The 142,668-nt window shown below is 46.4% G+C and overlaps 5 protein-coding genes across 15 annotated transcripts; 3 read left to right on the plus strand and 2 right to left on the minus strand.

Moving 5' to 3' along the window:
• Positions 1–3,887: 3,887 nt before the first annotated feature.
• LOC137164425 (alpha-1,2-mannosyltransferase ALG9) lies at positions 3,888–86,018 on the minus strand. Of its 8 annotated transcripts, XM_067565367.1 has the most exons (18): positions 85,688–86,018; positions 85,084–85,270; positions 84,054–84,210; positions 83,621–83,824; positions 76,918–77,056; positions 76,581–76,715; positions 75,379–75,449; positions 74,129–74,217; positions 73,373–73,508; positions 72,662–72,749; positions 71,667–71,772; positions 64,286–64,408; positions 61,838–61,992; positions 59,629–59,758; positions 58,215–58,362; positions 55,767–55,896; positions 49,237–49,367; positions 3,888–4,464 (listed from the first exon to the last, which is right to left on the minus strand). In XM_067565367.1, exons 1-18 carry the CDS (start codon positions 85,970–85,972, stop codon positions 4,338–4,340), a joined length of 2,541 nt encoding a protein of 846 aa, XP_067421468.1. In that variant the 5' UTR covers positions 85,973–86,018; the 3' UTR covers positions 3,888–4,337. The 8 variants fall into 8 exon arrangements, with proteins under 8 accessions (XP_067421468.1, XP_067421425.1, XP_067421444.1 ...); XM_067565324.1 differs by lacking the exons at positions 83,621–83,824; positions 84,054–84,210; positions 85,084–85,270; positions 85,688–86,018 and adding an exon at positions 78,357–78,492 and having other exon boundaries at positions 3,893–4,464; XM_067565333.1 differs by lacking the exons at positions 3,888–4,464; positions 83,621–83,824; positions 84,054–84,210; positions 85,084–85,270; positions 85,688–86,018 and adding exons at positions 36,223–36,458; positions 78,357–78,492.
• CFAP68 (cilia and flagella associated protein 68) lies at positions 85,831–91,715 on the plus strand. Of its 3 annotated transcripts, none has more exons than XM_067565372.1 (4): positions 85,831–86,039; positions 89,176–89,403; positions 90,153–90,219; positions 91,381–91,715. In XM_067565372.1, exons 2-4 carry the CDS (start codon positions 89,179–89,181, stop codon positions 91,554–91,556), a joined length of 468 nt encoding a protein of 155 aa, XP_067421473.1. In that variant the 5' UTR covers positions 85,831–86,039; positions 89,176–89,178; the 3' UTR covers positions 91,557–91,715. The 3 variants fall into 3 exon arrangements, with proteins under 3 accessions (XP_067421473.1, XP_067421483.1, XP_067421478.1); XM_067565382.1 differs by lacking the exon at positions 85,831–86,039 and adding an exon at positions 87,762–88,107; XM_067565377.1 differs by lacking the exon at positions 85,831–86,039 and adding an exon at positions 88,307–88,791.
• A 2,802-nt stretch (positions 91,716–94,517) lies between these two features.
• On the minus strand, positions 94,518–101,153 carry CRYAB (crystallin alpha B). The gene is made up of 3 exons (XM_067565399.1): positions 100,818–101,153; positions 95,799–95,921; positions 94,518–94,868 (listed from the first exon to the last, which is right to left on the minus strand). The coding sequence occupies exons 1-3, from the start codon at positions 101,013–101,015 to the stop codon at positions 94,665–94,667; spliced, it is 525 nt and encodes a 174-aa protein (XP_067421500.1). The 5' UTR covers positions 101,016–101,153; the 3' UTR covers positions 94,518–94,664.
• Positions 101,154–105,182: 4,029 nt separating this feature from the next.
• On the plus strand, positions 105,183–107,447 carry HSPB2 (heat shock protein family B (small) member 2). Its single transcript, XM_067565392.1, has 2 exons — positions 105,183–105,312; positions 106,495–107,447. The coding sequence occupies exons 1-2, from the start codon at positions 105,216–105,218 to the stop codon at positions 106,944–106,946; spliced, it is 549 nt and encodes a 182-aa protein (XP_067421493.1). The 5' UTR covers positions 105,183–105,215; the 3' UTR covers positions 106,947–107,447.
• A 4,416-nt stretch (positions 107,448–111,863) lies between these two features.
• On the plus strand, positions 111,864–125,135 carry CUNH11orf52 (chromosome unknown C11orf52 homolog). 2 transcript variants are annotated; one of them, XM_067565406.1, is made up of 4 exons: positions 111,864–111,975; positions 119,726–119,766; positions 121,331–121,377; positions 121,993–125,135. In XM_067565406.1, the coding sequence occupies exons 1-4, from the start codon at positions 111,944–111,946 to the stop codon at positions 122,242–122,244; spliced, it is 372 nt and encodes a 123-aa protein (XP_067421507.1). In that variant the 5' UTR covers positions 111,864–111,943; the 3' UTR covers positions 122,245–125,135. The 2 variants fall into 2 exon arrangements, with proteins under 2 accessions (XP_067421507.1, XP_067421513.1); XM_067565412.1 differs by having other exon boundaries at positions 121,996–125,135.
• The last annotated feature ends 17,533 nt before the right edge of the window (positions 125,136–142,668 follow it).

Raw genomic sequence — 142,668 nt, forward strand, 5'->3', positions numbered from 1 at the left:
AAAGACTACAGTGTTTTGATAAGAATCCATGTGGTGTTCGTTTGTAGAGAAGGTGCAAAATGAGACACATTGTGAAAAACTAATGGGTGGTTTATTCCCAAAATTATCAAAAATGGGCATTTACTTATCTGAGAATTATATGCTGAGCTCTGAAAAGGTTAGTCCCACTTGGGTAGCTAGCAAATGCTTCACTGCTTGTATCCTAGAGGCTACCAAGGAGAGAGAGAGCTCAGAATGTGCAACCATTGACGTCAATAGGATAAATAATACTGTATATTGAAACCACCTGAGTACGGAGCCCCGCTAAACACATATGGCAGCAAAGATCTCTGGGAAGCCCAGGTGTCTGCTTATATGGAAAACGGGCTTTGGAAACAGTAGATAGGGAATAGCTGTAGCCTAAGTGCCAATAAAATGGGGCCGCTTCCTCTTTAAAACAGGGTGGGGAGAAGGGTGGCAGAGATCAGCATAGGGAAATGAGCATTCCTACGCCAACAACCATGCACCCCCAGCATGTACCTGCCAAAAGAGCGAAGGAGGGGGCAGTATCTGAACCCTGCAGTAGCGACCCATATGAGAGAGAAAAGATTCATTCCCATGTCAGGGCTAATCAAGAGGCTGCTTTCCTGGGTTCAGGCCAGACTGTTCTCATCCCAGCAACTGTCTGCCTGACCAATCTTATTTTGCCACTAGGAATAGGCAAAGGCTGCTCCCTTGCTATGTGAGGGGGAATGACGCGCTGCATGCCATAAAGCGGTGCTGAACAGATGGGGGCAAGGATGGCACAACATAAATCCTTTCCTGGGTTCCTTGGGGCATGTGGCCTCTTCCCTGATGGACCCAGTATGTGTCTGTAAGTGGGTTCCCAGCGGCGAGAGGGCATTGTAGTGGTATGGTCCAAGGGACTAGGAGCCAGGCGCTCTAGAATTCAAATCCCAGTGCCAACAGCAACTGCAGCCGGGGCCATGTAATTTCAGCCCTCCCTATTGGCACAGGGGTGCTTAGACTTTTAACTGGTTAATTCATACAGTGCGGGGAGGGAGCTCAGGGCTGGGCTACTGGGAACAGACACACGCTGCTATTTAAACACATGCAGAAGGGCAGCTAGATAAGAGGACGCCCAAAAGCAGCAGGCACTTTCCTGCAAGTAACTTTGCTCTTGAAATAGCTCGGGGCAAAATTCTCCAGTTTAGAGACTGGGGAGAAAACATGCCATGCACCCATCTGCGGGGACTCAGGGCTTATTATTACAGTATGTAGTACAGCAGCAACTAGGGAGATAGTCCCCGCCCTGAAGTTCTCTAGGTAGACAAGCCAGCATGGGAGGGCAAACAGGTACAGAGAGGACATGAATTCCCTAGGTCAGTGGCACAGCTGGGAAGAGAACTGAGGTCTTGTTTCTGCTAGCGCAGTGCCCCAGCCACTACACCATGCTGCCTCTCAAGCCATGGTATTAGGGGAGATTCTGGAGGGATGCAGGGACCAGCAACAGTGACACCAACTCCCTAAGACTGTGGTCCAGGCAGGGGGGATGGATCTGCCTGCATGCTCCACCACCCACTCCTAACGCCCAGGGCAGTTAGCTTCATGCTGGTTGCGCACGGACATGATCCACTGGTCCATCGGGCATGAAGAGGGCAAGGCCCTGGTTTAATGGCCAACCAGGGAATGTGACTTTAGCCCTGCTCCTTGGGAATATTTCCTTGGCCCTGGCTCCATCTGTGAACACACGTCACTTCAGCTGCATAAAAGGTTGTTAGAGAGATTTATGAATTATTCTTGCTAATCAAAGCCCTGACAGTGTGAGCTAGGGCACAGACGGGAAGTGGCCGCCTCTCCGCCGTGCTGTCATGACTGCAGTGGCAGCCTCCGGCTTCAGACTTGATGAGCTATTTCCTTGGAGCAGTTGCCACTTGTGGAAAGTTTACGGTAATTTAGCATAGAAAGGAGGGAAGAACTTGACAGTTTTAACCCTTTCCCACTCCCTGAACAGCTTCCATCTGGAGGAGACAGCAGCTGCACCCTAGATGGGAGAACTGCTGGGATTTCCCCAGGCTTGGAGCAATCATGGTAGGGACCAAATATCACTTCCATATGTGAGAAGCTCAACAAGAAACAGCTGCCTATCCCACAGCTTCATCAATGGGTGTCCAGGGCCGTGTGAGCTCCCACCCACAAAGGCTGCAGAAGATGCCAAGCCAGACAGCAATACAAACGAAACTGCACATCATGCTGAAAAGATTAGGGTACCACCAGCCTTTGCGCATCAAGGGAAAGGACGTGGGGCACCTATTTCTTTTGAGGTTTATAAACAACATGCCTGCAGCACACCCTTCTGGAGGAACAAACTGAACCCACCCCAGTAAAACGTACCCTGGTAACAGACATCAGCCCTGACTCTCCTCCCCCACTTTCAGCCTCAATGCCCAAGAGGATAGATTAAGGGTTGAGTCAACCCAGCTTGGGGGTTCAAACATCTGGTCCCAGGGAGTTTGGGTGGGATACAGACAAATCATCCCCCTAATCCAGGGGGATGGGAAGGGCTTAGAGCTGCACCAGGGCAGGGGACCATTCAGAGGGAACTCTTAAGGGCAGCAGGTAGAGAACGGATTCCTGCATTGCCCTGTCCATGCTCAGGCAACACCCACCTTGTTCCTCCTGCTAGAAGGGGCCTGCTTTTGTATGCCCCTCCATCAAAGGACAGTGCCCCAGCCCCATCAGTCGGGCAGAACCTCACCCACCCCAGCAGGGTCTGATAAACCAGGCTGCTTATATTGCTCTCCCTTCCCCCAGTTCTGGCCCCAGAACTGAGGGGGCCACACAGCTGCTGGTTCCTTGCAAGTACAATGCTGACATCAGCCGTTGTCAAGGAAACAGTGTGTTCTGATAAAATCATGCGACAGTTACTTTGCAATTCAACAAACAGGCTCCCTGCAACCCCACCCGACGCCCCAGCTCTGACCCTCTAGAGAGCATTGTGGGGGGCCTTCCAGGGCTCAGCTGGGGTCTCTGATAACAGTGAGCAGCGACAGTGTATCTGTGTGCAGCTGCAGAGAGACAGTCGATGCCCCGAAAGCCAGGAAAGGATAGTGCCTGCTTCGAAACTTTCCTTAGAGGGAAGTGTGGGCTAGCGTGAGAGCAGGCCCCTGGGAGTCAGGCTGCCTGGCTTCTATTCCCAGCTCCCAAAAGAGGAAGGGGGCTGTGGTAAGAGCAGGGTTAGGCTGGGAGTCAGGACTCCTGGGTTCCATGGCCAGCACGAGGAGAGGAGTGGGAGTCAGGACTCCTGGGTTCTATTTTAAGCTCTGCCCAATGACTCACTGTATGATGATGGCCAAGACACTTCCCCTCTCTGGGGCCAGTGACCATACTTCCCAAAGGGAAAATGGGACATTGCCCTGGGCTCACCTGAGCCCCCTCGCCCGCCCAGAGATAAAGCCTGCTCCCCCCGCACAGCTGGCCCAAGCCGCCTTGGCGCTTGCCCCCTCCACAAATGTTCCTCCGTGTCCCGGTTGGGGGAGCCACTATTAGTTGACAAGAGCAAACAGGAAAAATGCCCATTTTTGCCAAAAATAAATCAGGCGTCCAGCACAGGGCTTAAAAAAGGGGACTGTCCCAGCCAAAACGGGATGTAGGGTCATCCTCTCTCTGTGCCTCAGTGTGCTGTAAAACAGGGATCATTATACTAACGTTCCCTTGGCGAGAGGGACGAGCTCGGTTTAATTCATACCTGTGCGGCTGAGGATGCTAGTTACCCAGCTCCAGCACCGTCTCCTAGCAGGTGGGCAATGCTAATGTGACAGGAGAGGGTCCCAAAGTCACTCCCTGGGTTAAAAGGTGGCCCACCTCCAGAGAACCCTGGTTCTGATTACACCTTGAAGGAGTTGAAACTGGAGAGATCCTAAGGAGGCTTAAAGGGACTTAACATTTTTACCCTTTTCTGCTTAGAGCGCTGTCTGAGTGAGGAAATGCCAGGCACCTGAGCAAAATTCAAGGACTCCATTACAGTTTTCCCAACAAACCTCTAATTAGCAAGTGCAAATAAACAGAGTGAGCCAAGGCATCCAGTGGGCAGAACAATTTTTTTCTAATGCCTGAGGTTGCTAAATAGTCAATATTATGACAAACTTCTCTTAAACAAACAGACTCTGAGCTCTCTTTAGAATCACATCACTTTGACTATTTACATTTCTGGTCTCTTCATCCTCTGCCTCCAAGAACCTCCTAGCAGCCAAAACTCTTCCTCTTGTTTTAGTAACATGTATTTAAAAGAATCACATTTTTGATTAGCAGCCAACAGTCTGATTCAGCACCATCACTTTGCAAATTTTATACATTTGTCAGTTTCCCAGGGGAATGTCTTCTAAATGTAGACAAATGACGACAGGCTGGCATGCAAGATGTTCCCTGCACCAAGAGGATGACGGAATCAAAAGCTTTTTTTGTTCCATTCGCGGCTTTAAGCTGCTGTTTTTATAGGGGCAACAGAAATTTTGGCAAACGTTAGCTTTCTAAAAACACGAGGAGAACACGCAACAGACTTCCAAACCAGAAAAGATCAGCTTGTCTCTTGTGTGAGCATTTCTCAAGATCTGAGCACAGCTCTGCAGCCATGGTGATTCCCTTTCTATTTGTTTTATTGTAATGATTTTGAGCAAAACCCCCTCTTTCCCTCCCCCCCAAATAACAGAAACACGGGTTGAAAAGGTATGCTGCTTTCAGCTCACGGCAGGTAAAATGTCAGCATTAAAGCACAAGTTTGAGACTCTTAATAATGCAGAAATACTCCACACATTTACTATTTTTGCACTATTGGAAAAAGTAGCCAAGGGCAGAGGTGTGACCTATAGACCTTCCCCAAACTCCCTGAGAGCTGATCACCAGGAACACCAGCCTTTAAAGGGGCTGATTTTTATACCAACAACTTCTTGGAAACCATGAAACTGATCTTTGCTCCTAAAGAATTAACTACAAATTGTCTAAAAATAAGCATGGAAAAAATCAGAGGGGGGGGGGGGAAAATGAACATCAATGCCTGGAAACCTTTTTATAGTGATCTTTGTACTGCATGGCCTCCATTGTTTCTAGTGAGATCTTTGGAGGTGAAAAAAAACCTAATTTACAAGAGACCTCCTGTAGTCTCTGAAGGCTGTCTGAACGGCTCAAACCCATTTGACCATAAAGGAGTAAAGAGAACAATATACTCATTTCACTCTACACAGCTATTCTACTGTATATAGTGGCTTTCCTTCCACTCCATCCCTTCCTGGCAGGAGCCTCACTCCTGAAATCAAATCATTTGCAAAAAAGCCACGGCTTCCACTCTTTTCTACTGGCTTCAGGGTGGTGGTACTGGAACATGGAATTATCGGCTGTAGGGAAGGAGGCAATAGGTAGCCCATGTGTTACAAGAGATTGGAAGCTCCTCAAGGCAGGGACAGTTCTATGTTCTGTCAAGTGCCTGGCACGTGAGTGTGATAAAGACGAAATAGCAATGCAGCAGCACAGAAGAGTTGCTGAGCCCCTCATTGGCATTATAAGCATGGCCATGTGCTGGGTTTGCTGTGACATGCACCCTAGGGATGACGCTCAACATGGGCCCACTGCCTACCTCAACAGAAGGGGCAGTGTGGAGGAGACAGTCAGCCCTCCCACGGGGGAAGGGGCAGGACATTTCCCAAAGCAGCACTGAACTGTCCTTTCCCAGAATGATCCCAATTCACGCAGCACACAAGTTACAGATGTGAACAAACACGACTCCTTCCTGCCACAAGTCCAGCCCTTACCTCCTGCATCCGTCTAGCAAGATGCCCAGGCACCCACGAGGCCCGTAAACAGGTTATAAAATCCTCTGGTCCACAAAGCACCTTCTCAGTGTCTCCTGCAATCCTCGGGCCGACACTTCGCTCTGCCCTTGTCAGGCAAGCCCAAGAGAAGTCGACTAGCCACTTCTGCTCTCTGTCCCATAGCAACACTACTTTGCCCCCTGCAAACCTCCACCTGCATGTACACACACCTACAGCAAAGTTTCACCTGCTAAACTCCCAGCCCCACAGATTGCCTCCCCACACCAATCTCCCACCTCTACTTGTACACATATCAGACAACATGAAGGCACTTGGTTATATCGCCATATGACACTGTGGCTCCAGGGGGACCCAAGCTCTCTGCAAACCCATCCCCATGGCCCCGGGGGCGGGGGGAACAGGGGAGCAGACCTAGGGCTTCCCCCCACACCCTGCCTGTCTGATGAGTAGCCCTCAGCTCCAGTCCCTGGTCCACTCCTTGCACTCCCTGGCCCATGGCATTGGAACTCCACCCCAGAGCTTCTCCCTGCTTCCATCCCCACCAGGACACTGTCTACATTAGAACTCAGCTCCCATTGGAAACTAGGAGAAAATACTGGGCGGTGACACAGTGCAGTCAGCCCAGAGCAATCAATGCTCAGCCAGCACCACACATTCCAGGGATGATTAGTCAGGCACAAAACTAATGTAACCTTCTAACAGGGGTTTATAATATGGGGTTATTAGAACTGTGTAAGTACCTAGATAGGGAAATGGATAGCTGCTGTGCTATGTCGTGTTTTCTTTAATACGGTTATCTGGAATATTTTGGAGGACAAGTGCAATAGGGTTTTCAGCTGGCTAATGCAATAGTTAAGTCAAATGCATGTTTTTTCTATGGGATCCTTGGTGCAAAGTGCCCTTTAGTGCGTCTGGAATGATCCAAGCATCAAAACTAAGATACACACACGCTGTGCAGGAAAAGCAATCACAATTTACACAAGACGTTGCTCAGCTTCGTTATGTCACAATGATCTTTTCTGTTCAGAGTGGCCAGTTCCCAGGGCAGTACATCAAAGGTTCGGATTTCACCGTTCCGCAACGAATGGCAAGCACAAACTCTGCAATTGGCACAGCTCCTGCCATGCTCACATTGTTTACATGGCTCCCAATAACTATCCAAACCCACTAGATCTGGGTTTTGCTGGGTTCAGCTTGACTTTGACAATCCTCTATTATGCCTGATTTCAGCCAAGCTCTTAGTGTTTACCACTCACCTTAACATCGAAACAATGGCATTTCCTGGGATGCCAGTGTATGTACAGAACACCCAAAGGATTAACACATCCAGAGAGCAAACACAAGCCTGTCTCTAAGCCCAAAGAAAATTGCCAAAACATTTATCAAAAAGCTGATGCCAGTAGCATCTGACCTAAAGCTGCCAGCGCCCAATTCAAATACGCAGTGGTCTGGAGCCAGGAGTGGCTGCTGAATTGGTTTTGCGTTCAATGGTGCCTCTCGCTTTTTCCAAATTAAATCTCAGCCACAAGGCAGGTGAGGCTATAGTGCTTATTGGGAGGGATTTGCTTTGGCAGACATCACCACTGACTCTACAGCAAATGGTAGAAAAGCCCCAGCAAAGTAAAAATCATACAGTAAAATAAAGTAAAATCGCTTTCTTTTGGTAACAAAAGCCATCTCCGTGAGGTTTAAAAACGGAACTGAGAATGAACTGATGGCCTCCAACTACAGAGTGAACATAAGGAGTAAGTCACAACTAAGTAGCTTACCTCGGGGCAGCCATTTGTTCCTAAACTCACTCAAAAAGATGGGACAAGTTACACTGGATGTTTAGCAGAGCCACACGTTCTCCACTGCCCCAGACTAGCTTAATCCAGCACAGCGAGACATTCCTCAGGGCTTCCCTACAGACTGGCACACAAATGCCTCAGCCCATGCAAAGGAAGATGCTGATTTAAGGTGAGGGGAAGAAGCAATCTGTGTTCTAGCATCACCACCCTTTACAGCAACACGGCAATTCCATTAGGCAAAGCCTGGTGATTTGTGAGACTAGCTGAACTTAGTACGTGTTTGTCAGGCCCTTGTGGGAGGGAAAATGCCACTGCCTAATGTACAAGTGCTTGTAGCCCCCCTGGAAAAATCTCTGAATAAACAAACTGATGGGGTGAAGGATGGCCCAGCAGTTAGGATGCTAGCCAGGGACTTGGGAAACCCAGGCTGAATTCTTTGTTCCCCCACTGCATGACCTTAAGCAAGTCAATCAAGCCTCTGTGCCAGTTTCCCACTGTAAAATGGGGATAAATAGCACTGCTTTACCATACAGGGGTGTTATAAAGATAAAAACATTAAAGGTTGGGAGACGCTCAATGGATAGTGGGGGACATAAAGTACCTGCGATAGAGGGAAGAGCAGTAGATTCACCCTTGCTGTAAAGGGCCTCCCACTGGTACTGCAGGAGTGTGGGAAGAGACCAGCTCTTGGCCAGGGACCGAGCCAGGGTACTGAAAGCTCAGTAGCGGTTCTGCGTTAATCGCAATTCTGTCAAACCACAGAGGAACAGGAATGACCAATGGGTCAGCCCGTGGGTCAGACTCGGTACCTCTGCTCTGGTCCACGTTGCCCTGTCTTGGCCTCCCCACTGGTCAATGCCAAATATGCGATGCAGCATTCAATAGCCCTGTATCACGCAGACCACCTCCCATTAGGGAGCAACGGGGGAACAAACATGACAGGCTGGGATTCCTAGCTCATGAAAAACCTTAGCACAATATGGACCAACCCTGGCTGATTGCATCAAGGGTCCATGGAGCCCATGCAAGTCCCTGGAGTTAGATGGGGCCCAATACACCACTGACGACAGGAGCTTCCTGCTGCTGCCAGGCCTACCAGAGACTAGCAGCAGGGAGGACTACAAGACAGCTATTGTTACAAGAAACAGATTTTTCCTGCCCTTAAAGCTTTCTCCAAACCCATTCCTGTCTGGCATCCTGCTCGCACTCCCCAGGTAACACCCAGCACAGCCACCAGGGCTATGAGATGGAATCATTTTGCTGCAATGGTATCAGCTCACGCCCTGATCTCACGCTCCAGTACAAAGCACAGCTCTCTCACAGGGTGCCTAGGTGCACTGAGACAGCTGACAGAACTGGCTCCATTCTGCCACAGCAGCTCTTCTTTGCGGTATCAATTGGAGGTTTTAGGGAACATGATGGTCCCAGCATGATGCAAGCAGAGCCAAGACCAGACTTATATTAGGCAATAATTCTGACATGTATTCATGGCAGCTGGATATTAACTGGTTTCACCTTCAATCTCAACATGCCAGATTGTGCAGGACACCACCCTGGCAGCATCTGTTCTGTGCAATAAAGTAGCTCATTCCCTTTGCTGAACGGCTGGCATTGTCATTCCATCCCTGTGAGGATGGAACCAGCTGCCAAACTTAGTTCAGTGTACAAGATGTACAATAAAGCTGCATGAGGAGGGAAGAGAGAGACACACAAACTCCTGGCCCTGCAGAATGTTTGCTTCTACGACTAAAACCAGGACAGTTATCACTGAGGTTGATTTAATGAAGATTGAAGCCCTAATGGAGAAAATAAGCAGCAAAAAAAAAGAAATCACGACCACCCCTTGCCTCAAAAAACATTGATTGAAATTCATAGTTCAGGACAGAGGAGATCATTATGATCATGTAGTCTGACCTGCACAAGACAGACCAGAGAATGTCACCTAGCGATTCTTCCATCAGGCCAATCACTTTTGATTAAGCTACAAATACAGTATCATTCAGAAAGACATCCAACTTGATTAAAGATTCTTAGCGATGGAGCATGTACCATACTCCCTGGTGAGCTGCTCCCAGTTAAAATTTTGCCATTTGTTTTCAGTTTGAATTTTTCTATGTTTAACTTCCAGCTGTTGGCTCCTGTTGTCTCTTTGTCTGCTAGATTTAGCAGCCCTCTAGTGTCAGAAATCACTTTCCTCTGTAGGTACTTCTAGATGGTGATCAAGCCACCTCTTCTCAAAGAGAAGATTAAGCCAAATAGAATGAGTTCCTCAAGTCTCTCGGGGTCTGCTTACACCACAGCGGGAAGCACGTCTCCAAGACCAGGTAGGCAGGCTCATGCTTGTAGCGCTTGAGCCAGCGTGCTAAAAATAGCAATGTGGATATTCTGGCTTGGGTGGAAGCCAGGGCTCTCAAGCCAATCCCCCGGCTTCAGAGCCTCAGCTCAGCCCGACCCGCTATATCCACACTGCTGTTTTTAGTGGGCCAGTCCATGCTCCGCTAGCACAAGTCTGTCTAGCCAGCCAGGGAGGCTCCCTCCCAGCTCCACTGTAGACATAACGTCATTGTAAGGCATGTTTCCAAACCTCTTTGTAGCTCTGGGCGGGTAGACCCACTGTCCTCTTCACTCCGAGACATGAGGAAGCAGAGTTCCCCAGTCGTGGAAAAACGTTTCATGGACTCATTACTGCATCATTTCTTGTAAACACATTCTGCTTTAATAGCACATAATTCACCACTGCTTGGACTCTGTATGACATCGCAGTAGAAAAATCAAGTGAATCTAGTCAAAGCAGCCACTATATTAAACACGTTTGTCATTCCCCTTTCAACGCCTAACGTCAACACCATCTTCCCAGTAACAGCAGAAGTCAGTTACTACGTATTAGAAATTTGTAAGTAAGTCAAATGATCAAAGCAGCTTAAACTTCCTTAGATTTCAGAACAAAACCCCATAAGCCTTTGGGGGGAAATTCTGGTTCCACTGAAGGGAATGACAAAACTCCCATTGACTTCAAAGGGGCCAGGATTTCACCCATTGTCTGTACGAGGAACACAGACTCTGAATTGCAACTCTTTCAAGAGAAGTTGCCGTGTCTTTAGATAAGGGCTTGGAGATTTTCCATCTCTGGTAGGATGGGACCTGCGGAGTGAACATAAAAAGATCCAGCCTATGATGCTCCTCATTAACGTAAGGCAAGAACTAGAAAATGCAAGCAAAATCACACTAATGGTGTTAACTGGTTACTGGTAACTTCTCAAATGTGTATTATATAGTTTTAACAGAAGGCTTTTGTGGGGGAAAAGCCTATGGCAGGAATTTAGAGAAACATTTGTCCTGTCTCCATATACATTCTGTCTGTTCTAGTTCTGTGGATCCAAGAACATTTTTCCAAAGCAGCTTTCATACAGAAGCAAATGCTACAAAACAAGATGACACTTGCATCAGCATAGGCAATCTGGCAAGGTATTGGACTTCATGTAGCTTGAAGTGCCAGGGTCTAGTGATTAGAACACCAGACAGAGTCAGAAGACTAGGGATCTAGTCCTGGCTCTGCCACTGACCTGCTGTGTGATCTTGGGCAAGTTACTTGTCCTCTGTACCACTCTCTCCCATCCCCCTAGTTTGTCTCTTTTCCATTTGGACGGTGAGCTCTTTGGAGTAGGAAGTCTCTCAAACTATAGGTGTGTACACACTAAAAAGTAGACAAGCAGCTGTCATTTTCACACGTTAGCGAGCCATGTAAAACACCAGAGGGAGCTTCACAAGCAACCTCGATGTGACAATGTGTAAACTATAAACCACTGTGTCCATGCTAGAATTTTAACCCATGGTGTAAAAAAAAAAAATCTGCCTTTTTTTTCTAGCGAAGACAAGGCCTAAGAGTTTGCACAGCACCTGGCACCAGGGGGCTCTAGACACTCCTGTAATATAGTAAAATATTCCACTTTTTCACTCATCTTACAGGCAGTAAATTCTGCCTCCCCACCAGGGACCCTTAGAAGTAACTAAAAGGTAGGATGCTGGAAGGGTATGGTCTGATGCCTGCTGACACCAGTGGAAAGCCTCCCACTGACTCAGTGAGCTCTGGATCAGGCCCATGCGCATGTTAGCAAACAGTGCAGCGTGGAAGCCAAGTTTCGGCTGGCCAGCTCTGGCCCCTAGCACAGCACAGTAAGATTCCCCAGGAATGCATTCAGAATTCCTTATACAATGTCGTCTCAACATTGCCCCTGCTGCAGCTAGCCGTTCTGTAATACTGGTGTCATGCACAGGGCGTACATCCTCACTTTATCTGTCTGACTTTTATGCCTGTCACCTTTAACGCTATTAAAAGCTGGCCCAAGACCCCACTGTGTACAAACACAGAACACAAAAAGAGTCCCTGCCCCAAGAGTTTGTAATTTATCCCTCCAGAACATCACAGTGAAAGCTGGGGATAGTGACACACACTAAGGCAGCCATATCCCTCCCCTCCCCATAGTGACATGGGTACTTTTACCACCTGCTTAGAGCAGAGCCGGGAATCAGAACATCTAAAGCATTTACAGCATTTGCACTTTTTGCCCTCTGATGGAATTTTTAAAACAAAACCACGCAGTCCTTGTCGCTGACAAACTCAGGGGTGGGTAGTGAGCCAAAACCAACTCCATGGGCTCACAGAAGTTTCATTACATTCCTTCCAACAACACAATGCAGCCTCGTCCTGAGCTGGAAAAATGCAATGATTTCTGTTTATCCAAATAATCAGCCTCTGAAAGATCTGGAAGGGCTGCTTTCCAGCAAGCAAAACAGCTCCCTTTTAGACTTCCTTGTGCCTAATCAGACCAGGGCACATTCCCTGTACGGAATCCCAAATGGCCTTTTGGCTGGACATGAGATCATCAGGCTGGAATGGAGATCGTGAACAACATGGAGACATCTCTTCAGATCCCCAGGAAGCACAAGTCAACAGACCAACTCAACATCCCCCGGCAAAATGTTAAATCCAGAATGACCAATAGAAAGCAGCGTAAGGTCTGAAAGCAGCTTCTTGAGATAGTATAATTACAAAGCCAGTAAAACCCAGCATGCCTCCATCTCTACAGCCCAGTCTGAACAATGTCTTTGAGTACTGCTTCTGTGAGAGGACTTCTCTGAGAAGGAACCGGTGAGGCAACCCAATGTCTGTACGGTGACATGGCAGCAAGATCGATGGGATGCACAGGAGCCAGACTTCTAAAGTCAGGTCTTCCGGGTAAGAATAAGCAGCTATCTGTCCTGGGAGGCTGTTTGCCAAAGCTCTAGACAGGTCTCCAAGCCTCCAAATGGGGTGAAGGAAGAAGCCAAATACGTACAAGACTGTCAAGAAGCTGGTGATTTCCCACTTTCCTGGCATAAAGATGATAGGACTGAAGAGAACACCACAACTTGCATCTCTATGAATTTTCCATAGGTGTCTAAGGATCTTATGGTCTGATGATACAGTATTGTATGATGTCAGAAGGATGTTGGTAATAGCACACCAGGACTCAGCCACGTGCGGTGAACAGAGGAGCAGTGTTGGTACTGTTGCTTGAGGTGTATATTGTAGAAGTATCCTGAGTCCCCAAACAGGATCAGGGTCCCACTGTGCTACTAAATGCTGTACAAACACCTACAAAGCTTTATAAGAGTTGTAGAGGGTGACATCCCTAACTAAACATGCACCTAAGCATCACGTTTGCTGCAGCTCCAATCCTTCCATGAGCTCAGTAACCATCCTCACTGATGCTGGATAACAGTACATTTGTCCTCACCTCACATTTTCTATCTAGGAAATAGGGCTACAGATCTGATGGACGTCTCATTCCAAAAAGCCTTTCAAGATGCAGACATGGCAGCCGAGTCTAGGAAGAGGTACAGAAAACCAGAGCCCTATATGGGACTCCCAATAGCCTAAATATACACAACAGCATTCCAGAGCAACTGGGGATTTCTTGGGAAGCCAAGCTCCCTCAGCTATGGCCAGCACTAAGTAGACATGATTTGCTCTTTTGTCAGTAGCAACGAAACATGGGAGGCAGTGTGGCCTAGTGGATAGCGCACTGGGCTGGGGCTCAGGAGACCTGGGTGTCTTCCTGGCTCTGCCACTGGCCTGCAGGGTGACCTTGAGCAAGTCACTTCCCCTCTCAGTGCCTCGGTTCCACCATCTGTAAAATGAGGATTATGACACTGACCTTCTTTCGTAAAGTGGTTTGAGAACTACAGCTGAAAAGTGCTAGGTATTATTACAATGCTCCAGAATGAAGGTAACGGAGGGATTTGCGCCAGTTATTGTTTGAGAATCACAAGCTGAAGCAAGAATATTAAAATATTAAATTATGAGAAATCCTATAGGATAGACCCCTGTGCACTACAAGGAAAAAATAATAAAGCAGTAAGATTCGAGGAAGATGCATGTGCAGTCCCGAGCTCTGCCACAGGCCAGCCTTAGCTTTCATCTCATTTATCCCACAAACTCTCCCCATAGGATTGTCCCATTACCCTCTTCATGCACCTCTGACAGTAACCAAGGTGTTAAATATCTAGAGACACCTGCAGTGAGCTCACTGCTGAAGGAAGCACCTCGCTGAAAGCTGCTAATCTGCACCTCTCCTGCGATGTAGCTTGTACAAAGTGCATTGCTGGCCAGGTTCCCAGAGCTGGGAGATGCCAGCAGCTCTCTCGGAGTACATGCCAGTGCTAAGAAAGGCATATATCCAGGACGAGGCAATATTCTGTTTGCTGTAATTTGGACCCATCTGAGCCATGGTTTCCTGCTGATGTTGAAGTAGCAGATGCCTCCTCTTGAGGCAGCAGGCTAGCAACCAGCTCCTGCAAGGAACAAGCACTAGAATTATACTTCTCTGCACTTCCCTGGCACGTTCCATCCAACAAGTGTCAAGAGCTTTGTAAATGCAAATGAATTACATCTTCACCTTCCTTGTGAGGGAGGCACCAGCCCCATAGCACATGAGTTCCCAAAGGTCACATAGTGAGACTGCGGTAGAACCTTCACCTCGAGACTCCCAGGCTGCTGCCAAAACCACCAGCCCCTTCCCTCCCACCATGTGAGGAAGACGCCAGGGATAGAAGATATGCAGCTCCCGCAAACTGGTTTCTGCTCTCAGCACAATCAGTCACCTCCAACTCAAGATAAAAAAAGCAGGAACTGGCTCTTGCTAGGTGTCTGTACAGCACCAAGCACAAAGTGGCCCCAATTTGTGACTTTGAGATGCTATTGTAATAATCATGGGCACAACTCCATCTCCAGAGGGCACTGAACATCAGTCAGGTCTTAAGGAATTATATTGCACAGTATGTTAATAAACAGTATAAATCTGCTAATATTTACATGTAGTCATAATTACTCATTATATAGTCACATCAATTAAACCTAGTGTCACTTGAGAATTTCTAACACATTCACCAATGGTTTGTAAACAGCCATCAGTCAAGGGTAAGGAACCCCAAAGATGCAATAGAAACATGCCACAGCTTTTCTGGAGTGGTACCTGATGCTGCACCCCTTGCAAAGTTTGAGAATAAATATCTCCTTCCCAGTGAACTAACCTGCTTCCCTGTTATCATGAGAGCAAGAGCGAACCTGGCTTTTTTATTTTATTTCCTGACTCGCTGACCACTAGCAATGGTGCATAGCCCCGGAAACAGGCATTTGGAGTAAAGCAGCTGAGGGAAAGTTGTGTAAGAACAGAAAAGCTGTGTTCCACTGCTGCACAAACAATGGCTATTGCACTCTGCTCTGTGGCTTAACTAGAGCTTACCTCATCCAATTATAACAATTTTCAAGTCAGTCAAATTTGAGCCCTAAATACTTTGTCAGCTTCATTTAAAACATATTCCCCAGCTGCATTACTGAAATGTTAAATCGCTACAAACCTTTTGGAGCCTGTAATTTCTCACCCAAGGGTATAAAAACAGGATTTGAAAGGGTTCCATGATTCTCCTAGCAGTTTTAATGTCTTCCAAGATTTTCCTCAAGTCTCTCTCAGGTTTCACTCCCCCCAACTCGCCGCCGCCGCCCCCCACCCGCCCCCAACACCACCACTCCCTGATCAACATGGCTTGTATATTTGGCTCAGCCAGTGAAGAGTAAGAATTTACAAGACCTTTGACTTCACATCAACTTCTTCCCAAAATAATAAAACTACAGGGAGAATAAAACACAAAAGAGAAAAGGAAAGAAAGAGAGGCCAAGCAATGTAAAACAATATATTAACAGACCAAGAATGTACCAACTGGAGCAAAGGGGATGCAGCCTCCAAATGTTACATTAACACCTTGTTGCAATGATGCCTTACCTAGGACAGTGTCTCTGAAAGACAAGATGAGCTTCCAAGCCCCAGCAGAAGCATAAGGGTTTGTCTATAGAAGACAATGTTATCAGTTGTACCGGTATAGTTCTATCACTATAACCCACCCACATGGACACTCTTAATACAGTGCTTTCCTCAGCTTAGCACAAATTCCTTCCCAAGCAACATAATGAGAAAAGATTTAGAAAAACTCACCTATGAGGAAAGGTTAAAAAAATCTGGGCATGTTTAGTCTTAAGGAAAGAAGATCGAAGGGGAACCTGATCAATTTTCAAACATGTTAAGGGCTCTCATAAGGAGGATAGTGATCAATTATTATCCTTCCTTCAGTTGGCATGGAAAAGAAATAATGGGCTTAATCTGCAGCAAGGGAAATTGAGGTTAGATATTAGGAAAAACTTTCTAATTATGGGGATAGTTAAATGCTAGAAGAGGCTTCCAAGGGAGGTTGTGGAATCCCAATCATTGGCAGTTTTTAAAAATGGATTAGACAAACACCTATCAGGGATTGACTATCTAGGTATACTTGGTCTTGCCTCAGCACAGGGTGGTGGACTAGATGACCTCCGCAGGTCCCTTCCAGCCCTACATTTCTATGATTCTATAGGCTAATCAAAAAAGGAACTCTTACACGGCAATCAGGGTGGCACAAGAGGGCCCATATGGGCATAATTCTGTTTAAAATCACACTTTGGTTATAGTCAAAAAGGTTTCCCATGTAGACGGGGCCTAAGCAATGGGTGAGTTGAGTAGTCAGGAGTTTGCACACACACGAGACTGAAGCATTCCAGGAAGGTCTAGAAGTAATGGATGAGTGCACAGAGTGACATTATCTCTACCAACACAGAGTTGATGCCCCGGCTATTCCCATTAGAGGACACTTTGCTATTTTATTTCTCCTTCTGAACAGCTCTGAAATGGCCCTGCCAACCACAAGATGGCTAGGGCATTCATGAAGGGAGGAGGAGAGCGTGAAGGAAACGTGCTGCCTCATCTTTAGCTCAAGCCTGCAGCCAACAAGAATGAAATTCCTCCATCAAAGGAAGACAAATATGCAGCAAACCCTCCACCTGACTACAGCACTCAAATGTCAAGGCAACACACTCCTCATGGATTAACAGGTAATGTCCCAGAACAGAGCAACATCCTTCATGAGAATACCTCTGGGTTGAGTTATCTGGTCTTCATCCAACCATTTCATGGAGCCAGGACTTCGGACTCTTCCAATCTCACGTCATCTCAACAGTAAAAAAACCTAAAGGAGTTAAATAAAGCCATGCAGGGCACTCCCCGGCTGGCCAACCTTCAATAAGCAATACTGAATAAAGAGATGCTCTCCACTTGGCACATGCAGCACGACAAATGGGAGAGACTGGGAGAGCTGATGGTTCCCAACTGCCTCACTTACATGGTCCAAGTCAGAGATTATATTCAGATGGACCACAGGGCACTATGGCCCCCATTCAGAAAGTACTTAGCATGGGTTTAAGTCCCACTGAAGTCATTGTAAGTACAGGCTTACAGGGCTTCCTGGAATATAGGCCTACCTCACATCAAACATAAGAGAAAACATCACTGAATGTGGAAAGTTGTAAGTGATCTTTCTCTGGATCTCCTGTTCCTCACCTGAGCCTGCGAGGGGGAAGGCATGGAGACCGGAGGGGTAGCCCCAGGAGTGAGAGCTGCCCAGCTATCACAGCAGGAGACGGCTTTTCCTCCTCCCCACCCCCCCCAGCGTTTAACCATTTAAATGTTTATTTTTAGAACGTTTAAACTGATTTTTAATTAAACTAATTTTTACAACCCTACTTAATAGGCCCTGGCTATCAGTATAGTATAGTAAACACAGACTCCTTCCCTCCCCCCGACCCAGCTGCATGGATCAGCAAAAGCTGCACCTGCATAGACTATTCCTTCATGCTCCGTCACAAGAGAGAATGCCCTAACTTGCTATCCGTTTATGTCCTTAGGAATCAGGAATCCAATGGTCCTGGATGCAGGGGGGGGGGGCAAATGCCCAGGAACAGAACCAATGATTGTAGGAGTAAAAACCTCTTCCCTCATGGTAGATCTCGGGGTGGTTTATTGTCTGTTACACACTCCAGGGCCTCCAATCCAGCCATAAGAGTCCCACACTATAGATACCAATCTACCACAGGGCACTGTAAAGTAGTGGATTTATAGAACTTCTGTCCAAAAGGAAGACAGAGCAATGCTCCTTCAACGATCCCTTTTCAGCCTCATCTGTCCTGGGGTTTAAACCCAGGTAATCTGCCCCAATACAAACCACCATTCATACCAGTGCTGCACACTCCACACAAAAGGCTTGCACCAATACCGCTGCATCAGTATAGCTAACCCAGTAGCTAAAAATCCCAATGTAAACAGACCCTCAGAACCCACTCAATCAGCAGGGAGGAAAGTCTGCATGTTGCGAAGCAACAGGGAGTACAAGGGAATTTTTTTTGGCTTCAAATCCAAGGTCATGAAGATGGATTTCACTTGGCTTGGTATAGCATGCAATTAAGGGCACTGCTGTCTCGCTAGCTGGCAGGAGAAGAAAAGCTTCTTATCAAAGCCAAATATTTTACTTTGACAAACCAACCTCAGATGACACAGACACGGGGACCAAAGAACTTCCACATGCAGCGGAAACAGAAACAAGGACAAGAAAGCCAACCAACTGCTCTACCAGAGCACTGTATTGTTCCAAGTGTTGGACTTTTTAAAAAAAAAAAAAAAAAAAAAAAAAGCAAGCTTGGGAAGACCCTGGGAATTTTTTAGACTTGCTGCAGTGATGAAAATAGCATGATAAAGCACCTAGATCATGATGTGATAAGCATAAACCAGCATGGTTTTTGTAACAGAAAGGTGCGGCTCTCTAATCTACTAAAATTCCCTTAGTGTCAGCAGAATAGTTGATGGGGGAAACCAGTAAACATACCTGATCTGGGCTTTCAGAAAGAGACTGACCAAGGTCACTACCATCGCTTCCAGATCATCTTGTGGAGGTAATCAGGCAACGCAAACTCCGACCGTCATCATGAGGAGTCGCGCTAACCCAGCTTTGTGCAACTAAGAGCTAAACAGCACAGTACCAACTCCAACTACAAAGCAGTCTGAATGGGAATGGCAGAACTCCTCACCAGCCAAACTGTTCAGGAAAAATGTGCGTAAGGACCCTTTGACAATTACCAACATGGTTTTGTTCTAAGGAAACATGGGCAGTCTTCCCTATTATGATTTTACACTGATGCACGCTGGACACAAGCTTCAATAAAAGTAACTGATCATTTGTGCTATGTCTGCTTACTTCTTATTCTGAGAAGGTCTGGGGTCAAGTGAAAGCCTCTAAGCACAATCTGCCAGCTTTCACTCCCTCTTCTGCAAGATGAGAGCATCACGCGCAAATATTTCTAGTAACTGACTTTTTAAAAGCCTGTACTGTGGCACAGGGCTTAAGACAGAAATACAGAATCACAGAAATGTAGGGCTGGAAGGTACCTCCAGAGGTCAACTCCAGGCCCCTGCTCTGAGGCAGGGCCAAGTAAACCTAGACCCTCCTTGAAAGGTATTTGTCCAACATGTTCTTAAAAACCTCCAATGACAGGGCTTCCACAACCTCCCTTGGAAACCTATTCCAGAGCTTAATAACCCTTAGAGTCAGAAAGTTTTTCCTAATACCTAACCTAAATCTCCCTTGCTGCAGATTAAGCCCATTACTTCTTGTCCTACTTTCAGTGGAGGTGGAGATGGAGAACAATTGATCACCATCCTTTTTATAATAGCCTTTAAGGTACTTGAAGACTGTTAGCAGGTCCCCATTTTGTAGTTGTGTATTTGATTTTTTTTCCTTCCTAAGTGAAGTACTTTGCACTTGTATTTATGGAATTTTATCTTACTGATTTCAGATCAATTCTCTAATTGGTCAAGGTAATTTTGAATTCTAGTCCTGTCCCCCACAGTGCTTGCAACCCATCCCAGCTTGCTGTCATCTGCAAATTTTATAAGCATATTCTCCATTATCTGAGACATTACTGGAAATATTGCATAGGACTGGACCCAGGAAGAACTGACTTCAGCTATACCCCACTAGATATGCCCTCTCAGTTTGACAGCAAACCATTAATAACTACTCTTTGAGCATGGTCTTTCATCCAGTTGTGCACCCAATTTATAATTTCATCTAGACCACATTTCTCTAGTTTGCTTATGAGAATGTCAGTTCCTTCTGTTCTCTAGCCAGAACAGGTTGCAGCTGGAGAATTACAAGCCCATGGTATGCAGCTGTAGATAAGGACTTATCAACCATGCATGCTGTACTTTGTCTCAATACTACACGTCCTTCCCTCCCGTGAATAAAGTGGTACTGAGGCTACAAATCAACATTTTGCTATAATTCTTCCATTGTACTTAAGAAGGAAAAGTGTTGCTTGTTTAATCCCCATCAGTTTATGGCAGAGGTATCTTCGTAATTCTTGATGGAAATGCAATGCAGCAACACTGAACTGAAACTAGCAACTTAAAGGCTGCATGGACTGACGTCCCCATATTATAGCAATCTCTGCTGCTGGAGAAAGATAGAGACAATGTGGGCAGGGTAGCTGTGATGTCACATGACTAATCTCAGGAAGTTTTGCCCCATGCTTGACCACATGACCAACCTGCAGTGGTGGGCAGGAAGGCTGAGCTGCCCTGCCTTCTTGTATGTTTGTCCCGATTTACTGCAGCGTCCATTTTTCACCCATCTCCTTTTCTCCGACATCCCTCTCCCCACAATCTAAGCACTCCTCGCTCAGACAGGCAAGCAAACAAGACAGATTTGCTATGTCAACATTAGAGCTGCTATTGACTCATCTCTCAAGTGAACTGTGCCCAGATATATGGCTGCTCTGTAGAACTCAGTGACTGGTGACTGCTATGCCAGCTCCCATCCTAGACACCAGATTCTCCCCCAACTCCTATGGTTGCCATTTCCAGCTCCCTGATTTCCATCTCTCTGCCATCAGAGAGCTCTGTGCAGTGGTTGCTGACAAGGCAGACAGCACACAAAGAAAATTCACAATAGTTCAACCAGAAACAAAAACTAGTTTGTGAGCAGTTTGCACAACATTACGAGAACTGAACCCTATAATGTTCTAGGATGCACTAGTTACACAAAGAGCTTGCACTCCCCTATGTCACTTAGACACTTTTGAAATTCACCCTCTGTCCCTAATCGTTGTAGTGAACAGGTGCTGGCAATTCACTTTCATGAGAAAGGACGACGACTAGGAACACCAAGAGAAACTCATCATTTCCTCTGGATTTAGATGCAAGAATGGATAGGTCAGGATTCCCCCATCTCCATTGCAGAGGCCTCCCAATGTATATAATTTGACATGCAAGGATCCAATTTTATAGTTTAACTGAGCACCTGCCACATGGTATTGACAACTGCCTCTCGGTACCTCTTCAATGCAAGGAAAAGCTTGCATCACAACAATATGACAGCTCTGATAAGCAACAGTTAAGTCAGTCTCTTTCACTTGGAACTCTTAATTCGATTGTGGCTTTTAATCACACAGCTACCTTCACCTCCACTCCATACATTTCTAGAGAGCCGATAGGAGGTGTTTCACTTTCACAAGGTTACATTCCAATTCTGCCTCATCTACCTGTCCTAGCTGCCTCTTTCCCTATAAACACCAAGACAGAGATCATTAGAGGCAGCCCACACATTCGCCTTCAGTCAATGTCTGTGGCATGGATGCTTCATAAACAAGAGCTGCCAACCCCGAGAGGCTCTGGGGCAACATTCCAGCAGGAGAGGAGAAACAAACATCAAAACAAGAGAGCGGCAGCATTTTAACAGCTTGCCTGGAAGAACAAATATTGACTGGTTGATTGGCAGAAGCTAGCTCATTCTCCTTGCTGTTGGGGCTTTTCTGGCATAGAGGATTATGCCCTCAGCTTAGAAAGAACATTGTGATTAGAATTGATAAGCAAAGAATATTTCTGGAACGTGGTATCAAAAGACCACTATGGAAAAAAGGTCAGTTCATGCATAAAAGCACCCCTAATCCTGTCTGCACTCAGATGTTAGGAAATGCGTGCAAGCTAGACACATGCTGGAAACAGACAGGATACATCCCTCATTACCACAGTACCTGAGCATCTTAACCTTTAATGTATTTATCTTCATAACATCCACAAAAGGCAAGATCTTCCTATTGTATAGATTGTACATTGTACAGATGGGGAAACAGAGTCCCAGAGAGGCTAAGTTATTTGCCTAAGGTCACAGAGGAAGCTTGTGGCAGAGCAGGAAACTGATCCTAGGTCTCCTGAACCTTAGACCAGAGGTCTGACCACTGGAACATCTCTCCTCCCTAATTTGTTTTTTCCCTTGATGTGCTTATGAGAGGCTGAACTGTTTAGTCTGTGTCTGCAGCTGACTAAGCTTCTTAGGACACAGTTCATCTCTGACATGCTAGCAACTATCAGTATTTAATGTTCAAGCATCTTCATTTAAAATAAATGAAGAACTGAAAGGGCATCTCTGAGCATCAGGACCAGGTGCCAAGACACACCAGCACCTCAGTAGAGTCACTTGCTTGTTTTAGGTTCCATAGAAACCTCTCTGTTGCCTCTGCCATTGTGAGCCTCTTGCTTTGAGACTCACCAGCTGTCCCAAATCAGCTGGACTGAAATGCACTTGGAACCCCAAACTACCTGACACTGCAACCACCACACAAAACAGAGAGATGAAGCAAGGGCATTTGGAGGAATGAGATGACTCCACCAGCAGCAGAGGCTGCCTTCTCACAACAAAGGCTCTGACGCACGCATACCGCTATTCCTGTAAATCATTAACACAGCAATCGACTTTTTAAGATGCCATACAAATAACCTTGAATCCACTGAAAATACGGCACCTGTCAGTGCCCTGCCATCTTTTCTCTCTCTATGTTCAGGAGAAAACACATTACTGCAAGGCTGTGTAATCCCTCTCCAGCTAGCATTTCAAGGGTTCCAACCTTTGGCATTTTTAGGATGTCAAAGACAACCCCGGCTGTGCAGCATGCAGGTCTCTCACACATGCCCATTTCAAGGAACACAGAATTTAGGAACTTGAAGGACTCTTAAGGCTTGTCTACACAAACTCTTAGTTCATGGCAAGCTGGGGTGTAAATCTACTTTGCACCAACCTGCTGTGTGCTAAGTGTCTGCGTGGACCCAGCTGCTGACTACTAAAAGTTCTATAGTACACTTTAGTCTACTCCCATTTCAAAATGGGATAGATCAAAGTGCTCTTCCCTGTCCATGGCATGATTGTTCCCTCCATCCCACTCAAAGGCATTTCAGGATTGTTCTTAACCGGATATTCCCAAGAGCCAAGTTTGACTAATTCCAGGGAAGGGAATTTCACCTGTAGTCTGTGATTGTGTTATTGCTGGGAAGTTGGCAGTGGAAAGACAAGTGCATTTTAGGAATGTTTTGGACTGTCTTGGCCCTTGCTCAAATAGGGATAACTATTTATCTTTGGCTGCCAGAAAGATAAACTCGGCAGTAGATTTTGCAAGGCAGAGAGAAGGCAGACTAATCGAAGTCAAACAATTAATCATTTTCCCTCCAGTTACTTATCATTGGCTGATGATCTCTCAACACTAGAGTAAATGAGATCCAGGGATAATCCCCATTAGAGAGCAAAACCTCCCAGTTTGCTTTAAAAATAGGGTTACTTGTTCTATTGGGAGGCAGGTGACCCTTGTTAAGATTTTCATTTCTCCTGCACTCTAACAATAAAGAACCATCCACACTAGTCCCCTCTGCAATGGATAAAGGAGATTTCCCAGGGTGGTGGGAAAGAGTCAGGACTTTCCCTATTCCTAGTCTCGTTAGCAACTCCATCTCCTGCCTTGACTGATTTTTACTATCAACGCTTTGCAGGTTTCAACATCTTTTGTCTGAGGAAATCTGCAGAGCACAATACCAGCGCCTTAGCTCCACAGGGGGGGTCTCCCACAGCTGGGCAGCCATCCAACCTGCACAGGAATTGGACACAAAACAAAAGGTTCCACCAATTTCCAGGACTTCAGGAAGCCAGTGTGCTCTCCCAAGCCAACTGAATAGGAGATGGAGACTCAAAGCTAGCAGCAGACTAGCCTGGAGCGCATCACATTGCAGGCTGGGCTCAGACCAAATGGCACAGCAAAACACGGGTGCTGCTTATTCATCTCAGCCACTCAGGACCAGACACAAACTACTCATTCATTTGATAAACTATAGGAATTGATGAACTGCGATGGGACTGAACTGGTGCAGCTCATTCAAGCTGGGTCCTGTTCTCAGACAGACATGCACACTGTTCCACCATGCATCTAGGACTCGGGAAATCAGCAGGATTAACTCCAGACTGGTACCTACTGAGAAAAGGACATTTACAGCAGCCATAGAAAGAACCTGAGGTGCAGCTAATTGTGAGGGGCCAAGGCACTGACCCTAGGGGTGGGAATTATCCTAGGGTCAGCCCGAGAGCAGCTGCCCTCCTCATTACTAACTGCAGAGTGATTCTGCCCTCTTTGGATCAGACTGTCAAGAGTGACAGGCACCGACAAAAGAAACCCCACTTACTCCAGCAACAAGGGAGAACGGTCCCCCCTTCACTCAGAGAGCAATCAGCAACTGCCAGCTCCCCAAATCAGGTAAATGTGGGGGTGCAATTGGCCCCAAAACACCTTTCCTATGTCCCTGGCCTCCACTGTGCTGCGCTGCCCTGGCAAGCATAGTGGTGAATGCCTGGATCTCCCGAGCACAGGGCTAGGTTGCAGGCTAGGCCCATTTGAGCATCCTGCATCATCCTATAATGTCTCCTTTGGGTCAGGGTCACTTTACGGTCATGGGATGTACAGCACCTGACGACGAAGCCTCGTCCCTGCCTCACCGCTGGGAGTTGGAATAGAAACAGGAAGGAATTCAAGGGGCTGGATGTTCTGCAGCCATGGCACCTTCTACTCGAGAGGAAACACCAGGCGCCAGGCAGTTCTCCTGCTGCTGGAGAGCAGCAATGTAACTCCCCTGTCCTGTGGGATCCCAGCCAGGGGTAAATGAGGACATCAGACTTGAGGCACAACTGAAAAGTTATAGTTCCTACTGCTGAAGTCCCAGCTCCTGTCCTGGCTTCCAGCACAGCTGCAGAATCCCCACAGCGTTCAGGAATGTAACCCACCTCGCCCCAGCAGAGAGGCCAGAAAGGTCCTGTGCCTTGCCCACTTCTCTTAGAGCAGGATGCCCTCTAGCGGGGGCCAGTCAAACTGCCTCTGGAGCACCACTTCTAGGTGCCCACCGGTAACTCAGCAAGGTTCAATTCAGGGCTTTGGCAATGGGTCAGTTTCTGGGTGGAGGGACAGCAAAGGCAGCTAAACATTAACCCTACTCCCCCTCCTCCCCCCCACCAATCCATTAACCGTGGTGGTGACTGCTGGGTGGAGAACAAGGAAAAGCTGCAGCCATTGCTTGCAACCAAGGCTGGTGAGAAACAAACGTGGAGTTTAAATCTCGCCCTCAGTCTCCCCCCTACACTCCCTCTCCCTTCCCCGACACGTTTCCATTTCCACCTCCCATCCCTGTAGATTCCAGTAGGAACCTCTCCAGCAAACTCACTCTCCCCTTGGCACCTGGAGAGATGGGTAACCCTGGCTGTGCTCTGCCTCCTGGTTAGGTCGCTTGTTTCCACTTGTTACCTGACAAAGGAGAGAGTTCAGCCTGTGGGCTAGGTACAATTTCCCTCCAAGTCACCTCAGTGACACCAGCTGCTGCGGAGCAGCTCTGAGTTCATCTGCTCAGTAATGGGATTACCAATTGCTCCCTCAGCTGTGTAGGACCTGCTCACTGGTGGGGGCGAGGGTCAAGGACAAATGAGGCAGCGCTGCAGCTGCCTGAACAAACATGGGGCACTTTCTGCACAAGAGGCAGGGAAAGCAGAAGATGCAATTAAAAAAAGGGCCCCTGACACTGGATAAGGTTGATCCAGGTCTGTGCTTATCCCCCGACACCAGGGGCCATGCCAGGCCCCTCTGCCTGGTTCCTGCTTCGGAGTGGGCTCCTTTGCTTGTTGCTCATCTGCTCCATGACCATCTCCCTATTCAGCACCGGCCCCTAGAACGAAGCACACGCTGCCCTCAGGGGAAGAGGAGCTACAAGCATGGTGGCCTCCATTCCCACCTCACCCTGCAGAGGCAGCTGCTTCAGATCAGCAAATAAGCTGCCAGTCACTGGTGCCCATGACACCAGCAACTAGGGTGACCAGATAGCAAGTGACAGGGTGTGGGGAGTAATTGGCATCTTTATATGACAAAGCCCCAAATATCAGGACTGTCCCTATAAAATTGGGCCATCTGGTCACCCTACTCATCTTAGGCTGTATCCGCGCCACACAACTTCATGCCCACAATCTTCACCCCCTGGAGCTGCTCCTCCAGCAGCAGCAGAAGGTACAGGGCCTGGGGTGGAGGGCCAACATGCATTTACGTCTGTGCTGGATTAAACACCACAATTGCAAGGTCCCCACTTGGTTCACCTTAAGCTTTCCCAGTTGCTTGCACTGGTGGAGCAGAAACAGTGATCACCTATGCCTAAGAATTTTGCAGACCAGGCCTCAGGGTCTGAGGACAATGGCACCATGAACAGTCTACTGACGTACCAACTGTACGACCCTAATATACAGGTCTGTGGAGAGCTGAGCCAACTTTGGCAGAATGGAGATGATGCAGGGCTGCAATGCTGTGATTCAGGGGACGAAGTGCAAAGCACTCAGCAGCTTCTCTTGAGGCTTCACCTCTGACACAAGCCACAAATCAACAATTGTATGAATATTTTTTTTAAATCTGACCTTATCCCCTTCTTTGGATTCCTATCTACTCTGCATCTGTCTTGATTAGACTGGGAACTGTGCAGGCTATTGGCTGCCTGGATTCTGTGTCTTGCTAAGAGTTCAGTTCTGTACTAATAAATAATAAGTCCTGAACACGGAAGAAAAGCTTCATGCAAGTCCTCAGAGCAAACACTCAATGCAGAAAATGCAAGATAATCATCAGAAGAGAATCTAAAGCCTGGCCCACTAGGGCTTAAAAGCACTTGGGTCAAACAAACGTAGCAAAATGAAATAATGACAGCACAGATAGAAGGGGGAGGGAACTGGGCTGGGCACTGATTTGTCATGTAGGGAATATTATTTATCATCTGTATTATGGTAGCACGTAAAGGTGCCAAGCACGATTATGCCAGATGCTGCATATATACACATAGTCAGAAACAGTCCCTGCCTTGAAGAGCTTCAAGTCAGGGCCTGATCCAAAGCCCACTGATGTCAATATTTCCATTGATCAGGCCTGAAGTGGACAAGACAGACAACAGGTGGGAGAAAGGAAGGACCATTATCTGTCTGTTTTACAGAGAATTGAGCCACAGAGAGACTGAGTGACTTGGCCGAGGTCACAAAATGAGCTGGAGCAGAGGAGGGCAGATCCGTCCTAGCTACAGGACCATATTCCATGTGGAAGAGGAGCTGGATTGGAAATGAACATACTATAGCGTACATGGCAAGGGTTCAGATGAATTGTTTATTGCTTCTGCGTTCTCTCTCCATCTGAAATATCTAAGACTCACCATGCTGCTAATGTTGCAGCAAACGGCTGATTAGCACAGCCAGCAACTGGGAGGCTGTAATCTAGAAGCATGAGCTCAGGTGGAGAAGCGGCAGCAATAGGGGCAGGTTAACTCCTGAGAAGCAAAGTTGTGGTTTTTTTTTTTCCATGCCAGCATCCCCAATGAAGATCCAGAGAAAATCACTGATACTCATACGCAAACCTGTCTCTAAGGCAGCAGTTTCCAAAATCTAATAATAGGGTTTGGGCTTGTTTATTGAATGATTCAGACCGCATTGCATAGAGCAGCCAGTCCCCAGAATGTCTTCCTGAGACATCGTGAATTAGAAAAGCGACTCAGTCCGCTGGACTTTGGTTCCCTGCCAGCAGGACTCTCAAAGCATCATCTATCCTGAGTGAGGTATTCAGGACAGGGATATTTTAGCAAACTGGAGTTTGAAAACTAATCGGAAGGGCTCCTCTGGTAAGTCAAGTAAATATGCCCATCATGCTGGCCTTCTGCTCCTGGAAACTGAAAGAAGAATCCCTTTGAGGACATCCAGGGATAGCCAGGCACATCTTTTGGCTATGCAAAGCCATCCCTGCCCAACCCACAGCATTTATTAGTACTTCTCTGTATTACAAGCCTAACTGAGATCAGGGATCCACTGTATTAGGCACTGTATAAACACAGCGTAAGAGACAATCCCAACCATGAGGCATTTGCATTCTAAACAGACATGGGGCAGGAGGGGAAACAGAAGCAGAGAGAGAGGCGACTTGCCTACGGTCACAGCAGAGCCAAGATTAGAACCAAGGTCTCCTGAGCTGCAGTGCAGTGCACTGCCCTGCCCTATCCATTAGCCCACACTGCCTCTCAGAGGGCATGCTTTCAGAACACCAGGATATATGCAGGTGTGTAGGGTGCTGGCTTCAGCACCACATGTATGTCATGTAATTGAAAAGTGCAATGAATAAATGGGAAGGTGACAGGAACTTCAATGGCCTGAGTCGATTCTGCTCCACATTCACAGGAGAACAGCTGTTCTCAGCCACAGAATTAAACAAGTCGGTGAGCAGCTGCTCAGGGTTGGGCCAGGCAGATTTTCCTGCAGATATTCAGTCAGTTTGAATCTCTGCCAATCCTGTGAGCCCGATTTACATAGCAGGTGGGTCAATGCTGCTCCATCAGAGACTTAGCACCCTCCCCTCCATCTGCCTTCCTCCCAGGTAAGAGAGGCTTCACCTCATGCTCACTGGGTCACCCAGATGCTCAGCGCTTCAGGGGGACTGAACTGCAGGGAATCTCTTCACAGACAGTGTGCAGATTGTCTTCCAGGCTGGGCCCAACACATCCCAGTAGCATAGGATTATGCCTCAGTATTTCACAGTGGAATCCATTTCCTGTGGCACTCAGTGGCCCTGCTGGTTCTTTCAGACTCAGGGGCTAGGTCGGTAGGAGCTCATGGCTGGGGTGCACTGAATGTGGCAGCCGGGATAGGGTGCTAAGGCAGTATATCGGACTCTCCTTCATTCCCCAGAGGGAAGCACCCTCTAGTCAGTCTGGTTCTCCACAGGATGCCTCATGCTGAAGAAACCCCACAGGGGCTCCCCATACATATACAATGCTAGGAAGAGGGCCATGGGTTCCCCACTGCTCACCCCAGGCAAGATAAGCACTGTGCCTATACCAAGAACAAGCGACTATTAAAAACAGGGGGGAAAACCAAAACAGCCTCTTATTTACACCATGGAGAGAAGAAAGGTGTTATATTTTTCCGGGTGACATTAGGAGTCTACCTTTTAAAATCTGTGCACTTAACCTGTTCACCATGCTTCACGAACCTAAGTAATAGCAAGTCAGTGGCAGAGCTGAAACAGAACCCAGGCATCCTAGCTCTCCAGCCTCACATCGCGCCATGAGCCGGAGCTGTCTCTCAGAGCTGGGACTAGAATCCAGCAGCCTCCACCTCTCAAGTCTCAGACCAGATGCCTCTCTAACAGTGGCCAATGCACCTCACTCCTGTCCTGGAACACCGTCGGTCCAGCAGGCTGGTAACCGCAGGTTTGAGGCACAGTTGCTCTCACAAGGGATCGGTGGCTGGAGGGGACAGGAGGAGGAAAAAGCGGAGAAGACACACAAGCCTGGGCCCGTATTATGCTATTTCATCCCTCACATCCGTGCTGGCCTTTTTTGCTGCTCTGCAGACACAGCTGGAGTTTGTAAAGGAGACAGATGGGGCCCTATTAGTGCCTCTCCACGCGAGCAAATAGTGACATGTGCAGTTATTCACAGGGACATGCAGTGAATCTCAGGGGGTCTGGGATGACGCTCCAATGCTGAAGGGGAATGAAATTCACAGCTGTCTCCTCCAGTGGTGCCTGGAGAACCAGGGGCTTGCATAAAAAGGAGAATTTCATTATCACAGCTGCTTTCCACAATGGTGCTGATCCCGTCTACAGCGACTCAATAAATAAGCTACCTATCGCCTGCATTTTGCTTGGCATAACGTGGAATCCAATAATTGGACTGTCTGTGTTTGGAGCTCCTGTCTCACAGTCCCAGCCCTCACATGTTCTCTAAGGTGAGCAGCAATCAGAAAGGAGCTGACCTCATCTCCCCATTCGACTGGTATCAGGAGACTGCCCATAAGTTCCCATTTAGAACTGCTGGCCCCAGGGGCAGGTTCACTAGAGACAAGGCTTTGGGAGGGATGATGGAAGGGTTACAACTGCAGGAGTCTTTATCCCATGTAGAGAGCAGGACAGGACAGGACAGGACAATGGGCTGCAGTAAGTGGCGGCATGTATATTTGTACCTCAGCAAGGTCCATAATGGAAGTAAACTGATTTTTCTATATTTTTACTGGACTTTTCTATAAAATCGTAAATTGTTCTCAGTAAAGGCACTTCATGCACCATGTATTCAAAATTCCTAACAGACGGTAAAATCAGCTTCCAAATGAGTTCTGTACAAAACAAAACAGCTGCCAATGGATCTCAGGCTTGTCCTGGAACACCCGGTGCTGCACTCATACAGCTTATCCAGCTGCATCTGAATCCTGACCTGCAGTACTCCCTACTTCTCCAGTCCTCAGGTCTGACAACACATTCAGTCCTCAACTTCAGTACCCACCATTACTCCATTCCTGAGTTCCCCACACATAGCTGCCTGCAGCTCATCCCTGACTCACAACGCCCCTGCTAATCCAGCCCCGACTTTTATAAGCATTAAATTAATTCATAATTTCTTCTCAATAAATTAAAAGAATTTGGAGAAATTCTCATGAGTAAAAGAAATTATAGTAATTCTTCTGCAGATCTGCACGAGCCCTCTTCTTCGAAAAGCAGCAAATATGTATTGAGTGAAACACACAACACATTAATGAAATGCAAACATCACCTTGGATGTTGATTACCTTGGATCACAGGGACAGTCCTCCAGTTTATAGAAGGGAATTTCAAAAGCCTCATTTATTTTCAGTCTGATGAAGGTGTCCATCGACCTGGCTTTGGGAGTACTTTTCATTTGAGTACTTCTAGCACATGAAACAAGGGACCTAAATTGAAATGCACTGAAACTCCCAACTTAGGGCACAGAAAAAACTACTTTGCAGAACCAATTATTTCAATCAGTGTATTTTGGACCATGTAAATCTCTCTCCCCCAATATTCACCTAGTCAATCCTCCATATCCTGGCAAACTATAAAGGAAAACTGAATGATCTAATACAGAATTAAGCTACAGCCAGGTGCATGCTACAGAGCTGTTGGCACATGCCTTGAGTGTGCTGTGAAACACCAGGCTAAAACGTGTGCACTAATGGATGAGTGAGTCTTAACTACAGGGCACCCAGAGAGTCCTTTGCTCCCGCTTCTTGTCCCCCAACTACCCAGTTCTTCCAGCATAAGTTTACAAGTGGTGGATAGGGTCATGAACCCCAACTGTGGAAGAGCAGCTTGACCCTTTGAATAAAAGGGCAACAGTAAACTATTGCTTTTTCTCCTTCATCCCGGCATGTCTCCCACCAGCAGCCACGATGGCCTTGTCTTCCCTCAGCCTCACCAGGTGCCCTATCTTTCACCCCAAATACGCAATGAACACACCTTGGGGTTGTGTGTTTGTGAAGCCATGCCCCATTGATAGTCAACACCTTACTATGACATCTTGTGTCTCAAACAGCCAATCAGAATGCAGCAGTGAACAGTCAGCCTCCTAAGCCTGATTTCAATGAGTTCTTTCTCCATCCATAACAACTATGAAGCATCCCTCCCTCATTCTGAGCCTGGAAAAGAGACCAGGGCTGAGAGTCAAATGCAGATTGTCTGCATGGCTGAACAGAGCACTAACCTGTAAGGCAGTGGGTCTGGCCTCGGCCCCTCTCCAAGCCCTGGTTCCTGTGTGTGACTTAATGAACCTATAGTGACTTGCTGATGACTTGGGAATCAGATGGAAGCAGCTGAGCAATTTGCAAGTTTAACCCTTAACTCTTAAGACTTGCAAATCACAAGACTACCTTTTTAAAAAACAGGTCATACATTAACTGTATGAAAATCACCTAGCCCCAACCAGATCACAAAATTTGATTCTATTATGCTCAAAGGAAAAAAAAATTGTTTGCCTTGATGGGTATACAATTAAACCTTTTACAAACACGTTTCAAGGAGAAAGTCGTCGTTTTTTTAAACCTCTGCAAATCCACATTTAAACAGCAAGATAATTTATCCCGAGAAAGCAGGAAGATGTTAGATATTCCCAGCAGTCAGTACAGCTCTTTCCCTCCCATCCACTATTACACATGCAGACAAATTGTGCAGCGCAGCTTCTTCGGGCAGCTCGTTCCACTGAATGCATTTATTTAGAGGTCATCTTCTCATTATTGATTGTTATTTGCTTAAATGTCAGCGCCACACAAAGCCCAACAGCTCTCACCTATGAATTATTCACAGAGGAAGGGAGCCTGAACATTTTCCCCTCAGAAAGTTCATGTGTTGCTCGGTATTCCCCATGCTGAAACACTGCTAACAGCAGCGTTACTTTTTCAGAGCAGACAGCCTCGCATAGGCATTCTAGAAACACCTACAGATACAAAGGAGCTTTCAGAGACTGCGGTGCTCAGTGGAGGTGAGAACACTGCTCCAAGCAGGAAAGGAAGTGAGGGAGATCTGAGGTTTCCCAGACTCTTTCTGGGCCACATGTGCAGGCAACAGCTGGAGGGCTGTGATGGAGGATGGTTTGGGTGTTCAGCCAGCTGGAGGGCTGATCCAGTGAAGGATGGTTTGGGTGTTCAGCCACTGGACTGGGACCCAGGAATGTGGGTTTAATTCCCACCTTTGCCACTGAATCCTTGTATGACTGTGGGCTGATCCTTGATCTTGATGTGCTTCATCTGTAAAAAGGGGAGAATAATCCTCCCTTAACTCTGTCTTGTCTGTTTAGATTGTAAACACTTCAGGAATGGGATCAACCAACAAAATGGGGCCTCTATTTTGAGTAGAGCCTCTCAGTGCTACTTTAAAGCAAATATGAGACTCCATTTGTGAGTGCACTTGGCTTTACCTTCCAAAAGATGGGAAACCAATCCCTGTTAACATGACGCAAGTGCAGTTCTTCATACGGCAACAGGGTGGTTGCTGCCTTCTTCTAAGAGATGCTAACCACTCCTATTTAGTATCAACCAATCAGGTTCCATAAAAAGGACTTAAAACGGTGGAGCAGCCACAAACATTTAAAACAGTCCAGGAAGCATCTATCTTTTCATAGGAAACATGATAGTAAAGGCTGGAACAGTGAGACAGCACCAAAGAGAGGGACGCAGTGGACTCTGTCTAGCTGCATTCCTTGTTTCACTATTCCATTTATAGATGGAAACACTGGGGGAAAGCAGATAGGATTGCTCTTTTGGTTTAGATTCACTGACATGGTACAGGAGAGCCTTATTAAAGGAATGTAAATATTTTGCATGGGGAACCTATTTAAAACAAAAAACAAAAAAACCACAAACGGGAGTGTTAAGCAGACATTCATTGTTGACCAGCAACACTGCAATTTTGTCTCCAAGGCAGATTGACCGAAGATGTTTAAGACACTAGTTTACTGTAAAGACAGATTATTAAAAGGGGTATTCCAATATTGTTATACCAAAAGTTCTATAGAGACACTATTCGCACAGAGCAAAAAGCAACCCTCTGCGGAGGGCATACGAGTCCCACAAAAACCTTCAAAACAGGATTTAAATAATGCACAGGCTTTGTGCTGCTACTCTGCACAGCGGAGAAGTCCATTCTCAATGTATCAATCATCCAGGCAACAAAGAGGCACACAGGGCCTTTTACCTATCACGCTTTGTATAGTCTAATCTTTGTCTTCAATGTAGTGAAGTTCATTTAAAAATACCTTTAATAAGATGCAAGTGGAATCAAAATACTTGACGCCATCTCACACAGCAACCTCCACCTGCATTTCAACTGCATGTCAGTTCAGTATGGAGTCCCACAAGCCACCTTTTCCCCTGCCAAGTGATAGACACTCCACATGCTCTCCTGCTGATCACAATGGGAACATTGTCAATGTTACTAAAGAAACAACATTCAGAGACAGTGTGCACAATTCTAAATTAAACCTGGGTGGAGGAAAGTTCTGCACCACCTGCCTGCAGAGTGACTTTTACCTAAAGTAACAAGCTCTTCAGGCATAAAATAATAGAAAAAGCAGATAAACAACATTTACAGAGTCAACGAGGGACTCAATGTGGCATTCAGATCTTAATGAGAGCATTCAGGCTCTGAATTGATGGCTTGGCCAACCTACTTTCCTGCTCACTAACCACATGGAAACCCATGCATCCACAGCAATAATCAGACAGACTTACAGCAAGATTCCCTGGTTTCACATATCTGAAGCAGGCCATTTACTAGCTCCCACAGTCCTGGATGGCAGGAGCTCAAGAATCACTACCACCTGACAAAGAGTTTCAGAAGTGTCTAGTGATTTTGAATGCCCAATCTGATACACCTGGAAGGGGCCTGGTTCTCAGAATATGCTGAGCACCTCATGCACATCATGATCATCTTTCTCTCCTCTGGTTCTGCTGCAGAGTTGCCTTAAAAAAAAAACACACACACCAAAAAGTTACATAAAATCTCTGGGCAAGCAACCAACCAAACCTGCAATTGTGCAGAAGGAAATGTAGCTGAGTGAAGGTGACATGAGCATTTTGTCAATACTCATCCCTAGTGAGTGGATAGGACTGAGCAGACAAAGGGAAGACAGTTTCATTTCAAATGTAATTACATTACAAACAGTTACATTTCAAATGTAATTTTCTAAATTAGAGTCATGTATGGTTCTCTCAGTGTTGCACTATTTCCTTTCCTGGCTTCTCCTGCTCTGACCCAATAGTGTCATGTTAAATCAAAGCCTCATTGCTGCATAGTCTGCCCTTCTGACCTTGCTATAGCAGCCTGCTGAGCTGTTAACCTGCAAAATTATTGAAAGATCCACCTGCCCAGCTCTCCTAAACAGCTACTGGCGTAGGCTCTCCATCATACTCTCACTGATCAACCACCCCACCCCCACCCCGCTTCAGCGCTGCATCCTCATTGACAGAGCCACTATCTCATACAGCCACATCTCATCTGCTCTCTCTTGTGCAGGTGCTATTCACCCAGGATGAAATGGCCATCTCTGCACAGGCTTATGCACTACTAAATTCCATTTAAACCCTCAGAATAAGACTTAGGCTGGGCACAGAGCTTGCGCCATCTGTCCCTCTGCATGGAGGGAAAGTTCACCCACATCCCCCCTGTCATGCCCCTGCACAATTTTCTACAAGACTGATGTAAGCATCATTTTTAATCTGGTTCATCCTGGTTGTACAAACTCCAGTATTATTCGATACTGCATCATTCTGGAGACCTTTTACAAAAGGGAACTTGTACATATCCTTGTAGATTTGGGAAACAATCTCAATTATTAACCCTTTTTACCTCACAGGCGGTTTCCAGACATTTTACACATTGGAGACTAGAATTCAAAGGACGTTATATGCTTCTTTAACACACACACACACACACACACACACACACACAATAAAATTAAATGAAGCCCGTGTTTTCACAATATCTACAACCATAACAAGAAAAACAGAACTCAAGACAAATGTAATCATGTCCCATTGAAACAGGTAATTAACAAAAATTCACAGTTTGTTTGAAAGTGCAAGTTTCTCCTGGACAGTGTGGTCCTAGGGGTATTTCTCTATGGTATAGGCTGTCTTGTTTGCTGAGACACTCAGCATTTCAGACTCCGCTGTGGTTGGTTTTTTCCCCTTTGTTATCGGTAAATGTTTCCTAGGATTACGCAAACAGCTATTTAGCAGATGAGGACTACTGAGAGAGCAGCTCTGGATTTTCCTGGTGCCAGACAGCATCCTGGTACACAGTCTAACAGTCATTTCTTGTTATTTAGTTGTGCTCTTCTCTAGTCTAATAAATAATAATGCAAGGAGCTGCAGGGATCATATATTGTAGGTAGCTGCTGGATTTTCAAACTGTTTCTTACCAGTACGTTCTGGAAACGGGCTGTGCAGGCAGAGCGTAAACTAACACGAAGAACTGAGAGCAGATGATGTACCCTGTACAGCTGGAGGCTTGCAGAGTGAAATCACTGGGTGGGAAACCTTTATTAGTCAATCTTACAAGCATTTTTTTTCTAGGAAGGGTTAAGCAGCTGGCCAACAATGTTGGTTGATCCTTTTTGATCTGCAGGTGTGTTGCTAACCTCCTGTTTTTTTCCTGGTTTGCTTTGACTTCCGGGGTTTAAGGATGGTGTAGTTTGCATACGATGTATGCCGCTCAGACAGGAAAGGGACATAGAACGCACGCAGCAGCTTTGAAGACCTGAAACCAAAAGGGAAAACAAACTGTTTTTAAAGTGATCATTTAAACTACATGTTTTGGAGTGCTAAAAGAACAGCTGATGCCTAGTAGAGGGCCTGGGATTAGGGCCTCATGTCAGTAACGTGGGGAACAGCAATGACACAGACACAGCAGGATCCATTCTGCCTTTTCCTCATCAGTCAAACCAAAGCTGTTTTGTATGTAGAATACCAGTTTTAGAGCAATCAGCCCTACTAGTTCATAATTCTTTCCCCACCCCTGCTGTATTAGCAGCGGGCAATAATTATGATGAGATAGTTCCTTCTAGATGTTATCAGCCAAAAGGCAGACACAGTTCAGCCTTTAGGGGGCTTTTGCCATGATGAGGTTACATACTGCAGTTATTCCAAAACTCCCATCCCTGAAAGAGCAGCAAGGGAGGTGCTAAGAGACAATAAGTTAGCAGCTTTGCACTGGGCTTTTCCATTTTCCTAATGTCTACTCATTTTAGGAAGCCCGCTCTTCCATCCATCCCTTCCCCACAGAGTCCCTACAGCAGAGACAAAGAAACCAAACTGGCTGTAGCGTTTCAGCACATTGCTGTTCTGCTGCGGCAACTCAAATTAGAGAAGATCTGAACCACTCTGAGTCCTGCCAGGTGACTTGCTGCAAGCTGTCAGTCTTCAGAGGCATGTTCACCCTCACGGGTTGGGAACTAGTATTTAGCATCAGTACTTTGCTACAAATTGGACCAATAGAGTACTTTGTGTGTGACAGGCTTGATGGCTGTAGCAAATTAGTATCCTTTTGTTTGGCTGCTAATTGCTGTAGCACTGCTAATTTGGTGCAAGTATTAAGTGCCTGTATTCTTCCACTGGACAGATAATGTTAATTCCTTGTTTAAATAAGGAGTGCAAAAATAAGATAATTTCCTTCATCATCAGCTCGAAAATTCCACTGAAAAGCCATGCACTCATTAGCAATTTCTTGAAATTGGTGCTGGGGCAAGGGTGTTTCATTCTGAACACCAAAGCTAATTTTAAGACTTATCTCTTTCAGATAACATTGCTGGGAAACCATCAGTCTTGATAGATGTATAACTAAGGCCATCAATGCAAACGTCAGCCAAGAAGCAAAAAAGACTGGATAAGCAGCAACAACAGTCAAATCTATGATTTGTAAAATGCTGAGAGGCCAGGGACAGTACGTAGATCCAGGGTGTGTTATCTGGACACTCCTGAGATGTTCTATAATTCAAGCAGTTTGCTGATAACAGCAGAGAGTGTGGAATTAAATGGAATCTTACTGGTGCTGCCTGTGCACTGTTCAATTCACTCTATTCAAAGAAAAGGTGGTTGGTGGGTTTGCTTTTGTTTGGAAGCAGCATCAAATATATTTCTAAACCAAAGATGCAGCTGAAAAACAATGACAGGATCTGCCATTGTGGACGTAGGCTCCATGTGGACTCCAAAAGCACTTGAAAAATTCAATGCATCACACTACTTGCGAGCTAATGGAGACCACCGAAATCGTGAGCTCTTGCAGCTTGGAATAGATTTTCTGCAGGGAAAGGTATTATTTATTATCTGTATTACAGTAGGGCCTAAGACCTGGGCCCCATTTTGCTTGGTGCTGTTCAAAGAGACAGTCCCCCTGCCTGAAAAGTTTACAATCTAAATAGATGAAGGGTGGAGAAAAGGGAAGTATCATTATCTTCAGATGGGAAACTAAGGCACCAAGAGACTAAACGACTTGCTCAAGTTCACACAGGCAGAGCAGAGGACTGAACCTAGTTTTTTGCCTTAACCAAAAGGTCACCCATCCTCTCAACACCCAGCAGCCCTCTAACGTGCTTTTGGCCAAGTACACAGACTGCCATTTGGGATGTAAAATGGTGATTACTTCACTTCAGAAGGCAGAGAACCAAAAGTTCCATTCATTTCCTGCAATAACATTTGGGACCTTTGCAAATTATAAAGCATCCAGTATGTTTCCAAAATAAAAAAACCCACTGGAATACCTAGTTCCTCGTGAGATTTTGAGCTGCTGGAATGAAATATGTTCTAAGCACACTGCTTAGTAGCAAACAACTAAGAGAAAGATGCTACTTTTTACATGTTTTCAACCAGGAGCCTTCTTTGCAGTTGTCATTTCCCTGTGCCTGGAAATTGAAGACCCTTCCTACTCCATTAAACAAGAGTGGCTGCAGGCAAAGACAACCCCAACATACAGCAGCTCTTGCATTTCCTTCTCTGCATCTTGGTGCTAACTAATGAATACCACGTCATTGCTGCGCTTTGCATTGGCATTTCCTCATCGTGACCAGCCACCGGAGCCAAGAGTAACACAACGTTTAGCACGCACGAACACTGAGATCCCACAATCCTGAAGCTTGGAACTCGCTGTTGAACGGCTTTGGTTTCACTTCATTTCACTTAAGAAAAAGCAATTTCAAGCTGTTGTGGAGGCTTGTTAAAAAAACAGGAGCATGAAAAATGGAAGTGAGGAAGCCGGCCCTCCTGAGCCAGGAAAGCAGCAGAGACCAATCCCACAAGTTCTGGGCTTGATTGGGGCAGAGGAGAGCAGTGTGTGTTCATGGGAGGTCATTTCTTTAATTTGCCATATGCAGCTGGGCTAGAGGACAGAAAGGAAGGAGGCACCCCTTACTGCACTCCTTGGCACACAGTTCACAGCACTGAAATGGCCTTAAATCATACAGCCCCCTCCATGCTCATGTCATGCTGACAGCAGCTCAACCATAGAGCCACATCCTCCGACTTAGAACCACTTTGACACAATGAGAGCCCATTTTACTCAGTAGCTGGTGAAAGAGGGTCTGATTTTTGAAGAAGCAACACTCAGTAGCTGAAATCCCCAGGGACATTACAGTTAGCCCCAGCATAGAATCATAGAAATGTAGGGCTGGAAGGGACCTGAAAGGTCATCAAGTCCAGCCTCCTGTGCTGGGGCAGGACCAAGTAAACCTAGACCATCCCTCTCAAATGTTTGTCCAACCTGTTCTTAAAAACCTCCAATGATGAGGATTCCACAACCTCCCTTTAAGCTGTGGAATAAGTTTTCACTGTCCTTATAGTTCGAAAGATTTTCCTCGTATCTAACCTAAATCTCCCTTGCCCATTGCTTCTTGTGATACCCTCAATGGATATGGGGAACAATCGATCACCATCCTCTTTATAACAGCCCTTTAATATATTTGAAGACTGTTAACAGGCCCCCCTCTTCTTTTCTCAAGACTAAACGTGCCCAGTTTTTTAATCTTTCCTCACAGGTCAGGTTCTCTAAACCTTTTAGCATTTTTGTTGCTCTCCTTTGGACTCTCTCCAACATGTCCACATCCTTCCTAAAATGCAGTGCTCACAACCGGACATAGTATTCCAGCTGAGGCCTCACCAGCGCCAAGTAGAGTGGGACAATTACCTCCCGTGTCTTACCTAAGGCACTCCTGTTGACATACCTTAGAAAATTAGCCTTTTTCATAGCTGCATCACATTGTGGACTCAGATTCAATTTGTTGTCCACTGTAATTCCCAGATCCTTTTCAGCAGTACTACCTCCTAGCCAGTTAGTTCCAATTTTGTAGTTGTGCACCTGATTTTTCCTTCCTAACTAAAGTACTTAGCACTTGTCTCTATTGAATTTCATCTCGTTGATTTCAGACCAATTCTCTAATTTGTCAAGGCTGTTTTGAATTCTAATTCTGTCCCCTAAAGGGCTTGACAAGCCAGCTTTGTATCATCTGCAAATTTTATAAGCATACTCTCCACTCCACTATCCAAGACATTAGCAAAAATATTTAATAGGACTGAAGCCAGGACTGACCCCTGTGGAACCCCAGTAGATATGCCCTCTCAGTGCAACAGCAAACCATGCTTTGAGTATTGTCTTTCAACAAGTTGTGCAACAACCTTATAGTAATTTCATCTAGACCACGTTTTCCTAGTATGCTTATGAGAATGCCATGTGGGATAGTGTCAAAAGCCTCACTAAAATTCAGATACATCATGTTTACAGCTTTCTCCTATCCACTAGGCCAGTAACCCCATCAAAGAAGGAAATTAGGTTGGTTTGGCATAAGTTTTCTCAACAAATCCCTGTTGGCTATTCCTTTTAACCCTATAAGCCTCTAGAAGCTTACAAAACTGACTGTCTAACAATTTGTTCCAGTATTTTTCCAGGTATCGAAGTGAGGCCGACCAGTCTATAATTCCCTGGGTCCTCTTTGTTCCCCTTTTTAAAAAGACAGGTTCTAGGTTCTCTCTTTATCTGTCCTCTGTGACCTTACCTGCCCTCCACGGGCTCTTGAAGAGAACTGCTAACTGTTCCGAGATTCCTTCAGCTAGTTGCTTCAGCACCCTGGGGTGCAGTTCATCAGGCCCTGCCAATTTGAATACATCTCACTTATCTAAATGTTCTTTAACCTGTTCTTTTTGTGTTTTCCCTATTCTGCATGTCTCGGAGTCAGGCAGACAGACCACTAGCATATCCTTGATTCCTATCCCCTACAGCTGTTCACAATAACTATTCCTCCCTGTATTCCTGCCACCATGTGCCTTTCTAAATTATAGAGGTGTCAAATTCAGGGCCACAAGCTGGATACAATGGGTTTGTGACCCCATGGCATATACTGAGATCTGCACAGTTCAAGCTTTTCATTTGAAAACAGAAGTACATGGCTTGCTCTAAAAAAAGGTAGTGAAAACCTTCCAAATGGGACTGAAGTGTAAACCAATGCAGTGTTGTCTCTCTGAGTCTGCTGACAGTCTGAAACAATAGCTTAGAGAGATGTGAACTTCCACACCTACTCAATCTCCTTGGAATTGCAATACCTAGAGCCTAATGGCATTTCAAATGTGAGTAATAACTAGGTATTGTTGCAGGGAAGGAGATGGAGGAAAACAAGAGATATGCAGACAGAGAAGACATACATTTTTGTTGCATACAGCATTATCCAGTGGAAAGAGCTGCTTGCCATTCTGCCCCATTTCTCTTCCTCTCCCATCCTCTGTTCTTCTCGTCTCAAGCATAATAATCATTTTAGTTCACAAATAAAGGCCATATTCTACCCTTGATCTCCATGCAAAGCTCCCACTGACCTCAGTAGGAAGTCCACTGTGGATCAGGGGGGAGAGGAGGAGTAAGAATGCACAGTCCTCAGTCTATGCCCTTCCCCCCACTGCATGGGCATAACTGAATGTGAATTCAGCCCTCTCTGCAGAGTGAATTTGACATCCAGTCTCTAGGGTCTTTAGATCAAGGTGATGTTTGTGCCCATTGGAAACGTGGGGGTTTTAATACACATTGTTGGATCTGCAGGACTGTTGTAGGATTTTATTAACAGGATTAAGAAAGCGGAAAGGAGAGAATTCACACTGACTCCAATTACCCAACGTGAGGATCCAGGCAAAAACTAAATGAGAAGCCCTAGAAAAAAAGAACAGCTTTGACACCAAGAAATCACAGCTTAGCTCTTAAGAGGTTTTCCTCAACAAGGCCTGTCTCTTCAGACCACTTACTTTTGCACAGCAGGTGGTGGCACCAATGTATCTATTTTGAGATGAGCTTTCATGTTCATTAAGCAACAACCAGTTTCTAACTGAAGGGCACTTTGTGCAATACCACACAGAGGCACAAGGCTGCTCCGTGCTAGATAGCCACACACACTAAGGCAAGTGTCAGTAGCCTTGTCTACACAAAGAAAACAGGAGCTGTAATTTACTGCTGGTGCAACTCCATTAGAAACTTAATTTAGACAGGGTTCAAGCATATTTACCACCTGTCACCTAACTCAAATCTTCTAAGACAGCAGGTGACATAAGGAGGGGTGGGGGAAAATGGATGCAACTGAATCTATACCATTTCCATACATATTTGCTTCTCTTTATTTGTCCACCTGGGCGTGGCCTTGATCAGCAGAGTTCCTATGCAGCAGGATACTAGCTAGATCAAACCCATGAATGGTTGCTCTAAACTGAGGATAAAGGGTCTAATCCAATGCTTGCTGAAATAAACAAAAAGCTTCCACTGACTTCAATGGGCATTGGATATGGGCCCAAAGTATGAATGGCTTTGTGTACTCCCTTCCCCCTTCAGAGATTTGCCTTGTTTTGGGGGAGATTAAATACTTTAGGAAAGAAAAAGCTTTATTGCTAACACATCTTGCAGCCTGAATTTCTCACCTCGATTGAAGGTCAAATAAATGCCTGCCAAAGATTGAGTTTCTGAAGTTAGCACTAAGAGGAAGAAGAGAAGGTAATGGAGGGACAGGAGGCAGAGGGGGGAAAAGGAAGCAGAGCTGGAACTCTGTCACAGATACAGGAATTAGGATATTCTGGTTATCTATGCACACGGGGAGCTTGGGAGCAGATGCTCAGCCATGACCAAAGCTTTCTGTGCCCCACTGCAAACCTATTAACATTTGCACTTCCTTGAGGTGCAGAAAATACCACATTCACCATGAACTTAAAGGAAATAACTTTTTTTAAAACTTAAATACTCATTTAATATTGAGAAAAGCGGCATTAAATGGCATAAGGGGAGTTCTCATACTTATCAAACAAGAGAACATTTTAGCACAAGGTGACTGGATCACTAATCTTGCATTAAAACTATTCTACAGTGGAACACACACACACAGACAAGAACAGGAGTGCCTGGAGCTAACAGACGGCTCAATCTAAAGAGCTGGAAAATATATGCTCCTCAATTGGGAGCTTTAATATATTTCCCCTTTTCTATGCCAGAATGGCAGCACTCAGCCAATACAGAATTAAATGGACCTGGACAAAGCAGCTGCCTGAGTAGCATAATTAGTTGGTGGCCCGGAGTGTTCTCTAATTCAATTAGCAGCACCATTTATCAAAGCGAGTTGAGATTTACATTTGTACTTGCTGACGTCAATGTGAGAATCATAGCGAGTCCCAGAAGCCTGCAGTTCAGCAGGCATGAATTGAGCTACTGGGGTCATTTATTTTCAAAGAATAAGAGCTGGAGTTGGAAGGGTTTTTAATGTGCCTCGCTCCATGGCCCAGCACTGCAAACCTGTATTCTGAGCTGACTGCTGCTCCCCTCACAGCTCAGCTGGAGGTGATGCTTTTTTTTTTTTAAGCTGCATTTTAATCATGCCTTTTACACTTACTTCACGTTTAGCAAGGGCTGCTTTGGAACAGTTTGTGTGGAAGCACATACTGGATTTGATACACGTGTCATCACAGTGGTCTGAGGGCAGGGAACATGCTCAGAAATGAGTCGGTTGGGTTTATAAAGGAGGTTCCTGAAGCACCTTCTCTGACCCCATGCAGAGACAGGCCTCTGTGCACATGTCTACACAGGGGCTTTTCTGCACAGACTTCCCTCAAAGGCACTCAGGCTTGCGAGATTTTACACATGTAGAGTTTGCAGGTGAAACCTAAGCAGCTCCTCTTTGGAAACAGCCCATAACTATCAACAGTCCTGCTTGAGGCGATCAATTTATAACCAGAAGATTTTAAACCCAGCCCGATCAGGAGAACACCACCCTTTGGCAACCTCCTAGGCAAGATGAGACTGAGCACAGCACACCCATGTAATTCCTGTCACCTAAACAGATTCATCAGCCAGCTGCCTGCGCTGCCCCTACCTGGGAAACCTGTGACTTCTGCCAGTCACAAGTCCCTTCAGGGCAGGAGGGTGGTTACATTAGATTCTTTTTAAGCTTTCTACAGGGGCATTCATCTAACCTGCTGGCACTCCTAAAACCTACATGTTGCTGCTCTTCCTGTATGGCCAAGTTCCCAGTTCTGATAATTACCCTCTCAACTGCGGGAGGGACGGCATAAATTGGATTTGTCACTTCAAACCAAAGAAAAAATTCTGTGCCTTCAGGAACAATTGAAAGCTTTTCGCCACCAGGGAGGATGCTGGCACCCAAGATAGTAGACCTGCAGGATCTGTTGCAGCACTCCCAACAGCACTAATTCACAGGACTGTTTAGAAATCATGCACTGCATGCATGGAATGGTCCCTTGGTGCATTGCTCTAGTGCCTGCAGAGCCATTTGGGTAACATGAGACTCTTGCTTTGCTATTCAGATCTGCTCCACAGCAGGGTTGGCAATCAGCAAGATGAAGCATAGTGTGTCCCAGGCCAGAAGGGGCGAACAAAGGAAAGGTCTGCTTAACAGCAAGCAATGTAGCTGCAGAGTTACAGGGAGCAGGACCCACCAGGAGTGCCCTCTTTGCAAAGGGGAAAGTGTAAAATGGATGCTCCAGTCTCCACAAACGGCAGCAGAATGAAGGGACCACGCCTGCACTGGGGCAAGGTAGAATGTACTCCATCTCTTGGAGACATTCAACCCTGAGCAGATAGATCAGCCACCTTATGTTAGCAATTAGCTCCCCAGTCAGCTGGTAACAATCCAGCTCCAGTCCTCCTGAAATGAAATGAACCAAGAGCAAAAACATGGTGCTTCCTAGCCTCTTTACTGATATTATAGTGAATGCCTATAGTTTGAACCAAACAATACTATCTACCTAATGAACATATCTGGGGCAGTGCTATCCTTTCCACTGTACAGATGGGAAACTGAGGCACAGAGGCTAAGTGATTTGCAGAGCCGGGATTTGAACCCAGCTCTTGCAAGTTCCAGTCAACACCCTAGCCCCTGGACCATTCTTCCTCTCTGAGCCTTTTCCTGCCAGCACACTAGGGCCTGGCCAACGCAACAGGGTCCTGATCTCAGCTGGGACTTCTGGGTGCTAAAGCGATACAAGTAAATAATGCCCTGACTGGGGAATGGGGCTAGTATGCCTAGTTCATCTCTGTGCTACAAGCACTTGAGTCAGCTCTGGAAGCTTTGCAGAGTCCAGATTTGAGTTTAGCATTGCCCTGGTCATGCAGCCGTGGTTCAGAGCCCAGTTAGAATGTTTCCATCGGATTCAGGCTTTTGGATTTCTACTATAGTGCCTGCATCAAGAGCCTCTGTGGTGTTCAGATTCAGAACAGCATGTGAAGTACTTCAAAACTCCTGGGAAGAGTACAATGCAACCAATAATGAACACCAAACTCGTTGGGGAAGGGTACTGGAATTGCTAGCTACTACACTCAGACTCTTCTGAATGAGCTCCTCCACTGCCCACTCCCTCCTTCATTTGCATGACACACTCTAGCCGCACAGACTCCCACACTCTAAAGTCCACTTAATTGGTGGGAGAGGACAGCCTGGCACAGTGCATCCTGAAACATGTCAGCCATCAAGGTGCACAGCAGGCATGCAAATCAGACCTGCTGCTATGGCAACCTGGCCTCCTTCGCACGTAAAGGCACTGCACCGCCTTTCTGCTCAAGCTGTGAGACACTGATAGGGAACAGCGTGGAGAATTTCAATGCAGCAAGAGCGCAAGCAAGAGAAGGGAGGCTGCCCAGAGACACACATGGGGCCAAGACTCCCATTGGCTGATTATTTCTGGTCCCTCCTCAGTCTATGCTATAGGTATCCCTGGCACCACTGCAGTCCCCTTCCAAGTGAAAAGTTCAATAAAGGCAGTGGGATTCTTTGTTACGGGGTGAAGGAAGCCAATACCCCCTTTCTCCCTCCTCCCCCCGCAAGCCTTAGACAATCTGTGCCTTTGTTCTAAACACTCAGTGACTTCTCAACTAGGGAGTGCAGGGTCTGGGCTCAGGCACCTGTAGAAGTGCCAGAGAGAGAAGAGACTCTTATTTTACCTGCCTCAAGAGGGCCCAGTCTATTCTTTGTTATTCTGTAATGTTACCTGCTAAAGAGATTGTGAAACGCGGTTACCGTGCTCTAGAGCTTCTTGGGTCCTGTGGCAATGTCACAAGAAGTCGCACAGTGAGGTGCTGCCGTTCCTGTACTATGCCATGCCGCCCCTCCCAGTGGAAACACATACCACGCTCTCCCATTGCAAGCTGCACACAAAGCATCATTCGTCAAATAGCAGTGACCGATGTTGGAACTGTCCAAATGAGTTCCCCAGGATAAGATCAGAGCTCAGGCATCCCATCTAGTTTAAAACCCTGAACAGCTGACTGATCTGACACCCAGCCTCTGGGCTGCCATGCCGTATGTCTGAGTTTGTTACTTGTCCCCGGGTGTCGCACGGTGGCTGGCCCTTGGGATTAAAATAGACCCAGAGCCCTGATGACAGAGCAGGTGCTCCCAGTTGAGCCAATTAAGGGGACGGGCCTGCCCTCAGGCTATAATGGATGCTAGCGAGTTCAGCGAGGGCAGAGCTAGAAGGGGCTGGATGGAAAAATTTGTTTGTTTTGGAGCTTTGTTAATTTCATAAAAAACCCAGACCCTTTGGGGAAGGAGAAAACAGAGGCAGGGCACTCCACATCACCCCTGGTCATAAGGGGTGCTCAGAAGGTGGCCAGCCCTGTTACATTGGGCAGCAGCAGCTTCTCGTCTCCTAGAAAAGCCTCTAGAAGAGAAGAAAGGTCTGTCACTCAACAGCAGGCCCTTCTGATGAGCCCCCCGCACACTGATATTCATGCCAGATAGGGTGAAGCCACACCAAAGAGGCTTGTGGAGTGAAGTTGGGAAATTCTAAGGGTCCTGTCAGCGTCCCCAGGAAAAGGGAAAATAAAGGAGGTTGAATTTCATAGAGCAACTAATGCAAAACACTGGGACAGTCTCTGTAGTGAAAATATAGTGCTACAGCTCAACTCATCGGACGTGCATCGTGCTAAAGAAGCAGATCTTCGGCTTGGTGCCTACAGATCTTCACCCTGGTTTCAGACAGTGACGCAACCTCACTAAACACTGGAGGCAGGATCAGGGGTGAAAGGGCATAAGACCCAGCACATCCCCAGCATAATAAAAAGATTTTCTTTTTGGGGGGAGGCAAGGGGAGTGGAGAGATGTGTCCCGTTCATGCCCTATCACTGGTCACACCTAGGGGTCAGCCTTCATCAGCAAAGGAACATCATATACCTCCCCCCACAGCTCAAAGCGCAGATGTCCACTTGTCTTCTTTCAGGCCGAGGTAATGAATGCAGGAGTAAAGAGATCAATCTGTAAAAGCAACATCCTTTCAGCAGACACGCAACAAGCCCCTTACAGGATGCCAGTGCATGTCTCAGGAGTTTAATGGGACATGGAGGACTACACGAAGCAGAGCTCAGGACTCGCTACAGCTCAGCAATGCTTAGTTTTGGCAGGCGCTGCAGGGAGAGGAGGGAACAGCTTTTGCTAGGAGCATGGCTGTCCAATGGATGATAATGGCCTGACCAGCCCTTACTATCAGTGAGTGCAGCAGCCATAGGAGCAAACCTGACTCATGCTTTCCCCAGTGGAGAGGCTCCAGGATCCTGGCTGATTCAGATGCAGAAGTGCCAGAGACTGATGAGACACTGATATTTTGCCCGCCACGAGAGGACCATGTTTAACCCATCCAAGTGGGAAATATTTTATTGCTGGCATCAAACAAGTGCAAACTGGTGCAAAAACCTAAAGGTGCCACGGTGCAGACTGTTTCTTACTGTGCTTATGTACAGCACCTAGCACCAATCTCAGGTAGGGCCTCTAAATGCTATTATAATTAAAAATATTAATAGAAACCACTGACAAACCAAGACATTCCAGAGCTGCCTGTGACACTTATGGCTCCACTGAAATTATTCTCTTATCTTTACTTTCATCATGCAGTCTACCAGCCAGTCCTGTATGCCTCAGAAAGTGCCCCAACAAATAATACCAGTGGTGGAACCCAGGATCCTTTAGACATTCATCTGGACCTAGTGCAATGACTTTGACTTCAAAGGGCATTAGATAACACCCTGTAAGCTTATTGGTTCAACAGAGGACAGCAAAACAAGATAGCTCTGAAACACCTGAATGTGGCTTTGAAGTAGAACTGCAAATGTATCTTGACATGCTCAGTGGTGGAGAGATGAGATAAATTCCCTGTGAGACTTTCATGCAGACACTTCTATCGACTCGTTAGTTACAGTCTCACTGGCCCACAGTGGCACTGCATCATACAGAGGTGCGCAGGGCAGATGAAGCTCATGAAAAGCCTTGCCGAGAAGCAAAGCACTACTGCTTTATAATCAGCAGATAAGGAATGCAAGAGCCGCTACTGGGAAAAGCGCATTATTGCAGCTCCCATTACCCAGCTGCATTAGTTTGGAAAATTTTAGCTTTCATCGGTCTTCTGCACCAAACCTGTCCTACCAGAGAACCATGAGACAGCATGTGAAAATAAGAGGGCACTCAATTTTTAATGGCTCTTTCCAGCAAATCCCTCTTCCCCATAGCATGACAGTTGCCTTACAACACCTTTAAAAAATAAGTAACCAAGGATCATTTAGAACAGGGAGTTGCTGACCCATAGGGATTGCATGTTTACTTTCAACCTAATATAACCAAATGGATCCCACCCCAGATAAGAGTGGAGGAGGCTGATTTTATTCTAATTTCTTCTCCTCCCAACAGCCTTCTAACAATGCTTGTTCAAATAAAGAAATTTCAGCAAAAGGTGGATACTGAGCTTTCATTTTTAAAATGATTTTAACCCATTAGCGTACTTCACCCTAAAGAGCAATATTGGCCATGAGCACCAAAGCTGTATTAATACCATACAGGTTTCCCCATGTAAATGCCTGTTCCCAGGCCCGGAAAGGTGCCTTTCCCAAAAGGATCATTTCAAAGTAACTCCTACCATTGCATTTCTCTTACCAGTACATGGATTGCTTCTTTCATGTGCAGAAATTCAAACAGAATTAGCTCATCCACCTGCCTGCCCCTGTTCTTCCTTCCAAAACTTGTAAAAACACTTACCTGGAAGTATCTAGGAATGGTTTGTAGGCAATGCTGACCCATTCTTCTTTGTTGGAGGAGTATCTCGGCTCCCTTGGAGTTTCAGTCGCTCTATCTAAATCCACCAGGTAATGGCATTTGGAAATGTCAATCTAAAAGAAGAAAAGAAACCTTGTTCTTTACATACTGAGATGTATTCTTCACTTCCTATCCTAAACCATTGTGTAAGCATTCTCATACACTGTTGAACTGCTACCACATTTCACCCCAAAGCTATCTGCATTTCAGTGGTGAATTAAATGTTCTTTCAAACAGTTAGAAAACTTGGTAAAGTGTTTTGGATCTATTGAGATGAAACATTTCTATAGAAATGTAAGATATTGCTGCTGCTGCCAGGGGCTGCTTCTCCAGAGCAGTATATATATATACACACCTGTGTGAGCAATTTCAAGGAGGATGGATAAGGAACTGAAGACCTCCCTCAGCTCACTTATTATCGTAACGCAGAATAAAGCGAGCATTCAGCAATGCAGCTCAAAAAAGTGCACGCAGCAATCAGAAATACAGCTCACATGAGCACAGGGGGAGAGAAATGTTTTTCAGGAGACCAGAGAAACAATAAAATGTGGAATCTGGCAACTGCATCACTCATTTATTGTTTGTATTGCAATAGTGCCCAAAGACCTCAGTCAGCATCTCTTTGACAGGCACTGTACAAATATTTAGACAACACAGTTCCTGCGCTGAATAACCTACCGTCTAAGTTAAGACAACAAAGCCTTGATTCAACACCCGATGAAGCCAATGGAAAGCCTCCCATTGACTTCAATGGGCTTTGGATCAGTTTGCACGCGAGCACAAACACTCACTGTGGTGCCACATGCATGACAACTCATCTTCATCCAGGAAGCACTGAGTCTGCCTGCTCTCAAGAAACAAGATTCTCTCCTTCAAACTCACTCTCAACCAGCTCACGTGCAAAAAAAAAAAAAAAAAAAAAAAAATCAAGCCAGAAGGGAAGAAGGACTTTAACACAAAGCCAAGGTGTTAGGAAAGCCCAGCTATCCCTGGGCGCACGCAGTGCTTGCCCTAGGTCAAGCAATGTGATTGCTCAGGGTATAAAACCCCTCCTCAAACATACGCTGCCTTTTCAGATTAATAGTGCTGCCATAACTACACAAGGGAACAGCAGGGGAAAAGCACTGAGAGACGGTGAGAAACTACAGGCGGCGACAGCGGTGGCCAAACGAAACATAACCTGTTCTCGGGGGCTCATGGGAGAGGGATCCCATCCGAATGTGTCTGAACGAACCTCCTTCCTTAACTGCACTGGGGGCTGTTAAACACCAAACCCCATCATTCACTGGATCCCCCTCCAAAGCCAGTGTAAACGTTAAAACAGGCAGGGACTGCACTCTGCTCTGAGACTGCGAGGATCAGTCTCTCCCCTCAGACAAACTCAGCCTGACCAGTGAGCATGGAACTGGAAATACCCTACTGTGGGTGTCTGGAAGAGTGCTGCTCAACTGGCAAAGCTGATTTACCTCAGAAATTACTGTGGGGTAGGTGGGCTGCCCGGGGGCAAGCTGGCTCGGCAGGGGGTGGCTCTTGGCAGCTCTGCTGTTTGCAGGAAGGCCCAGGGAAGTCGAAGTGGTCATGGAATTGTCAAGGGAGACAGAGTGTAGGGAGGAGGGGCTAGTGGCTGAGGCTCAGGTACCCTGGAGACCCAGGTTCAACTCGCAGATCAGTTAGACTCCCTGTGTGACCCTGGTCAAGTCACTGACTCTCTCTATGCCTCAGTTTCCCCTTCGTAAAACGGAGACAGCATCTCCCTACCTGACATGAGGATACAATCCATTGGTGGCTGTGAGGTGCTCAGGTCCTACTGAGGCTGCCAGTAAGAGGGGACTGAGGTTCAGCAGCAGGTAACTGCCCCTGGTGTTCTCCAGAGTAAGCCAGAGTCTGACCCCCTCCTTTGGCAACTCAGGAGGATCTTTCACTGCCAAAGCCATTTCTTGGTCATCTCACACTCCAGCACCCAACTGTGACAGTCTCCCAGCAGCTCTGCCTACATTCTACACTGTAACCTTATCAGCTTCCCACTGTACATGGAGAGGAATCCACGACTGGATTCCCTAACCACAGATACCCATGGAATGATGGCCCCTTGGGTATCCAGACACAGTGATCTCAGAGGGGCTTATTGCTGCAACCTGTCTGAGAAACCAAGGTGGGGGTGGGCTGGAAGGGAAAGATCAAGGAGTCAGTCAGGGGGAGGAAGCATCTCTGAGGGAGGATGAGTCCATTTGAAAGAGCTGGGGAAGGAAAGGAAGGACATGGAGAAGAACAAACAGCCTGGAGGGGCTCAGTAAGGTCATATTTAAAGGTAGGTACTTTGCTGCAATAATCACAAAGTTCTGGTGGGTCTGAACCGCTTTCAATATCAGTGCCTGCCACTGTAGAGAGGAAGGTCTGTATGTGGTACTCAGGGTGTTGCTGGGTGACATCCTTCTAGTGACAATTTCTTTTCCAATTAAAAGCAGCTGAACACAATCTGAACTATCATTGCTCAATAATGAACCAAAACAACACAGTGCATGAATCTTGACAATTCAGCGAAACACAAAAATAAATGATATAAGACTCATCAGCTCTTTCAGGAAAGGAGCAAATACCACAAGTCACTATAGGAGTTTGCCTTATTAAGGAGGCTAAGTGATAAACAGGGAAACGTAAATAGATTTTTCATTAATCAAATCAAAGACAAGATGTGCAATGCTGTGTTTTCAACAGCAGCTCCCCGGGAATTAACCTTCCTGAATAAACTTGGTCAGAAACAGCAAAGAGCTGGAAAATGTTGCCCAGGAAGGCTGGGTTTCTTTTTCAGTTTTAGTCCCCAAACCTGTCCTCTTCTGGGCTTTCAGCAGTGTGCTGCATCACAAGTGTCTCTTTCAAACTTTCTTGAAAGTTTTCGAGTCACTTTCTGGAACAACACTGGGATTTGAAGTAAATTTATGTTGAAAACAATTTAATTAAAAAGAGGGACCAGATGGCTCACCAACACTTGCACACCAACTGAAATTACACTGCAGGAAACTCAGCTAAGAAGAATATTGAATCAACTTCTTGCACTGTCAGTGGGGAGAATTCTAGGCCGCCAGAAATTTTTGCTTTTAGATATTGTTTTTAAAGTTATACAGAGTCGCTTTGAGAGAAACAAACTGCTGCATAAAGCAACCAGAAAATACCAAGATCTAACACTCTTCTTTTCCTGGATGTTCCCTCATAGGACTGAAGCTTCCAATGCAAAAAAGATTTCTCCGCCACAGAGTTCCCCACTACAATCCTGAGTGGCTCTTACTTTATTCTTATAGGTTAAGCTGAAGCTAAGGGTGAAATTCATCTGTGGGCAGAGGGACAGCACAGGACCTAGGCACCCTATTTTGAGGGCTTAAGTGGGACTGAAGTGGTGCATAGGCCTTAAACAGACCCTTCCCAAAGGGAATAATTTCACTCTCAGTGAATAGAGCAGGGGCGATTTTAAATGTACAACTCCCCTCAGACATTTTTAATCTGATGCAGCTGCTCTGCAAAGGGATGCAGAAGAACTGGGTTTGACCACTTCCTGAACAGCAGCAGGAGACAAAGCATGCTAAACAGGTGGAAGACATGTCACAGCCTTTTGTAATAATGCTTCAACTGCATTGCCCTTGCTAGCTAACGGATGGACTGTGGATGTTGGTCTGACCACACAGTGCAATACAGGCGCTTGCTTGCTCTACCATAGATAGAGCGGAGTTAAAATGAGTCCTGCAGAACCCAGAGACACCCTAATCATAAAGCTCAGGTCAACAACTCTAACATGTGACTGCCTCAGCCTTTGGGTCCTTGATCCTTTTCAGAAAATGGCCAGACAGTGGATAGGGAAAGTAAAAACCAAAAAAAAAAATTTTTTTTTTTTTTTTTTTAAATAAACACCACCCACACACACCCCTTCTCCGAGGTCAGGAATTTCAAACAAAGGTTCAAGCTTTTAGGCCCTTTCTATGGTACCTGCCAATACTTCTTTGTACCAGATGGTACCAATCACCTCCACCTTAACACAGTTTTAGAGAGAAATGCATTGAGGACCAATAGGGCAACTTGCATGAGTAAGTGCTACTCAACATGAGTAAAGGAAGCAGAATCAGACCCTTCGTTCTGAGTATTTTGAAAAACAAGATGGTTAAATCCCACTTCTCCCAGTCACCATAACAGAAACCTGTGACATGCTCTGTGATTTCCACACAGTTCAGCAGCAGGGATTTCCACTGGAGAATGAATAATCTAATGACGTCAACTGCACTAAATCCTTTGTCTTGTCCGTGGCTCAGACAAGCTCTTCATAAGATGTGAGCTCTCTCCTATACCTTATCAATAGACTCATCTCTCTCAGATTTACTTGTCATGCACAATTCTGGCTGCTCTTTCCAATGCTTGCTGTCTGTCTTTGGAATCTAGGCATGCCATAACTACTGATGTCCCTGTTCTGGTATTATTAGCAGCTCAGAATCAAAGATTAATTTTAAAACCCCACTTAAAATTTACATCAAGTAGCTAATTTCTGTATTTCTCAAACTGGCTGCATTGAATAAGCATATCCCAGTCTTTCTTCCTTGCATCAGAAATAACAAAATTGTAGGGTGACATTAAGAAACAACCATGAAACAAAAATGTGTTTTGTTTCATTAGTCACAGGCTGTGCATCAGCCAGCTGTCTGCGCTAAAAATATGCCAAAGTTAGAGATTTTGTAAATTAAATGCATTGCAGTAGACAGCTCCTCTCAGGTGGGAATCCGCCTCCTTCCCATTTCCAATAACCACATAATAGATCTTGAAATAACAGAGCCTGAATATCCTGCAGATTGATTCTTGCTTTGTTACCTACACAATTTCCTCTAATGTTGTAGTATCAGATTCAACCCTACTCTTGAGATCAAATCTGTAGACTCTGCATACTACCATACTGAGCCAAGATCCTCAACTAGCATAAATGAGCATGTGTGCATTGACTTCAATGGAGGTATATGGTTTACATCAGCCAAGGATCTGATCTGTTAGTCTGAGTGCTTCCCACAGTCATGGACCGCATCAAGGGCCCCCTATGAAGCGCTGAGAACGGAGGAGGAAAGGCATCATCGGCTTCTTGACAGTTCATCTTATTCCTCCCTTTTGACAAAAGGAAGGTGGGCTCGTAGTTAGAGCGGTCACCTGGGACCCAAGTTCAATTCCTGATTCTGTCACAGACCCTGAACCAGTCACTTCGCCTCTGTGCCTCAGTTCCCCATTGGTAAAATAAGGAAACTAGCATTTCCCTATCTTGCAGGGATGTTGTGAGGATAAATACATTAACAATTATGAGGCATTCAGATACTTTGGTAATGGGGGACGGGCTGGAGGGATAGATGGATGGGCCAACATTCATCAGGCAATACTCCAGGCACTCCCACTCAATGATCAGGTGAGGTAGATAAATACACACAGTTCTATGCTCAGAATTATACTCATCTTTAAAAAAAAAAAAGAATTAAAAAAAAACATTTAGCTTGGCACTCCCTTCTAGACAACATTTCAACTAAAAGGAGGTTAAAAGGTCACCTGAGCAACCTCTCAACTGCACCAATATATATGGTCACTGCAGCCAGCTGCTTGCAAACACAAACTAAAATCTCCAGCCTGACGCACAAACATCACTGCAAATAAAACATACAGACTATCACTCAGACACTATGGAACTCTATGACAGAGACAGCTAGTACCTGTATCCATGTCAATTAAATACTAGGCCTCCAAAGAACCCTTGAGGGAAAAAATGGGGGAAAGGCTGGGTGCTCAGAAAATTGATTCTGTACTTTGATTTTTAATCTGCTAAATAATTCTACAACAGGCCAGCTGGCAAGTGGTATTTTGGTTAAGTAACACAAGACAACCTGGAAAAGGAGCAAACCACCTGCATCAGTACCATGTATCTTATCAGTGGTGCAAGGATCTCATTTGTTTCAGGGGAAGCTCTGAACTAAACTCCCATTTCCTCTATTACAAACATCTTGGGCAATTTTAGTTAGTTATTTTTAATAGAAAGGTCCCGAAGTACAAAGGAAAATGTCACCCACTGCTCAATGACAAATGTGTGTCATTGGTGCAGGTGGGGAGGGGGAAGAATTTGAAAGTACTGGAATCATCTGAGCTCAGTTACCTGCGATCATAGACTACAACAGTACAGTACATCAGAAATTGTAACTACTGGGAACTTTTTTTTTTTTTTTAAATAATCACCTCAAATGAAAACTAAAAAGAAATTTAAAAATAGAATTTACACATCTAAACAAAGATTTTGTTTTGGGACACAGCCAAATGCCACTGTGAACAGTTTTTTGTTGTGCATTTGTATAGCCCTAGCACAATGGGGCTCTGATCCATGAGGAGGGTTCTGGAGTGACTACACTACTACTACTGCTGCTGTTGCTGCTGCTGACAATGAAAGACAACGATGACAAGTGTATAGCTCTTACGTATCTGGATGGCTCTTCCCTGTTTTGGTCATTCATGTCTGCAGGAATGCTCCGTGTGGCCATTGGTCCCTTGGCAAATGGTTTCGGTAACTGGCCCCTGAACTCTGATGGGATGAACTGGAGCTGCCAACTGCAGGAAACAGAAAGAAAGGGAAACCTGACATGAAACTATGGGAGCCACCAGAATTGTGTCACAAGAAAACAAAAAGCATAACTAGGCTTTCTAGTCCAGTCCTGCTAGAAAAGCAGCAATGGGTTAGACATATCACAGAGCCTGCCCTTCCCATCAAATTCAGATGTACCTAGGCAATATGATCCTGTTCACACATGCTTAAAAACCCACTGAAGTCAATGGGAACACAAAGGAAATATACCCTCACCCTTGTAAATTTCACTTACAAGATGCACTCAAACATAACAAAGGGACCATAGCTGAGCCATCAGTGGAAAGACAAGAGGAATTCCCATACATTACTATAGCTCGTGAAAGATACATGATGCACAAAGGAGAACATAAACCCACCCAGAGCCCATGTCCTACATCCAGCTTTCTCTTCCCCATTAATCCTGACAAGCTTCCTTAATGATAAAAAGAGTTACAAGATGTGGTGGGCATGGGCCAGAATGCTGTGTCAGGGAAACACACGTTGACTGCAATGACCACTCAGGAAGTCCTGGAGGGTGACTATCCAGGAGTTAAACTACATTCAGAAACAATGGACTGAAACTGGCATCAGGCCTCTTCCATTCACATTTACCTTCTGAACTTCATTTAATATTTGCAAGTCAAATAATTCTGGCCCCATCTGCTAGACCAGACCCCAAGCCAGCCAGGAGGAAGGCACTTCAGCTGGTGAAAGGAACAGCTTTGTCCAGAACGCTCTTGAATAAACACTCCAGTGGTTTCATGGAATGCAGAACTCCCAGCCACTTGTGCCCTAACAGTTTGTATTTCAGGCCTTCAACCACTAATCCCAGTAGCCATCTACTGCAACTTCTTCACTGGGGAATCACCACCTGCTGTCCACAAGCCCAGCAAAGCAATGAGATTTTTTCCCATTAAGACCATCTTTGCGAACAGACGGTACTATCTTGCTGTTCAATAAGCTAGGTGAGGGTGGGGTTTTTTATTCTTTTCACCTAAAATTAAGGGCCATTAGCTAAAATTGCTTGGCAAAACTAGCTGGGAATTTTGGGGACACATTCCCAAAGCAATACTTACTGTTTTGGTGGCTAACACCCTATACGGTTTTGAAGATATATCCCGAAGATGGACACAGAAATCCAACTGTCAGTGCCAGGAAATGAAATCAACTGGATCTTCCTGACCTCCTTTTAAGCAGCATATACAATCCTGCTCATTTCTTAGTCAGAGGCCCATCATAAGGGGGGAAAATCCCCTCCTCCCTTTACATAGGTCCAAAGATTTTTCCAAAGCAAAGGCTTTGCTTCTTAAAAGGGCTGCCCATGGCACATGAGCACTTTACAACAACAAACTCCTGTGTGCCTGGGGACTGAAAGAAGACTTTTTTCTTTTTTTTTTTTTTAAATAAAGTAAAACATAATTCAGTTTCAAGCTTCCAAACAGAATTGCTGTGAACTACAGTAAGTGAAAGTGCACCATTTCAGAATGATGAAAACTACCTTGACAGGACCCCTGTAAGAATCTGAATTGTTACCATCCATGCATGTGGGCTCAAATCCTTAATTCATTTAAAATATTTTGAAAAACTGAAAAGCAAACAAATGAGTCACTCTTTCCAATATCACTAATACATGTGACACAAGTCTGGGGGCTTGGCGGGTTGGCATCTGGACAGCTTGTGAGATGAAAACTTGTCAAACTATCCTATAAACTGCATCCTGAGAAGCATATTCTTAAAACTAATGGTTTTATGGTATTTCCATGCAGCCTGAACTTGTGTGTTAACTACATTTGATGCTTTGGATAACAAATGGAGATTGTTTATGTACACTGTGGCCTTGAAATGTTGTTTCAGTATGATAATTGTTGCCGTCGGGTCTACATAAAGTTTAAAGGAATGCAATCTGCTGTCTAACATGAGTTTCAATGCTTTTAGGGAACCTTGAACACAACACGTGAGTCCCCCAACAGCCTAGTACCTAAACATAGCCCGCAGACGTGGACAAAAATGGAGATGGAGAATTTTCATAGAAGGGATTCAGTGGCTAAAGATCTGGGGAGCGGAGCCATCGGTTGGGTAGGGCTGTTAATCTGCCTGTCATGTAGTGTCACCCCGAAGGGCATGCTTTGATTCTGAAATTATCTCCATGATATGCACATCTTGCTCTCACTTTGGCCCCAGTTCAGCAAGGTGCCTATCTTCAGGCATATGGGTTGACTTCAGTGGGACAACTCACGAGCTTAAAGCCAGGCAGCTGCTTAAGTATATTGATGAATCAGGTCCTCTATGATGAGCAACTTACTGATCTGGCAAGAGAAAGCTGCTCGGAAATCGGTACCATTCCTTCCCCACACAAACATTAACTGGCCTCCCCTCTGGCACTGTGTGAATAGTCGGATCGGTGGCAATCCTATGAAATTCCGGATACAAGTCCAGAGGTCCATGGTAGCCTAAAGAGGAGGAAGATAATGAACGAAGAGTGAAAAGGCGGGGGCGGCATTTTCATGGCTTGACTTATTTATATTTAACTGTCCCATCAAAATGCTGGCAACGTTTGGAGCACATGCTCAGCTACCCTAACTCAGGTAACCAGAGAGCACCCATCCCAATGGTATCATGCTCCGCTAATACTAACACCAACCCACATGTGATATTATAGCAAGGCACGCTTCCACATTTTTCCTAAAAAGCTGCCAAAAACACGAACATTCCTGCCCTTGTTGTTTAATAATACTTTTGATTTTATTTTAGGCCTCTCCCCACCCCCAGTTTCCACTGTTCAAGGAGTTTAGCTTAGCTACGATTATAAAAAGGGAGCTTCCACAAGGGCTTTGCTAAAGTAATATAAGTTCATGTCAATCACAAGCCAAGGTTTGCTAACCGTGGCTTAATGAACATAAAGTGATTGCTGGATGATTGTAACTAAAATATTGCATGTGCACCCAATGCAAAGAATGGGCATGTAGTAAAAATAAATAAATATTCAAACAAAGCCTCAAGTGCTTTCAGGGCCTTCTTAACGGATAGCTTCATAAATAAATAAAATAATCTACTCTAAAATGTAGTTGGACTCCAAATCCCATTTCAATACCTTGCTATAACATGGCACTTTTATCACCACTCTCCTGTCATTATTAAAGATGGCTTCAATACTACAAATACATATGCCCAGGTTTTACTTTACTCAGGTGAAAAGTTCCACTGAAGTTAATGGAACCACTCCTGGCTCCAGTTCAAGCAAGCACACACACACACAACTTTAAGCATGTGCTTAAATTCATCTCCATTCAGGAAAGCACTTAATCACACACCTAAGTACAAGCTTTACATGCCGAAGCGCTCCCCTGAGTATAGCCCCACATATAAAAGGATAAGTATATGTGTAAGTGCTGGTCTAAACACAGATATGATACCGACATAGCTATGTTGGTGAGGGTGGGTTTTTTTTTTTGGCAGATGTAATTATACCAGTACAAGCCTTAATGAGGAAACAGTTAAACTGGAATAAAGATGCCTTATACTGGTATAGCTTATCCACTGGGGTGGAGGGTTGTTGCACCTCTTTTACCATATTATATGGTTAAAGCAGAACAACTTTTATGTATAGAAAAAGCCCTAAATCTTTGCAGGATCAGGGTTTGTCTCAAAGTGAAGTCCCCTATGGAGTGTCTTGAATCTGTCTGGGTTCAAGATCTGGACCATCCTAAAACACCAACCTCTGAATAAAGCCACAGAGCGTGATAGTGACAAAAGCCCAAAGAGAAAAACCGTCACCAGAGCCAGCCAGTTGGAGGAGACGGTGTAATGCTCCAGGCGGTAACGCTGGAATACGAAGTGGTAACATTTCTGAGGGGAGAAAAAAGTATTAACGTCATTAAAACTATGATGCAGCTGAACAGAGATCCAGCCCAATGCCCCTGGTGAGAAAGCCACATGCAATGGGGATAGCAGGGGGTTGCAAACAGAATGCAAAATTTGATTAAGTAAAAGGGACACTATCAACTTGAATTTTTTGGAAACTAATTTAAAAAAAACATTTTCTAATATATCCGCTGTAACAGATGCAGCTTCCACCATCAGTGCATGTGTCTGTGGCCTCCATTTCCCAAACTCGGCTCCCCAAAAAACTCATGGAGATTCACATGGTTCAACCACATCCTTCTTGGGAATTTGGTTTATTTAAATGTTCAACTCAACTCATCACAAACACTTTTCAACCCTCTTCTCCAGGAATCTTCCTAAGGGAGCATCACAGCCCTCTCCAAAGCAGGCTTCTTGCCTAGCAATTCCCCCAACCCTCTCTTTTCTCTCTCGCAGGAGGGATTATTCACTTCCTGTCCTAAAATTGTCTCTATTCCTCTTCCATCATTTGCTTTCATCTCATAGCAGCCGTGGGATTGTTATTTCACTGTCAAGCTTGTATGGTTAGCAGGGAAGCAGTTTAAATTCTCACATGGATCCTACATACTGGAAGTAAATCAAGTGGTGTTAAAATATGCAGACCAGAGATGCACATCAGACTATCCTGCAGCCATGTCTGGCAGGTGTCCCAAACCACTGCCTTTTCAGGGGCCTTTCTACTGCACAGAGCAATTCTCAGTCAGGACTATACAACTGCTAATAATACAGAGCCTGATCCTGGGAGCATACAGCTCAAGAATTGCACATTAGCAGAGCCTGGGGGTGGAAAGAATTGCAATAGTAGGGAGTGCTGCTGCAGGTCAGGGTTATGGGGAATAGGCAGCACTGGGTAAGAAGCCAGGACAACAATAGCAGCGGGTGCTGCAGACCAGATCTGGTCTGAGGAGTGTTGACAGTGCTAGGAATGGGGCCTGGGACTGATACAGTAAGAGGTGTTGTATACCGGGGGTAGGGGTATGGGGTGGTAATGGCACAGCCAAGTGGAACAGCTGGAAGAGTCTACAATAGAGGTTAGTGACTGCATTCATGTGTATTTTCCGTGGGTAAGAAATTAATAATTTCAGGTTTGTGAAGGCTTCTGTCGATCTAGAACATTTTACTCTACAAAGTATTTTAATCTACATTTATTAAACACTTTTTTGGGCTTTTTAAAAATAGCAAGTTCCTAATGCCTAAACAATACCACTTTCCTTTTAAATAAGGGAATGGTAAAAATCTTGGATTTCAACAGGGACTTCTGAGCATCCCAGCCCCAAAGGTCAAATTTTATGGCTTTACAATGTGATCACATTAGGCGCGTGTCTGGAATTGCATCGAATGATTAATCTTTCAGAACATTTGGGCCACTGACTATTTCAGGTTGAGTCAGGGTTATTCTCACACCATGTGAGAAAATTTCTGATGAAGGGCAGTTGTGATGTTGCAGTGCTAATGCAGCAGAACACCCAAGAAATGTCATGCAGATTATTATTTGGTGGTAGCACTTGACATCCTTGGCCTGCTATGCAGGCTAGTCCAAGATTTTTACATCATTAGCACATTCTGTTCAGGCCTGTATGCCACTTGGGGAGGGAAATCTCAACAGTTCTGCTCCTGCATCACTGCTTTATGTGGATCTAATGATTCTGCACAAGTTCTCAACCAACCTGAACTGGAGGATTATGTTTAGCCAGCTGCTTTGTAAAAGCAGCAAACATGTACACATTTTAACTTTAGAACTGTTGTGTTTTTTCAATCCCAGGCTTTATGATCCATCTATGAGCCACATTCTGAAAACTCAAATCCCACTAGCTAACAATCAGAAACAGCTGACTGCACATCATCCTCTTGGAGTTACACTACCAGCACTGCAGAACTATGCAGATTACTGCAGATTACGTTGTAGCAGATGATGTTCTGCAGATGTTCCCAAGCTTTTGGACACAATGATACAGAAGTAAACTGGTAATTAAGCCCCCTTTAGGTACCAATTTATGAAATGCAGCACTTTCCACTGAAACCCACCTGAAGGGCAGAAAGAGCCACAGCTCCACAGAGACAGATGAGGGGATATATGGGAAAGAGAAACCTTTCCTCTTTGTGGGGTTGACTGAAGAAAATTATGATCCAGATGTACATAGGAGCTAGCGTAAGCCAGTACGGGCGGCCCAGATTCTGGACTGAAAGAAACATAAATCAGTCAAGGTTCATGAGACTAGTAAAATAAAGATGAGGGATTTTCCTCAGTGTTCTCTGTTCCCCCTTTCCCCCCGCCACCCCTACACACTTTCACTGTTCAATCCCAAGCAGCACCTTCCACTCCCAGCCCTATTCACTATGCATAGACACCTCCATGTCCCAGCCCAGCATGGCAAGAAATCAGTCGGGAGTGAAAGCTTGCTTAATGGATTTCTGTAGGCTTCTAATGTCCTGAAGCTCCCAGAATGTAGGGAGGCCAGAGCCCAAAATAAAGGGAAGCAGGATCTGGATAATGAGCCTATAATCAATCCCAGGAAGAAGAGAAAATCCATTATGACCTGAAACTTCTGAGCAGGTAAAAGTTCCAGGTACTTGCTTTTTACTATACTAATGCATCCAAGGATCGGAGATAAATTACGAAAATAAGTTTGATAGGAATCTAAGTGGTTGTTTAAGATACTAGTATTTCCAAAACCCTCCTTGCTTCATTACAAAAATAACTGTGCACATGAGATTTCTCAAGTGCATTCTGTGTAAAGCAGGAAGTAATTCATTCAAAAACAACAATTACCCTGAATTTTAGTCTGACTGATGAGGTTTCTCCATACAACTTTAAATCCTTTCCCCCCCGCCCCTCCCACAACCCTGCAACAGCTGCAGTATTAAACAAATAAGCATAGAGACATTTCACAGACAATAAGAACAAAGCACCCAGAAGAATGGCTCCTGCTGTTAGGTACACAAGTGTTAGGTGAGCAGCAGGAAACCTGCATTTATAGGATTTCCAACTGAGTTATGCTGGTTTCTGACAGTATGTCAGCCACATTCAAGGAACAGACCCCAGAAGCGCCCTCTAGTGTACACTTTTTGTAAGATGTTACAATATCATTTAACAGAACTCCAAATATAATCAGAGGCCTAACTGGAGACGCTGACAAAGACGCTATAGTCTGCGCCTAAAATTTAGCATGCGTCCATCCTTACGAAAAATCAATGGGGAAAAATGTGTTAGCAGCAGCCAGGTTTGAAGATGCAACCATTGGGTTTCTCTTCCTCAGTTCCCCCGCCCTCCGTTATTTTAGAAGAGCACGGTGCCAAATTGCCTGAGCTATATTGACATCCTTAGATTTAAGAGAAACCTAATATGAACTGGACAATGTTTTGTTTTTTCAGTGTAATTTATAAAGGACTTTGAAAGTCAGACTAGACTATCATAATGGTCCCTTCTGGCCTTAACAGCCATGAATATAAAACCTACCAAAATGGGGTTTAATTGTTTAATTTTGTAACTGCAGCAACACTTGACATGCCACGTCATTTGTACTAGCCTCTAGGGCAGATATATAATAGGACTAAGAATGTAAACCTCATTTCCCTCATTCCCTTATAAAGGTAAATATCTATTATTTCAAAGAAAAACCTGATACTATCATTTTAATGACACAGCTGTGAAATGGTAAATTAAAGTGCAGGAGTTTCCTAATGCAGGAAAAAGCTTTCTTCCCCCCCAAATCTGCCCTACCTGGGCTCAATCCTGCAAGGCGCAGTGACTTCAACAATTCATACAAGTGCTGATTACTCAGCTTCTTGCAATATCATGCTTCATATGGACACCATCAAGTGAAATGGGCAGCTTGTAGGGATTCGAATGGTTTATGAAAAAATAACGGCCTGAAAAATCTAAACTAGATTACCCCCTCCCAAAAAAACACCTGTTCTCTCAAAGTTCTCATGAAATGTCCTAGCAGTTGCATTTAAAACAGTAGAGAAGTGCAGAGAACTGAGGGCTGACACTTCCAATCAAAGCTAAGATGTACATGTAGTTATCTCCTTTTCCCGCCTCCCTCCCCCCATCCTGGTTATTTCTATAGCATTTGCATCTGTGGCTGAAGAGCATGTGCTGTACAATTTGTCATACTTACTCAGCATACCACAGCCTTGATAGCATAATGTTCTTCAGAGGAGAGGGAGGCATGGGGAATGAATGGATCATCCTTAAAGAGTCACGACAGTGTTCTGTCCCTTACTGGATGCTGTTGTGAGCTCAGGTGCAATTTGCTGTTTCTGTCTCCAGACTGCACCCAGTGGAGGGTAAATATTGCAGTACAAACAATGAGCTCCGGGAACCACGCTGTGTTATTGTTAAGTTTCCTGACCCTGATTTTACTTCCAAGAAAACAAAGCTGTATATACAGCAAATAAGTGCTCTCCTAATTTTCAAGAGTCTGGGAGACTGGCTGTTTGAGCTCAGCTCTCAAAGACCACAGCACTCACCATGAAATTTTTGTAGCAGACATTCCATGAGGGAGGTCAGCGGCAGGGCGAGCAGAGCCAAGGCAAACGCCACATTGAAGTTCAGGAAACCGTTAATTAAATAGAAGGACCAGGGCTCGGTACCTGAGAGGGGAGAAAAGAAAAACAAACGGTAATCATCATGAGTACCTAGAAGGACTAGATGTTATGGCAGCCCCTTTCTCTCTCTGCCTGACCATGATTAGTGATCAGCAGTTTCAGACATCAGTTCTCTCTACACCCTGCATAGCTGAAACCAAAGCATGGGGTGAGAAGATTCTTACAGTAAGAGAAGCAGTGTAGCCTATAGGAATCAGCATGGAGCCAATATGAGCAGCTCCTGGGTTCTAATCCTGGCTTTGCCACTGACTTACTGTGTGACTTTCCGAGTCACTTCTTCCGGTCTCTACCCAGCTATAAAATGGGGATATTGATGCCAGGGCAATTAGTCAATAGTGATTTGAAGGTGCTAGCGTGCTAATTATTACATCGCTGTCTCCATGAAAGTAACTTCATTGTTTTTCCCTTTGGGGATTATTTATTCTTAACCGAAAACACACACACAGTATATTGTCTCTTCCCCTCCCCTTATTAACAGTTAATCCTCAATGTTACCCCCATTGCCTGCTGTTCGTGAATTCATGGGACATTCTAACTATCAGCCCCAAAAGAATGGGCGCCTCTCAAAATGCAAATGCACAGCACAGCTGCCTTGATGCAGGACAGTCACCATCATATTCTTAAAGCCTATACAATGAGAAAGTCGCAACTAAAACTGATTACGTCAAGAGATTCTGCTGCTCCAACCCCACACCCGCTACAGAAGCTTCTCAACTGAGAGGCAGCTACAGAAGTGCTGCGTATTAAAAGATTGTTACTGTCTGGAGTGATGCTGTCTCTCAGGCTGCCAGGTTTATAAAACTATTTCAAACAAACAAGAGCTTGCATTGACACTTTATCCACCATGGACACTTGCGGTAAAATTCATCTACCTGCTGGTTACATACATCCCCAGTCTCTAAAGTTTCCCGGGGTCACTTAGTTTCCCCTATAGTTTAGCTTTAAGAATAGGACACAAAAGCATTTGTTCAGCAAACAGAAGCAATTCAACCCCTCCTACTGACATGACACACTGTTGGTTGCAAGCTTCTAAGGACGCAAACTGACAAATTCCAGTCCGACTGTCATTCGTTTGGACTCTTAATTCAAGATGCTTAAAATCCTGAACAGTGGGAAATGCCAGTTCTTCTCTGCACGTTTGCCACTTTCTTGGTATGATTAGTGCAATCAGTCAGTAAATGACAAACGGGGGCTTTAATCACTGCACTGTTGTGACATGTGTCACTTGCCGTGGCAATTTCCTGCAATCAGAGCCACTTAAAAAGGGTCTGTGTTGAAATTAATCAGACAACTGAAAAGCAGCAAGGAAAACCTGACACCTCTGCAGCTTGTACAACTAAATATGATTAGAAGCTGAACTCAATGTCAGAAACAAGGAGCAGGAGTTACCGAGGCAAAGCCCAAGCAACTCAGGTTTATTTGGGAATCCTACATCCATTAGCACTGCAACATTGGAAGCAAAATGCAATTATCGTTTTGTTGTGTATTTTTTTTAATGGAAGAGGTTATCAGAAATTCACCTTTTATCCCCACCTACCCATATCATCACCTTCAAGCTTCCAGATGAGCATAATTCTCAGCCTGCCAAAGCCCAAATGTGGGACAAAGACCCAAAAGGATGGGCACACAAACACAAATTTACAATGGCTGTGGGATACCTTCCTCCTGTGTAAATAACCCTTCCTATGATGTCTGCTTTATGATTCTTTATTTCTGATGTCTAATTTTGAATAATAAAAGGGAAGAGACACCAAATGTGTGCAGAATGTATACTTTTGAGACTAAAATAAGTGACCCCCTTTGGAGATCAGGGACATTTGAGAGGTATGTATGTGAGAGAAAAGCTTATAAAGTGGAGGAGAATTAAATTTAAACATTATTTGTATTACTGTAGCTCCTAGGAGCCCTAGTCATTGTGCTGTCCAGATACAGAACAAGGCGACAATCCTTACCCCAAAAAGCTTTCAATCTCAGTATAAAACAAGAGAGAAGCTGTGTTGCTTCAGTCCTACTGCTCTGAACTGAGGCAATAGCTGAAGTCTGTTAGTTAACATTCAGGTAATACATGGCAGTGTGCCTCAGTTTCCCCAGATGTAAAATGGGGAGAACTTATTTTCTTTGTAAAGCACTTTATGATCTACTGCTGAAAAGTGATAATTAGGCACTAGGTATTAATTATTAACTGAAATGATTACACATTGTGAGAGAGTCTTAATGGGAAACTCTCAGATTTCAGGAAGGAACATCCAAATTTAGAAAATGTGGGAAGATGAAATACTCAGTATACCAAGAGTGGTGAATGGACTCCCTGTGGGAGAACTCTGTATGTAAACAAGGGTTCGGTTTCTTCCCAGCCCTGCTGCTACTGGATTCTTTACTGCAGTCACAATGTTGATGTGGAAAGAGTTGTGGCATATCAATTATAGGGCCACTGCCTCAGTGTTGAATGGAGCATGAGAGGCACAGGCAGCAGGGTGGGGGGAAAGCTCCTCTCCACGCACACCTCTTCTCTGCAAGGGAGAAGTGTTCCTCTCCAGTGTCCTGACATATCAATGGCCAACATCTCAGCAGGCTCCCTTCCTGGGATCTGCTTTAATAACCCTCTTTAATACATACAGTATCTCCCAGCAAACCCAGTCCACCTGTCCATGAGTTCCCTCTGGCTTAATTCATCCATCTGTACCAGACCCTAAACAGTCTTTTAGGTGTCCACAGCCCACCTGCCAGAGCCAGGGCAACCTTATCCCTCATACTCAGGGTTCACAATTTCTTCCTCTAGGTTAAAGGGATTCAGGCAGTCATTAGCCCTCCCTGGGCCACTGCCTGGAAAAACCAGCAGCCATCTGTAGCTATTTCCAATGGAGAGATGCCCTGTTCTACCCAGGTCTCTCCCCATACCAGGGGGGACAGGACATGCCTATTATGTCCTGTTTTCCTCTTCCCACCAGGCCTTGATTTAGCCCATAGTCACAGAATGTGGGGGAAAGCCAGGATCAGATGAGAACTGGGCTGAGATTCCTCTTAGAAAAGCACAGCCACCTCATGACAGACTCCAATGACAACGCAGGAGACGAATAGCCTGAAGCTTCGTTCTGATGCAGAGGCCCTTTCCTTAAGTTTGCTGCAGCGTGACTGAACTGCCTCTTAAAGATTAAGAGCTGGAACCTTTTCTCCTTGTCCAAGGTCACATTTACTGCTGTGGCTCAGAAAAGAAAGCCAAATCGGGCAGGAATAATGCGTCACACGGGCTAGTTAAGTGACTTGCTGACGCAAGGTTTTATGTAGAAAACACAAGCTTGAGGCATGGTCGCTGTGGTGACTCGAGTCTTCAGAGATATTCAGTCGCACTGCCTCCCAGTGCAAAATGCCTTTATTTTTGTCATTCAGAAAGGCTCAAGGTGACTTGCGAGATGACAGCAATGAATAGAACAAAGCGAAATCCTGTCTCTGTTGGTGTTCTTAGGGGATGGGGGAAACCATCGTTCCACAGAACAGTGGGAATAAGCTTCTCCAGTGTCACATTCGTAGACCTAGAACTGGAAGGGATCTCCCGCGGTCATTCAAGCAGGCACAGAAGAACAAACCATGCAAATAAACTGGATGTGGAGCAATGAGTCCACAGGAGCAGAGGGGGATCATGAGAAAAGCAGCTGCAGGAGGTGGAAGGAGAGCTGTGCAGTAGTTACAGTGGGGCCCACTGATGTAGCAGGCTGCATATAGGGAAAACCCACAAAAGGGATTCCTGGGCATCTCACAGCCAGAAAATGTCCAGCCTTGTGTTCTATTCCAGAGGCTGTTACAACCTCTAAACTCAACAAGCCAGATAAAGCAGGTTCTTCTCCTTATTTATTTGTACTATGGTAGCACTGAGGAGCCCTAGTCATGAACCACAACCCCCCTGTGCTAGATACTATACAGATAGATGCAACTGCAGTGAATTCAGTCAGGGCTGCACTTGACCCCAAATGCTTCCCAAATGTCACCGCATTACAAGTCACAACCAAAGCTCGTCACATAAATGGGATGGTGCAGATGAATCCACTGGGCCAGGGTCACAAAGGAATAACTCTTAATATTCTCTTTATTGCTCAGCTAATAGTTCTAATGATTCTCTCCAACTGCCTACCCTTTTAGAGTCTCAAGAATACAGATCAGTGACATCTGCATATGAGCCATTGTCCCCATAGACACAGGAATCCGATAACCGACGGTGGAAATAGACACTACATAGAGTGTCTCATGGGGGGAAAAACCATATCTACAAAACGGAAAAAAAATTGCTCTCCTTGCCTGCAGGATCCCAGCTTGTAAGCAAGGAAGACATACCACTATGTCCAGATACCAAGTTTATGGCTGTGGCATCAGAATCAAAGTAGAACAGGAGTCAGGTTAAGGGAAGAGAAGAGTGATGTCACTGTGCCCTGTCATCTGTGTCCACACAGAATGTAACAGCCTCTAGCGCATAGTACCTGAGGGAAAGGGGTGTAGGCTGTGGTCACATGATCTGGGAGGAAACCAGGGTCTGAGAGAACTGAACCTAGACCCTTCGTAGAGAATGTCTACACTGCAGTTAAACACCAGGTTCCGTAACTGGCCAGCTGATGCTGGCTCAGGCGAGACTCCCAGAACCTGGGCACCACCCTGGGCACCAACCTGAGCCCAAACATCTACACTGAAATTTTACAGCCCTGTGAGCCTGAGTCAGCTGATACTGGCCAGCTACAGATAATTAATTGCAGCATAGCGTAGACATACCTTTAAAGGCCCAGCCACCTCATCTCACACACAGACAGCTGCGAGGGGATGCAGAGAGGATGACAGGCTTGGAACAGTGCTTTAATGCTGGCACTAAAGATGGTGCAAGCTGGTGCTTCATCAGTTCCCAGTAGATTTTTATCCCATTTCCATGAAAGCTGGGAAAGTGTTCCAAAGCCGACAGAACTTGCCTGGCCTTTTCATCTCCCTGGGTGGTGTGATTTTTTTCATTCAAGTAAACATTATAAAGCTTTCTAAACATACAGCAATACGCTCTCCTGGCCACACAGCATTAAGCAGACATTTCACCCGAGGCTCTTTTATTCATATGAAGATGTTGGGAGTGTCACTGTGCACAAAAACAGTTCAGAATAGATTGGTTCCCAGAGGAAATAGCTCATACACCAGCATAGAAAGGTCGGGGATGAGCCCATGCCAAACCAAACCCCGTCAGAATGAGAGTCTGAAGTTTCCATTACAAAGGAGTCGCTGCAATCCATTTCAGAACATTCCTGCAGAGATCAAGGACCCTAGCAAGGGCAACGCTTGCCCTTTTGTACCACAAGAGACCCATCACCATCCTGCTCCACCCCAAAATGCCCTTCCACCCGAGTGACACTCCTGCTATCTGTTGGAAGTTGCCAAAGGCAAAGATGGCATTAGAAGCTATTCATTGCTGCAGTCTGGCCTGAGCAATATCAGGAGATGTGCAGTAGGATCCGTATGACATGGGCAACAAGGAGATCTTGCTGCTTCCCCAGATACCTCAAAGACTCCCCTGGTCAGGCTATTTATCTGCAGCCCTGTAAACAGTATCTCTTTAATGATCCCTCATTTGAGCTGATCTGAACTCCCCCACAAAAAGCTCTTCCTTCATTTCTAATAGCATGAGGTCCACTGAGAGCCAAGAGCCCCCAATTTAGGAACATAGGAATTCCCAGACTGGATCATATCCCACATCCATCTGGCCCAGTATCCTGTCTCGGACAGGGGGCTAGCACCAGATGCTTCAGAGGAAGGTGTAAGAACCCCCTGGTAGGCAGGTGTGGAGTAATCTGTCCCTGGCTCCAGTTAGATCTCTAATGGAGATTGGCCTAAAACCTGAAGCAGGAAGTTTTATTATCCTTCCAAAATTTGTTAACATTAATTATGACAACTCGGGGATGTTCTTGATGTCCAATCCTTTTTTGAATCTTGCCAAACTGTAGGCCTCGAACCTCCTATGTTAATATGTTCCGCAGTCTAATTGTACATAGTGTGAAAAAATTAGCTTTGATCCATTTTGAATGTTTACAACCTTAAAATTGCAATTAACAAAATTCTAATCCCATCTCTGCCACTGACTTCCTTTGTGATCTTGGGCAGATTGCTTTCCTTATTCTGTGCCTGAGTTTTCTGATCTGGATTCTTATAAATACCAACCTCAAAAGGAAAGGGTATCATAAGCTCCATGAAGAGCTCTAAAGATAAAAAGAGCTATATAGGGCTAAATATTATTATTGCTCCCTTTCCACAGTCAATGTCTGCCACTGTCAGGAGTAATTTTTCATCTCAATTCATATGTCTGAGAGAAATTAAAAGATCAAGAATAACTCATACAAAGCCAAAGCCCATCCTAACTCCAACAAGTCTGTCATAACAAACAGCAACATGCAGAATCAATTAACCTTTCATCTTTCTCACATTCCTGCAAATGCCCTTCTGGTAACCGCTTTTCTGCTGCATGCCAGCAAAGCTCAGGCCATGCATTGTCAAAGAAGCAAGGAGATCCCCAAGGCACGGCGTGGAATGACTCCATGAAGAAAAGATGAGACGCGAAAGGGCTAAGGGGCTGTGCTCTCAGTTACATGCCAGGCTCTGCACTGTCTGGGAGAAACAGGAACAGCCAGGAACAGGATTAAAGCTGACAAACACGCTCACGCAGCACTCTCTTGCTTTGGTTTGTGTGTAACCAACATTACTCAAACAGAGGATGAGTCACACACCTCTTTGTTACAAACAAACAACCACTTTGAATAACACTCATAAAACGTGGTGGAAAACAACTGTGCCTTGGGGAAAATCTGAAATTTACAAAATTGGGCACAAATGAAATACGATGTATTCACATTGGATCTCACACAGGTTTGCTGCTAAGAGTTCTTTGCTGTGAAGTGCAGGCTACTGAGACATCCTGTGATGTCTTTGTGGTGCACAGAACTTCAAAGCTAGAAACTTATCTGCAACTTAATTTAGCACTCAGCAAAACAAACAGGAAATATAAAAATGCAGGTGGTATTCCTGACTCAAGAGAGACATCCAGTGGCAACAAACAGGAACTGCCTCACTGGTGAGTTCAGAGCAAAAGTCAAAAAGATAACTACGCGTTCAGGCCAGATCACAAACTTGTGGGTTTGTCCCACAGAAATTCAAGATGCTAGTTTTAAAGCCTAATTACATCAAATGAGCCCTCACAGCACGCCCTGATATTTTGTTATAATACACTCACCATAAAGATCAGGTCCATGAGGTGTGAAGACATTGTATAAAATAATGTTGAGAGGTGTGATTACCAGCTTCCCATAGTAATAGCTGTCAACAACCACAACGGGGACCTGGAACAAAGCATTTAAAATTCACATAGCACTGGCAGCTTTGGCCAGAAATTCCCAGTCACAGAGGGGCTGCCTCATGTGCGGTGTCATTGCCAAATGCCCAAATTTGTGCCAGGAAATAAACAGCCTCCCAGCCCCAATGCTGCACAAATGCTAGGTTCATGGTGTCTGGTTCTAACTGACAGGGCCCCTACAAAGACAGGAGGGAAAGCTACTCGGTGCTGCAGTTTCTTCCAGGAGTACAAAGGATTTAGAGTCCTCACCATACTTAGCATTTCCAATTCAGTTGTGTGAAGAACTGAGAGCAAATGGGGAGTTTGGTTCCTGTGCCCCTGCTAGTCCCTTGCCCCTCTGAGACTGGACAGTTAATGTCAAAGGCAGAGGCTCTGAGCAGCATCTCATTAACCACACCAGTCTTTAAGGCAGAACATTCGGCAGCAGCACCCAGCATTGATATGTGCTGCTTTGGGAAGCAGGATACATGTTGCTTCTACCCCTCTGGGAATGAGATAAGTACCACACCTGGCAGGAAGCACCTGCTCTGCACCCTCTCTATCGGTACTGGAGAAGCAACAAGCAGAGACTAAAAAGCCCCTGAGAGCAGTCAGGAGAGGTCAGTCCTCTGCAGAACAGGCAGGATGAGGAGATCATTGCAAGGAAGCAACTCAACTTCTCTGCCTTTTAAATCACTCAGGAGACCGAGGCAGTGAGCCAGGAACAGAGATGTTCTTAGGAGCAGAGGGTAAGGATATTGAGCTCACAGACATGCTTGTTAATAAAAACCTCAGCAGACCCTGGGCAATTCCTCTGAATCTCCCTGCAGATGAGCCCTTGCTCTACTACAACCCCAGCCCAACTCCTCCTGCTGTGCTTTTTTAAAGGAACTTACCAAAAACAGGATTAGCACCACCAGACACCAGTTCAGGAAGCTCTTCCACCTCTGCTTTATTATCAGCAAGTCAAAAGCAATAGGTAGTCTGGCAAAGAGAACATTTGCATCAGGGACCCTCTTCAATTTAGTAATCAGCCGCCTGCCTCACCTTAAGAATCCTTACCCCCCTCTCTCCTGTTAGTAGAGTGGCCATGGTGAGGCAGAGCTGCCTGAGTGGGAAGGGTTCTCAAATACATTAGAATAAAAAACCCATCAAAGTACAGGCCTCTCAAAGGCAATGAAGGTCTGGCAACACCACCACCCCCCTGACGCCTGTAGCAATAGCCCCGGTCTCAAGCCAGGAACCAATCCTTCATCGAACTGTTACTTTTTCCCCAGGGGACTATTTCTGCAAATCAAACAAGACACCTCTGGGCGGGCTGTCAGCAGCATACAAACCTGGGGCCTCTGGATATTGCCTGAGCTAAAAACCCCAGCTGTGTTACCCAATGCCATAGCAGGCACATTAATCTCCGCATGTGGCCCAGTCACCATCACAGCACTACACTGACTGGATGTGGGTGATACAACCACCATCTGGACTCTGGGTAACATGCACCATGTGGAGACAGGGTTTTTCTAACAGTGCCTCAGCCTCCCAGACAGCTGAGCATTGGGCCTTGAAAAGCACAGAACCTCTGTTGGGCCTCTGAGCTTTCCTCTCCTTACCCAAGAGCTGCACTGAACGGCCAACCCACGATAGTTCCAGCTGCCACACCCAGCACAGCTATAGAAGTCTTATCCATATACCAGCCAGTCATGGCGACCATGGTGGTGTACATACAGAAACTGCTGGGGAGAAAGGCTACAAAGCAAAGAAAGGAAAAGGTCAGCAAAGCTTTCACACAGGAAAAATACTGCATAGGGCCAACTTAAGGCTCTGTAACAGGCAGAGTACAGTCTGCAATAAGCACTGGGAATGAAATCCTGGCCACGCAGAAGCCAATGGCAAAATTTCCATTGATTTCGACAGAACCAGGATTTCACACTGCAAGTCCTCCTCTTAAGCACCTTTTCACTCTATTCTGCCAAGATTAAGCCCAGAAACATTTCCTCCAAATACCAAATTCCCTTTGTTTATAACCCTCAATATACTACAATGGCAGCCCAGGTAGAATGTATGCATTTACAGGCGTACAAATACTTGCACCACTTGTTCTATGATGTGTCCTTCCTTATTCAGAAGGACAATATGGAAAGAAAGAAGTGGGGGTCAACAGCTGCTCTTTGGCCAGGTTTTCCATTAGAAATGTCTGCAGCAAGAGAGCTATGGATTATCCATGTCATGCACGGGCATTGGGCTGTTATGGGAACATTTTAAGGTAATGCTTTAAAAAAAAATTGCATTTGAGCTTTTCCCCGCTGGACCCACCCAAGCATTCCTGAGAGTAGGTCACCCCTGCATCTGCTGTTGAGCAAACCTACCTGCAGCCGAGCAAAACATCCCAGTGCTGAGAACTAAGAAGGCCAACATCAGTCGGCTCACATGCAGCCCAAATTTCTTGCACACGGCCCTAGGAAAGCAGAGAGAAAAATCAGACATAGCGCAATGGAAGCATCTCCTGTGCACAAAAGGAAAAACACTCTGCACAAATCAATAGCTATTGCATGCAGAGCTGAAAGCAGCTTTCGTGGCTTTCAGGAACCCTAAGCTGGGGTGCTGTCACTCCTCAGCCCCTGGAGACAAATGGAGGGAGGGAGAATGGATACTCTGGACCATCTACACTTGGATTTCAGCCCCCTGCATAGCTACACCAGTGCAAACCCCTACTGTAGACATAGTTTGCACCAGGGTAAGTTGCACTCATGCGAATCATAGGAATATAGAATTTGCCAGACTTGGTCAGACTTGTAGTCCACTGAGTTCAGCATCCTGTCTTCATGTGTGCTTCACCAGTGTACATAGCGTCTGCACTGGGGGTTTGCATTGGTGCAGCTACACTAGTAATTGCTATCCCCGTGTACATGAAGCCTCTATTTTACCAGTCTCAGTAGCTGGCCTCCAGCAGCACCATACCAAAGGCTACAGCTTGCTTCCCAGAATCAGGATCAGTGGCATGCTCCTGGCTGCTGCCAATGGAGATGCCAAGCGAGAGAACGATGACTCAAAAAGAAGTGGCAGGAAAAGAATTCCCACTAGGACCAGTTAACAGCATGTTCAGGCTACTGCTTTAGGGAGCTGCAAACTCCACTGGAGGTACCCCACAGCTGGGATCAATAGAGCAAGGAGAGAGAGAACTTAAGGGTGCTACTGAATTTTGAAGCTACCAGTGCATCCCAGCTGAAATCACCTCCATAAAATGAAGTCCACTATTCCCCTCTCCAACACACTCAGTACAGCTCAGTTCTGACATTCCTGCCTGACAATTCTGCTCTCATGCTCATGTCAGTGGGAGGGCCGTGCACATGACCTGAGCTAAATGCTGGAGTTGAGACATGCTCAGTGGACCTCAGAGCAGAATTTGGCCACAGTGGCAGAATTCTAATCAATGTTTTCCTGGAAATCTTTACTGGATATGTATTTTGACGGATTTCAATGTGAAGCACTATAATCCAGGTGAGACATTTTTATATGGGGGTGTGGGTATATTTTCAGCCCTCACAGTCAATAGCAATAACCATCCTGTGTTGTTCACATTTGGGCTATTCACTGAGCGAATTGTTTGGCTACTCACTTATAAAAGTAAAGCTCACAAATGCAGCTCAAGAAGGCCAACAGACATCGCACGAAATAAAAGATGAGAACCTAGGAGAAACATTCAGAGTCAGAAATAGAGTTTATAAATGGAACAGGCACAGGATCTGGTCCTTTGACACTAAGTCCTTTATGGCAAAATAGTGAAAAAGAACGGACTCCACTGAGGACCTAGGCTAGCCTGTCCTCTCCTCTTGCAAGTCTTTAGAACTAAGGCTTTAAATGCAACACTACAAAGGGAAATTCTCCCAAATAACCACCCACTATCTATCCAGTGATCATGCACACACAAAAAGGCATCTAGGTACTAAGTGATGGAAGTGTACAGTGTGTGCCAGATAGGTACCTAAGCAACATGTTTGTTGAAATGCTTACTTTTCACTTTCTTATGTCTGCAGGTTACAATATGTTGTGCAAGAAGTGCAGCATACTGACATTTATATTTTTATTTTAAAAATTAAACCATTTAAAAAAATATTAACCATGGCAAGGATGCAAAAGTAGTACTGGATGAGATTTCCAGAGCATACAAGTGAAATCAGCTACACATCTTCCAGGAAGTTTAACAGCATGTTTGTGACTAAATCCCTTAGATTGTTTTCAAAAGCTCAGTCATTATGTCAAAGTCTGTGTTCTGGCCTGAATAAGAACATAAGCACGGTCATACTAAGTCAAATCAATAGTCCATCTAGCCTAGAATCCTGTCTTCCGACAGTGGCCAATGCCAGGAGCTTCAGAGGGAATGAACAGATCAGGTAATCAGCCAGTGATCCACCCTGTCATCAGCCATTCCCAGCTTCTGACAAACAGCAATCCCTGCCTATCCTGGCTAATAACCATTGATGGACAACCTCCATGAACTTATCTAGTTCCTTTTTGAATCCCGTTATAGTATTGGCCTTCACAACATCCTAAGGCAAGGAGTTCCACATGTTGACTGTGTTGTGTAAAGAAAATATATGGCTACTTTCAGGAGGCAAGTTTCTAACAGTTTCTAGCCTGCCTTTGGTTCATGAACCCTACTAACCATACTCCTCCTGCACCCACTTAGATATCCATGTGCATGCACAAACACACTAATTAAGAATTCCAATGCCCTTTGTATAAAACAGCTGCTTTCTCTCATACAGACCAAAGGCCAGATGATTTCCCACAAGCAAAACCTTGACACAAATGATTTACCTTATTTGTCTGTAGAATTCTAGCATGGAATAAGGCTGGCAAGGCATGAAGCCACAGGTAAGCATAGGAACGGATGGCATAGACCGGAGAATATTCCCACGTCTGGAATCCTTTCCCATAGACGAGGTAGTGCATCTACAAATCCCATTTAAAAGAAATACAGATTAAAAGGAGGACATGTTTTTCCTTTAGCCATTAGCAAATAACAGGATAAGAAGATTGACATGTTGAGGGCATAGATCAGCATGAGGCAACTCTGGGCAAATCTGTATCAGGAATCTGTACAGACCAATTACAAAACCCCAAGTATCACCATCAAGGAAGAGAAGTCACTTACCGGTTCCCAGTAGTTAAATGTCTCATCACAATCTGAGATGTTACTCAAGAGGGCAGCACAGAACCTGGCTGAGATCAGACACTTGAAAGCTGTGGATCCTTCCGGTGCCCACACCTGACCTGCCTTGCTCCCAGATGGCCTAATCAAAAGCAAAGAACTAGCATCAGGAGGACTTACTGGAGTGGATAACATGAGGTAACAGAATAAAGAACAGCAAGATGACAAGTGGCAAAGAACCCAAGACACTGGGAAATCCGCACAAAAAGGGATTTAAGACATTCAGGGAAGAAATGCAAAACCTGAAATTGTATGTCTGCACTCCCTCTTTAGTATCCTTAAAGACACACACACAGTGAATCTAAATCTACAGCTCTTTGCATGCTCCTTTCAGATCCTTCAGCTCAGGTTATGCTAGGCATCTTGTTCGTTGTGTAAATGGATAAAGCAACTTGAATTTAAATACATCTAATAAACGTCACTTAGAATTACTTGGCTTAACTAGCCATCACCCAACTTGTGACCCTCGGGAGACATTTTCCTCTCTCTTCTGTACTTACATGGCCCCATCACGGTTGTAGCTGAACACCTACACTCCTTAATACATTCATCCTCCCAACAGAACAGGACAGTGTTCTGACCACCCTTTTACAGACGGGGAGCCCATACACAGAGCAAACTAAAGGACTTGCCCAAGGAAGTCTGTGGCAGAACAGGGAATTGCACCCAGGTCTCCAGAGCCCCAGACTAATCACTCCATCCTTCCACCCTTGAACCCGCATCCCAGCACTTACCAGAGGTCAGCGAGGTTGCATGGCACCCAGCACGGCGTGCTACTGCACCATGTTTCTAACTACATTGAGGAAACGTTCGTGGCCAAAGGCTCTGCTCTGCTCTGCCGGTTTGTTGTTTAGTTTTCAGGACCACTGTCATGCCAGGCGCCGGCTGCAGGAACCGAGCCCCAGCCCAGCCCCTTCACTGAGCAAAGCCCCCGCTGGCTCTGAACTCTCCCCAGCTCCACAGGGGCGCCCACAAGGTGCCGGGGCCCGCCGGCTCCCTGCAGGCGGACACAGGGTGCTTTGTGGTAGCGCTGGCCGGTCCAGTAACAGCTATTTTACCTCAGCCCCTCGTCCCTGCCATAGCCTGGGACTGGCCCGGGGACACCGCCCCTGCCTGGCTCCCCTCGGGCTGGCTTCGCCTAGGAGCGGTCTGTGGGCAGCCCACCGCCCCCTGGTAGGGGGCCCACCCTGCCCAGGGCGCCAGGCTGCGGGCGGGCCGGCTTCCCCTCCCCACGGCGGGCGCTGGGCTGAGGGGTCGGGCTCCCCTCGTCGTCGCGGGGTGAGGGGCAGGGGGACAAGCCCAGCAGCGCGCGCCCGCCCCGCACCCCCGGGGCCGGGCCCTCAGCGGCGTCCCCTCCCCCCGGCCACCCGCCTGGCACCTACTCCGCTTTAGCCTCCTCCGGGCCCGGCGTCTCCTCTCGCGGCCGGACCGGGTCCCCGGCGCCTCCCTTCGCCCGCTGCCGGGTCGCCTTGGCCGCCATGCCTAGCGTGGGCAGCGCGCTGGGCTCGCGCCGCCGAGTGCGCGCGGGATGAAGCCGGCGCGGCCGCCATGCTTAATGCGGGCACCTCCCCCCCTCCCAGGTGCGGGCTGTTAACCGCCGCCCACGCGCTGCTCAGCCTCACCTGGGTCCGGCTTCGCTCTGCTCGCTGCTGCTGCTGCCGCCGCCACGGCCACCGGGCGAAGGAGGCAGCGGCCTTCTGCAAGGGAGGGCGCCCGCTAGGCATCGAGCGTGCAATTCTCGCTGTGCAAAGGAGGGGGGGGGGTGTTTGCATAGGAAGAAAGCCCCGCTGTGCATCGAGCGTGCATCTGTGCAAAGCGTGCAGTGCCCCGCTGTGCATCGAGCGTGCAATTCTCGCTGTGCAAAGGGGGGGGGTCTTTGCATAGGCGAGTGCCCCGCTGTGCATCGAGCGTGCAAGACTCGCTGTGCAAAGGAGGGGGTTGCATAAGAAAGTGCCCCACTGTGCTCAAGCAAGTCTAACCATGCAAGAGCATGGAACAGTCTAGCCATGCAAGAGGGCACATTGGAGTGCACCCCACTATGCAAACAGTCTGACTGTGCAAGGGGAGGGGGTGCAAAGAGAAAAACCTCAACTGAGCATGGAACTGAGTTCCTGCCTTCCCCTGCACATCACGGGGTGTATGCAGAATGCCTCGTAAGTTGGCATTGCCTGTGCAAGGAGGTTGGGATGGGCTCATCCCCTGCAAACGGAGGGGTGCAAGGCAAAACCGGAAGACGGGTGCAGAGTGCGCCACACCTGACTAACAAACCATGCAGGGTGTGGATAGTATATCTAGCACTAGTAGCACAATGATCACAATAAAGGACAATGTTCTCACTCATTTTGGAGCTTCCCAGGATTTTTCTGTTTCACATGAGGGAAGCAGGGAAGTCACCAGATAATCTAAGGACTCAGCCAAGATAATAAGGGCTGGAAAGTTCCTCTAGTAGATATGAAATGGCTGTAAAACATACCTATCAGTAAAAATGCATTGTGCATATGCAACCCTCTCCCCCCTCCCACTATCTATACTCCTGTTTGCTTACATTTTGCACATCACTGGCTGTAAACAGTAAAGACATTATTTTCAGGTTCTTGTACACTAGCACAATGCAGCAATGTCATAGTTTTAGAGTTTCCATGGGACTAAAACCAAGTGAAACATGTCTAAAGGTACGTTTCACAAGATCACCTGTACAAAACATCACTTTTGAGTCTAAATTTATCCTGACTGTCATTTAAAAGTTAGAGGAAATAATACTGTGGGATCTCATTACAAAGTGACATACCCAGGAGTTTCTACACCAGCTTCCATTCTTCATACTTGCCCCTTTAAAGAAATAGGTCAGAATTTAGACATGCATACCCTGAAGTTTTGACCATCAACTCATTGCTATCAGCTCTCCCCACACCCTGAGCATGTCACTAGCCAAAAGATTTCACCTACTCCCCATCAGTGCAGATCAATACCTCTAATACTGGACAAGTCACTTAGTCTCTCTCTGCCTGTTCCCCATCTGTAAAATGGGGATAATAGTACTTCCAAACCTCCTAAGATTTGTTAAGTTAAATACATTATAGACTGTGAGGCAGTCTGATACTATGGAGATGGGGGCCATATTATGTACCTTAGACAGGACATGGACAGAAGCGGTTTCCCCTACCTCCTGTGGATCAGCTCCAACAAAGCTTATAATCAGCAGTCTACCACAACCCCACACCCTCTCAATTTCAGTTCCTAAACAGTTAGTAGAATTGTCAAAGACTAGTATCAAACAAAATGTCATATTTCCAGCTCCTTATATAGCAGGGGCTGCACCTGCTAAAGAGACTCAAAAGATCCAATTTCAAAACCCTTCATTTACCTCCCCCACCTTAGATTACATCTGCTCTATTCCTTGTATAGGAAGAGATGCCACAGATCAGAGCCATTCTTGGGTTCAGCTGTGCTGAGTTGGTGTGGTGAGACCACTTGAGCCTCATTGCTTGACATATAAAAATGCTCAGACATTTCAAACAAGTGAGGGAAAATTGATGCAGTTTTCCTATTTGTAGTGTACCTGATACAGCAGCCATCAACAAGTGATGAATATAATCAAACAACACTGGGCAGTCTTGTCCAGAGAGTTAACTTTAACCCACCTTTGTCACACACAAGCAGAATCACTTTCAACTCCTTTTCTATGGGAACCTGCTAAAGAAAACACCCACTGGGATCTGACATTTCAACTGTCACATAGTCAGACAAGTGGAAAGCAGCGGGACTTTATTATCTTTGAGAGCAGAATTAAAGGCAGGTAGATAACATTTTAAATTAAGTCTGCAGAGCCTTTATAAGAGGCATAATTTGGCTACCCATAATAGTAACACATAGTTTTAAGGGACCACACAACATGAAGTCCAGGCTTCCCACAGGAATGTGAATTAAAGGTGCTGTTGATGAAGACCTGAAAACAGCATACAATGTTCTTCTACCTCAGAGTCACACGCAAACATTGCTGTATCTCCTTTCTAAACCGCATCTGCATCTCTGCCACCTGCTGGTGAGTGAGAGCCTTGTCACAGGACTGGAAGGTTAGTCTGTAGCAGAGGCTGGTTTGTCCAGTCTGTGGATGCTGAAAGCTGTCAAGTAGCTGGATGGACATGACAGTTTCTTGCGACACACACCTGGCAATGGTGTGAAATGCAATTTCATCAAACTGTTCACACTCAGGAACCCAGAAGCTGACATCATGCACATAGGAAGATGGATGGAGGGAAAAATTCTTGAAAGGTTTTAACTCTCCTCCAAAAAACTGATTCAGGAAACGCTCATCTAAGCTCCATAGCATTCGCCAGTCAGAAATTCCACAAATTTGCATGGCTAGCAGGTCAAGATTCACTGACGCAAACACAATGCCCAGGTCACCATTTGTTGTCCCACAGGGAGCTGCTGATAGAGTTCCTACACAAGAGCCATTGGCTGTGGAGTCTGAAATGTCAGTTTTCACATAGATGAAATATTGAGTTTTATCAAGCTGAGAGTCAAATATGACAGAATCATTTAGCTCAGTTTCAGAGCTTTTTGCTTCCTCTGCCATAGAGTTCAGTGTAAAACATAAAAGAGATTGGCGCAGAGAATGTATAGTGTTTTTAATATTATCCATAAGCATCTGGATACAGCTGCCCTCTGTACCCTTATCAACTGCACATATAAAAAGAGTCTCATGAAAAACAGGTAGAGTGTGAGGAGAGATCAGACACTTCCTAAAGACAGGCCCAGTGAGAACATGCAGAGTCCCAGGGAGAAAGCTCAGCCTTTGTACAACATCCTGAATATAAACCAGAAGGGACGATCTAAGATGATAATATTCTGAGAGCTGGTCTCCCTCCTGAGCCTTCATCCTATCATATTGGTCTATGTCCCTGCAGAAATGAAGACCAGAAAATAAGACACCTCTTGCTATTCCCTTACCCACAGGTTCAGTGCTTGGATTTTGCTCTGTGTTGGGAATGATCCAAAAGGTGTCTGACTGAGAAACAGAGCTCTGGTGGCCTCGGTGCAGCAGAGAAAGGGATTGGTCGACCCTTTGTACTTGGAAGGTTTGGCTGAGTTCTGCGATGAGCTTTTCATTTATTGTTCTTACAGGATGATGTGAATTGATATCTAGGAAACCCCTATTCAAAACAAAACAGCAGATTATAAAAATCACTGCACTTAGACTTTTCAAAACATTTTCCTCTATTATAATTTAAGATAAGTATGGTGAACGACTTCTTCAAAGTGACCCTTAATGTTAAGCTGGCTTTCAACAGCAGCCTCGACAAGGGAAATCTTGAGTCATGGTGGTTTAGTTATTACCAACACATCTGCAGGACATAAGGGTTTGTGTTAAGAGTTAGAATGGAGGATTAGGTTGCACTTGGCTGGTGGAAGGGGGAGGACTTTACTAGCAAAATGACTTCCACTCACTATTAGCATTACAAGCTCATTTAAGGAAGTCAATCGAACTGTTTTAGCCCTGGATATTCTCCAGAATACGAACCAGTTTAGAGAGATTAAATACTTGATTACAGTTTATAATCCTAACTATCCTTAGCAATATTAGCACAGACTAAACCACTTCCAGGATTGCTCCCAAATCATTGCATAATGTTATTAAAACTTCACTCTTCTAGACAGGACCAGTCTAACACCTCTGGCCAACAAATTACTCTTTCTCTCTTCCGAAAGCTTATGCTAATTGGACCATAAATATGGAACCAACATGTAAAAAAAAATAAAATGACCAAATTTGCTGTTTTTCCCTGTAAAAGGAAATGGAATTTGGAACATTTAATAACGGTCTCAGATGCAAATTGATCATTCATGCAAGATTGTAGATTAAGTTAGCAGGAGACTCAAACATTGTCTTGCTTTGTTTAATATCACTACGGCTCAAATGCAGCCTGTTGTGTAAAGCTACAATCAAAGCAGATATGAGACTCAAACACTTACCTGTTAATTTTATCCACAAATATTTCTGGAACCTGGAAGGAAACCCACTTGCCCTCCAGTTGAGTTTGGCAGATCACAGGCCTGGGATGTTGAAATGGCAAGCTCCGAGAGAAGATGTGGTTTAATGCACCTTCTACAGAGAAGGATTTATCCTGACTCCTGGCAAACCACAGAAATGCACCATCTGGTAAAGTAACTGATATTTCTGACTAATATTAAACACACAAAAGCAAGTAAGTGACACTGAGTGACTGGTAAACTGATATGACTGAGTCAGCATAGCGTTGTCTACACTGCAGAAGATCTAGCATGCAACCCCCTTCCAAGTGGAAAGACCAATGACCAGATGTGGATCCATCCTCTCCATCCCCTTAATACGAATGGTTCCATTTGGAAAGAGAAATGCTAATTCTGAGATTTAAGATGGTATGATACCTCTTTTTCTGGCAGATACTGAAATTCTTGCCTTCTGAGACAGTGTTTCTTATCCCTTCCTACTAGGAGATGGAAGAGAAGAGTACTATATTTTTATAGAATGAAAAAAAACCAGAAGCGGTTTCCTCTCCACAAGACGAACGCTCTGGACACAGACTATGGTGTTGGGCACTATGGAAATGCCTAAGGAGCAGCGTGAATATCAATGACCTTTTTTGCAGCATCTGTAGGTTACCTGTAGCCAGTGCACTTATATCCATGAACATCCTCTAAATTGAAGGGATGAACATCACTCAAGATAAATCCTGCTCCCGCTGCCATAGCCACGACTTGCCAGCTGTTGTGCCACTCTCTCATTGGCTGGTCAGCAGGCGTCCCTCCCTGGCCTTTGCAAAGAGCCACATGGACCTCTCCCTTCTCTGCGAGCACTTCTGCACAGCTAGAACAAAAAGCGGATGAGTACTCTGTCAGGACACATAGAAATGGAACAGTGACAGCAAACTACATGGGGAAAAAATGGGCTCTTTCTAAATGGATTGTAAACGGTCACTGAAAGCTGCTAAATTTAAGACACTCATTTAGGGAACCAGAATGCAGCTTCTAGAAAGTGGCTCAGCAGGCCACATGGTAGCAGATAGGTCTGTGCTACCTAATTTCACTTTACTCACCTACAGAAAAATTTGGCAAGAAGCTCTCTGTTCTTTGTCACTCCAGCTTTCCTCCCACAGTGAGGGAAATTGAAATAAATGCAATCAAATTTTCTCTTTGCTGGCAAAAAGTAGTCCTTCAGTTTGGTGCAGTCCACACAAAAGCAAACTTCAGCCCCTGCAAGAAGTAAAGTATCAGAGCAGGGGACTTAAAAATGCAATTTTATATATATATATTTATTTATATAAACAAAAAACTTGGTAGAAAGGGAGAGAGTATGGTTGGGTTATTTTAATAGGGCTTTCTGTCTGCCATATAGTTTCTACTGTTGGTCATAAAGATGGCAAGTGAAAAGGAAAAGCAAATTCTCTTTTCAAAATCATAGCCATTAAGAAAAGTCCTATACAGTCCCATCTAGTTCATCCCATAAAGGCCAATGCAGCATTGTCTCCCCCACCCCACATCATATTTTTCCAGAGCTTTCCCCAATCCAGTTTTAAATATTACTTGGCATTTCCTCTCTTCCCCTCTCACCCCCACTGGAGGTGATATCAGGAAGATAAGACCCCTTCCATTTCCACCACTTTGCTGGTGCTTTTTTTTTGTTCTTCAGTCTGATTCTGATAAGATTTGAAGGTATGAGTATTTGAAAGGTTTTTCAGTCCTCTGACAGAATTTTTCCAGAATCCAGTTATTTCTTCTGGGGAAATATTCTCTGGTCTTAAATTGATATGTGGAGGAATACTTGGAAGTGCCTTAATTGTTCCTACAAAACCCTCTACTGTTTAGTAACTGTTCGTTCTCCAGGGGCCCTTTATTGCTGTTATGATCAATAATACTGTTCAATATAAAGGTCCTGTTTCAATGGCTGTTAAACACATTTCCTGTGAAACAATTCCACGGCCTGATAAAATCTTGCTGATCAGCAAGATTTTATCTGTATTTCTTCCTTCTCACAATTTTACCCACGCCATCAGTTACTCACCCAGACAGTTGAGGGGGAGGGAATACTTACCATTCAGCACAAGACAGCAAAGTTATTTTCTTTACCTTTCCCCCTCAGATGCTGTATGTTATTTTTAGCAAGCGCCTGTCTGGAAACTCTCTCTTCGCTCTCGTAGCAGGTGGCAGTGACATGCGTCTCAAGGTCGCTGGCATCACACAAGGCGGCAGAGAAGGAGAAGTTTCCTTCCCCCACGAGGAGGAGTCGGCGTGTGGGTCTCATGGTGTCAACATCCTAAAGGGGAGAAAGATGGGTCAGGGCCCCCCTTGTGCTGTCACAGTGTCAGCCTCTAACCAGAGGCCGGGGAGCTTCATGCAGCACAAGGGGCTGCCCGGGTTTGGGGGGCGAGGCCGAGCTTTGAGACACAAGTGAACAGTTCACTTCCCCCCCCCTTTCATCGCCCGCCCCTGTAGAAAACGGGCCTTACACGCCGCCCCCCGAGCAAAGAAGGCCGCAGCACCATGGCACGCACATACACACACCCGGCCGGCCTACAGCGCCGCACACCTGCCCCCCCGCAGGGAGGGGAGACCCGCCCCCGGCCTACCCGAGCCCCTCCCTCGGGACGGGCACGCTCAGATGGGGACCGCCAAGGACCCGAACCTACCCGAAGGGACCCGATCCCCGGCCCGCTCCTCCTCCGCTTACTACCTCTCCCAGCCCCGCCGTCGCTCCATATACGTCACTTCCGTTCCCGGTATGGATCGCCTCACTTCCGGCGTGCCTCGTGACGTCAGACGCGTTTCCCGGCTTCCATGGGAACAGGGCCCCCCCACTCACTCTCCAAGCGGAGCGCTCGGGGCCGGTGGTTGCTGCGCAGGGACCAGCCGGCTCTGCACAGGCACAGGCACAGCCGCAGCCCGCCCCTTCCTCTTCCCGTCCGGGCCTTTCCGGACGGCGCGCGGCTACGCCGTAACGCCCCGCCAGCGACTTCATCACACCAGGGCCACGCGGCTAGGGGGCGTGGTCTGCGCCTTCCGGGCGTGTCCGCGATCAGGGTGAGGTAAGGAGCGCGGGGGCCTGCAGGGCAAGTGGGCGGGGCTGGACGTGTGGGGCGGGCCTGGTGCAGGGGGTGGGGCTCAATGGGTGGGGCCTGCAGGGCAAGTGGGTGGGGCTGGACGTAGGAGGCGGGGCCTAGTTCAGGGGGTGGGGCTCAATGGGTGGGGCCTGTAGCGCAAGTGGGAGGGTCTGGATATAGGAGGCGGGAGCTGGGTGCACGTGGTGGGGCTGGGCTCAGAGTCAGGGAGGGTGGGACTCCTGCATTGCGAAGGGAAAGGGCTAACTGGAAGAGACTAGCTGTGGGAGGGGTTTGTGCTGAGAGTGCAAGGAAGGAACCGAGGTGCAATGGGCAGGGAATATTGCACAGGGAATATTGCATAGGGCAGTGGCCAAGTGGCTGTTGCTGGCAGCATTGTGTAGCCCTGTGCAAAAGTCTCTGTGCTTGGCCCCTGCAGAGCCAGTTGGAGCTCTGGGCCAGGAGAGCAGTCATTCTTGCATGGGCAGAGTTCACCTTGCAGCTAATGGTGACTCAGGTGCTTGGGGCTGCTTGAAGTGTTTTGTTTCCCTCTCTGCTTGTTTTGTTCTATTCTTTGTTCATTTGTGTTCTTTAAAAAGAAAGCTAACAGGAGATTCAGCACAAAACACTCCATTAAAATAACATTGTTGACATTACAGTGCTAAACAATCCAAACTATACTAGAGTTTCCCTCCTGTTGTAATGTTGAACGTGGGGAATTTTTCCTGGCCCTGTTTTCCGGGTTCATTGTGTAGCTCAGTATGTTACCATTCATGCCATTAAATGTGTCCCATAAAACATGGCAAATTAGGATTTGCATTCCCAGAATTTTCCGCATTTGAAGTTGTAACCTGAACATTACACTAATGTAATGGATTTGGTTAAACAATAATCCTTAGCCGGCACATTTCAGCCTCAAAGCACTGTACAGACATTAACTTTTCAATCTAATAATAATTCTCTAATGCTAAAGTCACCTTAAAATCATGCCTCTTTGGCCTTAGGTAAATAGACAAAATTTTATTTCATATACGGCCTAATCCAATGCCCCCTGAAATCAGGGGGAGTCTTTTAACTGATTTCAGGGGGCTTTGGATCAGCTGCATGCTGAGGGGGTGTTAGTTATCTAACTCAAGTGATACATTTTTGAGGGTAATCACCATATAGGAGGGGCACAGTGTGCAGATCACTTATTTTAGTCAGGCCTTTTGCTGAATGCAGAAGGCCTTATAATGAGTGTGGGGAAATATTCTGGCACTTGGAGGTAGCTACTGAGCTGAGCAATAATGACTGATCTGGCTGCCTATATGGGTAGCTTTTATGCATTTGTTTAATTTTTAGTCATTGCTAAGTGTCCAGATGCTACGGCAACGTGTTACAAGTGTCTCACTTCACAGATTCACAATAGCTGGTGACATCAGCAGTAGTTGATGATAAGGACATGAGCTCATAAACATGATCAAATCAGTTTTTCTGGCTGCCTGCCACAGTTCCTGCTCCTTCTTATTGCCAGAGCCAGGGTCAGCTCCCATGGCTGCTTGGTCCATTGGCACAAGAGTGTTTAACATCAGTTACCCCAACCCAGTAGGGTTGCTGCGCTCATGTCCACACCAGTGTGTTGAGATTCCTGTGTGGAACTTTTGTCTAAGATCCTTGGATGAACCGCATAGTTAAGAGCAGGACAAGGGGTTTGTGATTCCAAAACAGTTGTGTGCCATGGAGGAGAGTCTTCTGTCATTGGGACCATCAGAGTCCACGGAGTCTGAGGTATTTTTTGTGCAGGGCTAGTATACATGTCTTCCTTGGCTTCTGCTCTCAGCTCAATCCTTTATAGTGTTCTTCTGAAAACTTAGGCTACCTGATTCTGTGCATAGACTTTTGTAGATTCATTTCCTTTTTCTATTCACCATCCACACAGTTTGCAAATCCCTTCTTAAAGTTTCTTCTTCCAAGAACCTCAAATACTAACCCATCTCTGAAAAGAGCAGCCCCAAATCTGAGGAGAGAAAAAATCTCTAAGCATCCAGGTGAAGCTCACTGCAGGATCAGGACCTAGGTTAGCACCATCCTTTGGGACTCGTATTGTATTCATGAGCTGTCCAGCTACTGGACTGTGTCTTCCTTTGTATCTTCTGTGGAGCTGAATCCATTGTCAACACCTTGCAAATAAATAGCATTAATAATGTTTCATTTTCTATTTCCAAAACCTCTTTTCTCTACAAAAGGGCCTAAACCAAAACTTCAGATTAAAATATTGGGATGTTTGAAATCTTCAGCTATATCCCAAGATTCCTGCTCAGGACAATGTGGATACCTTCTGTGCATTTTACAGTTCTGGGGACCCAGTTACTCATTAATCACAAAGTTCTTCAGTGTTGGAATTCAGCTGTCTGAATTAGGACCCACCCTCAACCCCCTCTGTTACTCTCGTAACAAAACATCTGAAGATATCTTCCTGAGCTGCAGGGGCAGAGCCCTGGCAGGTTCCAGCACTGATATTCATCAGACTGTACCCAGGGAACTATAATTCCATCTAGCGGGGAGAGGGGTCTAGGCATTTATGATGGTACTTAAAGCTTTCTGTGTGGGATTACACAGTATAACAAAAATTGATTTTATAATAGCAACACAGTTACTGTCTGCCATTCTGCTTGTTTGCCTTCCAGCTACTATTCAGGGGAAGGAAACTTTATTAAGAATCAATTGAATAATAACAGTAGAAGACTTCAAATAAGAAAAGGTAGGGTCTGAGCAGATGACATGCAGTTTGCAATTCACAAATTCTAATCCCTGCTCAGACTGTTCCCTATGGCTGTGTGTTAAATTAGGATAATATTACTCTGGGGGGCCCAGTGTAGTCTGAGAGGTTTGATGAAGCTGAGAAGAACTAAGTGCTGTTATTAAGAAAAGAGAATTTACACACACATGCACACATGCCACACACACAAATTGAAACTAAAGTTTTTGCATCAATAAAAATAAATGGTGCCCTCCTGTGATAAGTGAAGGCTTGGAAGCTGCATGCCCAGCTGCCAGGAGGGTGAAGAACATCTTTCCAGTGCATTATTATGTCTTGTGAAAGATCAGGGACATCCCCAAAGTGCTTTTGGATTTCTGTTCCTAGATCATGTCCCTGTCGTGTTTCTATAACTCTCACCATGGTTCCTTGATACATGCCACTGGTCATGCAGAAGTGTGGACGGACTGGAACAGCACTTCCAAGTTTAGCCAGTACGGCTGGAGATGCACCACCAATGAGGATGCTTACTCCAACAAAACTCTTATGGGGAACTGGAACCAGGAGCGGTATGATATCCGGAAAATCGCACAGCCCAAACCACTTCCTTCCCAGGTACAAGCTTTTTGTTCCTTCAGTCCTTTCTATTGGTTTCTGAAATTGAAATAGCAGGTACAGTCAGAACGCCCAGCCCTACAGCCTCTTTCATTCACTGTATGTCCCATCCTGACCCCATTAGCAGAGGCAAGAACTTGAGAAATTCCTTTTGCTGTCTAACACCCAACCACTAATCCATCACTAAAGAGGTCCAGCCTCGCTCAGTTCTCAATCCTTTGGCCACTCTCAGCTCCATTTATTTTATGTTCACCTGGTTCCTGGTTGGTGTTCTTTCCTTTGCTGTTAATTTCCTGCCCCTAACAAGTGACTCCAAAATAGATTCTCCAGCTGTCCTTCCTCATCTCCTGGTTACTTCAGGGAAATCTATTGGTGTCAGCAGAGCTGTTTAGCCACAAAATTACTGTGCAAATTCTGCCCCTCAGTTATTCCCAGGCAAAGTCACTGAAGTCAATTTGTGCCATGGTACAAGCCACTCGTAACTCAGCAGCGTTTCACAGACCAGAGCTGTTTCTGCTTTGGACTTAATAGTTCTGCCCAGAACCATGTCACTGGGCTCTTTGGCGGGGCGGACAAACTATAGGCACATCAGTTCTGCAGTGGCCCTAATTTAATCAGAGTTTAAAGAGGGATTATGATTTCAGATGCTTTGGTGAGCAGACTATTCCTTTAACTGATAGGCAACATTTCTTTATTAGATGTTTGCTTACTTATGTTTTGCTGCACTAAACATGGGCTTTTCCTTTCAGTATGCTCACTACTTTGAATCAATTTATTCGTCAGATTACAACAAGGAAAGGCATCATGGCGCAAGAAGTAGGTGCAAGCAACTGAAGTGTAGTCAATTTGATCTGTGCGGTAGCTAAAAAGAAGTATTAAAATAATGATCACATTCTCAGAGAAGAAAAAAGAGTTCCAGTTTCTTCATTCCCTGCTGAGTCATGTCCCTAGATCTAAATGGGAGCTCATATTTCCAGTTCTACTGAGTCTGTGATGTTTGTATTTCAGGTGTTCTCTTTATATTTTTCAGACTGGGAGGCTAAAGTTCCTCATCAAAATTACATGTGAGGTTCTTGATCCAAAACCCCTATTTGTTGCTCCTGGGTCTCTGCCTCATCAGTTTTAGACCCTTACAAACTTCTGCTTTATAGAAAAGAGGTCATTCCTTTGTCTGTTCAGTTTCATTTTCCGGTTGTGTTTGAAGGCTGTGAGGACATTTCATTCCTGATCAATCTCTCACCTTATACATGACATTGTGGAAGAGACAAGAGGAATACTCATATGGGTATAACGTTTTAAAGCAGGACATGCTTACAATATCATCAGATTAAAGCATAATGGGTAAAAACTCTGACATTATCGGCTATGTTCTGTCTGGGGGAAGAAGTGGGATGGGAACAGGATTTACAAGAACAGATCAAATCATTGCCCCATCTTGTCTGGAATCCCTACCCCCTGTCTGTGTTGGAGCACATCTGGCCTGTCCATTCCAGTACCCAACTTCCTGCCCCTGCCAAACCAGAATATAGTTTTGCCTAGTCTTGTATCCCATCTTTGTCTATGGCCAATACCTGATGCTTCAGAGCAAGATGTAAAATCTCCATAATGCACCTGTACATCTGGCAATGTTTCCAGAGCTGTTGAGTGGCCGATTTGGCTTTCCTTACCTAGGATGGATAGCATTTAGGTGCTTTTAAAATCCTATGCCTATGGAGGCCTGGCACCTTAGACAGGATCTTTCCAATGTTTTCTTCTGATAAAGTGACATGTCCAGGAATTATAATAAAACCCTGGACAATGCCAACTGGCTGAGAGTGCATAATATGGTCCTACCCTCCCTTCAACCCATGTTCAGCTTCTCGATAGGCTGATAGGCTGCCCCTGGGTTCATTCTTCCTGTTGTCTCATCTGTTCACCTGACAATAGCCATCTCATTGCTTGCCTTTAACTCATCAATTTTCTCCTTTCTGCCCTCAGGATTTAAACGAGAACCACATTGGTTTCCTGGACACCAGCCTGAGCTGGAACCCCCTCCATTCAAACCGACTGCACGGTCCTCCTACATGATAGATTATGGATCTCCTCAAGGCAGAGCTCCCCTTATTTGTGAAGTTCTGGGGAAAGACCAGAAGGAGGCACAGCAGAAGCAATAGGAACTGAGAGAGACTGTTAACCTGAGAACAGCCATGTCCTTAGAATGATTCCAACCTGTCTGCTGCTAAGGGGCTGTCCTTCAAGTCATCAGACATTCCTGATGTTAAAAAACCAGGCATTAGAGTGACAAATAAAAGCTTTCTGATGTTTATGCTCTATTGTTTGTCACTCCATATGTTATTTCTGGCTTCTGGCATTTTAATTTTTACCTTGTACAGAGGAGTCTGACATTTCCTTTTCCTGCCTGGGAGCCTGGGTTCCCATGACATGGCACCAAGACAAATAGACCCGAGAGTGTTTTAAAGATGTAACAGGATTTCCTCAGCAATTGGCTGCTTATAAGTGTGACCAATTATTTTTCCACATAATCTGATTCATTTAATTTTCATTTTATTTCTGTCACTTTACGACACTAGAGAATGTCACATTTGGCATCAAAGTCTGTCACTTCTGAAATGTTTCTTGGGTCTAGTGGGGTGAAGATAATGAACTATCTAAGAAAACAGAGGTTTGGCTGTAATAGAAATGCCACCACTCACCCATCAAAGGACACATTTGCGTATAGCAATTCTCTCCACTCCCTTCTGTGCTAGAATTACAGACTCTGAACAGGGTCAATGCTACTTCTGTTTTCCCTTTGTCAGCATCCTGCAGGGTTGAACTGCTGGTGGCAATTGAGTAAAACTCTAGCATTTTGTATCACTGTTGTGGCAAATAATCCGCTCCACTCTAGTGGGTCCCATGCTTGTACAGTTCGTAGTGGGTCAGGGCGTGTCCAGTACCCATCTTCCCTGAGGAGGGGGGTAGGGACCCGGGCCCACCCGCTCCTCCGGGTCCCAGCCCAGGGGCCCTCTGAGCAGCAGCTATCTGCTACTGGCACTGTTTCCCCAGCTGCGCTGTCTTCCCCCTCCTTCTGGCTCCTTGATCCAGGTACCTTTCTCTGTCTACAGGGCTCTCCACTCTCATCTGTTCCTCCACGTAAGCCAGCACTCCATCTCATCTCATCTCATCTCATCTCATCTCATCTCATCTCATCTCATCTCATCTCATCTCATCTCATCTCATCTCATCTCATCTCATCTCATCTCATCTCATCTCATCTCATCGCCCAGCCCTCTAGCTTGTGCCCTGACTGTTTGGGGCGGGGAGCTTTTATGAAGCACCTGGCTGGTCCTTCATTGGCCCCAGCTGCCTCTAATTGCCCCCTGATGGTACTTAGTCAGTCCGCAGGGAACAGAGCCCTGAGCATTCTCGGGCTCACATACTTCCTTCCACCACTCTCCTGCTGTCCCCTGCTCTCGCTATCTCACACTGTACAATCAGCTGAACGTTTTATACATCAGCTGCTATTTATTGTTTGAAGGGCACTGGCTGCATAATTTCAGAGTGATGTGATTTGTACCATGAGAGCAGGACATTTTTCTCTGTGGCTGCTGTAACTGTGTTTACAGCAGCTTTGTGACTGTAACCTGTATCTGCTCTGAATTAGTTGCAGCCTTTGGACATTTTCTCACAAGATGGACCATTCTAGAGATTTCAGATACAATTTTCCTCCCTTAAGTATCATCTCATGCCCATAACTAGAATGGATTTAGACTGTCCTGGAGTTTTCGAACCAATTAAATTTCCCCCAGAGCGACTTTTCTGATGCTTGTAAGACACATTCAGAAGACTCTGGAATTTGTAGAGCTCTGATCCAGACAGAAATATTGAGGAAAAACAGATAATGCAACCAGGTGGTAGCAAAAAACGTCTGCATGTTAAGTGAAACCAGCAAAATGTTTCTTTGTGCCTGGGGTTGGGGGAGACTTTGGTTTCATGAAGCCTCATGGCCTCTGAGCCCCCACATGCCTCACCAGCTCAGCTCCTTCAGCCCCCACATTCCTCCATCGTCAGCCTTCAGGAAAGGGGCAGTGCTGGTGCGGTATAGGTAGCTTCAAACTAAACTGCCCCCTCTGAAACTTGTTGCTTGCAGAGCACTCTGAAAGTAGCTCCTGTTCTCTGCTTCTCACTACCCATGAGCTTCAGAGAGGGAGAGAATGGGAGCCTGGGGCCACTGTCCGCGGCTCATTGACCACCCTCCTAGCCTGTGGCAAACACAAACTAGAGAGGCCACTGCCAGTTCCTGATCTGCACAGTGATCTGCGCCCCTATTTGCTCTGGGCCCCTGCAATGGCCGATTTCTCCTCCCAGATGATGGGAATGGTGCACTTGGGAACATCGGTTTGTTTCCTTGGTCTGTTCACTGTCAGTACATGATCCAAAGACGGGGATGAGGTGATGGACAGAGGATCCCCATCCGCTGGGATCCTGTATTTCCGGTTGAACTCCCTAGTAATGCACACTGATCTGGTTCACTTCAGTCCCAGAAAAACACAGCCCTCCTTTGGACCTGACCTAGAGTAGGGAGCTGATGCTGTTATGTATCATTAAGATCTGTGTCCGGTCCCCCCACCAGCACTACTGTGCCATTCATATTTTTAAACATCAAATATAGCATCTTGCCATTTCCAGCTCTCCAGGTTTATTATGCAGGGACCAAAACCTGTAGTCTCACTGAAGTCAAGGGTGCAGCAAACACCGAGTAAGGGCTGAGCAAATATCAAATAAAATCTTCAGGATTTGACACCAGAGGTATATGAAGACATTTTAGAGCTGGCTTGGCTATGGGGGAGTCTATCTAAATCAGGCTATGTGTGCTTCTTCCTACACACTGGACACTAATAGATTCTTAGATGGTAAGCTGTTTGGGGCAGGAACCATCTTTTTGGTTCTGTGTTTGTGCAGCGCCTAGCACAGTGGGTTTCTAGTGCATTACTGGGGCTTCTAGACATTACCACTACACAAACAATAAGTAGTAGTGTGCATATTTCCCAGAGGCACAGATATCCAAGCTTTTCTGTACACCACATCCCCGATCCTGCACCAAGACCCTAACATTCAAAGACAAAACTGCGAGGTGCTTATTTATGTTTTATTTGTTAGCAAACAAGCTTGTTCTCTTTCCTTAGCATAAATAAATAAGTATGGCCAGTCAGTACAGCATATGCTGCTAGCATCCAATGGAAAGGTTTTCCTGGATAGAAAAGTCGGTTTCAAACAGCTTCCTACTTCCTCTGGGCCCCCGCGGTGGCCGATTTCTCCTCGCGGGTGATGGGAATGGTGCGCTCCGAAACATCGGTTTGTTTCCTTGGTCCGTTCACTGTCAGGACACCATCCGAAGACAGAGATGAGGTGATGGACAGAGGATCCACATCTGCTGGGATCCTGTATTTCCGGTTGAACTCCCTGGCAATGAAGCCATGCTCATCCTTATCGAAAGGGAAGGAAAAGAACAGCCCTGGTTTGTTGTGCCAGCTTGATTCCAACTCACAATTTCCCCCCCTGAGCTGAGGTCAAGCTTGGGAAGCTCCAGCCCAAAAGGAAAATGTTTCAGAAAGTTCTGAGCATGCCTGTCTGGTGAGACCTCCACAAAGCGGCAGGGCTACACTGAATTCAGACACTACACTGTGCAGTCCAGGCTTTACCTGGCAGCAGGCTTCAGAACCCTACACATTTCATTTCATGGTGGGCCTTGTGTTTCCTAATCTCATTTCATCGGCTTGCCTTTATTAGCCAGGGTTCTGCTGTAGCTCCTAAAACGTTCCCAGGCAGAGCAATGACCATTACCACCCCACAGCCATTCCCAAGAGTCTCAGTGTACGTTGCAAGGCACAGATTCCTAATGGTCTGATCTCCAGCACAGCACTCTAGTGCCCCTTTGCTCCTGGGAAGTTTTGACTTCACCCTCCTCCCAGCTGTCCTTATGGGGCTTTGCCAGAGTAACAGTATGAATAGTAACAGAATAGGGTAAGAGTATGCTACATCATTTGGTTTAATTATTAAAGTTCTTCTCATTGTTAACTGATTCAATGTTAATTAGTTCAATAATCTCCGATCTGGGGCTTTCCTCATCCTTGCACTTCTGGCCCCTTCCCAACAAGAGAGAGGCTCAGAAATGATCCTTTTATGATTGATTTTCTAGTTCAATTCACAGTTCGCATAATGCACAGCAAAATAACCTCTGCCCCCGTCTGTGATAGGTCAGGGGGCTGCACTCAGCACCCAGGCATCTTAATGATTAATGAAAGTGAACAGAAATTATTGCAGAGTAGCAAGCAACAAGGTGGTTTTGCCATCTCATCGGATCCTTGCTTAATAGGAGTGGGAGCAGTTCAGCCTTTACCCCAGAGCAAATATACCTGGCGGTCCTCGTGTTTCCCATGGACCTCAATCACATCCCCCAACACCTTGACTTTTAGCTCCTCAGGAGAGAAATGCTTCACGTCGACGTTTACGGAAAACTTGTCCTTGTCCAGTCGCATCTGCAAACGAAGGGGTTGGTCAGAGAAGAGCAGCTGCACAGTTGGCTGTGGGTGTCACCCTGCACCCATGCAGGCCAACAGAAAAGCACTTATCACTTTGAACGATGTAGGACCAAGCCGTAGATTGGGAGGGCAACATGCCCTGCCCCTCAAGAGCTGACTGAGGCAGCAGCAGTCTGTCTAACTTGCCCCTTTGTTTCACTCTTGGATCCCAGCAGTGCCAGATTGTCTCTCTCTGTCTAGGTTTTTTTATTGATGCTCATTACTGAGTGCCTATGCCTTCTGATTTGACTAGTGGAGGGAAAATACTTTCTTGTGGGGTGTTAAAAGGTCACTGTGAACTTGAACTTTTAGAAATTGACTAATACCTTTACATTTGGTCAATTATTATATTATTTATTTGTAATGCCTTTCACAAAATTATCTGTGGCTTTCTGCTCTCCCTATTGATATTTACAGGGGTCTTTTCAGCACTGTACAGTCAGTTTCACGTTTCCCCCTGTATAGTCAGAGACTTGACTAACCGAACTAATGTGTCATTAGTCAATTTTGCCTCCTAAGTGCTTTGCCCCGTTTTCTAGATCATTGATAAATACATTAAATAGTATTTGTCCTGGTATGAAACCCTGCTAATATCTTGCCTTCTTAATTCCCTTTATCAGGTACAGTAAGTTCTCCCTTCTATTGGATGCAATAGGGTTGAAATCCCATTTCTGAAGAATACCTGTTTGGCTTGAATAACTTCTTGGACCTTGTCATTTAGCCAAACTGTTTTCCTTCTTGCCTTCCTGCTTAAATTCATTTTTCTTTTGCTGAGGGATGTGAATGCCTTCTGAGACTGTTACGAGATGCTTAAATAGCCTCCATGCTGACTCTAAGCAGTTCAGTTTCCTCACTTTTGACTCAGGGTCTCTTTGCTTCCTCAGTTGTTTAGGGGGGGTTCCTTTCCTAAAATTTAGTTTTTGAATAAGATTCCTCCATCCAGAGTGCTGAACCTAATTACACTGTGCTCATTACACCCTGGTGCGAAGCAACACATAGAAGTTGGTTCAACAGATAACTATGTCTGAGCCACTAAGTCAAAAAAATGAAGAGAAAAAAATGTTTCTCCCTAATGTCTTTCGGTTAGAGTAATCCTCGATCTTATTTGTATCTCTGGGTCTGATCCAAAGTCCAATTAACTCAGTAGAAAGATGACCTTGGTCTTCAATAGGCTTTGGATGAACCCTAAAATAGGGAGAAACTTTTCAGCCAGCCACGGGATTTTCAAGAGGACAGTGTCCCTTTAAGACTCTGCTGAGTGTGTTAGTCACAAGTGTTTGAAAAAGTCCCTGCATTTCTCCTCCCTCACAGTCTAGACTGCTGTCAATGCCCTTGAAAGCTTGTCAGACACCTAGAGCCTGTTCTGCCACTCACAGCAATGTTAGTTCAGGAGAGCTACTCCTGATTTACACCAGGCTGAGAGAAGAATCAGGCCAGTTGTTTACTAGCTCTCCAGTGTGTTTCAACTAGGACACTGCTATCAAAGCAGCTGGGTTTTTTGCCTCCCCCTCCTCACTGCAAGGCCTGGAGAGATAAAAGGGCACTTGTCATGCAGCAATTCAGAGCTGGCGCTGAAGGACGTTTTCGTAGGAATTTCTGCGTGGATGCGGGAACTTTGTGCGGCCCCTGGCGATGTGAACTTGGGGCTCTGCCAGCTTCTACAGTGATTTGTTTGTGAAATTCCCTGGGAGGAGGGAGACTCAGACAAAGGCTTGGAGTCGCTGAGGACTAAGCGAACTAGTGCTTAATAAGTGACAGTGTGAACCACAGGAAAGATGAAATGAGGGAAATACACCCTCTGGCAGAGGGGCTATTGAGGGCCAGGGAACAGGCAGTTTGGAGAACTGTTTGGAAGAATTTCCCTGGTTCTTCTCTTACAAATGAACTAATGAGCTTCTAAGCCTACTTCTCCCGATGTTCTACTGGAGGAATTCCGAGCACTTCTCTGAGCTGACAAAATCAGAGGAGAAAATGCCAAGTGCTAGTGGGACCTGAGAGTCTGGTGGCTCATCATTCTCTCAGGTGCCTTTGCATCAGCTAGGCTGCCACAAAGGGGTTGCAATGTAAGGCAGGCAGAAACTGCCTCCACTACACAATACCGCCGGCAAAAGGCACCATTATGCCCAGGTTCTGTCAGCTCTGTGTCATCCCTACAGCAGCCCCAGGTGCAGTGGGAATTCTGGAGGTGGGAGGGTGCAGATCGGGTGTTCTTACCTTCCAGGGATTCTGCACCTCCACATATGGGACTTTGAAACAAGGGCACAACTTGGACTACCCCAGCCTGCGCCGGTGGCCAGGCCAGCAGCACCTGAGTAAGGAAGGCCCACACTGTCTCCCCTGTTTTGCATCGGTGCAGGGATGAATCTGACCTCAGGTGCAGGAAGCAAATGGTCAGAGAGGGGGAAATCAGCAGTAGATATGCCCGTTGTGCTGCTGGAGATAGCCAGTTCCCATTCTCAATAGACTTCCCAGGAGTCTCTCTGGGTCCTAGCCAGACAATGGCAGGGATGGTGCCATGATCCTTTGCAATGAAGGCAACGCCAGTTCCTCCCGTTGATTTGGTTCCTTTGAGAACTTTCCCTCTAATTATTGGTCTGGGTAGGGTACCAGGTGCCAGGTAAGAGGGCATTTGCCCCAGGGGGGATGTGAGGGCTGAACTAAATACAAATGGGGCAAACATGTTTCTAAAGTCTCACTGGGATCTCTGCATTTACTAGCATCTGAGTGGTGCTAGGTGCAATCTGCCATCCACTGACACTATTCTTGGAGCAGATTGGGCCAACAGTGACATGTTCTGTGATGCTGCAGTCAGACGGACCTCCCGAAAGGCTAGGGAGAATTGTTTTTTACTAAGGTTTTCCCTGATCTTCCTACAGCGCCAGATCCTGGATGAAGGCATTCTTCCTATTTGGGCTCATTAGATACATGTGAGGAGTCAGTGGAGTGCAAAGCAGTTCTTGTTAACCCAGTGGGGCAGGGAAGCGTGGGAAGACGGTTTTCTAACTCAATTCTGAGGATGAGTAGAGGATCCTCCAGGCACAGGAGAGTTATTTACAAGGGTGTGTGTGTGTGTGTGTGTCCTTTCGTACCTTTCTTAAAATGCAGTTCTACTCTGCAAAGTGAGTCTATAGAACGGGGCCCTTGTTATGCAGCATATCTGCCCCACATTCCCTCCGCCCCATGTCATCTGCATCTGAGCAGATTGTTTTAGGAACAATTCTTAGGACTGTACTTTTAACACCCACTAGCCCTGCAGGGCCAGCACAGCACTGGGAAAGGATGATGTATGAGCCCAGCGTGACCCTCTTATCTCAGACTTTGCTGGGCCAGCAGTTACAATGAACACATTTTTCCTTGTGTACTGAGCAATTTTTCTCCATAGATATCGAAAGATGAAGAACATGGAGCCAGCCCACCACACCATCTTACAGTCACTTTGCAGAGCAGAAGCCCAGTCTGCCTGTCCTTCTAAACTAGATTCTGCCCGAAACCGGCTCATACTCAGTCCCCTGCAAATAGGTGTAATAATCTGCTTTCTTCCTTTTAACTAATTAACCCTTTGTGCAGATAGCAGAGACTATGGCTTGGCCAATGTTGTTCCCAGTCTGATTGTTAGGGTGAACAGATGTCCCAATTTTATAGGGACAGACCTGATATTCAGAGCTTTCTCTTATAAAGACACTTATGACACACATACCCTTCCTATCCCCATTTTTCACGCTTGCTATCTAGTCACCCTACTGATTCTCAAATGTGAATCCACAGATCCCCTAACCTGTGTGAGGAAAGTAAAATCACAAGCACTGCAGTACAATTACCATGTCACCTCTAAGTCTGAGAGTCAGGCCCTAAACTCTCAGGGGAGAGGAATACAGGTTTGGAAATGAGCTCAGCACCTGCACCCCCTGGGCTAGTGATGTTCAGGTGCTGCATTCAGGCTCCAGAGAGAAAAGTAGTCATGCATTAGTGTCTTCTGCTGGGCACTTCACAGAGCAGCATTAGTATAGTTACAGAGCATTACAACAGAAGAGTGAAACAGGGCCCAAGAATGAGGCAGTGGGGTAAGCAGGAGCATCTAGTTCAGATTGGCAATCAGGCCTGGGAGACTCATGCAGCAAGAGGATGCCCAGGATGTGTTGCCTGGAGACCCTCAACATCCGTAAGAGAGGTCTCTAATTCTCTTGTGTGATTCAACAGAAGGGAGGCCAAAGCAGAGAAATGGGAGCTGCAGATAAGGAAATATGCCATGCAGCAATGGGTGAAAACTGTGAAAAGAAAGAGGAAGCGTGATCAAGATGTTAAGCACGGGGTAGGGAGTCAGAACTCCTGGGTTCTATTCCTTTCTCCAGAAGGGAGTGTGGTCTAATAGTTAGGGAAGGGAACTGGGAGTTCAGAGCGCCTACGTGCTGTTCTCAGCACTGCCGCTGACTGCTGTGAAAAATCAGGCAAGTCATTTTGCCTCTCTTTCCCATGGCTATCATAATGCTTATCTACTACGCAGGGGGAATATGATGCTTAATTAATTGACAATAGCGAAGCACTTTAAGGTGCCTGATTCACAGGTGCTACTGAAGCGTGATCAGTATTATTATTATTATTACACAAAGAGTTTAGCACTGGTGTAACTCCAGACAGCGCCTGCCGTGCTGAGTCCAGCCTCACACGGGGGAGCAGGGTGGCACCTTCAGTTGCTCCCTTCCCAAGCTTTTTCTAATAACCACCTGAGCAGCTTCCCAGCTCTGCAACGAGGTTGTGCGTCCTGAGGTTCCCTGGGAAGGCAGGCTGGGCTCTCAGTTCCAGACCCAGCCAGAGGCACACAGAAGACAACAAAGAGTGCGAAGAGAGAAACGTTACCTCTGAGAATCCTGTCTCTAGCCAGCTGGGTGTCCTTAGGAAGGGGGATCTCAACAGGAAAGGGCTGAGAGTGGTGGAGGCAGGGAACAGCTCAGACTCTAGGAGATGCTCTCCGAAGCTCTGGTCAAAGATTCGGGTTGGTGTCAAGAAGGATAACAGGGGTCTGCGGATCAAGGGATGGTGAATGGCGATATCCATCTGTGTTTGTCTGGGAGAAGAGTAAGAATTGATGTGTGCAGCAGAGTTCTTCAAGGACTGGTGTGCCAGGGCTTTTTATACCCACTGCCGTCCAGGCCTCGCCCCCCCGGCTGAACTCTCTGGAAGGGTGATGTCAGGGGTTTTATTATCCCAGCTCCCCATCTGCTCCATTCAGCAGTGGCCAGTCAATTATCTAGAGGATTTGAACGCTCAGCTAAGGAGGAGGGGGAAAAAAAAGTCTAGTGGGTCAGCAAGAAGCAGAACTGCTCAGCCCCGCACCCCCACGCACTGTTTATCTGCAGAGTCCCCAGGCTTGGCTGATGTTCCCAGCTGCTTCAGATGCCAGGAGGATCAATGCCGCTCCTATCTTTAGCTCACACAGAAAGCAACAAGGGCCAATTGTCTTCATCGTGATTGGAAACTGGTTCCTGAGGTTACACACGAGCCTAGAGACAGCTCTGCCAATCCTTAGAGAAGAGCAGCTGCAGGCCTGCGTTAGTCACAGGACGTACGACCAGACAAATGCTGTTAGATCACCCTGTCCATCCCAACCTCCCCCAAAGCTGGTGTGGGTCTGTCTATCCTGACCACTCAAGCCTGTACAGGTCCACCTGTCCTCTCCCCACACCCAACCTGGTGCGGATCTGTCTGTCCTAACCTGCCCCTCTCACCAGCCCATAGAGATTTGTTACCAGGAGTAAGAGTAAGGTTTGAATCTAAAATATTGTTTATACCTTGAATAGTTATACTAACTGGTCTCTTCCTTATCTCTCCCTCTCACCACACAGTGGGGTATTTACGGGCCAGAGGCAAGACACCCTGAGGGTGGAGGGGCAGGCAGCAGGGCAAAATATGTGTGTGAAGCTTCAACAGCCACTGCGCTGTGCCTATTCTGAGGGCAAACAGAAGATCTCAGCCCCCTGTGTATGTCAGTCCAGTTTTCTCCAGCACTAAAGCCACTTGAATGGAGAAAGGTGATGAGCCTGACACGCTGAGAGGCTCAGCACAGTCTAGGTGTGAGTTTAGACTGACCTGTTACTATCTTGTGAGAACCTTTAAAATGCTTTTGATGCACCACCAGCCTCTGCAGACATGCGAGCTGTGCCCCTATCCATCTATCTATGTACATATCAAAGGGCGACAAAGAGCTGACCATCTAAGTAACGCTTATTGGATGAAAGGCGCTGTAGGGAAGCACATTATTATTCCTAATAGCGATAACCCCAGATGAAGTAACCCCAGCCGTCTTCACAGGCAGGCTGCAGGACACATTCCTCCTGCAATCTCTCTGCGTCCCTGTGTGAGATGGACTCTCACGAGTTTTAGCCAGCAGCAGCTGCTGAGAGCACAGTGGAGACCAATGCCACATCCAATGGCCCTGCTGTTCCCTCTCTTCCTTCGTTGTGTTAGTGACTCCCTGGTGTGCATGCAGCTGCTTGGGATGGATGCGGGGAATGAATGTGCAGCACCCAAAGAAACTCCCACTGTGCTGCCTAGGAGACCCGGCTATGGCACTGCTGTGTGCCATACAGTTCCAGCAGCCAGCAAAGCCACCGTGCCTGGAAGCCCTGAATCCCAAAGGAACAAGGAGGCACGTTGCCTGGCTGCTGGGCTGACGCAGGAGCCTTTCTGCTGTGCAGAGCTGAGCTCTGATCTCGCTTCGTGCACAAGTGAAAAGAAAGCTGAGGAGGCCTTCCAGAACGGGGACATCACAGACAGCCGCAAGCGTGAGATTCCAGCCCCGCCAGTGCCTCCCTGTGGATCTGCTGCTGCACCTCAAGCCTGACCTGCGGCAGCCCTTGATGCGCCAGTCCTGAGCAGACCACTCGTTACATTGTCCCATGCACATGTTTCTGCCGGTACCTCACCCAAGTTTGAATCCAAGTGTCCTGGTGCACTATCTCTGCCCACCCCACCCCTGAGCTGAGCCCTATTTGTATTCATAGCGCTACTAAGAATAAAAAGTGACTCACATAAGGCACTGGGTTAAATTTAACACTGCATACATCTGATTACTGAGGCTAATGGTGGAACAGGCAGTGCAGCCGCCTGTCACCTCGCCAGCTTCTGCTGCGTGTGACATCAATGCTGTATTTCAGGTCTCCATCCTTTGTGCTCTGGTTCCTCACTTGTTCTTTCCTCTTCGCCTTCTTTCAACGGATGTGGGCTAATGTATTTCTGCTGGCACCTCCTGAAAGGCACTGCTGGGAACTTCCTCCTGCCAGTGCCTTACCTCTGGTCTGCACACTTGCTCTCCGATGGGCTGGCCACCGGACTGTTGTCCAGAGACACTTGGATTGCCCTTGGCAAATCCCAAGGGAAGAGCATCTCCTGTTACAGCAGAAAGGGTTTTTGCAGCATGAGCCGGGAGCTCTGCAACACACCAACCTCATTTAGGAATGGTCAGATAGAGCCCTAGGGAGATGGTCAGCTCTTGGAGGTGGGGACTGTGGTTTTGTTTTGTGTTTGTACAGCACCTAGCACAATGAGGTCATGACCAGTGACTGGGGCTCCTAGATAACCATAATAATAGGGAGCAGGCAGCCCAGCCTATGAACTTCACTGGCTCCGATTCTGTGCCCACTTATGGCAGCTAGAGTAAATTCCATTGACTTTAGGTGACAACAGAATCACATCTGCTCTCTCTGACATTATAAGTGAGTGGAGACCATGACCCCATCCAGTGCTGTTTGCTCTGCTCAAGTTTCTCTCACAGCTCCAGGATCTAGCCACAGCTGTGCAGGGGGTAGGGGGAGGTTTCAGTCAATCCTGCAGCTCTTGGCAAGAGGGGCAGAGGGTAAAGGGGACAGAAAAAGCCTGGGCTGTAAGTGTCTCCTTTGATACCATCTCATGTAAACAAGAGAGACGTGACACTGGTGCACCTGCTGCTCTGCGCTTCAGAGACTTGGAGCCATCAAGGCAGCTCCGGTTTCAGGGCATAAGGATCTTATGTGGGACCCAACCCATTCAGGACTTTAAAAACTCATCTGGGCCAAATTCAGCCCCCAAATAACTACAGTCTGTCTATCATAGGCATTTCCACTGCATCCTTCCCTGCGAAGCTGAAACCCTGACACTGGAGTTAGGCCAGGGATCATTTTAGCCCATTCGTTTTTAGTGGCACATTTTTGATTGGAGCGGTTGGGAGAAGTGTTCAGACTATTTAGCACATACACACAGAACTTTACACCTCCTGAGTAATAAAGAATCAATCCTGGCTGCCAGTGCTTCTGGAAATCAAGCTCCCTTAGATTTTATTAAACAGAGAACAATTCACCAAGAAGTGAACTGGAGAACAGCCTTGTTGCTTCCCACAAAATGCCCCATTTCCTGGCACAGTTGACTCTGGGTTAATCAAGCCCAGGTGAAGCCTAGAACATTTGTTGCAACAATGTCTCACTTTTTTTTATTTATACTTTTAGCCAATAAGAACACAGCAGCCTGTTTGGATTACCTTCTAGCCATGTGTAGTGTGTGAGGTTACTGGACAAAAATGTAACACTGTGTAAAGCATCTCCCAGCGTTAGCCAATTAATCCTCGTGGTGTAGAGCGGGTGTCCAACCCCTTGGATCCTGGTAGGCAGGTGGGCATTATTTACACCATTTTGCAGGTGGGAAGACAACAGCACAATGAGGGGAAAGGCCATAGAACGTATCAGTGGTCAGAGATGGGATCAGAGTTCAGGAGCTGCTTGCACCCAGCTCTGCATTCAGCACCTAGCACATCCCTCCTCTCAGTGAAAACTACACGTAACTGTGCCTAGGCTGTGCCTCCGTTCTCTCTCTTTCCCTGGAGACCCCTTCAGCCTACACCTCCCAGTTCCAGTCCTGCAGGCTTCCCCATTCCACTTCACTGCCCAGTTGCCCCAGCACACCCACTACCCTGGAGCAGGGAATCCTAGCCCTCTGGCTTCCGTCCATCATGGCTGCACATTTCGTTTTCTGGAGCCTTAAACTCAGCCATTCAATAGCTGCAGCTCCCCACCCCCCGCCTGCAAACAGTGGCTAGATTCCCAGCAGGAATGCCATGAGACGCTTCCCCTCATCATCCTGGCTAAGCGTCCCTAGGCCTGCGTGTCTATTTTGGTCCATATCTTCATCACACACGCCTCCCTATGGAATTCACCCGATTAAAACTTTACAATCTGCAGCCTTCACTCTCAGAGACAGCGAGCACGCTGAAGGTCCCTTGCCCGACAGATGATGGCTGAGCGGACGCTCCCCCACGCCTACCCCATGAGCACGGAGTATGAGTTCGCCAACCCCAGCAAGATCTACGACCAGAACTTTGGGGAAGGTAAGAAAGCGACTGAGCTCCCGTCTGGCTTCAGCATCCCTACTGCTCTCTCCTAGTGCCAGAGACTGTCTGGAGTGCATCCCTTGGGACATTCACCTCCCATGGACCCACTAGCAGCTGCAGAAGAGAGAGGAACCATCATGCTCTTGATTTTTCTCCTTCTAGTTCCTTTCCTCCATCGCTGCATGCTTCATTCCCACTTTCCTTGCCCCTCCCTCCCTCCCTCCCTCTGCACCTTTTCGTGCTCTGCGGGTGGGGCCCTGCTGCCATCAACAGCTGGTGCATGTGGCACAGTCCACTCCAAAGTGGCCATTAAGACACTGCGGGGATGCCAGAGAAGGGTCTTGCTCTTTTATTGCAAAGTGTTATCTGCAAATGTTTAGGGAAAACTGGTTTGGCCTCTCTCCTTAATTAGCTGAAAGACTCTTTAGCCAGCCAGCCCTCTGCCCCTTGCCTGGTGCAGCAGCTGCTGCAGACCTTAGCAGCAGGGGAAGCTCTCCTACCCCACTGCCTGGGACAGGCCGTGCTGGAATCTGACTGGCAGGAACTGGATTAAGGAGCTTTTGAAAAGAGCTGCTGGTGGGGGAGATTTTGCAGCCCCAGTCAGCGTGGTGAAAAGCTGAGCTGGTGGGTTCTGGACAAAGCCAGAGCAGCAGCAGCCAGAAAGGAAAGAATGCAGGAGGCAGCAGAACCATTAACCGTGTGAAAAGGCAAAAGCCCCAAGAAAAGCCCGATGTCAGTGTCACACAATGGGCTTTAGCCCTTCATGCTAGTTTCTCCACAGTCAGCATTTTCCACAGCCAGCTTTGGCTGTGAACTTCTCTCCTCAGAGTACCTGCCCCACCCATCACTTACTCTCTCTCTGTCTCCTATCTGAGACCCCCAAGACGAATGTCAGCTCCTGACAGAGAGCTGATGGCTGCAGCTGGTTTGTGGCATGGGGATGCACTCAGCGGGCTGCATGCAACATTTCCGTGATATATGGGTGGGCAAAGCTGGTGACTCAGTTCCCATTGTACAACTGGAAGTTGTGGGTTTGCACAGAGCCCACACATCTGCCTGCCAAGTCCCAGACTCTGCCAGTCATGCTAATATTCCCCTTTGCCTCTCATGGTCTCTTTGTTGCTCTCCTCCATCCCAGGATGCTAAGCAACCCTGCCCTCCTCATTCTGTCTCTTTCAGGTGTGTCCCCTGCAGATATTTTAGCCCCCACCTTGTATCATGGGTACTACATCAGGCCCCGGATCAACAAGCAGCTGGACCGAGGGATCTCGGAGATCAACCTCAACGAGCACAAATTCCAAGTGTTTCTGGATGTCTGCCACTTCATGCCTGATGAGATCGCCGTCCGCACCGTGGACAACCTGCTGGAGGTGACAGCTCAGCACTCCCAGAAAGCTGACCGCCATGGCTTCATCTCCCGGGAATTCACCAGGACGTACATCCTCCCACTAGATGTTGATCCCCTGCTAGTGAAAGCCACGCTGTCCCATGATGGCATCTTGAGTGTAGAGGCTCCCCGAACTGGGGCGGGATTGAAGGCCAGAATCAAGGATGTGAAGATAACTCACCAGGAACAGCCAGAGGGGAAGGGAGAAAACCTGGATGAGGGGAAGGGACAGGTTGAGTCCTAAAGTACCCGGGGGCTGTGCTTGAATTGGGGGGGATATGTGATTGTGCCAGAGCCCCATTTCTCACCACCAGTGCTTGGCTTTGGGGGTACAGATGGCTGTGCCAGGCCTCCACTTCACAAGACCGCTGGCTGGAAAAGAGGTGGTGAAGTTGAGGAAAGGGAGAGTGTGCTGGGACCATAACTGAAGTCTTTTCCCAATTCAAGCTCTGCCCAGAGGAAGGTAGTACATGCTGCCCTCGCTACTCTGTTATGCAGAAATAACAGGGGTCAACTCCTGCCATAAACTGCTGTGCTGTGTTGCTGTGGGCTGTTACCCCACTGCTGTGTTCCACCCCAGATGGGGCCGCTTTTCAGTGGTGGGTGGAGTAATCCAGTGCATCATTTTAAAACTTGTCACTAACATTTGGGGAGTGCTTTGAGGGTGGAAGGGACTGTAAGTATGTAAAAACAACAACAGTTCTTGTGAGGAAAGAGGAATAAATCTGGCTCCAGTCTCCTCTCATTTGCTTTTAATTTCAATCGCTCACATCATAGTTATTCTGCAGTGAAAAATCTGGGCAACGCCTTAGCTTCTTCTGATGCAATGAACCAGGAAATTGTTCTGGGCAGCATATTTAATGGCACCAGATTATTTAGAGTTCATTCTGAGTTAATCTGTGAAACCAACATCAGTGCCAACCCTGAGAGAGACTAACCACAAAGGGTCACGCCTACGGCAGATGGGTGCACTTGGCCCCTCGGATTCCCAGAATAGCTCTGATGCAATAACCCTTGCAGGAAGTTTCAGGGATGCAAAGGCTTCTGGTAAGAATGAAAGATGCCAGGGGATCATTGTCAAAAATACACACTCATCTCCAGAGCTGGTTTTAAGGGTTCTGCTGACCTAGGCCACATGGCCAATGCACGCATCTGCCTTACTTGCTTCAGTCCATGCGAAGTTGTGCCCATCCAGGTACAGACCCATCCTACATCCTTTGGGGCAAGTGAGCCCTGAATGTTTCAAGGTCCTGTAAAACACAGAGCTCTGTTCAACTGGCTTCAGTGGAATTACATCAGGGATGAATCTGGCCTTAGGTCTCCCTTCCATAGCCAAGTGTTTGCTCAACCTGATGTTACAGGGCACCAGGGGAAAGCCTCCTTACTCTGAGGATGTCAGAAGGGGGACTGTGCATGTTACACAGTCTGCTGCAGCTGCTGCCTGGGCTGGCTGTGGGGAGTCAGCAGATGGCAAACTCATTCCTCTTCTGAGCCAATTAAGGCAGCTGAGGTGCTGTATCATTGACCAAATATGGGGACCCTGGCATATCCCGATGTAAGGATATGAGTCCTCCCCGCGCATGGCAGAGAGTGAAGGTCCTAGTGCACTGATCTGGAAAAACAAAAGGGGTCAGGAATGGCACCTTATGAATTCCCCTGTGCAGAAGGACTGCAAGCGGGGCATAAGGACTGCTCCCAACTGCCTGGCGAGTCCAGGGAATGGCTGGAGTGCACTGCTCATAGCTATTCTCTGCTTCCTGGCGTCATCATGAGCTAAGGGAAGGAGAGTGAAATTCTGAGCAGCCTTGAGGCTGCTATAATTTACAAGGGGCCCTCATCAGCTCAGAATACAGGGAGTGCAAAGGTGGTAGCTTGCTACTCTAGACCTGCCCCAAGTTCAGGGTCAGGGTCACTGAGACTCAGTCTTGGCCTTTATGGTTTAGGAACAGCCATTTTCAGTGCAGTGGGGTTGGACGGTCCCTCGCCGGCTCTGATCTGCACCCCTGGTTGTCTGTGACTGAGCGTTGCTACCGTCTGCCGAATGGCTACATGGTTTTGGTTTGGAGGGTTTCAGTCCAGTTCTTCCCATCCCAAAAAACAACTAGCATCACTGGCACTAACTGTCCTCCTGGGTGACATTCCCCGCAGACAGGTCACAGAAGCAATAATGGACCATGGACCTTGCCTTTCCAGCTGCTCTCTCCAGGGCAGGGATGATGCATTGACTTATGAGAAACTCACTTTGCTGCTTCCTGGGTGGCATTACCCATTCTATGGATAGAGGACTTTGGTCTCTCGCCTTCCACCCCTCTCCCGTGAGCTTTTCCTTGGCTTACATCCATCATCTTCAATACTAATGGCAAAAAGTAAAGGTCTCCTGCATTAATGGAGATACCTACATCAGGGCATTTGTGTACAGCAAAGACATACATTGGGTTGGGTACAGTAAAGAAATTAGTACAGAGTGAAATGCTCATATACCATGGTGATGTGCATGGTATAAAAACCAAGACTGACAGCCAGATGTACAAGGCTTGTTAAAAACCATGATCAGTGCAGAGGGGATTTACTCTATACTGTCCATGCTCTTCTTCGAAAGGAGAAGTTACTGAACCAGTTCTGAGCTAATTTTTGTACATACAATGCTAGAGATGTTACTGCAGTACAAATAATAAATATAATATTAATAATAATAATAAATAATGGATAATTCTGTTCCTCCACTCTCTTTCTTTGTCTCTTTTAGCTCTGATGGGCAGGATTTAGCTCTCTATTGCTGTGCACCAGCAGCCTTTTCCAAAGCCCACTTCACTCCTTGTTACCAAGCCAGATTCCCTTCCAAGTGTCTCAGACCACTCTAAAACAACTGCCCTGAGTGCTGATGCTGGCAGGCCAGACTGACACTGACTGATGTGAAACAGCTGATCATGTCTGGGGACTCTTGCTACCTAAGCATACAATAGCACAATCGTGTTGCTAAGCGTGAGCGCTGGAACCCGGGCTCCTTTTTATTTCTGAAGACAGAGGATAAAAAGGAAAGTGAAGTTGCAGCCAAATGCTTCCCGGAGCTGCCAATGTTTTCAATGCCTTTCTGTTTCTCTAGTGGAACTCAAACCAATAGCCCCAGTGTTTGTCCAGAGGGGCTGACGGAAGCAGATTCTCACCCAGGTTTTTTTTGTTTTTCCATAAGGCAACAAAGCCTGAGTTAACTCTGAAATAAAAACAGGCTTGCTGACTAAATAAACAGAAGGATCAGTGTCTGTGACAAGCCCAGAGATAAACAAAGTCTGTGACTGGACTGCTGACAAGAGATGAGCAAACTGCTGAGTGCTACCCTACCACTGAGACATTGGTCTCCCACGCAGAATACAGCCATGCTGGGCTCCAGGATTCAGTCTGATTTTACTGTTTTCACCAGCCAGATACCAAATTGAATTAGACTGCAAGTGTAATTCGCTGATCAGTGCAAATTATGTACTCTCCTCTGTGCACAAGCCACGGAGGGCGTGGGTTGTTACGGCTTTCAGCTTGCGAGCTTGGTTCTTTAGCTCAATGTGTGGAGATTCCTTATTTGAGCTCTGGAGACGCTGGTTAGTCCTTGGGGAGTCAGCCAAGATGGTGGCCGTTGCACAAGCTGCACAGGGCAGGGGGCTTCTCCTAATATCTCTACTGTAAGACACTTAGCAGCCCTCTGCAGGTCATCAAATAATAAACCCTGTAAATGATAGAGTACAATTTGGGAGGAGGGACAGAGCTGTTTCCTGATGAAGCCCATGAGTCCTGTGATTTGGGCAACGGCTGAAACAAAGAGAATTCTGTTCTGAACAGGTTCTTCTACCTTGGCCATTGCTGTAGTGTCTAAGCACCTTCCAGCAGTGCATTAGGAGTGACTCTGCATAGGCCGCGTATCGTAAAGCGCTTACAATGGTTACATGCAATTATTAATTAAAGCCTATTCAATTGTCAGCTACACCCCGCCATGAGAAATCAGAAGCAGGTTGAAGAGCTCATACTCAGGGCCGGGCCCTTGAGCGGGGAGAATTCCCACAACAAGGCTATGTTAAGATAAGAGCATTTATTATTAGTTGCCATTCCTATTACAGTAGAAGCTACCCACTGTGCTAGGTGCTGTCACATACATAGTATGGAGCAGCCCTGGCCTGAAGAGCTTTATAATCTAAGTAGACAAGACAGGTGAAGGACATAGTTTTATCCCCATTTGATAGAGGGGTAACTGAGGCCCAGATCCACAAAGGTGTTTAAGCTCCTAACTTCCACTGCAATCAATGGGAGTTTGGAGCCTAAATACCTTTGTAGATCTGGGCCAGAGACACGAAAGGCCCCATTTTTAAAAGGTATTTAGGAGGTTAACAAAGCAGGGTGGTGCCTAGTGGGATTCTCTACAGTGCCTGGATGCCTAACTCCCATTCAAGGCGCTTTGGAAGATCTTACTAGGGATCCAGCCCTAACCACTTGTCTAAAGTCACACAAAGAGCCTGGGGTAGAGGCAGAAAATTGAACCCAGGCTCCCTGAGTCCCACTCCACTGCCTTAGCCACAAGACCATCCTTCCCTAATGCTTGGCATTGCTCTGGACAAAGCCTCTCCAGGAAGACGGCACAGCTGACTCCCCAGGTAACAGCAGTCTCCATTTAATGCTACACATTTTTCTGACGTTCTGTCTGAGATGAGGACGATCAGAGCATGAAAAGCCCTGACAGCTACTGTCCCCCTGGAGAAGGGCGAGCCTGGAATTGCTCATCACATTCAGGAAGATTTAAAATCCCCGTCTCTGATCTTTTGTCTCCGTCCCCTACCCCCCTAATTGCTCAGCATGGATATTTCTGCTCTCCCGGGGTGTGCTGATTCCCTGATATCAGGGGGACTCGGTGCACATTGGAAGAGCAGAATATCAGAGATGAGATTTGCTGCGTGGCTCAAACAGGAGAATTCCTCCCCAAAGGCTTAAGGCTCGGCCTGAAGCCCTGATCGTAGCTCCCCCCCATTTGCCAGATAGGGCTGAGTGTGGGGCTGTAGGAGCAGCTGCCTCCGGAGATCCTTCCAGCAGATGGCACACACAGGGCTAGCAACTGGGTTTCGCTTGACTGATGCAGAGAAACCTGACTCGGCCAGACACTCCCTTGGAGCTGCCAGGGGCTGAACAGGGAACCAGGAAATACAAGCTCTCTCTCCCTGTGACTCCAGAAAAACACTTCTGCTGCTTCATGGAGGCAAGAGCAACATGGGTAACTACTGCAGCTGTGGGGGACACTGGTGAGTACAGGCTTTGTAGGCGGTGGAGGAAAAGAGGCAAGGCTGGGGTGACTGAGGGCTAAAGTTTTGTCTGACTTTGCTAACCGTGTGGGCAAGCGAGTGCGCGTCCCCGAGTCCCCAGGGCAGGCAGGCCTGTCCCACAGGCAGGAGCTCTGGCACAGGATCTGACTGAGCAGCGATGGACACCCACCGGGCACCGGGGTGAAAGCCACAGGAGGCCCAACAGAGAGGCCAGGTGGGTGAGGGAATATCGTTTATTGCACCAACTTCTGCTGGCCAGAGGGATCAGCTTTACAGCATCACAGAGGAGGGGAGACTCGCACTCCCTAGGGGGAACTCCTGTTTCCACTGGTGCTGAGCCTGCCTGGCCCAGAGAGGGGGCTGGAGTGGGGACACTGGACTCTGGAGACGAATCAACCTCAGTGCAGGAGAGACGTGAAAGTGACCCAGGCACCTCCCCACTCCAGCTCCTAACTCTTGTCTGGCTGCCATTACCCGGACAGGTCATTCCAGCAGCTGGGAATAAGGGTGCAGGAAGGATCAGGCCACACTCCCTGCTGCTAGACCGGCAAAGCCTGCCCTGCACCTACCTGGGTCTCCCTCCACTCAGGGGCCATTCCACGGGCGGACTGGTGGCACCTTTACACTGACATAAAGGGACCGTGGATCAGCCCCTTTGAGTCCTGCTTTCGGCGTCTCCTGCCCCATTTGCCGTCTCCTGCTCTGTCTCCACTCGCCAGTCTGCCTGAGTTTTATTTCCAGCCAGGGGATCCAGCTCTGGGCATGTTTCCAGATGTTGCTTCTCGCTGGGAGCAAGGATGCCAGACTCATGTGGGCCCAGCGCACCCGGCCTACTGAAAAGGCATGTGACAAACCATTGTCTGATGCCAGGTGGAAATAGTTGCTTAACTATGCTTAACCCGGGTGAGAGTTCATCATGACAGGGAAATGTGGGGAGTCGGGATGGAATCCAGGATTCTGTATCTGCCTCAGGGGCGGGACTCAGCTAGGGGTAGTCTAGGACTCAGGGCATGTGACTTAACCTCGCCCAGGTGCCAGAAGTGGGTGTTGGCTGCTCCCCTTGCTAAGGGCTCATTACAATCCCTTATCTCCATTACAATCTCTCCATCTCCTGCCCTGAGGGTTTCCCCCGCTGTCCTCCGCTGTCTGTTGAGGTTCAGCCTATTCACACCAATCGAGGGCCTCTGAAGCATTGGAGGGTCATGTAGTGGGAGATTTTTGCCATGCTGCAGTCCCAGGTGAACAGTGTGAGCTGGCAGTCTGCAGAGTGGCCAGGGACTCCTGAGGATAAAGAAGATCCTTATCATTGTAATTTCTATGACAGTAGCACCCACAGGTCCCAGTCGAGGTCAGGGCCTTATTGTGCCAGGCGCTGTGCAAACAGAGAAGTAGACACAGTCTCTGCCCCTCAAAGAGAAACGGAAACCAGAATTTGGAGGCCAGGCACCTCTGAAACAGGGGTGAATTTCTGGGCAGGGCTGAGCCAATGAGAAGCTCACCTTTCTAGCCTTCCTCTTGGCAGGAGGCCTGGAGCAGTCTTTCTCCTGAGTGCTTTTCTGTGCAGTGATTGTGCTGGGATAGATGCTGCCAGTTCCCCTTTTGCTTTATATCAAAGACTGCATGGAAAGTAGGGGGCCAATCGGATATGTCTACCAGCTCGGTAGCACTAAGGGCCTAATCCTCCAAATGCCAGCGATATTAGGGCCTGATCCTGCAGGGTTCTGAGCACCAAGAGACTCAGCACTCGGCAGGATGATTACGTATTTGTATTACGGTAACATCTAGAGGCCCCAGTGGAAATCAAAGCCCCATTATCATAAGCCCTGTACACGCGTGGTGATAGAAAGTCCCTGCCTCAAAGAGCCTCCAATCAAAATAGAAAAGACAGAAGAAAGATGGGAGGGGAAACAGGCCCAGAAGAGGGAAGTGATTTGCACTATCTCACCCGGCAGGTCAACAGTGGAGATGGAAACAAAGCCCAGGTTTCCTGAGCCTTACTCCATGGCTCTATGCACTAGGGACAGTGGACAATGCCTTTGTGGACAGGCATTTATGGGTTCTGAGACTAACAGTGAGATAGGAATGATCTGGGAAACAAAGGGATCATCCCCATCAGCTTCCTTCCAAGCTTCCTGCTTCAGTTTTATGGTGATGCCTTTTGGTCTGCTCTAAGATAGTGCCATCCCCTCATTGCTGCCCCCTGGTAAGGTCCCCATGTGGTAGACAGGGCTCTGATTTAAAGACTCCTGGAAGCCGCGAGCTGTCTTTTGCCCTCTGCTACCATGTGTGTGTGGCCTGTGAATTCAGAGCAAACATCTATCTTAAGGGCTGCACCAGGGAGAAAGAAGCGGAGAATTGCTTTCTTCTGGCACGGGGAAAGACAAAGCAAAGGGGAGACCTTAGGTTCCATATTCAGCCTAGCCATACCTGCATGGGTGGTTTGAAGTGGCTGCTAATTGCAGAGAGGTACGCTAGGTAACAGGGCCTCTGGGGGGTCTGCATTGGAGAGGGAGCAGGCGAAGAATTAGCTCCATATAATCCCTGTAGTAGTGGGTCGGATGATTCTGTGGCTTTAACTTTACTGCCAAATAATAATACCTAGCTCTTCTATAGCACTTTTTACCAGTGGGTCTCAAAGCCCCGCACAGTCTTTAATGTGTTTATCCTCACAGCACTCCTGGAGGCCGTGAGATATTATTATACTCATCGAAGGGACCTGATGCACAGAGCCAGTAAGTGACTTTGGCAAGTTCACCCAGGAAGTCTGTAGCAGAGCAGGAAATTGAACACAGGTCTTCCTGAGTCCTAGGTTAGTGTTCTAACCACTGTAGGCAATTCTGCCTGTCCTCCAAGGAGAGGTGTGTTTTTACTGCAAGTTATCTGGCGATAAAAAACCCCAACCCACCTTTTTTGCCCTGGTAGCTATCAGTATAACTTTCTTAAACATTTGTGTATCTTATTTTATTTTGCTATTTCAGGGCATGTACATTGCTGTTATTCCTACATATTACTTCTTTGGGCAGCACCCTAGGTGCCTCAGCAGAAAGCAGGGCTTCTAAAATAAAGGCTGAGGTTTTCAAAGGGACCTAAAGGAGGTAGGCACCCAACGCCATTGAAAATCCCACCCTAAATCATTATTATTCACACAGACGACCGAGGGAATGGAGCGCACATGGCAGGAAATTCAAATGGTTTCTGGAGTCTAAGAAGTAATTTTTAAGAAGAATCATTAGGGCAAAAATATTAATAGAAAAAAGTTTTACCTAACATCTGAGCACATCTAGGGAGTGTTTTCATTGGGACTGTGTTCCCCTAGGTCACATGCTCCTTAATTTCTCATTGAAAGAAGGAAATATTCAGCATCAGATTATTCTCTGCAAACAGGGATGTACAGAGCCTCTCGTACTTTGCTGTTTTCTCAAGATCTATTAAATGTAACAAATAGGAAAGGGAATATTTACATCATAAAATGTTTGAGCAGGTGATAGGGTGGTGGGGTGCCACAGAACAGAGGGATAGTTGATTGGTGGGGTGTGTGATAGGCAGTAGGTGATGTGTGATGGATTTTAGGATTAGGTTGGGGGAGAGGGGCCTGTAGAAGCAGATGTATGTGTGTGTGAGATGGGGTGTAGAGGAGAAGTCTGTAAGGGTCTGAAGCAGGTCTGTGCACGTGTGATGGATGTAGGATCATGGGTGTCAGTGGGGTGAGGTGTCGGAGCAGGTGTGTATCGATGGGATGGGTGGGGGGGTGCATGCAGAGGTGCAGGCCCAGATGGGCATGTGATGGAGTGTGATTTGGTCCGGACATTTATGGCCTCATTTTGAATGGAAATGGGGAGAGTTTTGTCGTGTTCTTGCTTCCTTTGCCCTGTCCATTCTAATTACATCAGATCTGAGATGGGGAGATGCTTTCTCTGGGATTAGCCTGCAGACAGCCTCAGAATAACTCCAGCCTGCAGACTGGCTGCTAAACTCCATCCACAAAGGAAGGCAACCAGAACAAGTGACAGCAGCTTGGAGAGATTATACTGAACGCTGCATCTCAGGGAACTGGCCCACAACTCTGCTGATTATATTTAAAGTTGAGCTATTTTAATTATACTGCATGACCTCCCTGAACGCTGCAAGGGATCAACTGACTCCAGAGCCCACTCATAAGAGTCAGTGAGCTGCATCTGCTCCCCTCTTGGGGCTGGAGAACTGTCTGACTGCCCACCATGGGAGCGATATGGGGAGCTGACAAGGCAATGCAGGAAAAAACATTTCAAGACAAATCAGTGTTGCTCAGAGCGGAGGTCCTTTTCCACATGATAAACTCCAGCCTTGTCTTGCAAAGAGCTCGGCCTCTTCTTGTTTGTGCTAACAGCATTTTCAGTGACCTCGGCACAGCTCAGGCAACAAGGTGCTGAGCCAAATTCAGCTTCAGTGTCACTGGGTGCAAACCCCACTGATTTCAGTGGAAACTGCCCTCCATCCACCTAAGCTGAATTTGCCTCCCTGCGCCCCAAGAGAACGATGGTTAATCACCACTGCCCATTATTAAAACCTCTCAATGCGTAACCCCTTTCCTGCATTCCCACATTATGTCACATTGCTGCTACAGAACCAAAGGCCATTAGCAGCTCCTCACCCCCATGTCTTTAAAGCTAGGAAGCCCAGAACTCCTCCAGGTACCATGTTGCCCCTGGGCATGGCTGGGGTGTGTAAAGCAAACCCTGTGGGACACACAAAGCCACATACTCCTTGGATACTCTGTGGTGACCCTCTCCCGTTCCATTAAAAGTGTTGCTAGCCCCAGCCCACAGCCCAACTCTGGGAGCCTCCAAGGCCTAGCATGCTGGACAGAGTCCACGGCTGGATGTACGTGCTAGCATGTTACTTGCCATATAAGGATTGGCACCTGCTTTCCTCTGGTCCCCTAGCTTTACAGAATGATAACATTTGCTTCGTGCAGCTGGCTCAGAATGTGACACATATCTACACAGAGAGACAGAGTGTGCTTCTGCAGCCAAATTCAGAGCCAGTGTAACTCTGCTGAAGTCAGTGAATTTGGCTTTTGTTCATTGCACTGCTGGGATGTCTCTGTGTTTGACCGCTTTCTCCCTCTGGGTCCAGTGGGCTATCTTAGGGCAGGTTTGACTTAGCATCTGTGGAGCACACAACGTTGTTTGCTCTGGTTCTGTTTTGGCTGAAGACTTGAAGAAAGGGGGAAATTATCAGGGATCCTTCAGATGTGAATGTTCCTTATGTGTCTTTTTCTTGGATCAAGGAGGAGCTGCAGGGTGTGGGGCCGCCGGTGCAGCAAACTGGCACCTGGCCCCAGGAGAAAATGTTTCATGATAACCCTAGAATATCCTCAGCACCCCAGAGCCTTTGATCACCCAGCAGCTGCAATCCAGTCTCACTGATTCTCGCTCGTTCTTGGGTGTATGTGCATACTGGACTCTGAGTGGCAGAGGGAGGTGGGTACGTGTTGGAGGGTATCTGCAGCGTACAGATGATGTGGCATCAGGCTTCACCAAAGAGTGATTAAAACTTCTCATAGCTCGCCCCTCACAAACTCAGGTTTGATGAGCACAAATTTCCCCCAGAGTCAAATCTGGCCCCCTGTGGCTATACTCCGAGTGCTGCTTTGGGGCTGTGAGCCACCCCTTGGCTAGTCCCTGCTTCTCTCTGTCTGACTGCTGTGCCTCTTCCTGGCTGCCAGGACGCCCTGTGGAAAGCTGTGTGTATTCACAGCAGGTCATGGAGCTGCTGACTCTGGCAGGGTGCCCCGCAGGCCAGGGTATTTCCAGCCCTTCCACGAAAATGGAGTTGTTAGACTCAGGTATCTTAGCAACACGGAGTCCTTGTCATTCTCCTCTCTCTCTGTTTCTCTAACTGCAGCTCTCAACAGCGTTACCATGGTATCATTACAGCTCATAAAGGCATTTCCACAGCATAGTGTCACTTCAGCTCACGGTGGCATCACATCAGTATTACCCCATCTCTGGGCCGTGTTGCCATGGCATCACGCCCGCTCTGGGCTGTATCATTGCAGTGTCTCCAGAGCTCTGGGCTGTGTTGCTATGGCATCATTCTGGCTTTGGGCTGTGTTGCCCCCGTGTCACCCCATCTCTGGGCTGTGTTGCCATAGTGTTGCTGTGCCCCTCGGCTGTCTCGTTGTGGTGTCACTAAGCCATTACTTAAATGTTTGGGCCCTTTTCCCTAGAATGTAATTGTGTTTTTTAAATAGCAGAACCTAATCAGGGTCTCCTGCTCCTTCAGCCAGTCAGGAACCAGCTTCTCCATACAGATAGACATGTTATTGACATCTGCAGAAGCTCATTTCTGAGTGGTTGTCCTTGTAATTGAGACTTCGCCTGCCATTTCATTTGGGCCGCCCAGAGATAGCATATGTCTTCGCACGTCATAGCCCTGGAGATCTGTTTGTATTAGCGCTATGATAACAAGAGACAATTCCTGCCCTTTGGAAATGGAGAGAGAGTGCAGCAAAGGCAGAGATGGCTGGTCACACAGGCAAACAGCTGAGTTAGGTGTTTGGCTTGATATGTTAGGCACCATCAGTGCTTTTGTTATTCCATGGATCTGTGCAGAGTAGACAGTTGTGAGGCTCAGACTATGCCTCCCTGTTCTGTGCGGAGACAGGGAGTCAGGTGGCAAAGAGACAAAGCACAAGAATGACCAGTACCTGTCCTTGGCACATGGACCCAAAAATCTCAGATCCACATCTGGTGTTCCCTGGAGGAGCCCCTCTTTGCCCAGGACATAGAGACAGTGGGAGTCCCTGTCATCACTTCATGCAGGCATTTCCCATCCAGGGAAAACTGCTGCTCCAAGGGCTCATTGAGGCACAGTGAGTTCCTGTGCCTCCTGGAGAACCTCCAGCCCATCGGCTAGTGGGAGATGTGTGCACAGAATCCTCGGGACCATTGTGTTCACACTGACCATTGGAGGGTATCCAGAGTATAATTTCCTGAGTTAGGAGAACTGGCAGAGATGCTTCACCAGAACCACTCTCAGGAGATCTGGGTTCAAATCCTCTTTAGATCACAAAGGAGAAGGAATTTTGGTGGGTCTCAAACAATGTAAGGGAACACCAGGAAGTAGAATTCATTTAGCTTATACAGACATGGCCCTTTAAAACTCCTCCTATCCTGCAGGGTGAATTCCCATGAATACCATTAAGTTCCTGTAAAAAACAAAACAAAACTTCTTTTGCACAGGGTAGGTAGGGACAAGACTGTAAAACTCCAAAAACTCTATTCTGGCTTCTATGACTTCCCCAAGTGAGCAATTCTGAACAGGAGACCTATAAGGAGAGGGTTGCTTCAGACCCTGCAGTCTTGTGGGTTAATTCAGTAACACTTTCCTCTGGGCAGCTCCTAGGGAATTGCAGCTGGGAAGGTCTTGCTTGGGCTAAATGGCTGTTAGGGCTTGTCTACGCAGCTAGTTAGTGTGCAACAAGCTGGGATCTGCATACTAAATGGCCATGTGGACCCTGCTTCTGGCACTAAAAATTCCCTAGTGTCCATTGACGTACTTCCATTTCAAATGAGAGGATATCAAAGGGCACTAATTCCTCTCCAGGGAGCGTTTGGGTTCTTTTCTCATTGTTCCCAAAGGCAGTATCTGGGCGACATGGGTGTGCCTGTACGTATGCATGCAATCACAACAGGAAAGACTCAGGCCTCACAGTGTTAACACATATCTCTCTCTCTGATTTCAGGAGCTGCCCTTCACCTTTTAAAAGAAAAAAAGAAAAGCAAGGTAAGGATTTGTGAAACATCTGTGGAGAACAGTGATAGAGTCCCATAGGCTTGTGGTTTCCACGCAGAACAGCTACGAATCTAGATTCTCATCCAGACTCTAGAGGCCTCATCCCCCTCCAGTGGTCTGTATGCCAAGTTTCCCTCCCTCTGAAGCTGGGCCGAGACAGGACACAAGCCCACTCTGAGGTGATGAAACCTGGTCAATGGAACACAAGTTTCGTAGGATCTGTCGCCAAAGCAGAGAGGAAATTTCTGTGTCTGATGCATCCTCTTAAAGCAAGGAAATGTATGTGCTATGGGGTTGGCACACAGGGAGGATGGGGATGTGACGAAGGAGAATGACATGGGACAGCAGTGCCAAACTTGCCTGGAAGCAGCAGAATTCCTAGAGCCCCTGAGAGATGCATTTTCTCTTGGTTTTTTTACTTTGGCAGGCCCCCGGAGTTGCTACCTGTTGTGGTGCCTGCACTGATAACATGGCAAACACAAGGAAAGTCTGACAAATACCAAGAATAAAATATAATTCCCAATGCAGCTAAGAAGCCTTTGAAAGCCAGCCAGGGCATGATCCTACCCCATTGACATCAATGAGAGCTTTACCATTAACTTCAATTGGCACAGGATTCAGTCCCCAGTGTGCTGTTATTCCTTATTGTTATTGCTTCCTTCTAGATAGAGATAAAGCACTTTTCTAACAGGATGCATGCCTGCACAAACTTCTCAAGGGAGAGTGTGTTCCATGCTGGTGTAGATACCATGCTAAAGGGGTGTGTGCATTATAAATACAGTTCACAGACAGACACAGCCTTTGGGTTTGAGAATTTGTTATTTTGCCTTTTGGTAAATAGCTACATTTGTGCTAAATTACCCACAAAACAATTCCAACTGGACAATGACAACACAATGTTAGGAATGTGTGAACTTGGTCATAAGGGATTTGTGTGTCACTCCCAGTATTTCACCTCCAATGCCTTAGGAGTGTTATAGAATTTTGTGGGGCAGCTTCTGAAAATTCTAAATATGTTTGAAATGGCTAAATTTCATGCCAAAAAAGACTTAAATTGCCATCTTGGGGCAAACCAAGGCTGTGTAAGTGCCCTCAGCTGTCTGTGCAGCATCTGCAGCTTAATGCTCTTCCTAGAGCTGCAAACATCCCTGCTGACATCAGCTAGGAGCCCAGAGAAATAAACAAACCAACAGCTCTAGAACCAACCCCTGCAAAACGCGTTTGCCAAACAGCAAATGACAAAATGGATACAGACAAACTGTGGATCTGAGCTACTCAGAGGGCCTAACAAGGAAGCTGTCAAGTGTTCCTGTCCTGTCCACAGCGTGTTGTTCTCATTGGAAAGCTCATTGTCCAAAAAGAATAGGCCTGGGCTTTCTTGTGTGAGGTATGCTCCAACAACATGATTAGGGAGGGAAATTCAACTGGGTTGGAAATTTGAAAAGGGCCCCGTGGGGAGAGCTTATGTTCTGGACACCATCGTGGTGAAATGCAAAAAATGGAACAATACCCAGCAGTGAAGTCACCCTGATTCTCTGGAGTTTTTATTTTGCAGGCACTAGAGTAAAACAGATGAGCCAGCAGCTTCAGGATGGCAAGAAGGTAAATGGCCCCTAAAGACATTTTACTAAACAGACAAGTTGAAAATACAGTGTTTAGTCTCTTAGGCTATGCCTGCACTGGATTGGGACAGCAAGGGTAGACACACACCAGCCAGTTTTGATTGAACTAGCTGAATAAAAATAACAGCGTAGCGGCAATGGCACAGGCTACCCACTCGAGTACAAACCTAGGATCCTGGGCAGGATTGCACCTGGGCGACTGCTCAGTCAATGCAAGCTTGGATCTGCCCGCACGTGCTACAATTGTGCTTCTTGGTTGCTGTATAGACACAACCTTTCTTCCTGGGCAAGAGGGGCTGGAAGAGCTACGGGAGCAGTGTTCTCAGTCCCTGGGCGCATCTCCTCTCCCCATCTTGGACGGTGCTAGCAGTGCTGCGGGAGCAGCATGTTCAACCCCTAGGGTCGTCTCTCCATTGTCAGGCTGGTAGGGACTAAGAATGGTTTGGAGGCAATACTTTCTGGCCTATGGGGAGCTGACATAGCATTCTGGTTGATGCTAGGTGCAGCAAGGCAGTGATGTCCAGCCCTCCTGTGAGGCCACAGTGTGGGATGGGGGAAAGAATGGGGAGCTGATTCTCTATCACTTTTTTTCCAGAAGGGCCCAGAGGCTGCTCACATGTACGATGACATCTTGGAGTTTCCGGTCTATGCTACTGTGAACAAGCCCAGGAACGTGAAGCATGATGACAGCGTGCACTACGCAGATATCCAGGTGTTCACCAGGGTCCGGGAGCGCTCGACCGAAGAAGTGAAGAACTTGCAAACGCAGAATGCAACAGAGTATGCCACCCTCAACTTCCCCCATCCCAGGCTGAAATATGACAGCAGGAATGGGACTCTGGTGTAGTGGGTGCAGCAGTCTCCTCCAGCAAAACTATTTCACAGACTGAGATGCTGTAGATTCAAGCCTGTGCCATGGATGCATGGGTCTCTCTGAGAATGTGCAGAGAAGCTGGATCCTCCAGTTGCATTGGTTTTGAAGAACTCTAATATTTGTTGTAACTGAATAAAACTTTTCAGTGGGTTTTGCTGAGAAAATCCAAGTTACCCCTTTGGAAACATCAGGGATGTTTCTGAGGCTGGCAGGATATCTCCTTTGGGCCCTTCCAGAAGATAAAGCTGCTCCCTGACTAATGAAGCAAGAAATCAGAGCCCAGTGCCATGGGGATGTGGTTTATGCTATGGCAGGAGGACTAGCCAAGCACCATTTTAAGGTAGATCTGGAAACCCAGAACAGAGGATTGGATAAGTTAGAACAAATGAGATGTTTGCCACTGGATTTTGTTTCAATATTAAGAAAACCATGCTGTTGTTATAGAAAATGACAGGTGGCTGATATTGTGAGGAAATGGTATGGACACTTCACTCTGCATGCCTCAAACACTAGCCTGACACTTGACATGCTTCAAACACTAACCCCATACCATTTCCCCAATGAAGCAGTGTGTTCCCACCATGCACAGTGTTCTGTAATGCTCAAAGCAGGAATGCGGGGTCTAGACATAGGTATAAAGCAGCCCTTTCAGCGATAAGACTGTTACAAATATGGATCCTTGCATCTGAAAGGTTTTAGCCATGGTCTGAAATGAAAGCAACAATTTACAAATTAACTTTTGAACAATAATTTAAAATCCTCTGTTAACGCTTAAGGGCAGGTCGTCCAGTTCTCAGACATGCTGGCAGTTTGTATGTCTGTGGAACTGTGGATGAATCACGGCCAACATCAGATTGCGTTTAGGACTCTTTCTTGTTCCTGCCTGTGTCATAATCTCTCGTAGCACAGGGCTCATGCTATACAACTCCTCACAAATACACATTTGAGATGTTATGTATTAATAACATTGATTATTAATAATGTGGTTTAGCAACAATCCAATAGGTTCCTACATCCCCCTCCCCCCCCCTGCCATAGCAGGGGTCAAACTATAGGCTGAATTTCCAATATTGTCACCTAAATAGGGCTGGCAAACTGCACCTCCAGACACTTAAACCAGCACTTTGGACTGTTAAATGAAACTTTTTGTGCACCTGTGTGCTGATCTGAGTGGCTCAGTGCAGGATTTGGGACATCCTGGTCAAATGCCAGTGTTTGAAAATAGGGAGCTTTGTAAAATTTTATAATCAAATGGCATTTTGCCTATCACAACTTTATTAATTAAAGATGTGGGTGTAATCAGTATGAGTTACTGTTCGGTAAAAAAGAAAACAGGTATTACTCCCCCAGATCCCCCCATTCTCCAGGCCCTGCATGATAATCCATCCTTCTGACCAAGGAGGAGTGGATGGGCTTTGGACTGTGTGGCACTGGCCATTCCCTCATTACCACAGAAAGGCTGAGTGCTTTGCCCCTGCAGGCCTAGCATTCAAGGATGGAACTGGAGTCTCAAACCCGAATCTTGCGTATGCTAGACTATGGGAGTAGCAGGTAACTACATCTTTTCATAGACTCACCAATATTAGAACTAGAAAAGCCATTAGTTCACCTTTATCTAATTCATCCCCCCTTAGCCAGTGCAGGATGAAATATATTATATAGGTTTTATATACACCTTATTAAATATAGATTGTCACTTAGTGTAGAGCCTTCCTTGGCAGCCATAACCTTCATAGTAGAGTAACACCCATGGCACAGGACACTGGCCACCTGTGAGTCTGCTAATGGCAGAAATGGCCTGGCCTCTTTTGACACTATGCACTTGTGGTTCTAAACCCACATAAAGCTAGTGTGGGTAGCCATGAAGAATGCTGATAGCTGGATGGTTTGTGATTTGGTGGTAAACCTGGGCACGTACCTGCATCTCCAGCCAAAAATTAATGGGGCTCATTTGAGAACAAATTCCGCTCTAGTTCTGAGTGGAATAACCAGCTGCTGCAAAATGTGCTTCAAATAATCTGTTTCTGTTACTGATCTGAAGTGTCTCTTCTCTGGAATGCAGAGCTGGGATTGGGAAAGCAAGCCACACAATACAAATAGAGCATAGGACAAACAACAAGGGCCAGATTCTCATTTCAATTACACTGGGGGAAATCCACAAGTCAATAGAGTTGGTTCAGATTGTAGTTGGTGTAAATAAGAACAGAGGCTGGCCCTAAGGAACTTGTTTTCTGGGCTTTTCAGTTGATTCTATTGATCTGTGGATTAACTATGCCTCTGGCTTCTTTGTATTCTGTATTAGTGGTTACAGCAATAGAAACTATCTTTTAATGAGCTCCTCAACGGGTGGACTGATATTTTATCTCAGATCTCCTGGGAAATTCTAGCTTTCATGCTTAGCTGGTACTCCATGTTGTTTCTAGAGGTACAGTGTATCTTAGAGATAATCAAATGCTCTGCATAGAAACAGAAATAATACAGTAATTTTGTCTATTTTAATAGGCCTTGAATAGATAAAATGTGAAGTCACATGCTTTGAAATAATGATTTCTCTGAATAACTTGTTTTTGCATTGAATGTTAACAGATTCTACAAACATCTTCTGTTGTTTGGGTTTGTTCAGTTTGAGTTAAATGAGTGTGAAATCAAATGTTCCTTTAATGTTTGAGACTTAATTGTAGTTTGAACTAATTAATTTGCACTTTTAAAAGGTCATTGTGGTGATATGGGCCTCATTCCTGTCTTTTGCACAACACATGTATAAAGCTACTCACATGCATACGTGGCAGATTCAGGGTCCTAAGTGCCACCAGTTATGAAAAGGAGATTTCTGACACTTTGTTATTAAAATAAATACGGTATGAAGGAAAATTATTCCTCTTTATTTTCAGAAAATGTGAAGCCAATACTTATTTGCGGCGAAATCTCTATGCTGAATCATTCTTATTTAGAAATGCTGATCTATATAAAAAACATTATGCAAATAACATGATTTATACGAAAACAACATTTCTAAAAAGTGTCTTTGGGCACATTAAACAGACTCTCTCTGTAGTGGAGCAGGAGCATGAGGGACGGTTGGGTCAGAAATGATTGGAAATGGCTAACGAGGAATTTGAACAATCCCCCTCGGCTTCGGTGTGGGAAACAGGGGCTGCTGATTTCACAGCTGGAAAATAAATATCTGTATGGCTAAGGCGTGAGGTTGGGTCCCGGCCATTTGTGAGGAGACATTTCTGTCCCATCTGCTGTCATTTTGGCGCCCCTCACTCTGATATCACAGCGCCCCAGATAACCAGCCCATGACAACGGGCTGCCTGGTCCTCACTACATCCATCCTCCCTCTCTGGGGAAGCTGGACCAGCCTGCCCTCGCCCAGGGGACCCCGACCCACAGAGTCACGTCTCCCGCCAAGAAAGGGGAGAAGAGCCGGGCAGGAGTCCCCTCAGCCCTCCCCGAGGGATCCTGCCCCCTCTCTTGAGGGGATCCCCCGGCCCCGCCCTGCGTTCCCGCTCAGCACCGCCAAGGGGAAGCCGCGCGCCCGGCTCCGAGGCACAGCCTGTGGGGAGGGCGGGCTCGGGTTCGGGCTCGGGCTCGGGCAGCCGGGGCGGGCTCGGAGGCGGGGCGGTCCCTGCGGCCTCCAGGCCCCGCCTCCCGGTCGCCATGGCAGCGGGACGCGCTGCCGCCGCTGGGAGCTGCGAGGCCTTGGCCGGGCCCGGGCTGCAGGTACCGAGGGCAGGGGCGGGGGGAGAAACAGGAGCCCAGGCCGGCCGCCGCCGCCGCCCCAAAGGGCAGAGACCCCAGTGACCCCGCCCCCCAGTGACTCCCAGCGAGCCCGCCCCCCCCTACTAGCCCCCAGCCCCACACCCACCCTACCCCCAGTGCCCCCCAGTGACCTCCAGTAGCCCCCAGGCCCCATCTATATCCCAGTGACCTCACACCCCACCAAATCCCTTGACCCACCAGACCCCCAATGATCCCTCCAGACCCCACCCTCCAGCCCCACCCCAGTGACCCCCAACCTTGCACCATACACCCAGTGACACCCCAACTCCCAATACACCCAAGTAACCTCTGCCTCCCCCCATACTCCCCGTGATCTTTGCATCCACCCCCCCGCCTACTACAGGCCTAGTGACCCCACCCACCATACACTTAGTGCATACCCAGTGACCCCCCAATCCTTCTGCACCTCCCAGTACACCCCAGTGACCCCCAACTCTCCTCCATACACCTAGTGACCCCCTCCTCCATCTCCCAGTACACCCAGTGACCCCCCAATTTCCTACCATACACCCAGTGACCCCCATGTCTCCCAGTATACACCAAATGACCCTCCCATCCCTCATTATGCACCTAATGATCCCCTATTCCCCACAATTCCCCCAATACAGTTATACCCCATTCCCTCAATAGACACAATGACACTCCCATCACACAACCAGAAACACTCCCATCCTCCCACTACACACTGTGACACCACCCTACCACATACACAAACACCCAGTGACATCCCCATGCTGTCACCATCTACAGTGGGATACCCCTATCCTTCCATCACCTGCTCAGTGTCACCCCTTACCACACACTCCACTCACACACCCGGTGACAGCTGACCTTACCACTGCTGTCTAATTATGGATGGGGTGTTTCCCACCCTTCCTCCTTTCTGCTATGGAGGCTAAGCCTGAACCTTTGCAGTCACTCATCATACCTAGCGCTCCCTCTAACCTTGCACCAATCTCCTTTTCTGTCCATTACCTTTCAGTCTCAGCTCTGTCTGCCTCAAAGGTGGAAACTCATACTGGACACTGATCCAGACCTGGGCATAAGATGTCTGCATATAGCTTCATGATGTTATTGCTATAGAATTTGCTGCCATGAATCAGGCCCCTCCATGGCAGGTGCATTTGGAATGTTATTCCTCCTGGGGCCTGGGAGAAACCAAAGGGAAGGAAAACAGGAGGTTTCAACAAGTACCACAGGCATGTCAGCACATAGATGCTCTAAGGGTGATGGTGCTAGAGATGGGTAGATTGGTAGGTTTCTTTGACTGAAATCCCATTACAATGTGTATTTTGAACTGTGTTTTAAGAAGTAAAAGGGGTATAATTAAAATTAACAGAAGGAGATGGGCTGGTCTGCACTTAAAATTTAGGTTGATATGGCTGTGTCATTCAGGACAGGATGTGAAAAATCTACATCCCTGAGCGCTGTAGCTATACCAACCTAACCTCCATGTAGATGCAGCTAGCCTGACAGAAGAATGCAACCTAGCTACTGTCATCTGGGGAGGTGGAGTTCCTACAAAAACCTCTTCTGTCAGTGTAGGCTGTGTCTACATTACAGGGTTATGATGGCATAGCTACTGCACCATAGCTACGCCAGTATAGTCCCCGTAGTGTAGACATACCCTAAGCAAATGAAAGTGTAAGCTGAATATCAAGAAACTTTCCTTAACAGGTGGTGGAATAGTTTCCTAATAGAAGTGGTGGAAACCCCAGTGCTTGGGTCATTTATAACTAAACCAGACAATGCCCTGGAGAATAGAGTATAGGGAGTGGTACTTCATTAGCTCCCACAATCAAACTTCCTACTGCTTGTCATATATAGCTCCCACTGAAGAATTAGAGGTAGAATATTTTTTCTTAAAGCATTTCCTTTCCATGTGTTTAATACATTTCCTTCTTCACCTCAGGTTTCCAATGGGAGGGTCTTCTGGTCCATTCCAATATGTTCTGATCCAGCTTCGTGGAGGTTGACATGGGAACTCCTATGGATGTGGTGCCTAGTAGTGCATCACAGCATGCCGAGCCTTCGGTAAATTTCCAAAAGTCTTTATTTTGCCCAGGGAGAAAATCTCTCTGTTGGATGCCAGGACAGCTAATCAATGTTATGACGGGGCAGTACAGGGCTGTGTGTACTATGATAGGTCTATGATGGCCTCAAATACTTTCAGCATCAGATTCTCTTGCCTTCATTTCCCCTTTTATGACAGTTCCAATAATATTTTTTACTTAAATTTTATTTAATTTTACTGAATATGGAGGGAGCGTGATCTAGCTGTTAGACAAAGGGCACTAGAAGTCAGGCGATTTGGGTGCTCTTTCTGTTTCTGCTATTGACTCCTTGTCTACAATTCTAGTCACTCATGTTAGAGAAAGATTAATTTAAATTGTAACAGGTGAAGAGAAGGGCTACTACTGTGATCAACGGAATGGAGGACCTGTCTTGTGAGAGGAAACTAGAAGAACTTGCCTTGTTTAGCTTAGCAAAAAGAAGGCTGAGGGGGATATAATTGCTCTCTATAAATACGTTATGGGGGTAAATACCAGGGGAGGGTGAGGACCTATTTAGGCTAAAGGACAATGTTGGCAAAAGAACAAATGGGTATAACTTGGCCATGAACAAATTCAGAATGGAAATTAGAAGAAGGTTTCTAACCCTCAGAGGGGTAAAGTTATGAACGGCCTTCCAATAGGAGTTGTGGGGGCGGTTTGAAGAGAGAGCTGGACAAATTTAAGAGTACGATTGTACAGTGGGATTGGTTATGATGATAAAGGGTGGGGCTCAGCAGCCATGGGCTCACTTCTGGTTCATGTCTTATGTTCCTAAAACCTCATGCTTCAGGGTTTTAGCCAGCCACCTGCAAGGGTCAGGAAAGGAATTTTTTTCCCCAGTGTAGTCTGGGTTTTTTTAATCTCCTTCCTCTGAAACATTAGGGATGATAATGGCTGAAGATGGCTTATTGGGTAGGGAGGGCCAATAAGCTGAGGTGGCACCAAGTATTCTCTCACTGGTGCACCTTGGTCCTTCCAGTGATACTTATCTACCTCCCAAGAGCTGACGTGAGGAATAATTCATTAATGTTTGTTAACTGCTTTGAAATCTTGTTTGCAGTATAGTTGTAGCTGTGTGGTTCTTAGGATATTAGAAAGACAAGGTAGGCAATATCTTTTATTGGACCAACTTCTGCTGGTGAAAGAGACAAGCTTTTGTGTTAAACAGAGCTGAAGAAGGAAATACAGAAGCAAGACAATAGGATTTAACAATTGTACTTTTCATGCTTGTGACAATGGGTGTGAAAGCACAAGGGTTATACTGAAACTAGTCACCAGAGGTCACTGTAACCAACAAATCTCTTAACATCTTACATGTCTGCTCTGAAGATCATTGGAGTGACAAGTTGGGTGAGGTAATAGCTTTTATTGGACCAACTTCTGTTAGTGAAAGAGAGGAGCTTTCAAGCTACACAGAGCTCTTTTCAGGTCTGGGAAAGGTACTCAGTGTCACAGCTAAATACAATGTGGAACAGATTGTTTAGTATAAGTAATTAGCACATATTCTATGGGACCATTCAAGGTGAAGGGGCCTATTAACATCCCTGAGTCATAGGACAAAAAGGGGGCTTAGTGGGTTACAGATTGTTGTAATAAACCATAACTCCAGTGTTTTTGTGAAGACAATGATTTTTAGTGTCTAGCAGAGTTATGAATTTAAGCTCCCAGGCTTGACTTTTGAAGGTGTTGTTCAGGTTTCCTTTGAGGACGAGGACTGAGAGGTCAGATATAGAGTTATCATTTTGTGAAAAGCATTCGCCCAAAAGGAAATACAGAGGCTCTGTTGTTGGTCGCTATGTCAAAACAATTGCTCACTCCATGAGGCTGTCAACTGTATGCAATATCCAGTCAGTTAACCATGTCAGCCATCACCATGTGCAGTGGATGAGCTGTGCCTTGTGTGGTGCAGTGTGCTGTGCATCGTGTTCCATATATGGTATGATGTACCCTGTTGGTGTCGACATCACTCCAGGCCCTGTGAAGGTGTACCATACACAGGTACAGGTATGCTATGTGTATTGGGCCAAGACAGTGTTTGCCCCTTATTTCAGGCCCTGATGGTTACGTTTTTCCTGGTGTTGGTGCCATATAGAGCCCACACTGAGACCTGAGATTGTTGTTTATACTCTATTTTATAGCCACCCCTACTTCTGGAGAAAGTGAATTTGCATCGCAGACATGCCAGAATAGTCTCTGCCATGATCTCATTCATGGCGTCTGTAGTCGAATGAAAGGTTACACTGTCTGCAATAATTTAACAGCAGAGTTAACTCCCCAAAGCAGCTGGCAGCATCTCCATTTGTTGCCCAAATGTTTTCCATCTCTGGACTGTGGGGTGAACATGCTAATAAAGGTGCTTCATCATTACCTAATGTTAATACAGCAAGCTACCCACTAAATGGTCCCTGGGACCATGAAAAATGGAAAATTCTTCTCAGTGAATTTGGTTTGGCATTATTTGAACAATATATTTTACAGATTAAATACTGTTGGGTGCCCCACATTTCCAAGCTGTTCAAAAGGATCATCTCTCTATGTTTTGTAATTAAAAAAAAAATCCAGAGTTGGGGGTTGCCTGCCTCCCCGGTGGCTGAAAAATATCTGTGGACTGTAGGAATTATGAACAGATGATATTTAATCTGCTATAAAACTCATAAACTAAACTGTAAAAAAATCAAAGAGCACTTGAGACATCTGTCACCTCTCTATGCAGATGAGTGCTTTGCACTTGCTTGCATTTGATTTTGCTTAACTACATTTCTGACTCGTTTTTATGCCTTAAACTCAGTTGATGCAGAGAGATGACCGTAATATCCTCACTTGTTAATGCTCAGACATTTGCTACAAATATGTATTTACTACATAGCACTTTTTGCATTAAAAAGTATATGATAAATAGGGCCTGGTTTTGAGGTTAATAGCTGAGAGTGTGATTCTAATGTCTTTTGCAAAGGCTGAGAACATTATTTCTCAGCTGAGGTCACCTTTCTGTCCCATGGGGACCTTTTATCTAGCTCTTGCTTGAAAACCTAAAGGCACAATCTCTTTTATTTATTTAAAATTGTGATTGCATCTTAACAGTATTCACTCTGTTGGCCATTTTGTGTTCCAAAAGCAGGACAGGACCAAGGATGCATGAGGGATGAGTTTGGGTGTACACAAGCAATGTTGCCAGCCCTCATGGTTTTACTGTGAGTCTAATGATACTTGTCATTTTTCTTTAAGTCCCAACCCTTGCAATTATGTGATGACACAAGAATCTCAGCTTTTATTAACTTGTTAAAAATAATGTACATTTCTAGCCATCGTGGTTGGAGAAAAGCTTGTAAATGTGACTCCTAGATAACCAGAAGGTAAATAAAAACCTAAAATATATTATTTTTAAAAATTGTAAGATTGTTAAGCCACTCTCATGATTTATGGGACCTGACTCATTTTTGAAAGATTGGAGTTGGCAATGTTGCTGGATGACCTGTTTCTGAATTTTTGCAGGCAATAATGCATACTCTTAAGTCCCATGATTTTGTTCCACCCACTTGTACTAGAGAGAGCACTAGCAAAGCATAATATATCTGTGCATTGATTTCTACCCCCAAAGCGTTCTGCTTTTTAATATTTGGGCAGGAAACCATATTGTGTTTTAAATATGTTGTCTTGCTCAGAAATGCATGGCCAAAACCATATGATGAAATCCTAAGGAGCAGCTTGAATTTTACTGGGCAGTTCTGGGATGGCTGCATAACTTTGTGGATCTGCTAATCTTTCAGCCATGCTGTAAGGCTCCTCATTTTTTTTCTGGGCATTTGACAATGGGGTGTGTTGATGTTTGCTAACTTTGCTCATTAATCACCCACCAATCCTGCAATGCCTGTCAGGTGTTGGGTGAAAGTACAAAGGCCACCCTTTTCTGGAGCAACCCATTATTTTATGGACCTAGCTAGAGATCGATATGGGTGGCGCTCAGTCTACAAGGAGGCTACCTCCTTTTTGGGATGTGCCTTGACGATGATGACGGGTTGAAGTCTGATGGATTGGCTAGAGTTACGCTGTAATTTTTTCTCTGGAGAGTTTCTTTGTGTTAAATTGTTGTTTGGAAGTTGCTTCTCTTTTACCTCTTTACTTTATCCCACAGCACTTAGAGCCCTGCTTAGGTGCTGTATAAATATAACTAGTTATATAAGGGCCTGGATGCAACTTTCTGTGTCTGTACCGGAGCTGGCTTTGCGGCGCATGCTGCTGTTTCTCCAAGGCTTCACAGCAGCAATGAAAGTTAAAGCTAGCAGCAGTTCAGCCTTTCCTCTAAGCTTTTCTTTCTTAAGTAAGCAAGGAATCTGCTGCTGTCCTCTAACCCCTACCCTGCACTCTCTCCCCACCCCCACTTAGTACAGGGCGTGCTGTGTCTGGTGGTTTGAAAGTCTCTTGTACCAGCAGGCTCTGTGTGAGTTGCGAGGCCCAGGGCCCGCTTGCTGGAAATAGGTTTCAGATGTTTCCCCCACTGGTTCCTGGGCCTGCATCGTGTAAGCTGAGGCGTTTCTATAGGAACCGTGTGACATCTCGCCTGCTACTCCCTCAGTGGCTCCCTCATGAGCATGCTCAGTACAAGCCTTGACTTTGGCTCAAGTATCCTGTTTGCAGTAAGGGACTGCACATATGAGACTATGAATAAGGTCCCCGATGAGCTCCAACTCTTTGTCTTTGAGAGGAGGAGGAGGAGGAGAAGGAGGACGAGCCCTGAGTTGGAGGATCTGCTCTGAGAACTTGGCTTTTTGGTGGGCTCGTGAAGAATGCTTGCCTGTTTGGCCAGGGGAAATTTACTGGATATTCTGCAAGAGGGCTTCTCAGAGGTAAATGCGTGTCCCAGGTCTTATATAGATCCTTACAGGGCAATGCAGCTTTCCGTTGTATAGCATCTCTCATAAAGCTGCGTCTCTCCAAGTGCTTCGCAGAACTAAATAAGAAACAGGGAGAGAGAAATGATCTTGGAAAAAGAGAAAGAGATGCTTGGTGGTAGGTAGAAAGGCAGCCAGCTGGTATTCTGCAGATTAGCAGTAGTTTTCAGGAGTTTGTGAGTAATTAACAGCTGGTAGTTTCTGTGCAAAATTCTGCAGAAGCCTTTACTCTGGGATCAGAACGTAATATAAAGTGTGGCAAGGTCAGGAGGGTCCAGTTAGTTACCCTGTAGAATTGGCTGCTCCTCTCTTGTACTCAGTAGGTCTCTGTATGTGAATTGCTGTTGGAAAGGCTGTAAATCTGTTTTAGGGGCATGCAGAGTCCTTGAGAGTGGGTGGCACTTTGTGGTCTGTCTGGTTCGTTTTTCATCTTGTTTTATAGGTCAAATAGCCAGGGATCGAAACTCAGCTTGAACAAGAAACTATCATTTTTAAAGTGCTTCTAATTTCCTTGTTTGGATCACAGGGAGCCAGGTGAGTTTTGAATCACTGGGTGAGACCTATCAAGAAGTGACTGAGATTGTACTTCTGAGACCACGTAAGGGGAGTGGATAGTTCTGTACCTCCCCCCTTTAGGATGCATAGAAAGTTAGTTCAAATGAACTTTGTCTAGTTGTCATTTGCCTCTGCGTGGCCCCACTAAAAAATGTCAGGGCAGCCACTGCGGGGCTGATTCTGTGAGCAAAGTGCTGCACAGTAGGGAGGGATTTCCTGTCTGTAAAATGAGAAGGAAGGAGAATAGGGAGGGGGTCGTGCTGCAATTAAGGATTTGCTGCTGTTTCCTTACTCACATGGTGGAAGTGATGAAATCTTGTTACATTTTATTTCTTCCCAGATGGCATTAGTTGTTTTGTTTGTGTTTAGTGCTGCAGTATCCACCCCAAGCCCCAGCACCACATGACTTTTCTTTGTCATCATCCTCAACGACAAACACAGGTCCCTTCTGGGCTTGGTAGGCCCAGACAGCAAAGGGAAAGACAAGAAAGGTTTGAGACTTTAGCTTCATGGCAGACCACATTTCTCTCTTTTAATACCCTAGTGCATTTTGAAATCCCTCCTGCTTAACAGTATAAATACTATTCACCCTCCTCAATACAGCATCTCTGTACCAGGCCTTCCGGCCTGACCAGTACCAAAGCCTGCATCCCTATGTTAAACACATGCAGTTTTAGTATAATCCCGGGTCAGTGTATGTTCTCCTCCTCTGTGCCCATTACAAAGGGTGTCAGTCTGTTGCAGCTCTCAGCTAGAGAGCCTGGCTCTTTAGCTTAAACCATAAAGACTCCTGCTTTCAGCCCTCTTCAGTCCCTTGTGTCAGACAAGATGGCGGCCATTAAATAAGCATTCTCCATCTGGGAGCAGAAATCAGTCTCTTTGCAACGTCTGCTCCCATCCAAACTGTCTAGTAATGTCCAAAGGCTGACCTAGTAGCTGTATGTGTGTGTGGGTGGGGGGAATAATCCTTTCCTCTCCTAGTTTAATAGTAGCAGCTCCAATATTCCTACCTCCGTCTAGTCATGGGGCAGAGAACCAAGACTGGGGTTCCCCCTTAAATCTCCTGCATGGTAGCTCAGTGCACTAGGCCAGCCCATTCACTGCAGGTTAAAACTAAAGGCAAGTTAGTAAAGTGGGACAGTACCATTATCCCTATTTTACAGCATGTCTATAGCTGGGAATGGAACTAAAAGTCCCTATTCCTCATCCTCTGCTCTGACCCACTAAACACACTCCCTCCACTATACTTCCTTATAGCTTAAAAGGGTTGTTTCTAGACTTCCCCCAACTTTGAAACAGTGTCCCCCAGTGTCTGTGCAGCCTTTATGTGTAGGCAGAGGTCATGGTGATGGATGCCAACACAGCATGCAGAAGTCAGGAGCACTAGGAGTGAGAAACTTCTCAGCAGTCGGGCAGAACATAAAACCAGATCCAAGTTCGAGAGTCTTTGACCTGATTTCACACAATGGGCCAATTGCGGTTCTGAAGGAGCCACCATACCAACTTCACGGCTGTTGTGCCCCTGTAGCGCATCTCTCCTGTGAACCAGTGGCTGTGGCTGGAATTATGTACCTTGTAGAATATGGGCTCCATTTCCAAAGCTGTACATGGAAGATGAACATGCACACACAGTACACACAAACACATAACTTGTGTGCACACCATTCATTATCATGCACACAGATGCATGCACAGGGCTCATATGCAACCGCTGTACGGGTAACCATCCAGACCAGGTGTGGTTCCAGCTTAAGCAGGAATCAGTTATGTTTCTCTTTTGCACCATTAGTCTGCGGTTCTTCAGACATGGGAATTTGCATGTAGCCTGTCAGCTGGGTTGGGTAGGTATGTTCCCTTTGTTTCCCTCCCTTTCCATCCTGCTGGCTAAGGGCCAGCCTCATTAACCCAGGAGAGGGGACTGAGAATGCAGCATTGTTGCTCCTTCTGCAGCTAGTGTCTGTTCTGCTTCACAGATCACCTGTCAGAAGGTGCTTTCTCAGTGACTAACATAATCCTTGGGGCGCTTCAAACTGCAGTTCAGGGCAATGCATTTCCCTTCCCGTTTAAAGTCCCTGGGCCAAAAGGCTGCAAATATGTCATCAGGACACATCTAAAGCAGAGTGCTTTTTGTTCAATGTTGAAATGCAGAAAGCTCCCCCATGGGCATCATACAGCTCCTGTTCCTTTTTCATTAATGGAATATTCTGCCAGGAAGGTGCTTCCCTGCTGTTTGTAACGCCAGCTTTTGCTGCTTTGAGGCAGTTAAATCATTCAGACCCGCAGCTGGACAGCGGCATGGGAATGAATGGTGGCAGTAAGTGGCAGGTTATAACATATAGAACCCTAAAGGACAGGATCTACTTTGTAATGATACAGTCCATGTGGTCTCATCTCAGTACCTCTTACTGAAGAAATGCAACTTACATAGGACATGAGCACAGACTTTTATCAGTTGCTTCTGACTGATGGGGAATTCAGAGCTTTAGTAGACATATCAGAAAAGGCTCTGACAGCTCTAAGCAGTTAACGCTGCTGAAGTTCAACAGTTATTCCCCCTTTCATACTTTCCTTTGGAAGTTGGAGGATTGTTTCCTTTGACAGACTCAGTAGGGGGCTGTTTATGAGCAATGTGTTGCCTAAAGTGTCTGTTTGCTCCTTCCAGGGTTATGTTTGAAGAATATGGGTGGTCTTTGCATAGGGCTGGCTCCTCCTTGGAGGATGAAACATTGAGGACTCTTCAAGGACCCCAGTGTGAATCTTTTCTGAATTGGAGTGCCTGACAGCAGCAAAGAGTCTCAGAACTGCCACTTAGTTGTGGGAAATAATAATAGTCCTCCACGTTGCAGGGTTTTAGCTGAGTGATGGCTGCAATGGGAATTGTCTGGCTTTTATACATGTACAGTCTGTCATATCATTGGATTAACAGGGTTTGTTGTATCTGTCTATATACTGTAGGTTCTTAAATAGCGCCCATTTCTGTGAGATCCGAGTGCCCATGGAAGGGCCTTTTTATTTATTTATTTTTGGATAGAGTAATTCTCTGGCATTGTAGAATCTCTGTTCAATGTTGTTCTCTCAGCTCTTCTGTTCCTCTTGATCCAATACTCTTCGTCCATGATGGAAATGTCTCTCTCAACTGTTGAGATCTTAGCAGAAAAAATCTGCCCTAGGTATCTCTTTGTAATGAATACCATTTTTGGCTAATAGGATTCATCATAGAGAGCTGTTTTTTACTTCCTTCCGTCTCCCTGCCTGTAGTAGCTCAGATTGTTAGGCTCACTCCTATCCCTGTATACTGGCTATGGGACTGTGACTCTTCATATGCACTGGCTTGACTGAGGCTGGATTCCAATGACTAGACTATATGTGCCTCCTTAGAGGCTTTGATATTTTCCACATAGTGAGTTTGATTCTGGTCTCACACCAGTTTTACTCCAGTGTAACTCCATTGGCTTGTAATTCCTGTTTTATGCTGTTGTAAATAAATGGAGAATCAGGTTCAAGATGTTTAAGACTTGTTCAGATCAAAAAAGGCAGAGGGATCTAAAAGAATTGCTAAAATGCCACATGGCTCTGCTAGGTTGCCCATCTGGTCTATGAGATGCCAGGCAGCTGCCGCTTGGTAATTCTGCTGTACCGCACGTGCCAAGCATCAGAAAACACAGCTGGGACTTACCAGACGTTGATTTACACTGAGAGATTCTTTTGTTGGCACTGGGAATCCTACCAAGATACTGCGATCCTTCGGTGCCTGCCAGGCTAAGCAGGGTTTCTTATCTCTTTGACAGAAGCCCCTGTGCCTGGCCAGCTGCAGGGCTATTAACAGAGGAAACCTGGCCTTGTGGTTAAGGTGTAGGATGAGAAGTCAGGCAGCTAGAGTTCTGCTTCCAGCTTTGACAGACTCACTGATTGACCTTGGACTAAATTCCGCAGCAGCAGCTTTGCCTTCCTTTTGCAGGATATGTTAATAATAATAATGCATAATTACAGTTAAATAGTGATTGTTACATCCATAGACCTTAAACTGCTTTACAAAGAAAGGTAAAAATTGTTATCCCCACTTTACAAATGGGAAACTGAGGCATAAAGAGGAGAAATCACTTGCGTGAGTTTACAGTGAGTCGAGTCATTGGCTAGGAATAAAATCCAGGTCTCCTGACTCCCAGTTCAGTGCCCTGTATACTAGATCATGCTGCCTCCCTGACTACTTCCTGCTACTTGGACGGTACATGTTTTTGTCTTGACACAGCATCACCAGCAGCACTCTTCCTCCACATTGTGCCCAGCCTTTTCGCAAGGACGCAAAGCTCCTTACTCCCTTTCTCCTACATCATGTGCAGAGCTAGCCACTGTCTAAGCCTGAATATGAAGGGACAATGTTTCTTTTCTTCTTTGAAGTGTTGGATAATGTTTCGTCCAGATTTGATCTGACAGACTTTAAACTAGGTCTTTGATTTGTTTGGTGCAGTGGAGCCATTTGAGATTCTAGATGAAAGAAGCATCTACTCCAAAGCACTGGCAGCGACCATTCGGTGATCTCCGACTCTTAAGGGCAAAGCCTGTTACATGTGGGCTTGAATGGAAACATTATGTTTTTTTAAAGAAAAAAGGCTTCGAAAAATCAGCTTGGAGAGGAGGCGGGGAGACTAAAATACCCTCTGAAAGATGCCAGAAACTATTCTTGAGGCAACAGCAAAGCTTGGAAAGGGAGTGACGTGTTGTGTGGGGAGTTTAGCAGTCAATTTAACTCTGGCACCTTGCCTTTTAGTAACTTTTCTTCTTGTTAAACTTCAGAGATAATTATATCCTGCAGAAGTGCTGAGATGTATTTAACCAGATGGATGCCCGCTGTAGATTTACAGGCATAGCACCGATGCATAGAGCTGCCTTTGTTGGGGAAGGAGATGAGGTTAGCACTTCCAGAGCCTTTAAAAACAGTGTGAGAGGCTGAAGGTACGTGCATAGGAAAATAGCATAATTCCAGGGAGAATGTCTGCCATTGTGTAATGGAAGTGACATGCAAAATTCTCAGTTGAGGAAAGCAGGATCAGGTGCCACTTGCAAAAACATCTCACCGCAGGCAGGAATGGAATAAGATTTCTGGTATCACAGCCAGCATATGTCTTGGTACAGTCTTTTACCAGATGTTGGGTAGGCAACCATTTGGGCAGAGCCAAAGGGAGGTAGAGGTTGACAAAAACAAAGGAATTCAGAGGGACATTTCTCCCGTTTGTGTCCTGCAATAGTTAAAATACACTATTAGTTGTACAATGATAAAAATTATTGACACTCAGATGTCTGTTACAGAGAATTCTTCTCTGTGGTCTTCTCACCTCGGGTTGGTTTCCTGGGAGGTACATGCAATTATTATTACACTGCAACAAACTAACTGAAATGAAGTTGTGGTAAGTAGAATGTGCGTGGTGGTGGTGCTGGCTTCTGAGTCGTGTGATTAAAACAAATTATGGTAAAAGTGGTCCTCAAGGAGTTAACTGGGTCACAGAGTATTATGGATAGGAGCCATATTCCACCCATCCCTTACCTGGTAGTTACTTAGTGCCTGTTTTTCCACACTCTGTTATGTAGTTCAATAAAGCAGCTTGTTCCCAGCCGGCAGTACTATAAATAGAGTGTGTTTCTTGTGCGCTCAGCAGTTCCTTTACAAATCATTAGGGCTCTACCAAATTCACAGCAGTGAAAAATTTGTCAGGGACCATGAAATCTGATCTCTCCCATGAAATCTGGCTACTGTAGGGGAGGAGCAGGGCTGGGGGCGCCCCAGCCGGGGACTCCTACTATGCACCAGGCTCCAGCTGCTATTCCGGGCTTGGGCTGAGGAGGGATGGGACTTCTTGTTCCCCTGCAGGGGCTTCTCCTGGAGGTGGGTCTGACCTCCCCTGGCTGCAGGAAGCTCCGTGGCAGCTGGCTGGGAGCCCAGCTCTGAAGACTGCACAGAAGTGAGTGTGGTTGTCAGTCCCCAGCCCTAGGCAGGATGCTGCAGCTCCAGCTGGCAGTCCGAGACCCAGGTGGGAGGGAGGCTGCAGCTCCACTGTCACCCCCCAGCCCCACGTGGAGAGGCTGCAGTTCCAGCTGTCAACCCCCAACCTGGGCCGGAGGCTGTAGGGAAAACCCAGACATATGGTAATCCCCCAGTACCCTGCGACCATCACTTCTGTGCTGCCGCAGGTGGTGGCCGGCAGCCACTGCTCTCTGTCTGTCTAGCTCTGAAGGCAGTGCCCCTGCCAGCAGCAGCAGAGAAGTAATGGTGGCAATCCCACAATCCTTCTACAACAGCCTTGCAACGACCCCCCTCCACCCCCCATGACACCCTTTCGAGTCAGTAGCCCCTGGTTACAACATTGTGACATTTCAGATATAAACATCTGAAACCGTGAAATTGACTATTTAAAAAATTCTATGACTAAAATTGACCAAAATGGACTGTGAATGTATTGGGCCCTACAAATAATAAATCAATAAATAAAAACGTATATTTCTATCTATAGCATGTCTTACAAAGGGATCCCAAAGTGCATCATTGATTGTACAAAATATATATGCATATGCGCATGCAGGTATCACTTCACCCACTCCTGAAATGCATCTCTAGGGTAGAACATGACAGCTATCTAGAATAGGTTGTGCAAGAGGGAGGCAGAATAGGAATACCAGAGATGGAAATTGTTCAGGACACTGGCATTTAAACCCCAATTCTTGCAAAAAATGGATTGTTAATGATCACAAGTGTTCAGGACCTCAGCTTTATATCGCAGGGGAAGAATGGTACATCCAGCAGCACTTTGCAGCACAGTTAATGACAGTTTAAAATATTAGCTCCAATCTCCTAAAGAATCAGAACTGAGGTTGGTAGCTGGGGCTTTGGGTAAAGATCCAGTTTCATTGATGCACAGTGGTGCAAAAGTGGTTAAACTTTGAATTTGACAGCCCCCTCCTGGCTCTGTGCCAGTTCATCTTTCCTTGGAAACAGACTAAAATATAAGGGAAATGTTCCAGCTATTTTTAAACCTACAGAACCTGTTGCTAAGCACTAGTGCTTTGTACTCTCAGCTGAAGGTATCCTTGTCCCTATAGCAGCAACAGCTCAGAGTGAAGGAAACACAGGAGAGGGTCTGAGATGGATTCGTTCTCAGACTTTTTAGCCTCATCATACTGCTCCTGATTCTCTGTTTCTCATCTTCTGTCCTAACTGGACAGGGCGTGGGTGATGGGGTGGGATATAGGTTGTGCTGCGGCCTTCCTAGCCCTTTTGTAAGTTACAGAAGCCTCAGGACTCTAACTTACACTCAGAGTGCCCATGGCCCCAGAGATCACTGCATTTCAGTCACTGGCAGGTCCCTGCATCAGGGCTTGTGAGGGGAGGACTGGTGGAGAGCGGTTCTACCAGCTCTGCACCAAGTAGTGCCCCATACACTGGGGGTATTCCCTGGGGCTCAGTTTCACTGCCATACAGCCCTTGTATGCTGCTAGAGTGGTGTGAAGGGACCACATAGCTGAGCCAAGAATTGGGCTCACACTCTTTGAGAATTGGGGTTTCACACTGTACCCAATTGGGGGCCTTTCTTAAAGCACCCTCGCCCTTACATACCCCATCCCAGAATGGCCCCTCTCACCACCCCACACACAGACCCTCAAATGCCGCCCCCCAGATATAGCCCAATAATCCTGTACAAGCTCCCACATATCCTAATAGTCCCTGCACATATCCCAGCAGCCCTGACATACATCCCACCAGCCACATCCCACTGTCCAAAGCCATCAGTATACTGGACCACCCCGCCCCTCCCTCGGCTCAGTGCTCCACTCCCTATGGTGGTTCTCGCTGATCCCGGCCTCCCAGCTCTGCTCACTTCCATCACCTGACCTGCACTCACATGGTCCCATCAAGATGGAAGGGTAGCTGGTCCAAATTTGTGTGAGTAGCTGCAGCACTCAGGTTTCTTTTTTCCTGAGCGGTCAGGGCCCCCCCTGAGATGGGGCTCGTTGATTAATCTGGCCCTGACTATACCATAACAAAAATAGGGTCTGTAATTCCCAATTACTCTTCTTTAGCTCTAGAAATGGTATTTCTGAAAATAACATATTTGAAAATTTGCCAACAGTCCCAGACTCACAGGCTTTCTGGACTGCACCCAGCACTGCTAAGGCCTGAGTCTGCATGGCCAGAAGAGAGAGTGGAGTTTGCAGCATCACTAATAAGTCCATATGGCCTGAGTGGCAGAAGCTGTTAAAATTACATTTCAGACATAATTTTCTGTTCAAAATATGAGAAACTCCAAATGAGGATTATTAACCAGTGCCTTTGTGTATTGTATGCTGCCACACGGGGGTTGGACCTAGAATGGGCAAAAACTCCATTGGTATCACAATTGATATTGGCCCTGCCCCTTCTATTGGCTGGAGTCTGGTCTGGTTTTCTTGTGGGAAATATGGGGATAATCCCTTTGAAATCCAAGACTCCCATTATTAAGAGGAACCTTGGTTATGGCTGAAAGAAAGGGGAAGATGGAGAAATATCTGAGAGAAATTGACAGACAAATGCCATGTTGGATGGTTGGGAGCTCTGGAAATTCTTGTCCTTGACTTCTTTTGGCTAATGTGTGAAATGCACTTTTAGCCCATCACGTCATCCTTCATGTACCTCCTGCAACCTGAGTTGGCATCTGAAACTCTGCCAACAAGCTGCTCCCTTGTAGACCAAACAATCTTCACAAACCAGTAACTTACTTCCCTCCCTGGAGCAAATGTCAGCCTAGCTGTCTGTCATTCCCACCCAGCCACTATTGCCAGAATTTGAGCAAGTGATTTCAGAAATAAAGATTCCAGCCTCCTCTGCATTTGGAGCCAGACATACTGTTCCACCAAACTAGGAGTTTTAAATGGAGGGTTAGAGATGTTCCTGTCTGAGATCTATATTTAGAAAGGCAAGTTCAGATAGCTGGGTTTAGAATTCTGCTTAGTCAATTACACACATCCTGACCACACAGAGCTGCCTGGAATATCTCTGCGACAATCTGAGAGACTTGATCAGTGGCTTTCTACTGCTGTGGGCACATCCAGTCTAAAGTCTTTGGGCTGAATTCTGCTGTTGGTCA

The sequence above is a fragment of the Emydura macquarii genome, unplaced genomic scaffold (genome assembly GCF_026122565.2).
Source record: "Emydura macquarii macquarii isolate MOO-44397 ecotype Brisbane River unplaced genomic scaffold, CSIRO-AGI_Emac_v2 contig_312, whole genome shotgun sequence".
NCBI classification, from domain to species: Eukaryota; Metazoa; Chordata; order Testudines; family Chelidae; genus Emydura; species Emydura macquarii.

Bases quoted from the DNA above. Each gene is read 5' to 3' on its own strand.
- HSPB2 (XM_067565392.1), top strand. From the start codon at position 105,216: ATGATGGCTGAGCGGACGCTCCCCCACGCCTACCCCATGAGCACGGAG. The intron at 105,313-106,494 runs GTAAGAAAGCGA...TGTCTCTTTCAG, and splicing joins CGACCAGAACTTTGGGGAAG to GTGTGTCCCCTGCAGATATT.
- CUNH11orf52 (XM_067565406.1), top strand. From the start codon at position 111,944: ATGGGTAACTACTGCAGCTGTGGGGGACACTG. The intron at 111,976-119,725 runs GTGAGTACAGGC...CTCTGATTTCAG, and splicing joins TGCAGCTGTGGGGGACACTG to GAGCTGCCCTTCACCTTTTA. The intron at 121,378-121,992 runs GTAAATGGCCCC...CTTTTTTTCCAG, and splicing joins AGCTTCAGGATGGCAAGAAG to AAGGGCCCAGAGGCTGCTCA.
- CFAP68 (XM_067565372.1), top strand. From the start codon at position 89,179: ATGTCCCTGTCGTGTTTCTATAACTCTCACCATGGTTCCTTGATACAT. The intron at 89,404-90,152 runs GTACAAGCTTTT...TTTTCCTTTCAG, and splicing joins CCAAACCACTTCCTTCCCAG to TATGCTCACTACTTTGAATC. The intron at 90,220-91,380 runs GTAGGTGCAAGC...TTCTGCCCTCAG, and splicing joins AAGGCATCATGGCGCAAGAA to GATTTAAACGAGAACCACAT.
- CRYAB (XM_067565399.1), bottom strand. From the start codon at position 101,015: ATGGATATCGCCATTCACCATCCCTTGATCCGCAGACCCCTGTTATCC. The intron at 95,922-100,817 runs GTAACGTTTCTC...CTTCGTTTGCAG, and splicing joins TAGAGACAGGATTCTCAGAG to ATGCGACTGGACAAGGACAA. The intron at 94,869-95,798 runs GTATATTTGCTC...CCTTTCGATAAG, and splicing joins GGAAACACGAGGACCGCCAG to GATGAGCATGGCTTCATTGC.
- LOC137164425 (XM_067565367.1), bottom strand. From the start codon at position 85,972: ATGAAGTCGCTGGCGGGGCGTTACGGCGTAGCCGCGCGCCGTCCGGAA. The intron at 77,057-83,620 runs GTAACCTACAGA...GCTTTTGATTAG, and splicing joins TATAAGTGCACTGGCTACAG to GCCATCTGGGAGCAAGGCAG. The intron at 74,218-75,378 runs GTGAGTAGCCAA...CTGCTTTCCTAG, and splicing joins TGTGAGCTTTACTTTTATAA to GGCCGTGTGCAAGAAATTTG.